This window comes from Pseudonaja textilis, chromosome 2 (assembly GCF_049901715.1).
Source record: "Pseudonaja textilis isolate UNSWEBS1 chromosome 2, rPseTex1.2, whole genome shotgun sequence".
NCBI lineage: Eukaryota > Metazoa > Chordata > Lepidosauria > Squamata > Elapidae > Pseudonaja > Pseudonaja textilis.
Window position 1 is genome coordinate 54,568,139 of NC_141991.1, and position 144,179 is coordinate 54,712,317.

General features: G+C 38.6%; 2 protein-coding genes and 1 long non-coding RNA gene across 5 annotated transcripts in view; 2 read left to right on the top strand and 1 right to left on the bottom strand.

Annotated features, from left to right (window-relative positions):
* The first annotated feature begins 5,213 nt into the window (after positions 1 to 5,213).
* EFCC1 (EF-hand and coiled-coil domain containing 1) lies at positions 5,214 to 92,262 on the top strand. 2 transcript variants are annotated; one of them, XM_087923946.1, is made up of 9 exons: positions 5,214 to 6,106; positions 11,069 to 11,478; positions 63,947 to 64,089; positions 73,051 to 73,186; positions 73,970 to 74,135; positions 79,735 to 79,893; positions 84,948 to 85,017; positions 86,179 to 86,266; positions 89,372 to 92,262. In XM_087923946.1, exons 1-9 carry the CDS (start codon positions 5,390 to 5,392, stop codon positions 89,388 to 89,390), a joined length of 1,908 nt encoding a protein of 635 aa, XP_087780072.1. In that variant the 5' UTR covers positions 5,214 to 5,389; the 3' UTR covers positions 89,391 to 92,262. The 2 variants fall into 2 exon arrangements, with proteins under 2 accessions (XP_087780072.1, XP_087780071.1); XM_087923945.1 differs by lacking the exon at positions 86,179 to 86,266.
* On the bottom strand, positions 79,755 to 103,988 carry LOC148126856 (uncharacterized). 2 transcript variants are annotated; one of them, XR_015741649.1, is made up of 4 exons: positions 103,353 to 103,988; positions 100,045 to 100,263; positions 80,241 to 80,292; positions 79,755 to 79,890 (listed from the first exon to the last, which is right to left on the bottom strand). It is a non-coding gene; the product is annotated as an uncharacterized LOC148126856 (long non-coding RNA). The 2 variants fall into 2 exon arrangements; XR_015741650.1 differs by lacking the exon at positions 100,045 to 100,263.
* Positions 103,989 to 137,130: 33,142 nt separating this feature from the next.
* Positions 137,131 to 144,179, top strand: part of GP9 (glycoprotein IX platelet) — a 7,052-nt gene continuing 3 nt past the window's right edge. Inside the window, exons 1-2 of the mRNA XM_087923068.1 lie at positions 137,131 to 137,221; positions 141,544 to 144,179. The exon at positions 141,544 to 144,179 is cut by the window's right edge and continues 3 nt beyond it. Coding sequence (XP_087779194.1) covers positions 141,573 to 142,172 — 600 coding nt within the window. The 5' untranslated portion in view covers positions 137,131 to 137,221; positions 141,544 to 141,572 and the 3' untranslated portion in view covers positions 142,173 to 144,179. The remainder of the gene's footprint in view (positions 137,222 to 141,543) is intronic.

The window sequence follows — 144,179 nt, forward strand, 5'->3', positions numbered from 1 at the left end:
AAGGAACTCACAATTGGGGTGTGTGTATGCTGCTTAATGCCCAGGGGTGAGATTCAATTTTTTTAACAACTGGTTCTGTGGGTGTGGCTTAGTTGGTGGGCGTGGCTTGTGACTGGCTGAGCATAGCCAACTCAACATCACTCACATTGAGGAATGTATCTCCTTGCCTGGCCTCTCATGGCTGTGGGGGTGCTGCAATAGTCATAACTGTGAAAAATGATTATAAGTCACTTCTTCAGTGCCATTGTAACTTTGAATGGTCACTCCACACAAGCAAAGTACCAGCAAAGGAGGGGAAAAAACTCCAGAGAAGTTCCAGAAACAGGAAGTCTAGTCCTGCCAAGAATGTAATAAGGGTTAACAGAGAGGCAGTTTCTCTAAGCAACACCAGAATGTTTCCTTCCTGCAGGATTATGTTTCCTTCCTGCAGGATTTCCTTCCTTACAGGATTAGGCCAGTAATTTCTTCTAACAACTAGTTCTCCGAACTGTTTAGAATGTTAACAACTGGTTCTAGCGAATAGGTACGAATCCCACCTCTGTTAATACCTCAGGCTAAATCTTGTCTCTACAAGCTCTTTTCAAAACTATTCGCTCAAATTATTTTGCCACTGCCCTCTGTAGTAACAGCTTTGGCATTCCTTCGATCTACCATCAAAGCCAGATTCCTGAAAAATCCATTTTCTTTGCTATTCCTGAGTAGCAGCATTCTGGATTGTAACAACATAAATCTGGGGGCATTGCTTAAGGTTCTTAAAAGGATTGCTTTTTTTTTTTACTCTGAATTTAAGATTCTAAGATAGTTGCATATATAAAGTACCTATATAATAGAATAGAATTCTTTATTGTCCAAGGGTGATTGGACACACAAGGAATTTGTCTTGGTGCAAATGCTCTCAGTATACATAAAATATATATTCGCCAAGAGTCAAAAATCATAAGGTACAACACTTAATAATAGTCATAGCGTACAATAAGCAATCAAACCATACTAGGAAACAGTCAATACAGATCGTAAGGATACAAGCGACAAAGTTACAGTCATACAGTCACAAGTGGGAAGGGATGGGTGATAAGGAGTGATGAGGTTAATAGTAATAGTAGTGCAGACTTCGTAAATAGTTGGACAGTGTTGAAGGAATTATTTGTTTAGCAGAGTGATGGCGTTTGGGGAAAAACTGTTCTTGTGTCTAGTTGTTCTGGTGTGCAGTGCTCTATAGCATCGTTCTGAGGGAAGGAGTTGAAACAGTTTATATCCAGGATGTGAGGGGTCTGTAAATATTTTCACAGCCCTCTTTTTGACTCGTGCAGTATACAGGTCCTCGATTGAAGGCAGGTTGGTAGTAATTGTTTTTTCTGCAGTCCTAATTATCCTCTGAAGTCTTGGGTTGCAGAACCAAACCAGACAGTTACAGAGGTGCAGATAACAGACTCAATAATTCCTCTGTAGCTCCTTGGGCAGTTTGAGCTTTGAGGTTTATCAGGTTTATTTGTTTGCATTCATATTCACCTTTTTCTCTAGAAAAGTGTGGTGCAAAACAGTGGTAGGATTCAAATTTTTTTACTACCAGTTCTGTGGGTGTGGCAGGGGGAGGATACTGTAAAATCTCCAGTCAGTCAAAATCTCCAGTATTTGCTGGTTCTCTGAACTACTCAAATTTTCCACTACCAGTACTCCAGAAGTGGTCAGAACCTGCTGAATACCACTTCTGTTCCTCCACAACTACTCATCCTTAGCTTATATTTCATTATAGTAATTTACTGATGATTCTTTTTCTTACTTTCAGCTATTGACTTTGAACAGTTGCCAAGCATAATTATGAAAAGAATTCACAAAAAGTTACTCATAACAGTTAAAAACAAGAGCTGGTAAATATTATAGTTACAGTAAGATTTCTTGCTGCCAAATCATAGGAAACAAATACAAAAAGTCTCAGAGTTTGTTTAAAAGGAATAATGTTTGGTTGCATCCAATGGCACCTTTTTCTTGGGGAAAAGTGCCCCAGTTTATGATAAGCAGAGAAACAAGTGTTTGCTAAAGATTGACCCAGTTAGCTGTCACTTTCCCATTGAAAAATCCAATTTATAAAAACAGAGGTGTTTTCTTTCATCATCATTACCGTAGGAATTCTTGGGACTCAAAAGGAAAACCTGTAAAATATAATTTAGTAATAACTGTTACAGTACAGGTAGTCCCCGACTTATAACCTTTTGTTTAGCAACTGTTTCAAATGACTTGTATTCACACTTACAACTATCACAGCATCCCCATGGTCATGTGATCAAAATTCAGGTGCTTGGCAATTGGTATCTATTTATCATGGTTGCAGCATCCCAAGGACACATCTCCATTCACGACCTTCCCAGGCAGCTTCCAACAAGCAAAGTCAATGACGGAAGCCAGCTTTGCTTAAACAATCACACAATTCACAGAATTAAGTGGTTCACTAACAACCATGGCAAAAAAAGAGGCAAGGCTCACTTAGCAACCATCTTCTTTAACAATGGAAGTTCTGGTCCTGATTGTGGTCATAAGACAAGGACTATCTGTGGAAGAAACTGAATGTTATCCCTCCCTCCAAACCACATATCCTGGCTTCTGTTTTTTTTTCTCCTTCATATTTTTAGAAGGAATTTATGTTTCTCTATTAATTTCACTTGGTATGGTTTTATTTTATGTTGTAGTAGTGCCAGAATTACAATCTTCATTGGATTTCCTTAGTCATCAAATACACTGATATATTCTTCCAGTGCCTTTATTTTTTTTATAAGTACTGTTTTCTGCTGAGTTTTTTCCCCCTATTGTTAGATTAGACATTTTAAAATTAGTGCCAATCTACATGGTTTTTTCTTTTAAGTTAATTATTGCTTGTTCTGTTCATTTGTCTGTGTAAATTGATGAATCTCTATGCAAACCAATCAATTTGTATTGAACCATAAAAGGGAGAATCTAAATATAAATGTATTTTTTCAGGACCAAGAAAAATGTCACAAAACAGTGTATTACCTTTTAATCAGAGGAGATATTACAAAGGAAAGGAATGATGTCACCCTTGTCAGAAGTAACTTTCATAATTTATGTCCTAACATAAGTGCCTGTTATTTTTCAATAATTTGTGAAATTTGTAACTTCTGAGAGAAAGTTTAACTATTATTACTGTTGTTCTTTAAAAAAAAGATTTCCTTAATAGCACAGACATTTACTGTGGATGTTAATGGGCCATTAAGGCCTGGGCCAGTCTATTCTACATAACAAAGATCTACCTCCTTCAGGCAGAGCCATTTAATTGCCCTTCATTGCATCACCCACCAAGTTTCAACCAAACTTAGCACACAGACAACCTACAAAGCTAGCTATGACCTCTCACAGCAACCAGTCAGGATACTCTTCTTTTGCCCCAGTAAGTTCAAAGCCAGAGAGGGTATAAAACCCAGGGACTCTCAGCATCTCTTCCCTTTTCTTCGCCCAAGAGCTCCAAGGCTCTTTAAACCATCATTATCATTACCATCATGTCCACCATTAAACCATCTTTCCAAGCAGTTTCTTTGGAGCCTCCATGTTTCCAGTGTCTTTCTCCCCACATGGAACTGAACCCAGAAGGAAAATTCTTCCAACAGTCCATATAGTCAAAACTATAGTTTTCCCAGTAGTAATGTATGGCTGTGAGAGTTGGACCACAAGGAAGGCTGAGTGCTGAAGAACTGAAGCTTCTGAATTCCAGTATTGGAGAAGACACTTGAGAATCCATTGGATTGCAAGGAGATCAAATCAGCCAATCCTAAAGGAAATCCTGACTGTTCTTTGGGAGGACAGATACTGAAGCTGAAGCTTAACTACTTTGGCCACCTAATGTGCAGGGAGGATGTTGGGAAAGATTGAAAGCAAAAAGAGAAGGGGACGGCAGAGGATCGGATGGTTAGATAGCATCATCAACATAAAGAACATGAATTTGGCAAATTCAAGGAGACAATGGAGGAGAGGGAGGGGATTGGCTGGCATGCTATGGTCCTTGGGGTCACGGAGAGACCGCATGACTTAGCGACTGAGCAACTTTGACAAAGAAAGCATGCATAGGGAGTAAAATTGCAGGAACTGTGCCAGATGTATTGAAAAATAAAAACTATTCTAAGCATCCTTTGTTTCTCCACCTAAATGTGAAGCACCTTCCTTGCTTGAAAATTGTGTGTCTGATGTGAAAATGGACTTATTTTTGAATAATTTTTGTTTAGTTTTGGAAAAAGAAAATAAAAAAGAAAACTTCTGTTAAAATATTGAGGAAAGCAGCTTTTGTCTCTTTATGAGCTATTGTGACTACAAACTTTTGGGCGAGTATCTAGGGAGATTCTCAATCATCCAGGTCATGGTTGTCCCAAAGGTGCCGTTTGAACTTTTTGGTTTTTCCTTGAGGATGTTTTGCTTCTCATCCAAGAAGCTTCTTCAGCTATGCAGGTAGATGCAGAAAAATATACCTGCCGAGGAATACACACATATAAGTTACAGCAAAAGCAGAATTGTTGGCTACGCACAAAAGCTCTTGTACTCAAAGGTGATGGTTCTGATGTCTGGCCAGCACTTCTTTGCAATATTGTCATTTGTATTGACATTCTTAATTTGATTTATGCTGGTGGCTGCTACTGTTATGATCGGGGCTGCTTTTTGAAATGCTTATACAAATGGAGGCAAAAAAATTTATTATGTTTATTTTTATTTATTTGTCAAGCAAGTATTAGGTAACAGGTATAAGTATAAACATGATTATGAGTATTGTGAAATGGATATGAATTTTAAAAAAACCATTAGGAAAAGGGTGGTAGGTATGTTGGTGCGCTTATGTATGCCCCCTACAGACCTCTTAGGAAAGGGGTGAGGTCAACAGTAGACAGTCTAAGGTGAAAAGTTTTGGGGGAAGAAACCAGAGTCAGGTAGTGTATTCCAGACATTGACCACTCTGTTGCTGAAGTTGACATACAGCAGAAATAAAGACTTATCACAGTTCACCTGAACTCCTGGAGATAGCCTCGACCCAATCAATGCCTTTTCATGAAAGATTTTTTTCCAAATTCATAGTCTACCTTGCGTCTCTCTCTCTCTCCTTCCGTTGAGAAACGTGACTCATCTTCCGAGTCGAAGAAAAACCTTTCTTCAAACTCATTTGCACCGAGGAAGCGCCACGCATGCTCACTCGCGCCTCCAGAGCCTTACAGAAGAGGCGCCCACCTAGCCCCTCCGCTCTCGGGGACAGGATGGCGGGGAGGAACACGAGATGGGGGCGTGGCTGGCTCAGGCGGCGCCGCCCCCCCAGACCCGGGGAAACTCGATTCAAGCAGGGGAAGAATGGTTGAAGAGAAGCGCGAGCTGAGCGGCGAGGGGGCGGCGGGAGCGCCCGAGGATGGATCCGCCTGAGGTGTGGGACCCTTACAGCCGGCCGGCTCGCCGAACCCAGTGGCTAGTGAGCGCCTTGGCTTACCACTACGGGCTGGACCGGGGAGTAGAGAACGAGATCATCGTGCTGGCCACGGGCTTGGATCAGTACCTGCAGGAGATCTTCCACCACTTGGACTGCGAAGGCGAAGGCAAGATCCCCGGCGAGGATTTCCAGACCCTCTGCCTGGTGCTGGGGCTGCAAGACGACGACGACGAGGCGGCCGCCGACCCGGAGGAATGCGCCGGCCTCTGCGAGAACCTCTCGCCCGAGCTGACTTTCCGACAGTTCCATGCCAAGCTGTGCGGCTACTTTAGCACTAAGGCCGGCTGCAAGCCGACGGACCAGGGCGTCCCGGGGGTGAACCGGCTACCTCTGGGCAAGGAGAGCGAGCACATCGAGACCCAGATTCGCCTCCGCAGCCCGCTCCGCCGCCGGCGGGAGCAAGCTGCGGCGGGGCGCAGGGCGGCGAGCAGAGGGTGCCCGCGGAGTAGCGGCGCTCGGTCGTGCTCCGTCTCGCCGCCCGGGTCCTGCTCCCGGGAATGCTACGAAGAGATCGTGGCGCTGGAGCAAGCCGAGGATCGCATCGTCAAGCTGGAAGACGAAAACGCCAGCCTGCGCGAACTGGTGGAGGACATGAGGGCGGCTTTGCAGAGCAGCGATGCCCGGTGCTTGGCGCTCCAGGTGAGCGGGCGGGGAAGTCCTGCTGCGCCGCGGAGCCCAAAGGGATCGGAAAAAGTGCGCGCCTTGGAGCTGTGGAGCCTTCCTTGCCCGGGCCCGGTTACCCGGCTGCCTGGGTGGGCGGGAAAGTCCCAAGCTGAGCCCCAACCACCCCCGAGTGTACTTAATTAAACGCTTTTCAGTCGAGATGGCAGTGGGGTGGGACAAATCCTGAGTGACATACAGTAGATGCTCACCCAAAAGGTGCCACCCAGGCTGCTCTGGGGAAGGGCACCTGAAGACAGGAGGAAGGGAAGGTGCCCGGGAGAATGTCCTCAATGCCTTCCTGAGGCCTACCTGTCCTCAGGGGATAGTGGGTTGGATGCCTCAGGGGGCACATTTTGGATGTGGAGAACTTAACAGCGAACTAGGAGTTACCTTATTTGTTCGCAATCTCATCTCCAGGCAGGGATGGGAAAGATGCTGAAGCCAATTGAAATGGCTTCAGAAGGGAGGGAAACCCACCCTGGCATTTCTATTTTTCTTTCAGGACAACTTAAAGGAGAATGGAAATGTTGAGAGGCTCCAGGCTCTCCCAGCTGACACTCCCCTTGCAAACAAGTGGAGAGATGCACTGTGGGATGCTCTATTGTCTATAAAACATGCACTTCGACAGAGGTGGGTTTTCCATGAACTAAAAAGCCAACCCTTATCATTATTACAAACTAGGGAGTGAATTTTATTGCCATGGTGGGCTATTGTAAGTGAAGGGGAAAGAGTAAATTGTGACAAAGAAGCAGCCCTATTTTTTTTTTCCTGACAAGTCATATGGAGAATTCAGTTCCTTTATTGAGCTTTATTAGAAGGTCTTTTCTGGTGCTGGCATCTTTTGAGTAATGCAACTCCTATTTTACTAAGAAATTGGAATAATAAGTTCAAGAGTCCCAAATTCTTTCCATCCTTGAGTCGTAGCAACCATTTTTGTAACAGGAATAATTCTAAAAAGTTTGTGACTTTTTAATTTCCATTCAAACCTGGTTCTGTTTATATTGTGTTGAATTGAAATACTCTTCAACACAGATGGCTTGAAGTTGCTTATTGGCTTTGGGGCTGATGCACAAATATTTCGCTTAGCTTTTGTCTTCTCTGAAATCTTGTTAGTCAGTGAAAGAACAACATGGCACCTAAACACTGTGGTCTCCATATATTGTATAAATGAACATTGTGTTGACAGCACTCTACTAGACATTCAGAGAAGCATGTTTCAGATGAAACAGTTCATTTGGATCTACCTGAAAAAATCTGTCTAGAATAATCTCTTGTTGTGTTTGCAAGTTTTTCAACAAAGTAATGAACCTGTCCAGTCAAAGGTGAGCACTATTGAAGTTTCATTCTGAAGCACTCCTGCATGGCTTTTCTGAATTCTGACTTTTATATATTTATAAATAAATATAGATTTGATTGCATTGGAAAATTCATTGACTTCAGTGGGCAGATCTTACCTATGACTGGATTGAAAGAAAATCCAAATAAAGTATGGAGGGCAAAGATGAAGAAAGAACATGTATTTTCCTATTGAAACAGGATACACTACATAAATTCAATAATATTAATATTTGAAGACATACTCATTTTCATTCCTGCACACCTTCAATAACGAGATGGACATTTTTTAATATAAAAAAAGATTGAGTCCCCATTGCATAGCTCTCTGTGATCAATAATTTCATGATTTTAATATAACATCAATCCCATGCAGAATTAAACACACTGACTTTAGTGGGTTTAATAATTCATGCCATTTACATGCCTATTAAAATTTAATTGCTGGTAAGGTCAGTAGTCTTTGCTCACAGACAAGTGGGTACATAAGCAGAAATCTGAAGCAGCTATCAAGTGCAGATTTATTTCAAAAAAGTTTACTGAATTCAGTAGACTAGTTTGAAGCATTTTTATATGCTTATATTTTGCCTTTTGGAATAACTCTGTGACTCAGTAAATAAATACATCTTTTCCAATAAACAACTTTATCTACTTCTAACTTTTAATTTCTCTTTACATTCATTGGAGATGGATATATTCCTACCAAAAGCCTTACGATAGGGGTCACCAACCTTTTGGACTGCAAAAACCACCAAACTCACAATTTTAAATCCTGTGGATCAGAGACCCTGGGAAAATCCCCAAAAAAGTCTGCAGGAAAATTCCTCAACCCATTTTCCCACCGATCAATCATTCTTTATTTGGGATCACAGGATACCATCTCCAGCTCTGTTCTCGTGGGGGGGGGGAGAGAAAGAGAAAAAGAGAGAGACTTTTGGCTTCATGCAAGGAAAGCAGCTGAAGCAGCAAAAGTTTTTTCTCTCTCTCCCAAACTCCACCAGAATGGTGCAGCCTCTTGGAGCTGGATGCCTTGCAGGGTCCCAAAAACTCATTTCTGGGGAGGTTTGGGGGAGAGAAATAAAGACTTTTGCTGCTTTCCTTGTGTGCAGCCAAAAGCAGAAGAAGAAAGAAGCAGAAAGAAGGAGCCCAGTGGCCAGGTAAAGTGTGTGGGGTGAGTGTGGCAAGTTCCCCTCTCTGCCCTTTCCCCACTCCCCTCACTACCTTGTGTTGTTCGCAATGCGAGTGACACAAATCTTGTGTTCCTGCGGGCCATGTGGGTGGCGCAGTCTTGTGTTCCTGCGTAGCCTGGATTAATTGCTTTGGGGGTGACATTTCTCTGTGGACCACCAACATTTTTTCGCAGACTACCAGGGGTCCCTGGCCCTCTGGTTGGTGACCACTGCTTTAGTGAACCTCTTTTTATCAGGGAAGTTCCATCTTGTCTCTTATCTTCTCCTGTGGCTCTCCTATTCATTTGGTCTCTACTACTGATGCAGCAGCATTACTTCATGCCCCCCCCCCCATCTGTTCTTCTTTAGACTATTCCTAGAATGTCTCATGGGCCATCCAAGAGTACCCAGATAGAACATCCATCATGCTTTTGTTATAGGATCCCCCTGTCAGACAGAACAGGAAATTAGCTTTTCTTACATCCTGTCAACTTTGTAATATTGGCCAGATCTTGTTGCTGTACAGCACACTGGGAACTAACATTAAATGAGCAATTGAATCCAAAAAACCCCATGAGTTTTAACATTTCAAAAACTAAATGTTAGGAGAACAGCTGTATATACATAGCCAACCCATCAACAATCCAAATGTTAGCTTATAAATAATTTTCATTATTGGCTTGTTTTTGTGATACACTACATTACTTTTCTTGGGTAACACTTTATTTTATTTTAGTATGCTGTTGTAGCATGAATCTAGATTTAGCAACAGTTTGGATACATAAATGAATGAGTCCAATTATAGCATAGTGCTTTGGCTGAATGATATACTCAATTTCGAAGTTGCAATTTTATCTCATTTGTTTGCCTTATTGGTAACTGTTGATAGCTGTTAGTAACCAGAACAAATTTCTGCCTCTCTTTTCATCCATCACTCACTGATGACCCACTATCCTAAGAACCATGTTTCTTTCTTCAGCTTCTTTCCTGTCAAGGATAATTTTAACCTTGTACTCTTCCTCTCTGAATATATTGCAGTGAATGCAATGGTGTGAAAGGAAATGGGATTATTGTTGCTTTTGTTGCTTTACTCTACTATTTGTGGGAACACCTGCATGTATATAACCTAAATAGGCATAGGTGATCTCTGCATGATTCCTATGCCTGCACAGGTCATATACATATTTTTATAATGTTATAAGTTGCCCAAAGTTGTTGTATTATTGAGGTGGGCAGAATAAAAATCCAATAAATAAATAATACAGGTGTCTCACATTCACTTACAGTATAGCCGATATTGGTATGCGAAAAAGTGAAACTTTGAACATGCATGCAAAACACAGATAAATGCATTCCCTTTCACAAATTAAACTGTGCACTTGTGGGAACAAGGACTTCTCCTCCTCTGTACCCTAGCCATAATAAAGTAAGGAGCCTTTTGTCCTCCCTCTCCCAAAAGAGCCACTGACCATTCACTCTTGGATACCCATCTGGTATCTTCACTTGCTTGCAATTCTGTGCACATTTAGGCAGCTTTTGGGATGTGTTGAAGTAGCACCATACACCCTTTATGAAATAAAATGCTGAATTTGAGTTACAGTGATGCTGGATTGAGTACTGTGCTTTTCATGGTTAATTGATTCCTTCATGATCCTTTACTGAAAGCACAGAAAGACTCAGGTTTTCCAAATTATTATCTTAATGAAGACAATATTGGTATAATAAGCAAGATTCTCTTTGCATGCTATGCACTGTTAGCTATGTATTCTAGGTGTTGATACTTAAATAACTTCTAGGGCAGTCTTCTCTGGCTTGGTGGTCTTCAGATGCATTAGATTTCAGCTCCCATAATTCACAGCCAGCAAGATAGTACACTTCAAGTACAGTATCAAATTAGGCAGGATTAGAATAAAAAGTATTTCATGTTTCACAATGTCCTATTTTACCAAGCAGTTAAGTTACTTAAGACCACAGTTTCTCTTGATAAGTTTTCATACTTATATTGCCATATATATTATAATGTAATTTTATGCATTATACATCTTGACTCAAAACCAAATTCACCTTTCTGTGATGTAATTGAGTTCATGATTACAGTTTCAATAATGTTGGTGTCTCTCAGTCTTCTCTGTTTAATCTGGAACATGTTCCTAAATTTTCATTGGAAAGGAGAGTTGTGTAATCTAGATAACCAAAATGGCAGTAAACTCTATTTAAGTATATTCACACAAGAATTCCTGTGTGAAATAATGCACACAGGAGTCATTATGAGTGCTTGTGTGTTTGTTTTAAATTTAGCCATTGGATTGTGATCATTCTTCAGCTATTGATACATATGTTGAAGACAAATGTATTGATTGCATTGAGAAGAAATCTGTTTAAAACCTTCACTGCTCCTTATTAACATTTTCCATTTTGCTCCTGATGATTGTAGGTGGGATTGTGGAAGAGCCATGCACAGCATAAGAAAAATGGGACTTGCTTTATAGGCAGCCGGAGACAACAGGTTAACAATAGATTTCAGACTTCCAAGTGCCTTCAGAGTGTTCTAAAAGAAGTTGAATTAATCCGAACTTCTAGAGATGGACAAATTGAAGAAGCAATTAAGTTTAACCAAGAACTGGAAAAAGAACTAAGGAATTCTCACGAAGCCCTCATAGCCCTGGAAGATTGCAACCACAGTTTAAAAAGGGAGCAGGCAGAAATGAGGAAGAAAGTTGAAGAAGCAAGATGTGTTATCCTTAACAGCCTTGGAAAAGTAAAGGAGCTAGAAACTAAAGCCCATAAAGTGTCCCAACTGCAGATCTATATCCAGCAGCTAGAATCTCAGCTGCAATATTATAGGTAAGGCTGGAAGTTTAAAAATAAATAAATGTAACAGACTGAATGCAAATGTGGTTTTGGAACCCTTGCTGAAATGTGGGTAGAGAATTAACTGCTACAGTACTTAGTTATTTTCTTAGTAGGGACTCATTGCAAAGCTTTACTTAATCTTCTTTCTAGTTAATGCAGCAGCAAACATGATTTCCTAGTAACAGTGGAGACCACCAAAGGAAATCCCAAAAACCCATTGACAAAAATCAGCAGATGTCAACAATATAATTTAGCAGGCATTATTAATGTATTGTGGCAATGGATGTTTAGAAAGGGTAACTTGTAATCTAATGGGAGAGGCCTTGGGGAAAAAAACAACACAGCTGGTAAGCATTAAGGGCCTTGGTTATCCACAAGGCAATCTGATTATTCTGAGCTTCAAATTAATATTTGTTCAGCACTGCACTTCGAAATTTCTCTTGCTTTGGTAGAGCACAACTTTTCTTTAAACCATTCAAAAAGTACTTCAAGTAATATGTCAAGTACTTTGTCCAAGAGACAGTGCTTGTTATGCTCTTTAAGGTTTGCAAGCAAATATATTGTAAAATAATGTTCAAAAGTGAACAATATTCATAGCCTTGTCCACTTTGCTATCTGTTACTTGCACAGTAATAATTATTGGGGCTTCAAAAATGTTCAACTTTATGACATAAATTAATCATCTGACGTAGATTTCAATAATGATTTCTTCATCCACAGTTGAGACAAAAAAAAACCCTCAAAAGTGAAACTGAGAAATAGGATCACAATACTACACTGATAGGTATATTATACTAGCCCAGCATCGCTTTCAGCTATGCCTACTTACCCTGGTAAAGAATGATAATGCAAAAGGCTGCAACGGGCTAAAAGAGGTCATACTGAAGAACACAATGATGTGAAGTTGTAATGCAAGGTTTGCCTTTTCTCTAAGTGCAGCACAACATGTCATGCCCACCACATGTCATGCCCACCACTTCCAGTGCAACACCACAATGCTGCTTTTATCCTTTTCATGAAAGCAGCAAGATCCTGTGAACAGTGCTAACCAAAGGCTGCTTCCACACCCATAATTGAAAAGTAAAAGCATTCTATAGCAGCATTTCTCAATCTTGGCAGACTTAACATACCTGCTGGAGAATTCTGGGGGTTGAGGTTGACACATCTTAAAAGTTGCCAAGTTTGAGAAAAGCTGCTCTATAGTATATAATGCATGCTTGGTTAAAACTGGTTACTAAGATTGGGCTGTAAAATAGAACAATCAGTAGTCGGTATCCTTTCATTTATAGCAATAGCAGTTAGACTGATATACCGCTTCACACTGCTTTACAGCCCTCTCTAAGTGGCTTTACAGAGTCAGCCTATTGCCCCCAACAATCTGGGTCCTCATTTTACTGACCTTGGAAGGATGGAAGGCTGAGTCAATTTTGAGCCTGGTGAGATTCAAACTGCCACATTTCAGGCAGACAGCAGGCATAGCCTTTAGTACTGCATCTAACCACTGCGCCACTGCAGCTCTTATGATCTGCAGCTCTTTATGATCTTACCTTTTCAATGAATAGATCTATTAATGCATTTCCATTGTTTCCTTTGAGTGAAATCCACTACAATAGCCCTCATTGATTTCATGGACATCACTGTGTGAATATACAACCAATGTGCTATGTTTGAAAGAGGTGTTTCATTATTTATTCATTTTCTATCCATTTATCTGTTCTAGTTATGACTAGGTGCTGGATGTTAAAACTAAAGTTGATGATGCATGTGTTTCTTTCATTGTTTCTTTCATTGTTTCATTTAATTCTAGCCTTTCAGTTTACCTTAAAGCAATAGTGATGACTAATTATAAAAAGTCCATGCCACATCATAACTCAATAAAGTTTTGCTCAAGGTGTAGAATATTAGAACCAAAGCAGGTAGTATGACTAAGCAGTAAAATTGTTGGCTTTTTAAAAAATGCTGAATCTAACAAGGAATTCACTTTCAGGTTTTTTCTAACCATAAGAACAATACTTATATTAAGTTGTAAAGAATATATTAGATCAGCATGTGTCAATATTCTAAGCAAGCACCAATATTGAAATTTTATTCAGTCCTATTCTACTGAAGCCTAAAGGATTATTTCTGCAATAAACTATAATAGGCTATAATCTATGGTAGGGGTCCCCAACCTCTGGTTCGTGAACCGGCACTGGGCTGCAGCAAGCCAGAAACTGGGCCGCACAAACAAGCAAAGACCCATCTGCGAGATGTAAGAAGCACACGAAACCACGCCCACTCCAGTCCATGGAAAAACCTCTCTCCACAGAATCAGTCCCTGGGTTGGAGGTAGCTGATCTATGGGAACTGGTCAAAATACCATTGACATGTTATATGAATATTTGGTTTTATTTTTCCATCTTACTGTGATGCTCAAAAGTAACTATAAATACTTTTGGTTGCTTAAAATAGCCATTTCCGTTGTTAATCTGTTAGTTCCTTTCCATTCATTTTATAGGGTTACAGAATGAGTTATTTGCATTGTCAAGGTATTGTGTCTGAAGTTGGAGAATAGTCTAAAAATAGAAGTCATGGTCGTTTTATTGCTATTGTGTGTGTGTTTTAAGAAAATATTTGGTGAAATACAGTTTTTTTTAAAAAAACCAACTAAATATTACTTTTTTCTTGCCATACATCAATGCTTTTGTGATTGACATGTTAGTTCTCCTAACTTACATTATTGCTGTTTTCATTGTTGTTCCTAGAACTTGAGTCATATTATAATTTCAAATGGGAATTAAGAACTGCCTTTACTTCATGAGGAAGGGAGCATTTATAAGCAAATATACAGCACTCTTGGTATTTAGGAATCAGATTTAGTCTTGGATTCTTGCCTACTAGTGTGCTTTTCCAAATTTTAATTATGCATGAAGTTCATCCTTTTGGGAAGGGAGGTGGCTAATTTAATAAATAAATGTGGACCCAGGCTTGCCCAGGAAGAATATTTCAGAATAACACCAAGATGACAATCCACAGCTAGGGAGTAACTTGTATAAAGCTTATGATTAAAAGCAATTCCTTGCAAACAGACATCACTGTGTGTCCAGGCAGTAGAAGGTATTTGAATTGACTGAAGTGTAAAATGCAGAATATGGATCCAGTAATTTATTTCTGTTTTTAACTATCCTGTAAACTACTATAATTGCTTTTTAAGTAGAAAAGGGAGATAAATTTGTTGGTGTAAATCAGATGCAAAGTCTTTAATTTAATAAAAGTAAGAAGAAGATGGGGGGGGGGAACCTTTTCTTCATAAAATGTAGGACTGTGGAAGAAAGTTACAGGAAATAGAAAACTTTTCTCTCTCTGTATCATATGTCTTTGTTTATTTTGTTTCTAATCTGTCCAGAAGCCAAAATTAGTCTAGGGAAAGTGGGGCCCACGTATTTACATTTTTCTCATTGTGGAAATATTCTTCCCGCTCTGCTCTGAAGTAATTTCAACTTTCAATATTGGAGGATGAGGAGAGAAAAAACAGGATATACGAATAACTTCACTTCCTATCTTTTGTGTGATGCAATTTTGTTCAAGAGAAACATTCAAGTTACCCTTACATTCTTTGTTTATGCATTTATTTCTGATGCAAAGATTATAGTTTCAGATATCACAAATGAAGCAGAGCAGGACATTGAAATGGTTTAAACCAGGGGTGTCCAACCTTTCACCTTCCCTGGGCCACATTAGAGATGAAAATTTGGTTTGGGCCGCACATAAAATAAAATAACAGTAACGATACCTGATCATCCCCAAAAACCATAGAAAACATAGTTAACATATTAAATTTATTTGGAAATGAAGTTAGTGAGATGTTTTTATTATTTATTATTAATTATTTATTAAAAATTATTTATTTTTTATCACGGTTTTTTTATCACAGTTTATTTTCCGGCCAAATTTTGCGGGGACGGGGAAGTGGGGGGGAGAAAGCTCACCCGCCTCACGCCTACCTCTCCTCCTGCAAATGGCCCGGCTGGATGAGGCAGGACTGGAAGGCAGAAGCAGCAGCAGCAGCGGTGGGGGCAGAAGCCTTCCCCGCCACCGCTGCTGCTTCTGCCCCCGCCGCCGCTGCCCCCGCCGCTTCTTCCCCGCCGCTGCTTCTGCCCCTGCTGCTTCTTCCCACCGCCGCCGCTTCTGCCCCGCCACCGCTGCTGCTTCTGCCCCCACCGCCACTTCTGCCCCCGCCGCGACCCCGCTGCCACCGCTTCTGCCCCGCGCCGCTTCTGCCCCCGCCCGACCCCCGCCGCCGCCGCTTCTTCCCCACCACCTGCCGCTTCTGCCCCCACCACGGGGGCAGTGGCGGCGGGGCAGAAGCAGCAGCGGTGGCGGGGCAGCAGCGGCGGGGCAGAAGCTGCAGTGGCAGTGGGGGAAGAAGCGGCGCGGTGCCGGGCAGCGGCAACAGCAGGAGGTGGCACTCTGATGGCGCCCACCTTTTCTCTTGCTGCTTGGCCTGGCCCTCGCCTCACCCTGCCTCGCGCCTGCCTCTCCTCCTCCTCCTCGCTGGCTCTTGCACGAAGGTTGGGGTGGGCACTGGGCCGCATTACGAGGCGACCTGGGCATGCGCATGCGGCCGTGGGCGCGGGTTGGACAAGCCTGGTTTAAACTCATTTCCTAAAGTTCTAACTCTTAACAATAGCCCAAGCTAAGGGCTTGTTTTTTTGCTGTACATCCATGTGTGTGAGGTTCATTTGTATGCAGCTGAAGATTTGTGTACCTTTTTTGTTTAAATTATTGTGAGGTACTGTTTGCAGTTAATCTTTTGTTCTTTAATTTGTCGATAGAGCTTAAATCTACCTAAGCATCACAGGGATAAGATGAAAGGAAATCCAGTAATTGTTTCATCCATCTGCTAGGTCTATATTGGATGGAAGGTTAGAGAATACAGTTAAGAGAAAATATTCAGGTGATTTCAATACCATCCTTGGGTACAATTAATTTTTGAGCAGTTATTAATTTCTCTAAGGAATTACATTCCATGTTAGTATTCTGATTTTGTAATGAGGGATTCAGAGCAAGTTGTTACATTTCTATTCCTGCTGTGGAGATTTTTCATTCTATTCTCCTTGCTCTCAAGATTTTTCCTATCCCTTCAGAAGCGGTGTCTTATAAGCAGCTCTTATAGAATGAAATAATATCTGTATATGTAACCTATCAGGAAATGTCTTGATTAGCTTAATATCAGTCACAGGATTAAATATTGTTTCATGACATACTCATTCAGGGTGCAAAACAAATGATTTAAAAAATGGGATTGTCCCTGAGGAACTCAGCTTGGCCAGGTGTACCTTTAAAAGCTTTGTTCCATATAGCCTGGTAAAGACCTTCAAGGAAATGGCTGAGAATTCAGAACTATCAACATTAAAAACTGGTTATCTCCAGTGGCTTGCAGGCTTCTTTCCTGACAGTCAAATCATCCCAGGTACACCTGATTACCCACCTAGGACTCATGTACCAGTAGGTACATTAGCATTCATTGACATCAGTATGGATCTAAGAAATGTATATAACTGGTTTTTGTACCTGAATCTTTGTCAGCTGCCCTGTCTACCTCACATGTTCCTGGATTTTAAAGTATAAAAGAAGGTCATCCCCACAAGAAAGTAATATTATCACTTCCGTAACACTGCAAAGAAAATTACATTCATCCAGATAAATGAATGCTCTCTCATCTTCAGAAAGACCTTCTGAATATTCTAACATGCAGTAATAATGGCAAAAGTACTTCTTTAGAAGCAGACTTCATGCCAGTCACAGCAATAAATATCAACTCTTCAGTTTCATATTCAATAATATCAGAAACTTCAGAGATTCATTATGACTAGATAAGTTGCTTTATTGCAGACAAGAAATAGTATATATTTACCACATTTGCATGCTGTTTACTGCTTATTGTAGAAGAGATGCACATTGAAGAATTAAGAATCAAATGTTTGTCAGCACAGGTTCATTCTCTTGTGCTTTTAGTTAAGAGATTTGGGGCTGGGTTTTTTCCCCCACACTGTTGAAAATCAGAAACATCTCTTCCAAGTTTACAAAATGCTTCTATGTGGTCTGAGAATCAGTGCCTTCTGTCTTGGCAGCTTCAACCTTAACACTTTAATAATGAGGCCCTAAGACTCTAGGATTTTCAGGTTAATATCAGTAGTTTAAATTATGGCTGATGAACAGCTGGTAAACTGTACTTCAGAGCAGATGGCAACTTAGCTGCAGTATTCTGCACAAATTGCAATTTATAGGCAATTTTCAAGTGTATGCTGTGAATGTAACAGGGTGTGGATAACTACAGCCAAATCCCACTGAATCAAAAGTGGCATGCTAGTCATAATGTACCTATGCACTTCCAAATTATATATTCAGTCTATTATCACATTTCAGCTGTCTTCAAGGGTACCAAGTGGATTGATTGTAAGTAGTGATAGAGCCAGAAGCTGGACAGAGGCATTATCACTATCAGCATTGTATTGGCTCCCTCCTTTTGCTCAATATCTACAAGGAATTGCTAAGAGAGATCACAATGATGTCAACTCTATCCAGCTTCTGGCATAAGTCATTCATCAAAATGACCAAAAGAGTTTAAGTGATATAACCAGTTATTTAAGTGAATGGACATTCTTAAAAAGAGCATAATATATTAGACTGACTAATATGTTTTCAGCTTGCAGGGATTATTCACTCTTATATGTTTAATGTAAGGACTGCTTGAAGTAAACAAAGTAAAAGCTTTGTTATTATTAGTGGCATGGTATCTTTTTGGAAGAAAGACTGCCAAACTTCTTGCTATACTCATTTTTTCTCTTTTGTTTCTTTTTTCACAACGTATTGTGGGATAACATATTGTTTAACATTCAGGGAATTGGGGCAATTCCAAGGAAACACAATATAGTATCACCCACAATTCTCAATGTTCATTGAAGCAGACCTACATTTACACAGTCTGAGAGATTCCAGAAGCCTGTGTGGGAGCTGTTTGTCGTGCATATTGTAATTGTAACTTAGCAACCAACATTGTGATGCACAATTTATGTAGGGTGAGATACCAAGATCTGTAAGCTGTGGAGTGGAAAGGGGGAGGGTTAAATCCCCACAACCCCCAAACCAAAAGTAGTTTATCACAGTATGGGTGGTAGAATTTTTACGCTAACAAAGAATCTATAAGAACTTTGTTAATCTTACTTTTCAATAATAATAATAATAATAACAACAACAGCAATAACAAGAACAACATATGTTATTGGTTGCATACCAGATGTATAATCTTTTGGAAATGAAAGCCATTTTTCTTATAAATATATGGAGGGGTGTTTTTTTTTGTTTAATTTAGTATTTAGGCAATTTAAAGCTGATTTTGAAATTCCATCCTACATTCTGACATGTCGTAAAGACCTACATTTTTCAATTTCATTGTGTGTCTTGCTGGGTTTTTTGGCAAAAGGTCTTTTTTTTCTTTGCATTTGAAGTATTCTTTCTCAACATAAAAACCGGAACTAAAATTATTGTGTATTTTGGATTTTAATATTCTTTACTAAACAGCATTTAGTAGCTCTATCTCATGTTGACCAGGTGGTAATAATGCAATTCTAAGTGCTAAAATGTTTAGTCCTAGAATACATTTCTAGTATTTTCAGTGTGAGGAATAGAAGTTAAACAGTAACACAAACACAAACTTTTCAACCTTGGGATATTTCGTGTGTCTGGCTTTGTGCTCAATTCAAGGAGCAAAATTACACTTCGCATGTCAATATCCTGCAAATGAGGGGGCAAATGCAGCACTGTAATCCATGTGATTAATTTGGCATTCCTGTCAAGAATGGATGGGTTATCTCCTTGGCAATTAAATATACCAAGCATGAAATCTATTCAGTTCTCCAAAGTGATTGATCGTCAGCATTTGCTGCAGAGTGCTGCAAATACAAAGTACTTAATAGAATATAATAAAGCTTGTGTATCTCTTCTGATATTTATAGAATTCATTGGAGATTTTTAGTAATCATACATGAATATTGACATTCACTAAAATTTGATGAATGCATATTTAATGATCCAGTGCATCAGATGCTGATAAAAACTGATTAGCTCCTGTTTCAATATGCCACATATGTGAATTTTCTGGATGTCTCCTTTGGGGATAAAGGGCTGGTCTTTTTGCTGAATGCTGCAGAATGATTCCTAGGATCGCGTTTTATGATTGTGCTCTACAAAATTCAATGCAGTTTTGCATACAATAAAAATATTTCCACTAAGAGTTGTCTTTTCAAAACTGTCTTGGAAATGAAGTGTCGCTAAACACTACTTTGTAATTCCTTGAAAAGCAATGAACCACATCTGCCATTCAGCCACAAACTGGCATGACTATTAATATTGAATGATGGAGATCGATACCGTTAGTGATGGATGCCATTGGAAAAGCTCCCAAAGATACAGCTTCACGAGTCATGCATGCACATAGACAGAGATTAAAAATCAATGCCAAGTGTTTTATCTTGACAAAATAATGCAATGTTTTGGGGAAATTCTTGAAATATATGTAATGCTGAGAATCTGGCATATAGGGATGGATATCTGCTTGGTTTTTATTTTCTGTACTCAACTTTATGCTGATGCCAAATGTCATTTTAATTGTTAGTAGTTCACACAACAACAATACAAGAAAGACTAAATGAAAAATAGGCACAGCAAGACAACATACTGCATAGCCAGTACATAAAAAAAAAACAGCAGGCAAAGCAGATAACAACCAGATACAACAATGGCTAAGAGCAGGAAATTTGAAGAAGAAGCAGGCAAGGTCATGAAAGTAAAAATAAGAGACTTTTGCTAGATTGGCCAAAGTTAAAGAATCCTTCTTTAGGCTGCACAAGACCACAACTTAAGAACAAACACATAGAAAATCAGAATTGAGAAGATACCAGCAGACAGCAAGTGCCACCTCTGCAAAGGAGCTGAAGAAACAGTGGACAACCTAGTTAACTACTACAAGAAGATTGCACAGACTGACTGAAAACAATGGCATGAAAAACTAGCAACAATGGCACATTGGCATATCTGCAAGAAATACCTTTTGATCGCTAATAAGAACTGGTGAGATCACAAAATAGAAAAAGTAATAGAAAATGAAGAAATTAAAGTGCTCTGGGATTTTAGAATTCAAACAGATAAGCATCCACCATATAACATCCCAGATTTAACAACTTTTGGTAAGGAAAAAACCCCAATCTCTGGATAGTGGACATGACATTACCTGGAGACAGCAGAAGAGAAAAGAAAGAATTGAAGAAAAACGCAAAATATACAGCCATGCATACAGAAATAGAACAACTGTGGTAAAAGAAAGCAAAAATAGTACCAATAGTAATAGGTGCCTTGGGAAGCATCTGGAGCACCAAAACATCTGGTGCACCACTTGAACACCATTGTCATTGCCAAAATCACCATCAGTCAATTGTAAAAGGAAGCTTAATTCGGAACCGCTTACATTATGTGACGATTCCTTTAACACCACCATACAACATCTATATACTACAACATCTGGCAAAGGTCTCTTATTTTTACTTTCATGGCCTTGCCTGCTTAATCTTCTCTAATTCTTCTTGGCTAATTCTAGATGGCCGTTGCTCATCCAGCTATCTCAAATGCTAGCCCTGATTGGATAAACCAGTCTTGTATACCTTCTCTGAGTTTTTATGAATTTTATTTTTAACCCCTTCAAATAGAGTCCCAGAGCTAGGGTTTTGTTTTGTTTTTAAGCTAAACAACTTTCAAAACATTAACAGTGTTAGTGTTTGGGGATAAACCCCCAAGCAGAGTATGCAGCAGCAGTCAAGCCAGGCAGGCAAATGAGAGAGAGTGGGCCCAAGAGTATACACACACTGGAGACAAAAACACTGTTTGTGGTTTTAAAATAGTTATTTATTGCACACAGAGATTAAGAAGTGTCATTCAGTCCATATGTCATTATCCAGTATATCCATCCAGTTATCAAGTCCATTAACAGTAAATACAATGTCTTTATCTGCTTGTAAATCTTCTCCTCCCGATACCTTTCTCTCAAAGACAACGCTGAATCCACAGCTCACCAAGCAAACAGTCCTTGTGTTCAGTTGAAATGGTATCTGGCACAGTAGCCTCCAAAAGCAAGCAGACGTTCCAAAACAGCAGGCAGCAGACCAGGAACAGAACCAGGTGCATCCAGAAGCAGGGTCATTACGTTTCCCTTCCTACCTATATTGCTGCCTGCAACCGCACCCACAATGACATTGCAGTTTCTTGCTTAAAGCTACATAGACACTTAATCCTAGGTTTACATATTTATTCAACCCAAACCTGGTTGGTGTATCCATATACCCAACATTCTCCCCTTTGGGTGATATAAATATGTAATGCCTTTACATTCTAAACCCATATTTTTCACAACTCTCTAGATGCTTAATAGCACCTTGGGCTTTAGTAAAATGATCAGCTACGTTGTCCTCCAACATGCAGTACTCCAGCTGTATCAATTTACTCTGTACAGATTGTCTTACATTAAGATACCTCAAATCTGTATGTTTACTTCTCGCTTTAACTGCAATATTAGTGGCCATTTGAATTGCTGCCTGATTATCTTCATGTACAACTATAGGGTAATTTACAGTTATACCCATATCCTTCAACATTTGTTTGTACATAATTAACTCAGTACACAATAAAGATAAACAGGAGAATTCTGCCTCCATAGTAGACAAACTTATATGCTGTTGCCTTATTGACTTCCAGCCTATTAATGTCTTATCCAGCATTATGGCTGTTCCTGAAGTCGACTTTCTAGTATCTCTTTCTGCTGCAAAACTAGCATCTGCATAAGCACTCAATATGAGATCACCTTTTGGTTCTAAATACAGTGCATGGTGTAATGTTCCTTTAAGATATCTTAGGATTCTTTTCAATGCTATCCAGTGACATTGAAGCGGGTCATTATTGTGTCGTGCCATCTGATTAATACTAAAAGCAATATCTGGCCTTGACCAATTGCTAATATATGATAAGCTACCAACCAAGGATTGATACAGTTCCTTATCACATTTGGGACTTTGAGTATCCATTTTGCAAATATCCTGACTCATTGGAGTCTTTGCAGGCTTACAAAGTTCCATCTTATAATCTATTAGCAATTTAGATATCTTATCTTCCTGAGATATCTTAAAACCTTTCTGTGTTCTCAGTATATTCAATCCTAGATATCTCTTTATCTCCCCTAATTGCTTGATTTTTATTTTCTTGGCTAATGATGCAATTATTTCATTTGCTTCATCATTAGTTTTAGTCATCAGAGCAATATCATCAGTAAACAACAATAATAATGATATTTTTCCATTCTTTTCTCTCTTAAATAGACATGGGTCGGCTAAACCAGCTTTAAACCCTATATTGGTCAGTTCCTTCACAATATACTGGTTCCATTCATAGCCCGATTGTTTAAGACCATAAAGGCTCTTCTTTAATAACCAACAATCATTATTATTGTCTCCTTTAAATCCATTAGGCCTTTTCATATAAACAGTATGTCTTAGTGGAGCATGCAAGTAAGCAGTTTCCACATCTAAATGGTTAACTATATATTGCTTGCTTGCTGCCCACACTAATGCTGCCCTTAAAGTTGCTGCTTTCAGACTAGGTGCAAATACTTCATCATAGTCTTTTGCACTTTGTCTAAAGCCTTGGGCTACTAACCTTGCCTTATGGATTGTGTTTCCATCCTTATCTATTTTTATTTTAAAAATCCATCTGCAGCCAATGTTTTTTTCATTACTAGGTAATCTCACGTTTTCATAAACTTGCATATCCTTCAAGGATTTCAATTCCTTATTAATTGCTGCATACCAATTTTCTTTCTCTTTAGAAGGATATATTTTTATCTCATCCACAGTATTTGGGATTCTATTTTCCTGGCACACTGTGTTAGCCTGGTATCTTTCAGGCGGTCTAGAAATACGTGTAGTCCTTCTGGGTATTACTGGGCTTGGTTGAGTTACTACCTGTTCCTCATCCTCAGCTATTTCTTCCTCTAGGGGCTGTACTTCTTCCTGTACTTCTTCCTTTACATTATTTTTAAAGTTACAGGGATACTTAATGGGATTTCTATAGGATTCAATAATCACCTCGTTATTGTTATCCTGCTCTAACTTATCCCATCCTACGTGCTCTAGAAATTGGGCATTAGCACTACATAACACCTTAGATGTGCCTTTCTCCCAAAATCTATATGCCCTATGGTTAGCTTGGTAACCAACGAAGAATAATTGTTTAGCTCTATGTTGCCCTTTACGCCTGAGTTGTGTAGGGATATGCACCCATGCTGGTGCACCAAATGTGTGCAGGTAACTCAGATCAGGCTTCCTGTCATGCCACATGGTGAATGGTATTTCACCAGTGGTTGAGTTAACCACGTTATTTAATAAATGATTAGCACACATTGTGGCCTCCCCACAAAGAATCAGGTAACCCAGAATCAGTTAACATAGTACGGGTCATTGCCTGCAATGTTTGGCCTCGCCTTTCAATATATGCATTGTGCTGTGGTCTGTATGGTGCAGATGTCTTATGAGCTATTCCAGCTGCCTTTAATCTATTCTGGAATTTGCTGTTAACAAATTCCGTACCGCTATCTGTCACCAAGGTTATAATTTGCCGTTTGGTTTTTCTTTCAGCAAACCTTAACCAGTTGAAGAAATGTTGATATGTTTTAGTTTTGCTTTTCATTAGGTAGCAAAACCCATATCTAGAGTAATGGTCCATAATGCTCAGTATATATCGAGCACCCCCCATACTGGGTTTCTTTGGACCTATAATGTCTGCAAATACTACTTCTAAAGGTTCTTTAGTTTTGAAACCATTTAGCCTATTTGCAGGCATTATTTTACTCTTATCTTCACAGCAGACATTACAACGCAAATACTTATCACAGGGTTTTAACCTTATTCCTTCAGATAACTCTACTGTACGTTTTAGCATTTTAAAATTTACATGCCCCAAACGCCTATGCAATAAATGGATACATTCATCATGAGGCTTGATATTATTAAATACAGTTTGTGCCTCCCCTTTCTTACTATCATGTAAGACATACAATGCTCCATTTAAAGCTGCAGTTACCTTTTTGTTATCTCTCTCCAGTATGCACTTATTATTATTAAATGTAACTACATAACCTAGTTTATCTAATACTCTTACAGAAAGTAAGTTCATCTTTAACTGTGGTACATACAACATTTTTATATTCTGGTTTAAACATGGACAATAAGCAATACCTTCACCCTTGGCCTTGAGGTGCCAGCCATTGGCGAGTGATATACGTTGAGAGCTTGTAGACATTTTTATAAACTTTGTCTTATCTCTCGTGATGCAGTGGGATGCACCACTGTCCACCACCCATAAATCATTCTTCATATCACAATTGCCAAACATGGCCAGTTCAAAGGATTTCTTTGGCTTCTTTACATTCTGGCTTTTTCCTTTTCTGCAGAATCTTGCCAAATGTCCTCTGCCTCCACAATTAAAACACTTTTTAATTGTGTATGCCGTCGAAGATAACTTCTCTTCTTCTGGGTGCTTTACTTTACACAGCTGGTTTCTTTCCAGCTTTGAAGATAATTTCTCTTCTTTATTAGGCTTATCTTCTCTCAGCTGGTCACGTTCAAACCTTCTTCTGGCTTCTTCTAATAGCCTGCCAGTAATCTCAGTTACTGATAAACTGTCTTTTGGTAATACCTCTAATGCAGTCACAAAATCATCATAGCTTCGATCCAGAGAAGACAATATGATGTATACTTGTTGCAACTCATTAAAAATAAGCTCTTTTTCTTGTAATTCTTGAAAAATGCTTTTCATACAGTTTAAATGAGTTAACATGTCTCCATTTATCTCAAGATGTGTTCTAAACAGCTTCCGTGTAAGATTGATATGAGCTCCTACACTGTCTCGAACATAAATCTTCTTGAGATTATCCCAGCAGTCTGCAGCATTTTCCACTCCACGGATATGAATGAGTTGCTGGTCAGACAGAGTGAGACCTATGATGCACAAAGCCTGTTCATTCTTTCGTTCATAATCCTGTATCAGTTTATAATCCTCTTCATCATTAGGATTTAAGTTTGATACATCTGGTGGGTTTGTTATTATGTCCCACAAACCTTCTCTTCGTAGAAGTAAACTACATTTCATTGACCATGAAACATAGTTTGTTCCATCTAGTCTGGATATCATGGACAGATGTGGCAAATTTACTTGTGCCATTGCTCTTGTGATAAACAACTATTTAACAAACAGTTTGTATTTACAGTAATGTGCAACTCCCACCAGCTCTCACTGCTATATCCTGGTTAGTTAGACTGTGCACACTGCTGGGCCCATAACCAATGTTAGTGTTTGGGGATAAACCCCCAAGCAGAGTATGCAGCAGCAGTCAAGCCAGGCAGGCAAATGAGAGAGAGAGTGGGCCCAAGAGTATACACACACTGGAGACAAAAACACTGTTTGTGGTTTTAAAATAGTTATTTATTGCACACAGAGATTAAGAAGTGTCATTCAGTCCATATGTCGTTATCCAGTATATCCATCCAGTTATCAAGTCCATTAACAGTAAATACAATGTCTTTATCTGCTTGTAAATCTTCTCCTCCCGATACCTTTCTCTCAAAGACAACGCTGAATCCACAGCTCACCAAGCAAACAGTCCTTGTGTTCAGTTGAAATGGTATCTGGCACAGTAGCCTCCAAAAGCAAGCAGACGTTCCAAAACAGCAGGCAGCAGACCAGGAACAGAACCAGGTGCATCCAGAAGCAGGGTCTATTACGTTTCCCTTCCTACCTATATTGCTGCCTGCAACCGCACCCACAATGACATTGCAGTTTCTTGCTTAAAGCTACATAGACACTTAATCCTAGGTTTACATATTTATTCAACCCAAACCTGGTTGGTGTATCCATATACCCAACAAACAGATTTCTTTTGTATATGCAATAAGTAAAGGTTTTTTTGTATGCCACTTCTACTATAGTCCTTCAAGATCTTAAATTAGTTCTTTTGTATATTCAGTATCTAAATCAGTTTCCTGGTTCAATAGTTGTACATCTCCTTTAGTGAATAAATCATCAGTTCCATTTGTGTGTCCATGTCTTTCCTTATAACCATTGCTTATCACATTTAAATTAGTTTCAAAATTATCCATTGCAACTTGTTCTGTAACTTATTATGACAAGCTCTTAAATTCTTTGAGATCTTAAGATTTTGATTATTTTTTATTTTTTATTTTAGTTGAAGTTAAACTCACTTATCCCAAAAGTGCTTTTTCCAAAGGCAACTGGACTTTCTATTTTTTTCTTTGAAGACATTTCTCTTCTCATCCAAGAAGCTTCTTCTGACTGGGTGGCAGAGAATGGAGCTGAGGAAGCTTCTTGGATGAGAAGAGAAACATCTTCAAATAAAAAACAGAAAGTCCAGTTGCCTCTTGAAAAAGCACCTTTGGGACAACCATGACCTGGTAGACTGAGAATCTATAGACATTAAACTCACTTGATAAAGACTTTCAAAGTTGTCATTCTAAAGGCCTCCAACACTTTTAGTTCTAAGGTGATTAATAAGCAATTTGCAAAAGTGATTAGAAAGTGAGCCTTGCAAACTTACAGTAAGTGTCCCTTAAAGGGCTGCACTTTAATTGCAAGAAAGATGGCTAATTCCTTCATTTCCTGGCACTCAAACCTACTGAAGACCTCTGTCCTGTAATCTCCTGACAAGGAGCAGCCATCTGAAGCATGTGTGTGATCTCCATCCTCTTCTTGGCTGAACAACCAGACTACTCACTGGTTCTCTTTGCCACAATCATCTGCTTCACTTTCACAGAGGTGTCTTCAGTTCACCATGCCTCCCTCAGAAGCTGGTCTTTCTCTCTTTCCAACTTTTCCCTGAGTCAGAGAATAAAGATTAAAATCAAAGAAAATGAAGATTGAAACTGTATAAGAAAAAAAATGACCATGGGGCTGGATGTGGGGCAGCATCTGGCGGATGTGCAGAACCGTCCTATTTGTTTCTTTTAGTCCATTTGAGGAAAAAATCTGGTTCATGAAAGGGTTTTTCATGTGTCACTGAAAAAAAAACAAGAGGTCTTGTAAACTTCCTCCATCTTTGAAGTATAATTCCTGGTTTTACAATAAGGTAAAAGCTGTAGAAATACTATATAAGAGAGAGAGAGAGAAAGAGAGAGAGAGAGAATAATATGGATTTATGCATCAATAACTTTATAAAGTTTCTTGAAACATACATAGCAATTAATTGGATGTGTTATCTATCTATTACAAGCATGTGTGTTGTTTGATAATCGTTATGAAGATGTAAATTCATTCATTCCAAATACATTAACGTGCTCCAAACTGTTTGCATAACGTTTAAAGTTTAGGAGGGAGGTATTACTAATCCCATAATATCTGCTTTATTGTTATTTTTCTCAAAATATAACTAAATGTAACTAAGAATCAGATTTATAAAGTGGAAACTTGTAAGTCCTGCCCTACATAACTCTACCATTTAGCCTCCCTTACAGTTTAATATTAACAAGTACAGATATGACCTGTTCATCTCTGAGTGTAATTTTAATGGTTTTATGTTGAACTTCCCAGTGTGTTTGTACAGTTAGCTAAGGGCATCCAAGCTGAGATTTTGCAAAATGATGAAAGATTAATACTTATAACAGGAAAAAAGAGCTAACCAAATGAAAAAGCAAACAAGTGATGAAACAAGTAATTTTCTCTTACACAAGAAAATTAAAGCTTATATGAAATCTTGCTTGAACATTTCCATACTTTTTCCCCCCTGAATGCAGAATGGGAATATCTTTTCTAAAATATAATGGCTTTTTCAGAATGTCAATTTTAATAGTGATCATTTTTCTTGCTTGAGATGCATTGTAATACTGAGACAATAATTGGGAGGAAGAAGAAATATATCATGTAATGGTATGTAACTCTTCCCTGAAGGTTAATCTATATGTTAAATGGATTGTGCATATCAAAATATTGTTATTTTTAGGTCACCAAAGACCTGTAAAAGCTCAGTCTTGACTAAGAGTTTGTCTGTCTTCAGGAAAAACTTAATTTTTTTTCTTCTAGTCATCTGATTTGCAAGTACTCCTCCCCCTCACAAGTTGACTGACACCAAGTTTTTCTTCTTTAAAAGTTCCTCAGGGGGAAAAGAGGAAATGGCAAACCAAATCTGTATAGACTAGCAATAGCACTTAGACTTAAATACTGCTTTACAGTGCTTTATAGCCCTCTAAGCTGTTTACAGAGTCAGCATATTGCCCCCAACAATTTGGGTCCTCAGTTTACCCCTCTCAGAAGGATGGAAGGCTGAGTCAACCTTGAGCCTGGTGGGATTTAAATGCCAAATTGCAGGCAGCCGGCAGGCAGCAGAAGTAGCCTGCAGTTCTGCACCCTAACTACTGCACCACTGTGGCTCATATGGCTGCTACTATGCTTTGAGTAAAATTCCGATGGACAAGAATTAGATTTTTTTTGTATTTCTATCCCATCATTTAGTATCTGCTTGGACTTATGCAGCCCAGCTGTGATAGTGCTACTAAAGAGTTTAAATCACTTCCTTCCATGCTTAGAGATCATGATGAAGAACAGGCCTCTGAAACTGCTTTTAATTCATGCTTTGCTGGAGAATTCTGAGAGTTGAAGTCTAAATTCAAAATTCTTAAATTTACTAGGGTTGACAAACATTTAGCTACAATGAAGTCCTATTTAATGGTGCTTATTTTTGACATATATATAGTCTCTTTGTCATATAAATGATGAAGGCATATAGATGAATAAACAAGAAAGGGAAGAGCTTTTTCAGTGTTTTTAATATAAACAGGGGTGTGCTGGAGCCAATTCATACAAACTTGTGAGAATTGAGAACCACTATTCCAGATTACTTCTAAAATACATAACTTTTCCTTCTATCAAAACTACTATAAATCCAAAGCCTCATACATTTGTACGATCAGGTCATTGGTCTACCATATATCAAGCTACTTTAACCATACATGAACCTTCTTTCTTAAATTATATCAGTCTATATTTGGGACTAACAGCAGACATCCTTTGCATTGTACACTGACACACCACAACATTTACATCAGATAGATCAAGCTAAATAGTAAAGGTCAAATATTACCATTTTTTGTGTATATCTTTTTTTTTAGTGATATTGCAGTCTTTCGAAGTTCAGCACAAGCTTATGGTAAAAATAAATAAAATGGGGTAAGTCCTTCCATCCCTTAATTAAATTTCTGGCCACCTAGGATGCCTCAAGAACAAAAGGTTGCAAAGACTGTTCATATCATTAAAAGTTAATTCAATTTCACCCTAAGGGAGTGGATAGATTATATGACTTTTAAAACTGGAGCATCAAAAGAGACTGCAGTCCCAGGGCTGTTGTAAAAATTTCAGCAGGGTGCACAGATTCTTTTCATGGGGTCAAGTTGTGACTGTTTGCTTTGCTCCTTATTTTTGGTTCCCAATGCTGTGGGATGATCTTCAATTGACCGCAACCCAGATGTATTGATTTAGATTTATTGCATAATGCAGACTTACGCATTCTCCTCTTCTTGGGAATGCAGTTTGCCACAATCTTTATCTGGAAAAAAAGATGGTAGACTTGGAGCAAACTGCCTAACATGCATAGGAAACCAGTAGAGCTAAACAATTTAAAGTGATACCTCCATAAGATGCGTTTATGTTATAAGGTACAGAGTAGAAACTGAGTACATACTGTAAGTAGGGGTGAACAGCCACCCCCTTTCAAGTCACAAGATTTCATGTGGCTGCAAAGATCATCACTGTAGACAACCATCTGCACACTCAGAAACTAGTTCTTCTGTACTATCTCAATGGAAGTTGAGAAGGGCTGATTATCACTGTTTGCATTTTCAGTTCCACACACATCGTAACGAGTCCATGGACAGCTGGAGAAAGTGGATGGGGAAATTTTACAACAACATCATCATCATCAACAACAACAATAATAATAATTATTTGTTAAATGTATTTGCTATAAATTTGTTAATGTAGATGGATTTAAATAAGAATCGAACAAATTCATGGAAATCATGTTTATTAGTGTTAGCTCCAGGTTAGGGATGACATCTCTTTAATTACTGTGGACCAATGGTGGAGAAAAACACCTAGCTCAGTCTTTATCTTCTGCTTAACAACCTCCAAGAAACTTTTAGTTGGGCACTATGAAAACAAAATCTTGGTCTAAGATGAATCTTGCCTGTTCTGACTAGGCTAGTTTTCCATTCTTAACTTTTTGTAAATGGAGGCTTTATGCTGTATGTAAAAAAGATCTTTGATTACATGGAACAATATATGGTTATAATTATAAATTCCATTTCTTCATTTTGGTAATCACACAAAGGCTTGTGGATAGTAACTTGAAAATTTTTACATTTGGGGACTTTCAGTGACGAGATATGGGCGAACGGAGGTGCTGAAGCTCATTCTCTGTTTCATGCTATCTCCTCTTGCTGTTGGAGTGCACTCCTTAGGGGTGCACGCATCTTGTAGAGAAGCGTGCCAGTATGGGGAGAGTCAAGTCGCGGTGTGGAAAAGGCGATTCTCATCACGACATAGAGAAACCCTGTGGAGACAGACATCAAGAGACTGTCAGTAATGGCGATCCTAAAGTCTTGATTGTTGCATACAAGAGGAAGCAAGTGAGTGACAGACTGTGATGTACGAAGAGTGCGAGTGAAAGAATTTGCAATCCTGATTGAGCATTGAACATTGGAGAACCTTAGTCGGAGTGAAGCCTGAAAACAGCGGCCAAAGCAGACATGAGCAGCGGTGAAAGCGAAAGGGCTCATGAGACAGAAGAGGGTAAGGACGCGAGCGATCAGACAGAGAAGATAAGAGAATCATAGGGATCTGAGAGACTGACAATAATTGGGGGAGGAAAAAAAAAAGAAAGAAAGAACAAATTTAATTTAAGGGAACATTGAAAGATTTCAATTCTGGATTTTGGGGAAAATTGAAAGGATGAACTTGAGATAGAGGGAGACTTGAAGTAAGGAATTAAATAGTCTTATTACAACTTTAAATATTCCACGGATGAAACTGAATAACTTACTGGTCTCTTTTTGGACTATTGGACTGGAGTTGTAGTAAGTGGAGAAGATTTATTAAAGAAAGAGACTATTTGAATCTAAAAATTGACTTGTAAGACTTAAATGAAAGGAGAAACAGCTACAGCGGAAAGTGCAGTGAGACAGTGAAATCAGAGACATTACTCAGCAAGTCTGTGCTTCCGGTGCATTCGGTGAAGGAGTCTTGAAGAACTCGAAGAATTAGTAAATATTAAAGTTTGTATTTGATTATAACACACAAAAAAGGGAGGTGATAATTATTTAGGTATAGATATTTGATTATAGGCATTGATTAGATTGAATTAAATAATTAATTGTGATTACTATAGATTAACTAATTAATTATTGTATAGCAAGGTTGATATATCTCCATTTAGATTTGTATTTGAAATATTATTTCATAACACTATTTTGAGATTAGGGATTCTATAGCACTTATAGACATACAGGTTAATAGTATTTAAATAGAGGAATTTGATATATTATTAAGATCTACAAATCCAGGTATCTGATTTAGAAATTAACTTTAAAATTGTTCTGGAGAATATATATATTGACAAGAGAGGTTAATCCTGTAACATATCATATTAATTAGCATAGTGGCCATTTATAGCTGATACTTCTCAATAGTGAATGTTAATTTGGGACAACATATTTAATATAATACAAAAACAAAAACAAATTTTACAAGAAATGACCTCTGTCACTAACACAATGCTTAAAACTGGAAAGACGACTTCTTCAATACAAACAACTCCAATGCCATCACCCTCAGTGATTGCACAAAAGACAATTGAAGAAACTCTACCGGGAGAAAAACAACCTGCTATCATGAATGCCAATATCCAATCGACCCTCCTTACTTTACAAGAGTCTATGCTAAAGCTTCACGAAATAATGGTGAAAAATCATACCGAAACAAGAGCTGATACAAATGAACTAAAAGAAGAGATGGGAAACTTAAAGGCAGAAATGAAATTAGACATCTTAAAGTTGGATCAAAAAATTGAAACAATACAGCAAGCACTAGAAAGGAATGAATTAACAATAAAGGAGGTTGAGAAAAGGACAGAACAAATGGAAAAGAAGCTGGAAATGGTTGGTGAGCAATTAAGAAATATGAGTAAAGAAATGGACGACTCCTTGGTATATCTGGAAATGGACAAGGCTGCAGCATAACTGAGATTCCAAAATATAATGGAATCTAAAGAAGAGGACTTAGAACAAGTGATGGCAGCAGACCTATTGGAAAAAAATAAGGACGATATTCTGAAAGAGTTAGACGAAGTATATAGAGTGAGCACAAATTACGCAAGACGACATAAACATCCAAAAGAGGCCCATGTGAGATTTGCCAGAAGGAAAGTTCAAGATATTATATACAAAATTTCTAGAGAAGAAACAATTACATATAAAGGAAAAGAAATATATGTGCTTAAACAAATCCCAAGAAGAGTGAGAGAGCAGAGGCAAGATTATAAATTCTTGGCAAACCAATTAAACCAAAAAGGTATCATATTCAGATGGCTAATCCCAGAGGGAATGCTAATCACTTGGGAAGAAAGAAAAATTAAAGTAGACTCCATGGAAAAAGCCCAAGAATTCTGTGAACGATTGATAGGCCATGAAGAATTGAGTAGTAGAGACGAATTAGAAACGAATTCGAAAGACGACCAAGACTATCAAAAAGTAGAGATGGGAATTATAAAAATTCGAAAAACAGACAACATCAAGAGAAAGATGAACTGAAGACGCACAATCAGCCAAAGAGAGACAGGAGTAACTACAAGACAAAGAGCAAGAGTCAATTAGGTGATGGACGAAGAAAAGAAAATACTATCAATCAACATAAATAGCCTAAACTCTAGGATAAAAAGGAAAAGAATATTAACTAAATTAATTAAACAAAATGCAGATATAATATGTTTACAGGAAACTCATATAAGGAAGGAAGAAGAAAAATATCTAGAATGCCCCAAGCTAGGGAATTTGTATATGTTGCCAGCAGATTTTAGGAAAAAGAAAGGGATAGCAGTATATATGAAAGACGATATGAAAGCAGAGCCAATTTGGATAGACCCCAATGGAAGAATTCTGGTGTTACAAATTTGAATTAAATCAATCCCAATTCTACTAGTGGTAATTTATGCCCCTAACGATAACCAAAAGGAATTTTTTTAAACAATTACATGGGAAAATAGTGGAATTAGATAAAAGGAATATTTGTATCTTGGGGGGTTTCAATGCTATTGTGGACCACCGGAAAGATCACAGTAGTGGGGGGAAAGAAGAAAAAAAGAGAACTACCGAAAACATGTGAAGAAATGATGATTGAACTAAATTTGATAGACATGTGGAGGAAATTGAACCCTGAGAAAAAGCAATTTACATTTTACTCCAATCCTCACCAATCATGGACACAATTCGATATGGTGTGGATGAATGGTGAATTAGTAAATGAATTAAAAGAGATTGAAATTTTACCAAACGAATGGGCAGATCATAATCCTACCTTCCTACAAAGGTAGGAAGAAACCAAGGAAAAGGTGAACCCTAAATACACAGCTGATTAAAGAGAAAGAATTTATAAATAGACTTGACGAGGAATTAGATTATTTTTTAAAAGAAAATAATAATGAGGCAACTACAAAACAGAATATTTGGGATACAATGAAGGCAATAATAAGAGGCACAACGATATCATACACTGCTAAAAGAAATAAAGAAAAATATGCCCAACAAAATAAATTAGGACAAAGAATCAAAGAATTAGAAATTCAGCTGCAAAACACCCCAAAAGATTGTAAATTGAAAAAACAGATGCTAATAACTAAACATAAATTAAATTTAATTGAACAAGAAGGAATGGTTTCAAAATTGAATATAGCCAGACAGATATTTTTTGAACAGGCCAATAAACCAGGAACGTGGTTGGCCTACAAACTTAAAAAAGAAAAACAAAAAAGATTGATCTACCAATTAATACATGAGAACAGGGATGCCCAACAAGGGAAAGAAGAGAAAAAAGAAATTGCATGTAATTTTTTTGAAGATTTTATAAAAAGAAGGAGGTAAATGAGGACATGATAAGAAACTATTTGGGTATTACTAAAGATAAAATAATTAAGGAGGAGATGAAGGAAATGTTAACTAGAGACATTACATGCCCCAAGTTAAAAGTAGCAATAGAAAACCAAAAGAACAATAAAACCCCAGGACCCGATGGGATACCAGGGGAACTTTATAAGAAAATAGGAGAACAAATAGGACCTCTCATGGTAGAAGTATATAATGAAGTCCTACTAGGGGCAAGAATGCCGGATTCATGGAAGGAGACACTGATATCGTTGATTGCGAAAGAAGATTCAGATTTACGACTTATACAAAATTATAGACCAATTTCCCTGTTAAATACCAATTATAAAATATTTACCACATTTATAGCAAATAGATTGAAAAAAATACTGAATGAATATATACATAAAGATCAAAATGGATTTGTTCCCAATAGACAAATTAGGAATAATTTAAGAATAGTATTAAATGTTTTGGAATACTACGAAGCTCACCCGGAAAAACAAATAGCCCTTGTATTCTTGGAGGCGCAGAAGGCCTTTGACAATCTAAATTGGCAATTCCTAATCCAACAAATTTACAACATGAATTTAGGCACTAAACTTGAAAACATCGTGACTACAATTTATGATTCACAAAAGGCGAATATTATAATTAATGGAGAGTACACGCGCTCAATAAAAATAGAGAAAGGAGTCAGGCAGGGATGTCCATTATCTCCCCTGCTCTTCATATTATCTTTGGAAACATTGCTTACATGAATTAGACAGGAATAAAAGGACTAAAAATTAAAAAAGAAGAATATAAAGTCATTTGCGGATGATATGGTATTTTTCATAGAGGAACCAATTGAAACAGGTCAAGAACTTTTGAAAGAGTTAGATCAATTTGGGGAAGTTGCAGGACTTAAAATTAATAGGGAAAAAAATGAAATTAATAACTAAAAATTTAACAGAAAAACAAAAACTAAAATGCGACTACAAATAGTAAAAAATGTTAAATACTTAGGAATTTGGTTGACGGCTCAATGCAAAACTAATGAAAAATAATTATAATAAATTATTACAGCAAGTCAAAAAAGATTTAGAGATATGGGTTAAATTGCAAATCTCCTTATTAGGGAAGATTACCACTATAAAAATGAACATTCTGCCCAAATTTATTTACTTATTCCAAACAACACCAATAAAAATACTTAAAAATTACTTTGTGGAACTTAACAAGAAAATTACCAAATTTATTTGGCAAGGGAAAAAACGAGGATAAACCTAAAGGCAATGCAAGATACAAAGAGCAGGGGAGGTATGGCACTCCCAAATTGGGAATTATACTATAGTGCAGCCTCATTACTTTGGTTGAAAGAGTGGGTAAATCTGTCAAATAAAAGAATCTTAGTTCTAGAAGGCCACAATTTACAGAGGGATGGCACGCATTTTTATGGGACACTGGAAAAATTAAGCAGAAGTATTTCCACAGACATATAACTAGAGATTCCTTATTGGCTAATTGGAACAAAATAAAAAAATATTATTTAAAAATTCCAATCTGGATCTCAATGATGGAGGCGATGATACATCCAAATAATTTAGATCTTAATAAAATGATAAAATACAAAGACCTTCTTGATGCGCAAGGAACCTTAAAATCATTGCAAGATTTCCAAGAACAAGGGCTACAAGTAGACCAGTGGGCTTATTTGTAAATTCAAAATAGATATAGCCAGGACAAGAAAATTTTTGGAATTTATGCTAAGGCACAACAATTAGATAAAATCCTATTAGGTCCGGATAAAAAAATATATAGCTAAATTTTATAATTATTTATTAGAGATGGAATTAGAAGAGGAAGTAGTCAAAGGCAACACGATAGCTTGGAGTAGAAACATAGGACGTAACATTACATTATTAGAATGGGAAAAGGTCTGGACAAGGAACAATAAAATTACAAAATCAGCAACATATAAAGAAAATGCCTATAAAATGTTTTATAGATGGCATTTCTCACCCTCAAGAATAGCGAAAATGTCTCCTAACATGAATCCGAATTGCTGGAAATGTAAAAAGAAAAACAGAACATTCTTTCACATGTGGTGGTCCTGCACTGAAGCCCAAAGATACTGGCATAGAATAAAAAAATGGTTAGAGGAAATAACGGCAGAGCAAATTGAATTAAAACCAGAATTCTTCTTATTAGGGATATTTAATAGACAAATTTCTAAAAAATTCAAATATATAATATTGCACATTATTACTGCAGCTAGAATAACCTTTGCACAGGGTTGGAAAGAAGCAGATATTCCAACAGAGGAAAAAGTCATTCAGAAGATAACAGCCTGTGCAGAGATGGATAAGTTAACCTTAGCACTTAAGGAAAAAGAAACATCAGAATGTTATAGAAGCTGGGAATGCTGGTATGACTGGATAGAACAAAAATAGAAAATATATTAGTAAACAACGTAAAATGTCAAAGAGGTAGTAATTATATATTCACAATAAGATGTATTTGTAAGTATATCACCAATATTGATAACAAACAAGGAACCATAGACTGTCGATAATAGAACTGCTAGTTTTTAATAATTTTCTTTTTTCCTTTTTCCTTTTTTTCTGTGTGTTGTGTATGTGTTTGTTTGATATTTTAGTTGTATAATCAATAAAGTTTGTTTTAAAAAAAGAAAGAAAATTTTTACATTCAATTATAGCCAGATGGAGTTATCTGAAAAACAATTTAATCCATTATGCATATTCTGAATAAAATGGTAAATGGCACTGATTGTTAATAGTTGGTAAGAGAAGGAATAAATAGTTGTTCCAAGTAAAATGAGCACAGCATAATTTGTAAGTCGTTACTATTCAGCAACACAAAGAGCCAACCTATCCTCAGGCAGAGAAAAAGAGATTTGGATCTCCCTAGCCCAAGATATAAGATAATAATAGTCTGGGTTATTGTTATGATAGTGTAAACAGAGGAAGAGGCCTGTCTCCTTAGTTAATAACTATAGATAACTGGCTGTCTCCTGCGTCAGTGTTCCTTGACTCAATTAAAGCTGTAAGTCAGGCTCAATGTTGGGCACCATGCTGCCAGCAGTCATTGTTTTTCAAGTTCTCGCCCACCACTGTTAAACTTTTTAAAGAATATAAATGTCTTTGCAGGGTTATATTATATTATATTATATTATATTATATTATATTATATTATATTATATTATATTATATTATATTATATTATATTATATTATATTATATTATATTATATTATATTGAACTGTATTGGTGGCAAATCTTCATGAAGTTGTGAAATTATAATTTCAATACAGCAATACAAGAGCACACAGAGATACAAACTGAATGTAAACCACTCCAAACTTGATTGCAGAAAGTACGACTTCAGCAACAGAGTGGTCAATGCCTGGAATGCACTACCTGACTCTGTTGTTACATCCTCAAACCCCATCCTCAAACCCCATCAATATTTACTATTGATCTCACCCCATTCCTAAGAGGTCTGTAAGGGGTGTGCATAAGCGCACAATTGTGCCTACCATCCCTGTCCTATTGTTGCCATTTATTTGTACCTATTTCCTGCATTCATACTCATGTTTATTCTTATACCTATTAACTTGTAAGCAATTGACAAATCAAATATAAAAAAAAATTGCTAATATAGATGAACTTGTAAAATTCTGCACAGATAAATTTGATAATGACCAAATGGTTGAATGATATGTTGTTCCCCACTCCCAGAGATTTATTTTAGTATTATCAAATGTTTATTTCATACTATCTCTTCAAATACTAGATAATTATACAACATTATTCTGTACTGTTTCTTCATTAGACTTGATTTATTCTAGTGTTTAATGGGGGATTTTACTTCATCAAAATATTCTACTGTCTAACATTGCATCTTTCCTACTCATTGAAAGAAAAATGCTTCATTTTTACAAGATGCCTTTCCAAACCATTAATATACAATGGACACAAATTTCATTTCAGATGGGATAGATTCAGTGGTGGGATTCAATTTTTTTTACTACCAGTTCTATGGGCGTGGCTTGGTGGGCGTGGCAGGGGAGATACTGTAAAATCTCCAGTCAGAGGTGGTATTTTCCAGTTCTCTGAACTACTCAAAATTTCCACTACTGGTTGTCCAGAACTGGTCAGAACCTGCTGAATATCACCTCTGGATAGATTGTTTAATTATTATAAACTCATTATAAATTCAAAAATGTAATTTTGGAGGGGAAATGAAATCTCAAGGTACTGATAGCACCTGATTTCAGAAGAAAGTAAATTGTTAGAAAGAAAATCTTTCTCTCTCACAGACATAGCTGCACATGAAAATGTGTTATTTTTTCCTTTGCTTCCTGATGCATGTTAGCGCTCTTCGTTTAGCCTTCTTTTGATTGTGGAGATCAGTCCGAACATCATGTTGCTCTTTTTAATGAAGATGAAAAGAATAACTTTTATTTAGAAGCATGTGTATTATTATACTTAAAAGTTAACATTTGTAATGAGAAATGTATTGGTCATATTTACAGTATATAGTAGCACTTTTGTCTGGAAATACTTAAGTGTTTTCAGTATTCTTAACATCGTATGTATAAGATCTAATCTGGGCAGGTCACCGGGACCAAAAATCTAGTTTTCTGAGCTTTTGTACTCATGCTGGAACCCAGGGAATTTCTCTTTACCAGAGTGTGTGCTTTGGGCTATTCTGTGCGTAGTATTTATGTGGTGTCTGGTTGGGCATGGTTCTTATTGGTTGATTGGAGTGTTGATGGCTGGCTATTAAGTCGTTGACTGTTGTTTCCTTGTGCTGCCAAGTCCTCCTTCCTAGTTCCTGAGTATTTGATAAGCTGGTGGTAAATCAGCACTCATGTTGACTGCACAAGGGGCCTGTTTCTCAGGCTCTAATCATTTCCCTGGCTATCTTTGTATTTGCCTGGCCAAAAATCTTAGTAGCTGCGAAATTTTGAACAATTTGACTCCCTCAGCCTCATCTACTGTCCTGGTTGTTGAAAAGAGAAAACGGGAGGAAGAGAAGCCTAGATTCATAAAGGTTGACCTCGACTTACAACCATTCATTTAATGACCATTCAACAGCACTGAAAACCGATATTCACCCTTATGATTATCGCAGTATCCCCATGGTCAAGCGATACAAATTTGGGCACTTGGGAACCAGCATGTATTTAACAAGGGTTTCGGTTTCTTGGGGTCATGTGATCACCATCTGCAACTTTCCCAGCTTTCTCCTGACAAGCAAAGTCAAAAGGAGAAATCGGATTCACTAAATCGCGTGCTTCACTTAACAACCGTGGCAAAAAAGTTTGTAAAATTAGGCATTGATTTGTTTAGCAGTGGAAATTCTGGCCCCAATTGCGGTCATAAGTTGAGGACTACCTGGGACATGTCTTCCCAAGCATTGTGGAGGGAGGCTAGGAAACAAAGGTAATAAAGATGGTACGGGATGTTTTATTTTGTCTTCCTTTTTGCACAACGTGGAACGATACATAGCTGTTGGATTGTGCTCTGGTCTAAAATAAATGGAATGTGAAGATGAATGGGTAAATTTCCCAGTGGTTTCCCCCGCCCCCCATTATAACAATCATGTTTGGTCAGGAGAATTTGCTATGAGTCTTTTTACATTTTCTTCACCTTTATTTAGTGGTATAATTTGGACCTGGAAGAATAAAGTCCTCCTTCTTTAGCACCTCTAAAGTGCAAAAAATTTGGGAGATTTGCCTTGTGTGTTTCAGCCCTAAAACCCTCATCATTTATGAAATTCTCTTTAAATTCAGATCTGTCACCACATGTTCCCTGACAACTTAGCGAAAAGGCAAAAATGATCCCTGCATGGGGTGCTATAACTTTCTTCTCTGCCCCCCACCCGCACTTCTCTCTGAATATAAGAAATTGTTGTGTTTCATTATTTTTTTAATAGTAAAGGGAATTAGTTCAAACAAACATTACAGTTTTGTGCATAATGTGCCCCCTTGAAAATGTACACTGATAAATGATTTAAGCATAATAGGTGGGATATCTGGGAAATGCATTTGAAAAGAGAAATATGACAACGAACCACACATTGAGCAGCTTGGTTGCAGACTTTCAATGAAAAAGAGCATATTTCCCATTTTTTACCCCATTTTGTATTTACATCCTTGACTAGCTTTGACATCTCTGCTTCTTTCATTATAACGTATTTTTATTTCAGAGTAATCTCCCTCTCCCCCTCTTTCTTTATGGCTGTCTAAGCCGGAATAGGCAAGTTAAATGTTACAATCTTTACAGAGATTTTATCCAGACATTTAAGAAGTTAACACAACTTGGGGTACATATCAATGTACTGTCCAGTGTGGCTAATTATGAATACAGAGATTATGGGGCTTTACAAAAAACGAATAGAGTTTGAATAGAAAAATCTGAATACATTGGTCTGCTTGGTCTGCTACTGGTACACACTGCTAATTGTAGGAGATTTTGAAAGGATTTCATCTGATCAGAAAACATGACTTTGTTCATTGAAAATGTGGAGCGGTGGAATAATCTGAGGCGAACACGGAGCAAACTTCAGCTTTTACTTTATTGTAACAATAAAGGGTTGCCTCAGCTGCCGCGCTAACAAGACAGCCAGCTGGTGGACAACAGCTAATGCTGTTTGACAGCTCCCTTTTATAGCCTGCTGTCAAACGGCATTAGCCAATAGGAACGGTCTGTGTTCCTGCTGGAAACACGGACCGGAGTGAAGACTTCAGCTCAGTCTTTTCTGAATGCCACACTCCTTTCCCCCAGAACAGAGCATGTGTAGTCCTTCAGATAACTTGGGCGCTTGCGCAGGTGGCCAGATCTTCTAGGTTCTGACGAAGCTGCTGCTGGAAGGAACTTTTCTGCTTGTTGGGCAACTTCTGGTGCCGACGAAGCTGGTGTCTTGGCTTCAGGCATCTCTGGGCGAGGGACAGATGGCTGCTCAGGTAGGCTTGCATTCCTGTCAGATTCGCTGGAAGTTTCTTCGGGCGCCGGCGGTTTCTCTGTTGCAGGAACCTCTTGAGGACCATCTGCGGACGAACTCCAATTCCTTCTAAGTTGATCGATATGGTGGCGCCAGATGCGCCCATCTTGCAGTTGGACCCTGTAAGACTTAGGACCGGTTACCGCCACAATCTGCCCAGGCATCCACAAAGGGTGTCCCGCATAATTCCGGGCATAGACCTGGTCATTTTCAGCGAACTCCCTTGCCTGGCTATTTGATCCTAGGGGTGTGACTGGGGCATAATATGGATGGAGTCTGTCTAAAGTAGTCCTCAGACGTCTACCCATGAGAAGTTCAGCCAGGGACCTATTAGTGGTGGCACAGGGAGTCGTGTGCTGGGTTAGAAGATACTTAGCAAGCCTAGAGTGCCAATCTATGGGCCCAAGCCTTTCCAGGACCCCTTAGCAGATCTGATTGCTCTTTCAGCCAGGCCATTACTGGCAGGATGGAAAGGAGCTGTAAGTGCGTGCCTGATTCCCAGGTTAGCTAGGAAGACCTCAAACTCACAGGAAGTAAACTGGGGGCCATTATCAGACACGATAGTGTCAGGGAGGCCACGGGTAGCGGATATCCTTGATAGAGCCTTAGTGACGGCTTCTGAAGTTGTGGTGGTCATCAAGGTCAGCTCTACCCATTTAGAAAAAGAATCAACCATCACCAGGAATGTACGCCCATGGAAGGGGCCAGTCAGATCAATATGCACCCGGGACCAAGGGGTCCCAGAATCTTCCCACCTGCCTGGAGTGGATGTGGGTGGAGCAGGTCTGGTAACTTGGCATGGCTGACAAGCATTCACCCAACTTGTAATCTGAGCATCCATGCCCGGCCACCATACATAACTGCGAGCTAGGGCTTTCATTCTGACAATGCCGGGATGCCCTTCATGCAAGACCTTTAAAACTGAGGCTTGCAACTTGGAAGGGATAACTACGCTAGTTCCCCAAAGTAAACAGCCTTGCAAAGAAGACAGTTCTTGCTGGCAAGTTTTGAAAGGCACGAATTTGGGGGCATAAGGAATTGTAGGCACCCCCTTCCCACCCAGTCAAGGACTTGGGCGATTACCTTGTCCCTAGCAGAGTGGGCAGCGATATCAAGGGCGGTGATGGGAAGTTTGAGATCCTTGATCAGGAACACAGAATTAGTTGGTGCAGGATCCTCCACAGGAACAGGCAAGGGGCAGCGACTAAGAGCATCAGCGTGGCAGAGACTCTTGCCAGCTCGATGAACCAGTGTATAGGAATAGGCATCCAGAAATAAAGTCCACCTGGTCATCCTTGGAGACAAAATCTGAGGAGTTTGTGTCTCACCAGACAGAAGGCCTAACAGCGGCTTGTGATCCGTGATCAACTCGAAATAGTGTCCATATAGAAACTAATGGAATTTTTTTACAGAAGCAACTGCAGCCAAAGCCTCCTTGTCAATTTGGCTGTAATTGTGCTCAGCTGGGGAAAAAGTTCTGGAGAAAAAGGCAATGGGTGCCTCAGAACCATTAGGCAGTCTATGACTTAAAATGGCACCTATGCCAAAAGGAGAAGCAACTGCTACTAAAACTAAAGGTAAATGCTCATTAAATTGGATCAGAACAGCATCAGATGTGAGCAATGATTTGACTGCACGGAAAGCATGGGCTTCCTTAGGTCCCCAGTGCCAGGGGGATTGCTTATCCAAGAGTCTGTGCAGAGGCTCTGCAACGGAAGCTTTATGTGGCAAAAATGAAGCGTAAAAGTTAAGAAGTACTAAAAAGGCCTGGAGCTCAGTTTTGTTAGTTGGTGTGGGTGCCTCGTGAATAGCCCTTACTTTGGATTCGATTGGGTGAATACCAGAGGCATCAATTCTGTATCCCAAAAATTCTACCTGTGGGGTGGCAATTGTGCACTTCTCTCTTTTTAGCTTAAGACCATGCTTCCTGGAATGATCGAGGACTCCTCTGACTCTTTGCAGTAATTGAGACTTGTCGGGGGCAGATATTAAAATGTCGTCAAAATACGGAATTACACCTGGTAATCCTTGGAGAAGTCTTTCCATTAAAGATTGGAAAATCCCTGGGGCCACACTTACGCCAAATTGGAGGCGCCTACATTTAAAAGCGCCCCTGTGCGTTACAATAGTTTGTAGTTCAGCAGCTGTGTCATCAACAAGAAACTGTTGATAGGCCTGTGACATGTCTAATTTCACGAAAATGGTTCCTGGCTCAAAAGAATGTAGTAGGTGCTGGATAGCAGGGACTGGATAAGCGCTGATTTGTAAATATTTATTCAATGACGTCTTGTAATCTGCGCAGATTCTTATGCTACCATCTTTCTTCAGGGGTGTCACTATTGGTGTTTCCCATTTTGCAAAGTCCACAGGCTCTAATACACCTTGTTTAATTAATTTGTCAAGCTCCATGTCTAATTTGGGGTGGATTGCAAAAGGTACCCTTCGAGTCTTTAAACGGATTGGTACTGCCTGAGGGTCCAAGTTGAAAGATATTGGGGTTCCTGAATAACAGCCCAGCCCCTCGTTGAACACATCAGCATAGACATTAAACAAGGTGTCCACTTCAGCATTTATACTAGAGTGGATTTCGCTTATATGGAGGCCAAGGGCAGAGAACCAGTCTAACCCCAACAGGCTAGGGAGGGCACCATCCACTACCACAAAAGGCAAGTGACCTTTAAAATTTTGAAATTGAACAAAAAACTTGCCTTTTCCAATGACTGGGATGGTTCTGCCTTGGTAGTCATGTAGGGTTAACTGGCAGCCGTGAAGCTTCTTCTTAGCCATTCTGGGAAGTAGTTGTTTCAAGGTGCTCCATGAGATGATGGACAGCGCTGAGCCTGTGTCAACCTCCATCCTGCAAGGTTTCCCTTCTGTAAAAACAAAAACACTGATTTTGTTAGAGCCTTTGTTAGTCAGCTTGGCTTGATAGCAGGTAAAACAGTCTTCAACTTGTTTTTGGAAATGTTGGGTTGTCTGAGGCTTTGGGGCAAAAGTCTTTCCTGCTTGATAGATCCTGGCTAAATGACCCTTCCTCTGGCATTTTAGACAAATGGCATTCCTGAACTTGCAGGATGTCCTGAGGTGGTTTCCCCCACAGCTTAGACAAATGGGCTGAGGCCGTGGAGGTAGATTGGGGTTTGGCCTGTTCTCCCTTTGACTGTTTTTTTGCTGCCTGAGGCAATTTACCTCATTAGCCTCTTCATAGCCTTCTTCTGTGGAGGCTTCATCATAATGGATGGCCGAGCTGCTCTGGCTAATTGGATTTCCCTGAATTTCTGCTACGGAAAGTGCTGGTAGTTCAGCAGCTTGAGACTCTTAATTGCTAATTTAAGGGTTAAATCCCCTTTAGCCAATAGACGCCTTTATAGCCTTAAATCCCTGACTCCACAAACTAGTTGGTCTAATAACATGTCTTCCAGATAGTCTCTAAACCCACAATGCAAGGCAGCTGTTCATAGGGCAGCCATGTACCCACTAATAGTCTCTCCCTCAGCCTGAATCCGTCTCCTAAAAGCATGACGCCTGGCAATTCGGGATGGCTTAGGGGAATAGTGATTGAAAAGAATTTCCTGCAATTCTTCCCATGGAACAGTCTTAATTGAACATGGAGCCAATAATGCCATAGCAGTGTCAAACACTGTGGCTCTGCAAAAACTTAAAAAGTAGAACTTTTTCCTATGGTCGGAAATGTCAGCAAGGTCTATGGCAGGCTTGTCCAACTCGCGGCCCACGGGCCGCATGCGGCCCAGGTCACCTCGTAATGCGGCCCAGTGCCCACCCTAACCTTTGTGCCAAAGCCAGCGAGGTGGAGGAGGAGAGGCAGGCGCAAGGCGGGGCGAGGCGAGCTCCAGGCCGAGCAGCAAGAGAAAAGGTGGGTGCCGTCAGAGCGCCACCTCCTGTTGCCCCCACCCCCACCGCCGCTGCTGCCCCCGCTGCCGCTTCTCCCGCCGCCACCGCCGCCGCCGCTTCTTCCCCACCACCGCTGCTGCTTCTGCCCTCGCCACCGCTGCCCCCACCGCCACCCCCGCCGCCTCTTCCCCCGCCGCCGCTGCTGCTTCTGCCCCCACCGCCGCCGCCACTTCTGCCCCTGCCACCGCTGCTGCTTCTGCCCCCACCGCCGCTGCTGGTGGCGGGGGCAGAAGCGGCGGCAGTGGCAGGGGCAGCAGCAGTGGCGGGGGAAGAAGCGGCGGCAGTGGCGGGGGAAGAAGCGGCGGCGGGGGCAGAAGTGGCAGCGGGGGCAGAAGCGGTGGCGGTGGCGGGGGAAGAAGCGGCGGTGGCAGCGGTGGCAGAAGTGGTGGTGGGGGCAGAAGCGGTGGCGGGGAAGAAGCGGTGGGGGTGGCGGCGGGGGAGAAGTGCTTCTGCCCCTGCCGCTGCTGCTGCTTCTGCCTTCCAGTCCTGCCTCATCCAGCCGGGCCATTTACAGGAGAGGTAGGCGCGAGGCAGGCGAGCTTTCTCTCCCCCCCCCCGCAAAATTTGGCCGGAAAATAAACTGTGATAAAAAAAGTGTGATAAAAAATAATAATTTTTAATAAATAAATAATAATAAATAATAAAAACATCTCACTAACTTCATTTCCAAATAAATTTAATATGTTAACTATGTTTTCTATGGTTTTTTTGGATAATCAGGTATCATTACTGTTATTTTATTTTATGTGCGGCCCAAACCAAATTTTCATCTTCTAATGTGGCCCAGGGAAGGTGAAAGGTTGGACACCCCTGGTCTATGGCATCTAGGAAACAGTCAAATCGGTTTCTGTAGGATTCCCATGTTTCCACTGTCGGTCTGAAAGGCAGGAATGCAGGGTTCAAAGTCATCTTGACTCAGCGGTGCTGGATCTTCCGAGGAAAGTTGAAATTCGCACTCGCAAATAGTGACAGTAAGCTCAGTAGTGACTTCAGCAGCTTGGTAGTGACTTCGGCTCGTTTTTGTAATGACTTCACTCAGCGATTCTTTGCCCGGTTGCCTCTTATATGTATCCCGCCCTCGTCGCCAGTGTTGTGGAGCGGCAGAATAACCTGAGGTGAACACGGAGCGAACTTCAGCTTTTACTTTATTGTAACAATAAAGGGTTGCCGCAGCTGCCGCGCTAACAAGGCAGCCAGCTGGCAGACAACAGCTGATGCTGTTTGACAGCTCCCTTTTATAGCTGGCTGTCAAACGGCATCAGCCAATAGGAACGGTCCGTGTTCCCGCTGGAAACACGGACCGGAGTGAAGACTTCAGCTCAGTCTTTTCCAAACGCCACAGAAAAAGATCACTTTCTCTTATCCCTTCCACAACAGAAGAGGCCATGTCATCAAATAGCCTGGAGTTTTTATTGTTTGACCCACCTGCCCTTATACCTGGGGAAGACAGTACATGACCCAATTATTCAAGTGTCCGGAAAAATTCTAAGTAATGGAAACTTAAACAAGGTTATGAAGTGATTTTCATTTTTAAATAAGGAATCAGTTCCAAATTCCCCCAGTCCAAAACTTTACTGCATTTTAAAGTATTTTTTATAGATATTGAACTCCATAATTTTAAAGATAATGAGCTTTGTTCCATGTGGCATGTTGACTAAGAATTCAGGAAATTAAAGTCCAACTCATCTCCACTTCAAGCAGTCTCTATTCTCTAATGGCTTAGGTAAGCCATATTGCTAGACTTGTAAATGAGTAGGAATAAGTGAGTGGCTGTTCCAAGCCTCCTGAGAGTTATCCCAGATGCAATAACCTATGATAATCATTTACAGAAGTGATTAATTCATGCCAGAATTTCAGCTATTCCTGTTCATAACTCAGTGCTTGCTTAATTCGGGGAAATGTGTTGTAAGGTTAGAAATCAGCAAGTGAAGACTAGAAATTCAGTTACATTTTGGATCACATCAATCACAATAGAATAGCGGTATCAGATCTGGGATGAAAAAATATGGACAGGTAGAAATTGAAAATATACCATGAAGTTTCTTTAAAATGCTAATTAGAATTTCAAACTTACACATCCAAAGAATTACATATACATGCACTTTCTCTGCTAGAAATTATTTCATTTAATTAAATCTAACTTATTCGAAAATAAGTACATATAGAATTTGATGACTCTGATTTCTTGCAAGTCACAGCTATTTTTCTCTAGAAGGCAGATTTGTTTATATTGTCATTTTCAAAAATATTAATTAATGAGAGAGTGGCCGTACAATTTTTCATATCCTGGCCACTGCTCCTCAGTAAGATCCTTTGGGATTGTAGTATTCATCAAATACTAATCATGGATTGATTTAACGAACAAGGAAGAAATATGAATTATACTAAGTAGATGTATTCTCTTCCTTTATTAAGTAAAGAAAAAAAGAAATTAGATACAATACCTTAAAAAGGAAACCAAAGTGAACATGACAGAACAGATAGCTGGAAAACACACATATTTTATCCAAATAAAAATTGCACACCAAATGGACACACTTGCATCTATCCCAGATCTGGGGGAAATTTTTTTTCAGATATGATTAAAGGCTTTTAGGATCAGAGCAAGCTAAACTTCCATGATGATATTTCAGAGGGCAGGTGCTGTAAGAGAAGATTGCCTTCTAGATGACTTATTCAAAGTAACCTAAAGCATGCCTGCTCTACCAGATTTTGTGAGACAAGCATAAATTATGGGAAAGAAGCGCACCATCAGATAGCTAGATCCTAAGCATATTTCTACCCTCCATGGGGGTAGAAATGATTTCCAAACTCCTTTGTTTCTGCTCAGACCCACTCCTCTTTCCAGTAAAAAAAGGAAGATAGTGAAGTTCCTCACCCCCCTTCTTTTCCTTGTTTCTGTTTCTAGATCCTACATAAGCATTTTTAGACAAAGAAAGATAGGTGATGGGGCACCTTGAGACTTGTATATTCTTTGGAATGGTGATTGAAATCAATGTGAAAATGGTAACTTTAACAGGGCTATCTTGACCTAAGAAACCCCAATAAATTGGGGAGGATCTGAAAGATTCCCGCCTCCCCAGAATTGTTAGGTCAGAGTGAATCATTGGCCTCTTGTACACAGATGAGCCAATTGCAAGAGTCATTTAGAGACCTAATATTGAAAGTTGAACAATAACTGTTTGAACATCTATATTCGGCCCCAGCTGAAAGATTTGCTTTTTCCTTGGGAGGAAAATAAAATAACAGAAAGACAAACATGGATATCCTTCATGGTGTGCAGACATTACAGACACAATCTTTGGCAGGCAGCATAAAGTCAGTCAGTGAGACAGACACAGACAGACAGACAGACAGACAGGACGTGAAATCTGTAGCTGAAGCGGGTGGAGGAGTTGAGAACTGGCCAGAATTATTGAAGGGGAGGAAGCAGAGAGAAGCAGATCCTTTGAATGCTTATCTAGATATTCTGTACTGAGTACAGTTAACCTAGTCAGATTCTTGTAAATAGGTAAGAAGCAATAAACATACTACTCTGATCAGCTCCCAGTGTTTTGGTTCTATCACCTGATATAGACAGACATCAGGTTCTGTTATTCTAATACATTATCTCTGCACTTTACAGTAGAAGAAGAGAGATAAATGAACCAGCAGTATGTATCCTTAAATCATCTGCTTTCTTTTCACGCACAAACTTTATAACCAATTAGTTACTACCAGGCACAAATTGGCATTGTAATAGATATAATTTTCTATTACATCGATTTATGGTTCACTTAACAATCACAGTGACTTGTTTTATGACCATTTTAAAAGCAGTCATGAAATCCTTATCGGTCACGTGGTAATCCATTTATTAACTACAACAACTTACTGCCAAAACTTACTTTCCAAAAGAATGTATTTATAATCAAAAATGGAAAGATATATCTGCTAGAATTTAACTTGATGACCATTTGGCAGGTATTTCATCTTACAGAGAGTATTATTGTTATTTCCTACGGTCACATTCCTATACTAAAATGTTTTAGACTGGATTTTTTAATTTATGTGCCACCCAGGGTCAGTTTTGAATTGGATATTATTAGAAATCTAAATGATAAATAAACGTTATTCCATTGTGTTTTCCATGATTACAGGTGAATTTAAATACAGGTGTTTTTAAAGACAGTCCTATTTTGATCTGGCAAAATTGGAATGCATCTATCAAAAACAGTAACAGAGAACACTTGTACATGTTAGAAAATGGCATAATTTTAATATTTTATGGGGAAAGGGAACTGAGGACCCAGATTGTTGGGGGCAGTATGTTGACTGTACACTTAGAGAGGGCTGTAAAGCACTGTGAAGCAGTATATAGGTCTTAAGTGCTATTGCTATTAAGCAAATCCAGCTTTTTCAGACTAGATAACAATATTTTTAATAGAAATAGATTAGGAAAATAGAAATTCATCTCTGCCTTAAAAAAAAAGTAACATGCAATTTTATTGTTTGCTTTTATTTCAAAAGTCATCTGAAATCCATCACTTCGAGGATATTTATTTCATATTTTCCAATCTCTATGGTTTCCTTTTCCGACTGTTGTTTTTCTTTCCTTATCTATGTTTCCTATCTTTCCTGTATGTGTTCAATAAGGAAACTACCTCAAAGCAGGAAAGAGATGTGCCTGAAAACCTGTGAGCTATCAAATTTTTCTTTCATAATTTCCTTGATAGAAAGCCTACAGTTTTATTTAATTCTTCCAATGTTAGTTTATGAATTAAGAGGCATGAAGAGGATCATATCAAGGTTTTAAATATATAAAGTATGTTCAGTATATAAAATAATTGATTTAACATTAGGTGCAACATCAAGTTATCTCTAATGTAACTTCACATCTTTAGTAGATGCATTTTCTTCAAGAAAATTGAATCTCAATGCTCACTTTGTGTCTGAGCTCTGAAGAAGTCTTAGCTGCTTTATCATTGGGTGAAACCACTTTTCACATTATTTATCTATGCATTTACCTATCACATTATTTATCTATGCATTTATCATGCACATCTAACACAATTGTTCATTTCATTATTTGTATTAATAGTTATAGGCAAGACCCACATATTTTTCTCTGGTTGATTATTTTATTGATTATATATGAATAATATATTATAGAAAGCAGATAATAACGGAATACAGTACTATTTATATAAATTAATTTCTAAGATGTTGGTGAACATAAAGTTGCTTCAGTTGTACCAATACTAAGTATGCTATTGATAAAAAGTTGCAAAATGCATTGAGTAATTTTATATGTAAAAGGTTTAGATCTTTAAACTTAATACTTAATATTGTATTCTCTGCTGCATTTATTGTTATTTTTGGTTGTTAAAGGAGAGAAAAAAGGAAAAGGGGAAAGAAACAAAGATGCTGCTTGGAAAAAGCACATCTTACTCTTTTTGGATTAAGTGTCTGGCTCATTCCTAACTATTGTGGTCTGTGAACCGTGTTATGTTTGTTAGGGGTGAAGTATGAGTCTTGCCAAGCATTCAATGATAATCTGCAATAGTTCTTACTTTTGGTGCTTTTTACTTTGGAAAGAAGCAATCTAGGAAGAAGGAAGGAGGGAGGAAGGCAGGTAGGCGGGAAGGAAGGAAGGAAGGAAGGAAGGCAGGCAGGAAGGAAGGAAGGAAGGAAGGAAGGAGGAATCCAGGATTGAGCTCTTCCTTCTGAGGTTGTGGATTTTACTCTAAACTTGGAGAAAGAAAGCCAAAATCCTCTGGGTCCAGGAAAATCTTCTAAAACCCCATATGACTGCAGCTAAGAGTTCTCTTGGATATCAGGTTCTTTCAGTAATTTTCATTCATTTTTGAATGATAGAAATACTGATTCAATATATCTAGAAATTGTCAGCTAAGTTTATTACCCATGTTAATCATCAGGATCTCACAAATCAGCCACAATTGAACCAATTACCTGTACTAATATAATTTATATATTTATTCATTCTTCCTTTCTTCCAATTTCTAGGCCATCTAGTTCCAAAAATATTTCCACTATATATGAAAGTTTTAATGTGGGATAGTATGTGAAAGAAAAGTTGAATACTTTCTAGTCAGAATAGATTTTTATTGTGCATTCATGTCATACTCTGCAAAAATCAAGGTTACAATATTTAATAGATATATGTTATCCATTAATAGCATGTAATTAGACATCAGACGTCAAATTTTAAACAATATGTCCAGCAGATCACAATATCTGATCAGCTTTTTCTGAGTTTGGAAACTAAACATTGATTAGAGGCTGGAAAAGAGCATCAGATAATCCCAGATTAGCCTAGGAATTAAACAATATCCCTCTCTGACATCCTGACAAAAGACAGTGGACATGTAGACATGTCCATAAAATCACTAGGAGACAAACCTTAGTCCAAAGAAACTTCATATTTACATATGGATTCCACTGACGACTGGCAAAGGGGAACTGTTTTTTTCCAGGGATCTTTTGTGTTGAAACAGGCATCCAATAAAAAGCAAGCATATTTTTAAGTCTGTTGTAAAAAGTCATATGATTAGTAAATTAAGATTTTTTAAATCAGGTGATAGCCTTAGCAACCACTACTTTAATTTGCATTTGAATGTCCTTGCCTAGTTCATATTCTGTGCTAGGTCAATTCATTGAGTATAATATGTGACTGAAATAAAACACAGCTGTAACTAAGCACTGGGATAAAAAAACCCACCCTTGACAGAAAAAGATAAACCCTATAGAAGTTTATAGTTGTTCTTTTTTGCTACATAACATAATTAAGACTAGGTGTGTTTGTTCATAGATATGTCTTAGAAGCAGGGGTGGGATACGACAGGGTTAACTACCGGTTTGGAATTTACCAGCTTCCCTGCAGGCTGCGAGCTGCGCGCCTGTAAATCGTCATTAGCAGCTGCCTGCAGAGAAGCAGCTTTTGAAACAGCCCTCTTTTCTTGCTTTTCTAACTGCAGCTGTGCCTCGTTTGGCAGCTGAAGTTGAAAAATCAGGAAATAAAGATCAGATAAGAGCCCGGGTGTGTGGGTGGGCAAAAATAGCAGCAGACATAGAACCGTTTCTATGTCTCCTGCTCTTCAGAGCTACTGGTTCTACAGAGGTGGACAGAACCGATAGAAACCCACCCCTGCTTAGAAGTATTATTAAATCTCTTCTGTGGTAGATTTTAGTTATATGGCAAATATACATTGATATATTGTCTACCAAATGGATTTCACACAAAGTCAAACCTCTTATTGTGTCCCAGTGATTGTCCAAAACATATGTTCCTTTCTCTCTTACTCACAGCTCAACAAGTACATTTTATTTGTATTTACAGCTTAAAGTATATTTCCTGATTTGTCTACTGTCTTAACAGCAGTCAGCCAAATCATTCAGCACAGGTATCTCAGGAATATTACATTTGTTCTTTCTCTCTGTTTTTTTCTTGAGACACCACTTCCTCTTTCAGCTCAATGCACCCTACCTGTTGAGTGAGCAAGAAAAGGTACTTTATAAACTCTCACAGGGTTTGTTTACTGAAAAGTATTGCTGTTTACAGATATAGGTTTTAATCCTTGTATTTCATGTTTTCCCCCATTTTAAAGTATCCTCCTATCTTCTTTTCTACCACCAGATATTTTTTTAAAAAAATTAAAAATTAAACTAGAGCTTGAGGGAAAAATGAAGAAAATAGAGAGCAAGAGATAAGCTTTCCATCTTTTTAGAGAAGAAAAGTATTAGACTATCAGATATAATTATGTACAGCTGTAAACTGATTCGTTATCAGTTTGCTATGGAGGAATAGACTTAATAAACTATCATGATTATATCCCAGTTTTCTTCACACTTATTTCTAGACATAAATAATCTCTTCCTTCTCTACCAGCCAGTTGCACTGTAGAAAGAAACTGAGCAGTTCAAATGTAGAAGGAACAAATATATAATCCTCTCATGGTGAAGACAGTGGTGGATATTTGAACCTTTTTTTCCTGGGTCTGATTTCACTGATGAAGGATACATATACAATCAGATTCAATATCTGTATCTGAACTTTTCAGTCCAGTTAGATTTATTCTTCAATACTTTATGTTTAAGTGCCAATAACATTGGAATGTAGATCAACCTCTTCCAATGTCACGGCCAATGTGTTGCTCTCAGATTTGCTGGCATAGTTTGGTTACAATCCTTATTTATTCTTCTTCTGTTGTTCGTCCTATTCCAGTGGGTATTGCATCCATTTCTATATCCTTTTGGCTTCTGAAAGCAGGAGATCCTGAGTTCAAATGTGACCTTGGGCATTAAGCTATTTGGGGGATTTTGGTCCAGTCGCTTTCTCTCAACCTGAGGAAGGAAGCAGTACCAAAAACCTTCCGAAAAACCTTGCAAAAGAAAAACTGCAGTTACTTTTCCTGGCAGTCTTTGAGAACTATACACAATTGAACTAAAGGAAAAAAATATAATAGATAACAAATGATGCTATGTTTGTAAGCCATATTCATTCTTAAGCAAATGAACTTGTAGACAGCTGCTGTTCTTAATGAAACTAAGCTAAGAATTAAGGACAGGAGGAAAATGCAAAAAGAATGCTGTGTATACAAATCCATATATTAACTGCTTGGAATATCTTAAAATGTATATTGGAAAAGCAATTCAAGTAGGATTGCAATATCCACACAATATAAACTGATAATATAAAATTAATGAACTATAGTCGAAAATATTTGCACAAAGACCAGATTGTGGCCTGGAATTCATGTTAGTGGTTTTCAAATTGTTCTCTGGAAGCCTCTTGGGTACCTCAGAATCTTATCTAAGTTTCTGCATTAAGTAGATTAGAAACAGCAGATGGGACTGTCTGAAAAACAGCTTGATTATCTCTGCTCATCTCATCCTACCTCAGGGGAACATTTTTAGATAGTCCATTGCTGAAACCAAGCAGAATTACTGGTGCACTGCATAAACCGAGATCACGTCAATGTCCAATGCACTTTAAAGTATGCAGAGTTTCCTTGGTGAAAAAAGAAACGCTGTTGCACAAAGCGACTCTGGAAAGCAAAGATGTAACGGTGCTGTCTTAGTAGAAGGATGAACAGATGCTTGGGAAAACAAAATTCCAAATCCTCTAGAAGTCTATGGAAAGCATACATTTTGGATGCCTTATTTTAAAGAATGACGAGAAGAGATTCAGCTTCCCAGAATTATATAATAGAGAACTATTAGATACCTCAAGCAAATGTGAGTCCTTAAAATGTACTATAAGAAAAAAAATCTATAAGAAATACATTTTGCATTTTCAAAACAAATGGATTTAAGACGGTCTTCTTTTTCTAAATTAATTTTCCGTCTAAATTATGGGAAATGCATGATAATTTCCTATAAGAATTAATTTTTAAAAGAATTTCTGGGTATTGTTAAGTAGTGTCAGAAAAGAGCCAGCAATATTCTCAACACTGGATTGCTGACCCAACTTCTCTAGAATGTATTTATTTACATTTATATGCCTCTCATTTCTCTGTTGAAGTCACTCAGGGGAATTGAGAATACACCATTGTGTAATTAGGCTTTGCAGTTTGAGATATGAATCATTTCATATCATTTCATTTCAGTTTTCTTTCTCTGGTGGTTTATACCTATCCTATTAGATCTGGCAAGAAGAACATGTTTCAGATCCTGTCTATTTAGAAATGTCATCTTGTGGGATCCAGGAAATGTGTCTCTTCTGTCATAGCATCTGCCCTCTGAGGAACATCACATGGGAACAAAGTGACCCCTATCCTGGTGGCTTTCTGGAGAACATTGAAAACCTAGTTGTATTTCTACACATGGGGTCTAGAAAGTTAATAAAGTCCAGGGGAGTTAATATTATATCATTTTAGTGTTGGCTATGGTTTCTTTTTCTTTCTTTCTTTCTTTCTTTCTTTCTTTCTTTCTTTCTTTCTTTCTTTCTTTCTTTCTTTCTTTCTTTCCTTCCTTCCTTCCTTCCTTCCTTCCTTCCTTCCTTCCTTCCTTCCTTCCTTCCTTCCTTCCTTCCTTCCTTCTTTCTTTCTTTCTTTCTTTCTTTCTTTCTTTCTTTCTTTCTTTCTTTCTTTCTTTCTTTCTTCTTTCTGTTTCACTGGTTTTATATTGTAATTTCTCTTTAATCTTTAAAGTTGCCATGTGCATCCCTATGCATTTAAATAAAAAAAATGAACATGCCCTAGTGAGATACTTTAACACAAAATGAGGAAGAAAATGATAAGAAAGTCAACACTACAGAATAATTAGTTCAAGAGGATATTACTTCCAGACCTAAAATACTTACGAACAAATGTTTTCTACAAATATTCCATTACAGATTTTATTTAAATACTTCTGTTCATGAAAGAAAATGCAGAGCAGTTTATATGTAAAGATCAATACCAAGACCGTGCTTTTATGAACCCATAGCTTCAGATCAACATCAAATCTAAATGTTCCATAGCAAATGCACTGTAATTAAGATGTCCTTACCCAAATCTTAGACATTATGCATAGAAACAATAAAGAAATTACTTAAAACCTTTATGAAATTTTCAGTATGTGGTCATTTTTTGAAATGATGTGACTTACATTGGATATCTTGGATGCCAGTTTTTATTTACATTTAATGGGAAATTTTGGTACAGCATAAACTTTGGAGATAGATCAACATTTATGAACCAAATTAATGTCATGTAATCTCACATTTGAAGAACAGAGTGGATGCTAAACTTAATTGTCATTTGGTGCATTGGTACATTGGGCCTAAAATGTTCCTTTGAGCTAAATACTGATATAGAGAACTATAAGCAAAATTCATGGTCATCAACACAGTTCAGAATAAATGTAGGCTATTGGCAGTAAACATGTTGTCTTGTGAGGAAAATATGTCTTGTGAGGAAAACGTTTCTCACAAGAGAGGAGAGTTCTGGTTGAATTCATGGGAGAACATTACCAAGACAAAAAAAAGTTCTGGAAACCAAACCCTATGAAGAACTTTGAAAGAGATGACTGAATGGAAATATGATAATAGTCTTTAAATAGCTGAAGGATTCTCACATTAAAGAAAAAGTGGACTTATTTTTTATTGAATCCAGTGGTGGGAGCAATCATTGGATTAAAATTACAAGGAATCAGATTCAGTCAGTTGAACAGATGTCACCCAGTTGAACCCACTGCTTCATGAGGTGGTGATCCCATTGGAGGTCTTGAAACAGAAACTGGATGATCATTTGTAAGAAATGCTGCAATACATCCTCCACTGAGCAATATTGGACTAGATTACCTCTAAGGTACTTTTCAACTCTGTGAGTCTATGGCTCTAATTCTGTATTATAACTTCATATTTATGATGCTCTATAAGAAGCAGAATGAGAGACAATGTTAATGGTTTAATATTTCTTGATGCAAGGTTATAGTACTATTAGTTGTGAAACCAACTTCATTCTAATTTAAACAACACTATTGAGACATTTTGTAGTATATGCACTTTGATGTGAATCCCAGTAGGATTTCCTTCCAAGCAGATAGCATCAAATGGCAGCCTTAGTCTCTACCTCAAATGGCCCTCTAGAGAAATCCAGCTGATTTTCAATCTGAGGTAAAAGTAATTATTTATCTATCGGGTTCCAAAAGATTTGCACAGATTTTTTATTTCTATATTGATTTATGAATCAGTGCATTAGAAGTAACATAACCATTTCAAAAGTAATGTATCATGATCTATATAAAGAGTTCACTTAATATACAGACAAGAAATGAAAATATTTAGAAAGCCAAGAAGAAGAAAAATGACTTTTCCTTTTCATGTTTATTATCTGAATCATATGCTTCATACTAGACATCTTGGCTCCAATCAGAGAAGCTATGTTTGGGGTTTGAATGAAAAATTTTGAAATATTAGTTATGTATCTAAGAAGGCTATTTCTAAGAAGAATATACTTATGAATGACTAATGAGATTACAGAAAGCTAATACGTACATGATTACATTATCTCGCTAATTATATTGTCTGGCCTTCAGAGTAATAAAATATTTGTTTAGATTCTAATTTTGATTCTAGTATGTTTGAAATTAATGAAAACTAATCAAGAAAGGGAAAGTTTATCCATAAGTCATTAGGAATCGAACTTAACTTCATAGCATCCAAGAAATTAATTAAATCCCTCTACAAAATTCATTTAAACTAATATCAGTAGAACATGAAAGAAGATGGAAAGAAAATGCCCTTGTAATAAAACAGGCATACATGTCTAAAATGCTGCACAATGCAGTTTCATAATTTACATATACCACATGCCAACTCATCAATTTAAACCTTAATATAAAATAATATTTGTTCCAGTAACCTACAGAAGTATAGGCAATCCTCACTAAGCGACTACCTTTGGGACTGGCAACTTTGTTGTTAAGCGCTGTTGTTGCTAAGTGGAAAAATCACATGACCACAATGGGTTACCTTACTTCCCCTTCAGACATCAAACGAAGCCCTGAGGTCTAAGCAAAACATCATGTGACTACGAATTATTATTTTACTTCCATCTTCTCTATTAACTCTGCTTCTCACAAGCCAGTTGCAAAGTACCTGAAAGGCAATGCAGGACACTGTAACACTTGCAAATGCAAGGATTTGTCACAAAGCTTTTTTTTTTTTAACATTATTGTAATATCAAACATAGAGCCAATTTGGTATAGTGGTTAAGGCATTTGGTTACAAATTAGGAGACTGGGAGTTCTAGTTCCGCCTGGATGACCTTGGGCCAGTCACTTTCTCTCAGTCCTAAGAAGGAGGCAGTAGCAAAGCATTTCTGAGAAACTGCAGGAACTTTTTCAAGCAGCCTCTAAGAATTGGACATGAATGAACGGAAGAAAAAACAAATCCTTCAAACAGCCACTAACATGGACAATGGTTAAGTATAGTCTATCTGTAATCCTATATACACACTTATTTGGGATTACGTCCCATTGAAAACAGTAGTGCACACAGTTTAGGTAAATTGAAGGGAATCCTGAACAGGCTGCATATGTTAGGTATAGTGAGGTAATAGCACACAGCATACTGGGCATGCTGGTTCATTGATACATATATATGTGCATAAGCATGTAAAATATAATTTCACAGCCACATCCACCCACGAAATGGTATTGCAAAGGACAAAAGTAAAGCAAAAGGAGCTGGCTTTTTTAAAGGCCTGAAATGTATCCCAAAGGCACTAAAATATGCCAGATAATTGGCAGAACATGTTAAGCTGAATCATTAGTACATTTTTTTCCCTTTATATTGTGGAGTTTGGAATTGTGTGCGAGAGAGGTGGAAAGGACAGTAATTCTTTCCATCTTTTCATTGGCAATTACCTCCTTCTTGAAAACATGATGGACAACTCATGGTTGAAATGGAGGCCACATGTCACTTCCAGAGGGCCCCCCCCCACTTTTTTTTTTTTTGCAGTCCCAAGTTTCCTAGAATAGAGCCTCCCCAACTGAAGAGTAGAGATTGTGAACACTTTTGGCCCAATTTTTAGCAAGAAATAAAAGGAATTTTAAAAAAATGTTTGGAAAGGATGGGTGGACCCAGGATAGCCTATTCAAAACAGAAAACCTCAAAGAAAAGGAAACTAGAGAGGCTCATTCTCAGGCGCGTTCATGGGGAGGGATGTCAAAAAGTCAATATTGCGGTCATGACTACTAATAGGTGCTTGGACTCCCCCCCCCTACAGGTCTTCATTATCAAAAATCAATTTACAATAAATGTATGCAATTCCTCTAGCAAAGAATGCTGGCCCCTGCATTAGGCTGATGTGCATGTCATTCCTGGCACAAACGACTTTGCGGTATGATTTTTTTTCAGTACTGCAAAGAAAAGGGGGAGGCTATCTCTCTCTCTGTCCCTGGGTTGCCTTGATTGTGTTCATGCCACTTTGTCCCATGAATACTAATTGTTTGATGCATTAACATCAAAAGTCCTTATGCTTCCAGTCTTGAATAATTGCTACCACCATTTACTCTGGCTAAGGTGAATGATTATGCAGTATAACAATCTGGTTACATTTACTTCATATTCTCTCACACTTGTATCTCAATTTCTCATTTAGTATAAAAATGAGCAATTGCCTTCTTTTTTTAAAAGAATTTGATCTTTTCTGAACAGGAAAGCTTAGAAATAATGGAATATTTTAGCCTTGTATTGTATATAATGATGCTTGAAAGCAACTTTTTTGGTAAAATATGCAACCTTGCTCTAAGACTAAGAAACATCCAATCAAAGCAGTACCAAAAATTGGACACCTGATCTGTTAATCTGTTATTGCCTCGTCCTCTCTTCATTCTCTAACAGTCTGAAGAACTCTTAGCAAAATGGAGAAAGAGGTTTCCCAAAATAGTTCCCACCAGTGAGAAAATGTGTAAATAAAGTGTTCAAGCTCCATTGGGCCTGTAACTGGTTAAGGGAGAGATTGGAAGTAGAATAAACATGCAAACAGGATATGGACAGAGAAATTCTACTACAACTTTCCTTCACAATTCTAAAATTTCTGCAGTCTTCAAAAGTTGTTCTTTTTTGCTATTTCAGTTCCAAAGTTCTATAAAGGGCCAGGGTCTAGGAGAACTCGGCACAGCCAACTCATCACCGCCAAGTTATCTCTGCCAACTCACCGCTGCCAAGTCATTGCAGGACAACTGAACACGGCCAATTTGCTGCGGGGACAACTTGCCACAACTGGAGGGACAGCCGAGCAAGCACAGTATAGAGTGGCAGCAGTGGCCAGAGGTTTCCCATTTTCACACACACTACCATTGCTGCTGCTGCTGCACTGAGCTCTGGGTCATTTGTAGTTTCGGCCATTTGGGGCAGTGGGAGTGGGCGGGCGGGCAGTGGGGAGGCAGTGGAGACCAGGCACATCCCATTTTCACACATCCCTCTCGCCCAGCTCTCCCTCCAGTTGTAAGTCCCTGACCACCATCACCACTTTGCACTGTGCCCACCCACTCACTCCCCTGCCTGCCCGGCTCTCCAGCTGCCCACAGCAAGTTGTCTCCATGGCAAATTGGCCATGTTCAGTTGTTCTGACTTGACAGTGGTGAGTTTGCAGAGGCAGTTCGGTGGTGACGAGCTGGCTGTGCCAAACTAGCTATACCGTGCTATCCCATTCTGGAAATGCCAGGCTTTGAATTATTTAAATTAATTTTTATCCCAGTTTTTCTATTTACAAAGCAGAGTAACTTACAAAAAAATTAAACAGAGAAATAAATTAATGGAGACTATACTCTGAGTACCCAAATTTCAGAACATGTAAAGAAAGCTTTATAAACACATTCCCTGGGACTATAGACTTTCTTGTCCTAAAATGTCAGCATTTAAATTAGATTCTCAAACTTTTTGCATTACAATAAGTATGACCCTGAAAATTTGCACATTTGATATACAATCAAATAAGGTTCTAACTAAATTATTGAAATCCCAAAGTAGATTCATTCCCATTAATTTCGTATCATGTCAGAACAGATGTCCATTGACATTGACACTATAAAAAGCAAGCACCCATTGTAACCAAGGTTACAATGCATTTCCATGTCATAAAGAGTCCCTTCCATTCATTTTCTAATTATTGTACTTGAGGTTTGCTATTTAACATATAACAAATAATTAACCCTTTTCAAATCATCGATTCCAGCAACCCTGGAAAGAAACAAATTGGCAAGAATAGAAAGGAAAAGACAAACTTCTAGAAAAGGCTGGACTTTTTGTGTTGACATCTGAAATATTACATAAACATGAGCAATGAGTGCTTTGCCATTGCCTGTTTCCTAGGACTGAGAGAAAGGGACAGGTCCAAGGTCAGCCAGTTGGCTTCATGCCAAAGGTGGAAGTAGAACTCACAGTCTCCCCATTTCTAGCCTGGTGCTACCAAACTGGTTCTCTCACATACAATGGATCGTTTCGTTATCAAGGAAAACTGAAAGCAGTGGTGTTATTTTTATAGGAAAAGAATTTTTCTAAAGAGCAGGGAAAAAAGTCAGAAGAATTGTGGCTATAGAAGTCAGTATATACCCCTGTTGGTCTAGTCAATTTAAATATACTAAGTTCAGCAAGCTGTATTTAATTTCCTGCTGCAACTGCTGAAATTTGTCTATTTCAGATACTGTAAAGATTGAAAAGCCAGGTTGAAAGTTTAGGATATTATTTATTACTGTGTAAAAAAAAAAAGACAGAACGTATACATGTGTTCCCTATTTCTGTGTGTGTTTCTAGAGTCAGAAAGGAGAAAAGATATAAAGAATCACCAAAGTGCAACCATATGCGGTGTAGGGGATAAACCCACTTACTGAGCAATACTTACACTAGTGTGTATTATTTTCAACAATTAAAAGGGTGGGTTTTTAGGGAAGATGTGTATTGTGGGAGGAGACTTGATAGGCCACACACAGAAGCCACTCCAGTTTTATTACAAAAGCAAAAGTATTAGCATTTTGAAAGTGGCTTGAATAAGCAGAGATGAAAGAGTAGATAAACTTTTACTAAAGGAGATTTGCATTAAAAAGATAGTGACAGATCTGCTTATGTTTTGTGTTTAGGAGAAGCTGCCATTCTAGCTATGGTATTATTTAAATTCAATTCAATTACTTGCCACTTAATATATGGTCTGTCTGTTCTTTGGATAATCAAACCAAAGAGCCTTTAGCTTCAGAATCACAGAGTTGGAAGGGACCTTTGGAGGTCTTCTAGTCCAACCCCCTGTACAAGCAGGAGACCCTGTACCATTCTGGACAAATGGCTATCCAATCTCCTCTTTAAAACCTCCAGTGATGGACACCTACAACTTCTGAAGGCAACCCATTCCACTTATTAATTGTTCTCCCTGCCAGGAAGTTTCTCTGTAGTTCTAGGTTGGACCTCTCCTTGATTAGTTTCTATCCATTGCTTCTAGTCCTTCCTTCAGGTTTTTCGAAAATAGGGTGACTGCCCTATTTGTTCTTTCTTCTCCATGCTTTCTCCAGTTGGAGATTTTGGAAGGACTACAAACAACACATGATGCAGACATCTGAAATAACCATCCCTTGGCAGATATCTTTGCTAATCACCCCAGATAGTCTGAGTCCTGTAAACACATGCACTTATGCAGAAGTATAGGTTTTTTTTTTTAATCCAGTTCTGTTAACTCTGCTAACTCTTTTAACTTTAAGGGATAGAAGCTGTTGCTTCAAATTAATGGTAGTTAAAAATGTTTTGGTGCAGTTGAAAAGAGCCTTAATTAAAAAGCAATTAGTCACAGACATTACATTGTGGTTGGGTCACCTCTGCTTCTAGATTTTTCTCACAAGCATCCTATTATCTTCCTGAGAAAAGCTTTGAAATGAATAAAGTCTGTTGTCTGACATTCTCATAGAGTCCTTCTGTGAGGGAGATGGGCAGCATTTAAAAAAAAAAAAGAAGATAAATAAATAAATAATTTCTCCATGGAAACCTTGTGACCAAGCATTGTAAGACATATGCCCTTCCCAGGCTCCTAGGAGTGACCCTTTCCCTCCTTTGCTGTCCTTGTCTTTGCTACACACAGACATGCTGCTCATCCAGGCTTCTTCACTGTTTGCCATCGGTTTTATGAATGCTAATGAAGAAGGGCCAAAGTAGAGGCTTCTGTGAGAGTGGCAGCGCTTGTACATTTAAAGTAGAAAGTTAAAGCACTTCAGTAAAACAAAACCACTCTCCAGAGTTTGAAGACAGGAAAGCATCTCCTCTCTCTGAAATACATTGCCCAGGGACATCTTCTTATCTGGGGGTAATCTAGAGCTGATTTACATTGGCTGGTTTGACAGGGTTAATGACGGTTTTGAGAGCCAAAATTAGACCTCAGAAGAATATATACAGTTTATAGAAAACTATGTACTGTACATTTGCTTTTATTTATCTATGTGATTTACATCTTTCTTATGTTTTACAAATTATTTAAACATAAATAACTGAAAATGTTGTTGATAAGTAAATCATTTAAGGGTGAGGAACTTACCCGTTAACTTACCCATTGAACAGAACCTTATTTGATAGGGCATTTTAGAAGGATAGAAATAGTTTGTTTTTTGAGATCTATGAAAACTATAAAATCAAAGGGCTGCAACAGACTTCTAGTCCAAGCCTTTAAAAAATATTATTATTAATGAAAGTGAAGTCCCTTGATGGTAAGAAAAAAATAGGCCATACTTAAATCTGATTTGGATTTTTGCTATTTGGTTTATTTTGTCCGCTTATCTCTTTTTTTTTTTTCCAGATCAGAGGTCTTAAAGTGCCCAGTTCCTTCACAAAGCAACTCAGAACAGAAGACAAACGTACCTCTGGAAGGACAAGATAGCTTATCACTTACCCAGCAAGATAGACGTTCACCAACTGGTGGTGCAGGAGTATTGGAAAATGGTAGGAAGGGGATAAAAATCTTCAGCTCTTATTATAGATCATTTTAATGGAAAAGAAACCTCTAAACATCAAGGGTGAGGATTCAAAGAAAATCTCAGGAGGATAATTGGTGGTACACGTAAATGTCCACCAATCCCTCAAGAGTCTCCTCAGAATATGTTGGCTATGTTTTTAATGGTCTCATGCTATTATAGAAAACTTCATTGTGTTTCTTTCTTTGAAATTATTTTGTAGTATTGAACATATCAATACTATAAACACAACAATGTGGCAAGACTTTCTAATAGGATGGCACAAACTGCAAGGCTAATTTTAATTCATATATTCAGATTCATTTAATCTTCCCTTTGTAGCAGAACTAGAAAGATAAAAATAGCTTTTGGATGAATTCTTTTTTTTATATCACAAATCAAAAAGGCACAGCAGTTTTGCTTGGTTTTGCCTTCATAGAATCTTCTGTAAAGGTGGATCAGCCATTGTAGGATATATTTATACAATGGCTGATCCACCTTTATAATATATAAAGAATAGTTGAACACAGGCCATCAACTGAATTTAAATGGAAAAGTTTTACTTGGGTCTCTTAAAGGGGGCAGAGTGTCTTCCATTGTGTTCCTGTTTGTTCCTGCTTTAAAAATGGTCAGATTTAAGAGAGTGAGGATAATTGGTTAAACATTTCTGTACATTTGATCTTACAGTAAACACCGCAGACCATTTCCTGTTCCAGAAGATTTACTTCTGGAAAACTACTAGCTCATCCCCTGGAACTAGCAAATTCTGGAAGAAAAATGGAATAAATATCCCAAACCCAGAACAAGATATTTTTCACACTACTAGAATAAAGCTGTTAGCGAAGTCTCCTGCTTAGAAATGTTTGGAATGTTTGTTAGAAGGAAATCCAGTTTATCCTTCAAGATATGTACAGTAGAACCTCTGGTCACAACCATAATTAATTCCATAATTTTGGTTGCAACCCAATTTGGTCGTGACCTGAACCGAAAATTTTAGAAATTTGGCACTTAACAAAAAAAATGGTGCAGAAAGGGAAATCGGCCTTGGGGAAAAAAAATGTGAATTTTTTGGTCGGAACCTGATTTGGTTATGGTCAGTAGTGTTCATGACCAGAGGTTCTACTATACTCAGATATGTAGTCATAAAGCTGGAGTTTTTTCAAACTTATTTTAATTTGATTTGTCCTTCATCTATTATTTCTTTATTTATGTTTTATTTTACATAATTTCTATGGTGCTTCATTGTAAGACTTTGGGTAGACTAAAAAAGAAAAGTAAAATGGAAAAATAAGCAACATAGTCATAAAGATTTTGAAAATGTAATAAATATTAACCAATAAAACCATGTAGTGATAGATAGCAATCCCCATTGTACATTGTAGCCTAAAGCCTAGTGAAAGAGCATAGTTTCTTTTCAGAAGATTAATAGGGATAGGGGGCTTCCTTACATTGAAGGGCAAGCTATAGTTGTCTAGCTTCTTGGTTCTCTTCCCACTGAGTTTCACATGGATGGGAAGCCTACAGCATGCTTCCTAGCTCAAATGCATAGTTCAGAAAGATTCAGCATGAAGAAAAAGCTCTCCCATAATAACTGAGACAACTGTTCAGAAAATTGTGGCGAAACACTCAAGCCCTCTTCCCCCATTATCATACCATGTAACCATCTACTTGGGAAGAATTGGAACCACTGGAAAATAGAGCCTTTAGCTTCCAGTCCTCACAACATTGTCAAATATTACTTATAAGTATACCTGAACCAGATGAGAAGTACTCCCCTACTCAAGGTCTAGGTATAGATCATATACATGAATGATCAGTGTAACTTCTGTCATATGCTTGGTCTGAAATGTATGACTGGCAGAGATCTAGATGACCAGTTTCTTTCTAGGCCCAGTTATCTATTCAAAAAAAAAATCTCTAAAAAAGAATGTTGAAGATGGAGCAGAAATTATCCAGCATTGCTGGACTAAGCCCAAACTCACCCAACTGGGACAGACCATCCTAACTGCTCCTACCACCCTGCACAGTTGAGACACTGAAAGTAATTTCACAATGGCAAATTATGGATGGAAATGTGTTCCCCTTCAAACCGCAAACCAACTTCTCTCAGTTGGAGCAAGCACGACTTGGAATAAGTATGGCTGCACCATGGCCATGAGATCCTGGACCATTTCTTATCCTTCTCCAAGGCATAGAACCCTCAGGTAATTTTATATCCTACCATCTATGAAGATTCTCAGTCATCCAGCTCATGTTTGCCACTAAGATGCTTTTTCACAAGGCAACTGGACTTTGCTTTTCTTAAATATGTTTTGCTTCTCTTGAAAACTAGTCAAAATGGAAGAAGCTTCTTGGATGAGAAATGAAACATCTTCAAGAAAAAACAAAGGCCAGACTTCCGGTTTGAGCTTCTTCGGCGACAGACCGAAACCTCGTCTCTGCGAGGCTTAGATCCGTGCTCGCCACTGGAGTGCCTCGAGCTGGCTGGTTTCAGGGCTAAGCCACCCCGAGAGATGGTGAAGAAGGGGGAGACTGCCTTCAGGGTTGAGGAGAGCCACATCTCTCCTCCCTAGCTGGCCATTACTCCCCTTCCCAAAGGCGGTTGTAACGGTGGTCAGAAATGGCCACCACAAAGAAGAACTTGACCGGAAAAGAATGTGCAGGAGGAAGATAAGAAGAGAAAGTTTTGGTTGACCAGGTCAAACAGCAAAAGCAACAAATAAGGTACCCTGGAATTTAAATTTAATAACATTGTTCCCAAAGAAGATTTTGAAGCTGCGAAGGAGAGAGGGAAGGGAAAGGATTAGGTTTCTTTTCTTCCCTTCCTTATACTTACAGCTAACAGGCTTAAGCAAGAAATTGAAAAAAATCCACTTTGACAATAATAGGCATCTAAGCTGAAAATAAAAGTCAAAGGGATAATAAAGATTTCTGGATATTTAAAAGTTTTTAAAAGCAGGAAAGGAGTAAAAAAAGAATAAAAGGGCAGGATCTGGAAAAGTGGAGGAGACTGCTTGGAACTAAGGAATGGAACTGTAACTAAAAGGAACTTACAGTGAAATTTCAACAAGATTCCTCAAAGATACATCTTAATTGAAACTTGGTAACAAAATAATAGAATCCCAGGAAGAGAAAGTGGAAAAAAGAAACAGAAAGAAACAGCCTTGGATTATTTGGATTACTTGGTGATTTTTGGTTTTTGCATCTGGATGACTAAAATTAACTGGGTGGTTGTTTAAAAGTCTTTAAAATGGTATCACTCTTACAAGAACTGAAAATGGAACTTAAAAATGGAAAGAAGATGCATAAGAAGGGAGAGGTTGTTTTGGCTTCGTATTTCAATTCTTAGAAATGGAGATCTGGAACTATGAGAAAGAACAAGAAACTCTTGCAGAACAAGAAGATTGGGACAAAGAAGAAGCCATCTTTAATGATCAAATAATTTTAAGTGTGGGGGGAGAAAAGTGGGGAAAGAGAATGAAAGGTTTAAGACTAGAAAAAACAACCAAAAAATAGAAGAAGAATGTGAAAGATAAGTATAATATTAGAAAGCAATAGAAGAGGGGATTACAGATGAGAGAGTTAGATGAGGGGGTAAAAAGGGGAGGGAGAAGAAGAGGGAGAAGAAGGCAAGGAAAAGAAGTTGTAAAAGAGAAACAAGAAATGGAGAAACAGGGAAAAGATATAAGGATTGTAACCATAAGCTTGTTTAGAGATAATGGGTGAAAATTTAATTGCAAAAGGGATTCTGCAAAGGTACATAAGATAGCATTGTTATATTATAAACAGAAATAATTTTAGAAAATATGATTAAAATGATGGATAAAATATTTACTGTAATGTAGTTGAATGTTTGCTAATAAATAAATGAATTAAAATGATTGAGAGAATTAAATGGGAACATTTTTAATTATTAGTAATGATTTACAAAAATATAAGTGAGAAATATGGGGAAAAAAGAATTAACTATGGAAAGTTTATAAGTGTTCCCAAGGAAGTATGTTATTTAATTGAAAAGAAATGTTAAAGATGTTAAGATTTTAATGAATATTAATGATAGAATTGAATTGGAATGGAATGTGTGCTTTATTTACATATATATATATATAATTTTTTCTTTTTAAGAATATAGTAAGAATGTACCAAGCAGAATTCTATTGGAAGTTTTATATTATATTGAATGCTATAATCTTAAAGGCATACATTGAAGCTTAAATAAGAGTTTGAATGGATATAATTAAAAGATATAAAGGTGTCATACTCCAATTGGTAACTACAGGGAAAAATTTGTTTAATAAGAAAAGATAATATGAAATTGAAACAGGACAGACAAAAGTATAAATATAATGATTTGATTGAGGTGAGATAATTAAAATAAAGTTGAGAAAATTAAAAGAGGGAAAAAACTATGTCGAAAATATAAAACACTAATAAGATATGGAATAGAATATAAAAATGAGCATGAAATTGAGTTTGGTGTCTGTATGAAGAAGTGATAACCTGGGACCATGCTATTTCAAAAAACATGTTTTATTTGTATTTTGTTTTTGTGAAAACCCAAAGAAAACTTTCAAAAAAAAGAAAAAACAAAGCCCACTTGCCTTTTGCAAAAGCACTTTCATATCCTACCCCAATTCAATCTGAGATATGTATTCTATAAAGTGACTGAGGTAGAACCTTTTCCCAAAATAATTTTAGAGCAACTGGAACATAAGGGAAGAATCTTGTGATAGTAACCACATGCAAAAGAATATTGAGCACAAATATCTCCTGCTATCATGAGTTTTAATAAAACTGCCAAGTATTCCACTTGGATCACCTGCTTAATGTGGCATTTATAAGGTTTTTTTTTAACCATTACTTTAGGGATTTTATAATTCACTAACAGCTGTTGAGAATTCCTATCAGAGATAGCGAGAAAACAAGAATATCCATATTTATAAAAGTTTGTTTGCAAGGATAATATGATTCATAAAATAGTTTTGTATATGCTTTATTGTCAGTGCTTTATAACTTTGGTGGTTAAATGAACTGACATAATTATGAAGTTAATTGCAAAACAATAGAGTAATGACTAAGTGCATCTGTGTATTTGGGCCCAGCTTTCATTTAATGTAAAAGATACACATTTTTCCCCATGGGTTTGCGTGTGTGTGTGTGTGTGTGTGTGTGTGTGTGTGTGTGTATACACTAACATTTAAAAAAAACAGAATTGCAAAAGACCGCATTTTAGCTTTAGACGTCAGAGATTAAAATATTAGAGGATTAAGAATACATGCTTCTAACAAACATCCAAGACGAGCATATGACAGCCGTTTCCTTTATAAGATCACGAACAAAGATGAAAAAAAACCCACAGTAAATATCCTTACTTCCTTATGCCTACCTGTAGGCACTCTCTACAACTTTATAAGGAGCTTTGATCTTAGAATAGACCATTCACTTCTTTAAAGGCTTGTCTTTAGTTTCAGACATGAGTTCATCTGTGTACGCCAAGCACCAGCACCTATCAGTGTAACTGAAAGAAGCCAGAAGTGCTATCTCTGCTGTTGCATCAAACAACCACCACATTTAAGCTTAAGGTTTGATGTGGTTTAAACTAAATCCAAAGCTTATGCAAAAGCAACATTTAAAAGAGACAATACTAACCCCCCCTCCGCTCCATCCCCTATTGTTTGCTGCTTAATATACTGCACAAACCCCACAGTGACTGCGATTCTTACAGCTGGGTAGATAGAGCATCTGCGTATTAATTAATCATTTGGGACAAATGATTATGTTCAAAGGAAAGCCTTGAAGTTGAAAGCTTATACAAAGAACATGGATATATGAGGCACCCATGCGTTTGAACTAATGTTGGGAAATAAGCATTTTACTAACAGTGGATTGTCTCCTTCACTTAATTAGAGCTAACATTCCACACACATAACCTCTCTCTCTCTCTCTCTCTCACTCACACACACACACACCAGTTTTGTTATTGTAGAAGAGGACAACTTTGTTCACAAGACATTCCTTGCTAAGCTTGTCATCTGATAGGCATTTTCTTTATTTTGAGTTTTACCACAGTGCCCTCTGCTGGACCAAATGGAAAGCATTCAGCCATTGTTGCAGCATTAGAAGCAACAATATTTGTAGAGCAATATTAAAACTCCCGCTTGCAAATTTTATTCCTTGGTAGCATTGTTCACTCTCTTCTCAAATACCTAAAAGGGAGCTGACACAAAATAATATGTCTTCTGATTCAAGAGACAATCCCTTATGTTATCTCAGAAGGAAGAACCAACTTTTTTAAAAAACAAAATACAATCTTCCGGTTAAAGAGAGATCCTTGATTTTACAAAGACATTGGAAGAAAATAATCAACCAGCTTGAGCAGTATTTTAAAAAGACTGTGTCTTATACTCTTAGCACCACGTAACAGTGATTAACAGAAAAAACTGACACCTCCACTTGCAAAATAGCTTCTTGCAACAAATGTGTGAATAATAGCTAGCAGCAGTCTTTACAAATGCAGTTTGTGAAGAAATTTGTGTCAATAAAGGCAGACAATTGTCTAAATTATTCAACCAATATTGCTCTCTCCCTTGCAAATGTACTCTGGAAATCTGATTGAAAAGACTTCCTTAGCCTAAAGCACTTCATTTTCTCTGGCTGGGTGTTTCAGGTACATGATATTAGTGCCAAAATAAATCATCTTGCCTCTGTCTACATGCCATAAATAGCTGGTAGAAAAACAACTTTTCCTTCCAAGATCTTGCCCTCATCTTCTTTGCATCCTTATACCTTTCCTATCTTTGCCTTTGGTTTGCCACCTCTACCATCTTCACTCCCCTGAAATAGCTCAACCTGTGTGTGTGTGTGTGTGTCTGTGTGTGTGTGTGTGTGTGTGTACACCTTTGAATCTCTACAGTTTTCTTTGGTAAGATTTCATCAGTGGTTCAGCATTGGCTTCTTCCTAGGGCTGAGAGAAAGTGACCAGCTTAAGGTCATTGAACTGGCTTTGTGCCTAAGACAGAACTAGAACTCACAGTCTCCTGGTTCCCACCATAGTCCAGAGATTCCCAATCTTGGCAATTTTAAGACACATGGACTTCAACTCCCAGAATTTCTAGAAAAGTGATGGTGAACCTTTTAGGCACCGAGTACCCAAAGTGCATGTGTATGCCCAAACTGAAAGGCGTGCAGGTGCGCAGGTGCTGCAGATACCCAAAGACCAGCTGGCTGACAGGAGATGAGGCATCCCAACATTGGCAGCTCTGCAAGAGGTGAGATCTTTTTCTTTTGTGAGCTTCTGTTTTGTCGTTTGCAGGGAAACTTCTGTTTCCCTGCAAATGGCGGAGAGAAGCGTGGTGGAGATGAGCTGGGGCGACAGCGCGCATGCCCATAGGGCTCTACCTGCCATAGGTTCGCCACCACTGTTCTAGAAGTTCACATGTCCTAAAATTACCAAGATTGGGAACTCCTGGTCTAACCTGATGCCTTAACCACAAATCCAACTGCCTCTAACTTTTCTGCTTTGCTCCACCTTATGTCAAAACCCATAAAGGCTGTCTTCATTCCTTCCTCCAGCCCACTTTTTCCATTTAGCCTTTGCTAATCCCCAGGCTTTTCTGTAACGATGGGATTATTTCTGGTCAAGATGTTGCTCATGCAACTGTGCAAATTCAGGAACACAATTTAATAAAAGTTCCAGGTACAATTGATTTTCACTTTAATATGCTACTTTCCCCCTTTTTCTTTTTATATACGAGTACACACAAATTTGCTTAAGAGGAAAGCACAAGATAACCCGCTGTGTGCAATGGTAGGTTACATTGTTGGGGATTAGCAATCCCCAACGTAAGAAAGATACTATATATAACTCTTAACAGTTGTTCTCCTTCTATCGATAAAGGTTATGCTCCTTAAGAAAGGAAGCTTGCCTCTTTATAGAGAACCAAACATAGATGTGCTGCAGAAACATGTCTTCAAAGATAACGGCACAGATTTGGGGCTCATATTACCCAAGTCTAAATTCTATAGCCATAGAACTCAGGCAGAAATGTAGATTATAAATTACATAATTAGACATAGAGTAATATATTCCTAATTTGCCTGATTACGAGGAGGATTAGCTCAAAAGTTGAGTTACTAATGATCAAAGAAGGCAAATATATTTCCAAAAGAAGGAGATAGAAGGTACAGGGCATTGGATAGGATCTTCAATAAGTAAGGCTGCCATTTATCATATGGAAATGTGCCTACTGAAAAAAAAAGTTACATTCACAATTAATTAATTTCAATTTGTGATAGAAATTGACACGTGACATATATCTCCTATATGTCTAAGTACCATGAAAAACATGCCATTGTTGATCCACATTTTCATCATATTTTGGTTCAAATTCAAGAGTCGGCTTATTCACCGTTCGACCTATATGCAAATACTGTATATACAAGATATATGAATTCTTTTTAAAAAGTGTTAATAGATATACTCACAGATAACTCGATCCACAGGTAAGCTGACCTAATTTGGGTAGGGGTGTGTGTTTGTTATAGCATCTAGAAATCTCAGCTTTTGTGCAAATATATATGGTTCTTTCCGGCTTGCTGGATCAGTGGAGGTGGCTGCGGCAGGAAGGTGAAGAGGGAATGATTTTGTGCATGCACATCTTTCACAAATACAGCTTCATGCACCCCCTCCTATCGCTTCCATGGCCCAGCACTGGGCCACAGACCAGGAGGTTGGGATACCTGATATATATGGTATATAAAGCAGCAGATATGTATTTAAGGTAGCAGATGACGAAGGAAGTCCTTTTTTGTTTGGCAATGAATTACTGTAATAGTTGAACTAATTATTCCCAAAATTGTTTTTTTTCTTAAACTGGATTTAAAAATGCTACTTGAATATGATGGTGATAGTGATTTTCTTATTTGGGGGGTTATTGTTCTTTCTTTCCAGTGGAAGATCAGATGTTTCGTTCTGTGGAAGGCCAGGCTGCATCTGATGAAGAGGAAGAGAAATGGATAGGTGACCAGCAATCCCAAATGGCTGAAGTAAAGAAACTCCTAGCTAGATTTCCTTGTTGCAATAGCGGGTATGTCTCAGTGTCTATGTGAAGTCATAGTTGCAACTTTTGTCCTTGCTATTTATTTATTTTTTGAAAATGCTGTTGTGTGACATAGCAAAAATATTACAGGTAGACCAGCTTTGGAATATGTTATATGGTTGTGTAGATAGTCCTTGATCAGCCACCACTTGTTCAGCAACTGCTGAAAATTACAACAGTGATGAATGTGGGAATTACTGCCATTCCTTCTAGTTGTGGCCAGCTTACCTGTGATCACATGATTGTGATTTGGGTGCTTGGCAACCAGCTTGCAATCACAACAGTTCAGTCATGTAATCACCATTTATGACCTTCACTGCTGACTTCAGACAACAAAGTCAATGGGAAAGCTGGCTGGAGGTTACAATTGGCAATCTTAGAACCACAAAATGCTGCAAATGCATAGGATACACCTAACAACGGTAACTGGGACCACCAGAACTGCTGTTGTAAGTCAACATGATGTCACACTTTATAACTATGTCACTTCGCAACAGACTTTCTGGTCCCAGTTATTGTTGTTAAGAGAAAACGTACCTGTATAGAGCAGGCATAGGTAAGATTTATTAGTAATTGTCCCTTTTTTATGTTTGTGTCTTCAAATCATTAGTGACTGTCCCTATAGTTTCTTTGGAAAAAATTTGGAAGTGATTTATTTATTAAACTAATTTATATAGGCGCCCATATTAGGAGGTTCTAATATCTTAATATTCCATATCATTAGACTACTAGGATGGAGAAAAGCAGAGACCAGAATTTTTCTCTCTCTAGATGTGATGACACAACGCTGAAGCAACTGAGGTCATCCTTTGGAAACCCCAGTAGCTGTGGCCATGAAAATTCTCTGGTGGAATTAGCCCAACAACTCTCCAAATTAAAAGAAGACTTTCAAATGAAAGGTCAGGAAGAGAAAGCTCTGGAGATAAATGTGGAAGAGGTAAATTCATTTTATATTCTGTCCTTTCAGGAGGTACATTACTTCTGACTTGTGGGCTACTTATTACAAGGGCTACATGTTTCAGAGTTTTTTTTTTTCTTATCAGACCTGCTTAAATTTGGTCAAAAGACACTTTCACTGATATCACCTATATATTTCAGAACAAGAAGACTCGGCTGTAATAGTCTTCAGCTTTCATTCCCTAAAAGCTCAGTTCAAATGCAATTCCTTAATTCAAAACTACTTGTAGTGCATAATTCCATGGACTCTTATACAGTTCATCTATTTACTATTTCTTGATCAACAAGACTCTAAAAATTGTGTTCTTTTAAAGCAAGGGTGTCCAAACTTGGCAACTTTAAGACATATGGACTTCAACTCCCAGAATTCCCTAGCCAACCATACTGGCCTGGGAATTCTGGAAATTGACATCCACATGTCTTAAAGTTGCCAAGTTTGGACACCCCTGTGTTAACGTATGGAGAGCAGGGTACATCTTTATGTCATCAGATCACAACAACTAATCATTTCCAGTTAATATAGTGAGGGATAATAGGATTTTCTAACTGACAGCATCTAGATGGGCATAGTTACCCAGCTTGGACTTATACCACACTTTATAGCCTTGTGGTTCATACTGTGTATTTATTGCAAAAGTATATTTGTACATAAATGGAAATAAATATATATTTCATTGTAAGAGTAGCTATGTTCCTTTCTTCCATTGCAAATTCCACATCTTCCAATTTATGCTGTTAACATTTCTAAAAATGGAAAACCAGTGTATGAGTGGAATTAGCAACTTCCCAATTTCTACTTTAGACCTCCCCTTCCTTTTTTTACTATTTTATCTCTTCTATGCTATTATGAGGCATAGTTCATATCCTGAAGAAATTGGAAATAATTATTTGATTTGCCAAGCGGTAGACCTTTTTACATTTCTAGAAATATTTTCTAGACATCTCTAGATCTCTGAACTTCTGAGATCTAAATAGACTCCTTATACATGAGTATTTCAAGTTAATTCTGTACCTAAGTGGCATGCCAGGCTTCGTTGTACATAAAACTCCAAGTCTTAGAAAGTATATAAAAAGAAGCAAACTAGAAGTCTTTTCAACTCTAGGCAAATCAAGAATAATGGACACCTGAAAGAATCAATAATTGATCCAATCTTTTTCATCTCCTATGTTTTTACAAAAGCTAGAAGATGAAAAGAGCCATTTGCTTTGTTTCCTTTTTAAGTGTATTTCAATAAAGAGCTACAGTTAGAGAACTATTTTTCAAAGACATTTTAATGAAGGTGTCAGATAACAGATGATATATTGAAGTAATCATTAGTAAACTCTAAATTTAAGCTTAGAATTATAAAATGTTGCTTGTGGAATAGATATCTGACTTTTGCTGGAATATACTTATTCATTGACCAAGTCATGTGCCTTATCTGTAAGGAATTAACTGTAAGCAGTCATTTTCTGTGTATAAATATATGAACATTGGAACAGCTTTTACAGGGATTTAGATAATCTTAATGTAGACAAGAGATTGGTTTAGACTTAATGATACATAGCACATTGAAAACCAGCCTGTAGTGTTACTGTATATTCCAAAAGAGTTTTAAAGTTGGAAAATAGCAGCCTATACATTAATTGCAGCACGTTTACTCTATTGATCAAGAATATAATTGAGGTTGCATTCAAACCCAATGTAATAAACTCATGGGAACCTTTTGCAGATTTTTTTCACTGGTTTTATTATTGGGGCAAAATGCAGATACACAATGAGCTCACAATCATGAGATACATGCTGAAAACCTTCTTGGTACATTTGTTTATCTAATAAAGAAAAAATGGACAGAAAAAATGGAATATTCTGGAATAATATTGCAAGCAACTGACAATTTTCAGTCTTACTTTGGATACAGGAGTATGCGTTGTAAAGAAGCCAGTGCTGAAGATTACAAGAATGTTGTTAGTGGGGAAGACAGGAACAAGATGTTGAATTGTAGTGAAAATAATCTACCCCAGTTCATCATTATCTCAGGAAAGAAAAATAATGTCTAAACCAGGCTGCTGATCAGATGGTGGTAATGTTATGACTGACAAGAGCAAGCACTTATTTGTGTGCTTTTTTTGGTTACAAAAACACTATGGATATAGGAATTTAAAAAACACATTTAATCGTTAGGGAGACTATGTCATCTTACCATATGGCAGATTTATCTGGAAGTTAGAAGATGACTTTATTTTAGAATAAGAGAACTAAGTTAACTTTCAGCCGATGCTGTCATTTAGCCAATTCAAATATATTATACCTCGCTCTGGAAGAAATTCAGTGGCTATTTAAAGAAATTCTGGATGGATCCTAAACTATTGCATACTTTATTCAGATAACACTTGCTGTTCAGTTACAAAATATTGATTCTGGTAATATTTCCTATGCATTTTAAAGCTGACTTTAGAAATTAACAGCGGTCTTTCTTTTCAATTCTCTCTTAAAGGAATCCGGATATGGTTGGAATTTGCAATAATACTGTATAAAATTTACAAAAAAGGATGAACAAGGGCTGGAAGATGTAAAATGTATGCCTTAGGGAGTTTGGTTTTAAAACTGCAATGTAAAAAAAAATACAATGGATTAAACCGCTGTTTTGCTTCAAGCAATTGCAGAGATGACAATATTTAAGGGATGCAGTAAGGATTCTTATTGCTTGTTACAGCAAAGCAGAATGAGGTTTAGTCTGAATTGTTAAAATGTAAGTAGGGAGTCAGCAAATAAATGTTTAAGCTGGGCAATCTTCCTGCATGGCAGACTTTCGGCCAATGCCTCAATAGAATCTTAATCTATAGGATGTTCTTTCTTACATTAATCCCAGTAATACAATCATACCGTGTATGAATTATAAAGGATTTGTATAGGTCATCTAATCCAAACACCCCATTCAGTGCAGGCATGGCAAAGTCATTTTGTGATTTTTGTCCTTGAAGGACAAATCTCCCATCTTGGTGTCATTTAGAAATCTTTACAGCATGCTTTCCATTCCATCTTTTAGGTCATTCATAAAGATGGCTTTGGAACAAAAGAAGCCCAAGTGTTGCAATAATTGTACAATGTCAAGAGATGAGAACTAAAATAAGTGTATACAGTAAATTCAGTATGCCTTCATAATCATACAACTGATGTTAGTTGTAGTCAATTTAGTGGGACTCATTCACATGATATACTACAAGCCTTGTGAGAGTATCTTTACCATTTTAGATATGTTTAAAATTTCTCCTTAATAAGTGAATCTGTTTAATATTACAATAATCAGAATTCATTAGTTATAATTCAGACTACAGTCACTTACAGAAAAAATCTGATATATTATTTAGTCAATTTATTAGTTATCTCAATTGCTCAATATTAGATTATAATTAGCTTCTGTGCAATGTGCAGTGCCTAGAAATTTTGCATCACTTCTGCCATTACAGAAAGAGGATTAGCCATGAATAACATCCTTATTATTCCTTAAATGACATCTCTTAATTGCCTTGAAGCTTTGTGTTCCAAATTGGAGGTATTGGGGCTTTAATCACTGGGTTCCCCTAATTATTTTTCTTCTCTTTCTTCAAATAGTAGAGTAGCATACACCACTATTTAAAAAAAATATGTCAGAAAACTATGTATTTGGGATCCTCCTCCCCCAGGCATAGAATCTCTCATGGTCTGTTAAAAGAGGTTATTTAAGAAGCCACTAGTAGGCAGTGCACCTTTCCTCTTCCTCTTGCACCCTCCTTTAGAACCATCAAAAAGTAATAAGATGGGCTGAACACAAAAGGGGGAAATTTGCAATTACATTTGCCGAGATGTTTGCTGAAGATGACCTATTTACAAGCAACCATTTATAACCCAAGGAAACCTATTATGAAGGCTGGGGGATGAAGCTGAATACCTGGAAGGTCACAGTTTTCTTACAATAACCAGTACAATCTTAACTGTGTGAAGGGATATCAGTAAATAGCACATTGTTTTATTAGATAATTGAGTTGAATCTCAATTTTAATTTCATTTTCAGTATTCTAATATAGTATCATCCCACTACATTATTCTGTGTTGTTCACTTTCCTATGATTACAAAGTGTAGTAAAAATGCTAACTTATAACTAGGGCATTAATACTTATTATTATTAATTGGATAGCATTGGCAAGGCAACTGCTTTGTATCTGTTACCAATTATGTTTGAATTCTGATATTCTCTAAATCAATAGAAATATACAGAAAAGGAAAGGTAAGCATTGCAAACCCTTTGATTGAAATGCTTACCTGTTTAATATGACAGTATGTCAGACACATGTAATCAGAACGACTCCATGAATAGGTGTCCAAATAGATACTTTATTGCTGATCGCCTATGTTACAAGAATGTTGCCAGACTATCTGCCTTTCCTTGGAAACAACAGATATAGACCTAAGAATTTGATTCCAGATGTTTTCTCCTCCAAACTAACTTCATGTTGGAATGTCTTTTTACTCTCTCCAGAGGGGCCCCCCTCTCCTTCAGTCAGTGATTCCACCACACAACATTACTCCAACTTTCCATTCTGAAGACCATCAATTTATATATCATTTTGCCAAATGAAACTTAAGAATTGCATCTCTCTTGTGACATTAAACCATAATATTGAATGTGTTTTATATGTTGGTGACAAAGAAAAAATATTGGAATCACCGGGTAAGAATTTTCAAACAAAGAAATATTTGTCTGTATGCTTAAGGTTAACTTGCATCAACCATATGCACTATATCTTTCAGTCATAATTACTTGGGCATGCAAACAAACTGAAGCAAATATTTCCTCTTCTGCTTAATAGTATTATAGAGTTGAAAGGGATCATTTATATATTGACTGATCCAAATCAAAGGATTCCTGACAAATGGCTTGCCAGCCACACCTTGATCAAAATGAAAGGAAAGACCACTTCCTCTCCGAATGGTTGATTTTATATTCAAGCTGTTTTAGTTGCAGGATTTTTTTTCCTAGCGTCCAGTTGGAATGTTCTTTTCTATAACCTACCTCTGTTACTCTGTGTATTGCACTTTGTTCTGGTAGAGAATAGGCCTTGGATTGGGACACATCAAATGATACATTTAAAGTAATCAAGAGGTTTTCACAGAAGTGCAGCTTGGTCTGCATTTAATAAGGTTATTCTGAAACAGTCATGGTTGAAGGAGAAATATTTTATTATGGCTTCAATGAGAACTACGGATTTATAGGGGCAATAAAGCTGTGAAATAGAATTGATGGTAGCAGGAAATTTTGGGTATATTGCTTTCCTTGGAAATTATATGTGCATGTAGAAAATATATTTGGAATCGCAGCATTTAAAATCCCTAGCTGATCCTAACTATATCAAGTAGTCAGCAAGGTATCAATAAAATAGAAAAAAAAAACCCATATTTGTGCACACATCCTACTGACTGTATTGTTCACTGACACATTCCATTTAGTAAAATTAATTTGAAGACAGACTTCTGAGACATCTACCGCAGATTCAGGCAGAGAAGGCAGACTTTTTATTTTTGTGCTACACAATACTTTTTATGTTATCTGTTGTCTAGACGAAAGGCCCATTGCTAGGGGAAATACAACAGAAGGCAGAGGAATCTGAGCTGATGAAGATGGAATTCCAGATGCTGGAGACAGAGAGAGTAAGGCTGTCACTGGTGGAAGAAAAGCTCTTGGATGTTTTACAGTTGCTTCAGCAACTCCGGGATCTGGTAAGAAAAAAAACACACACCAAAAAGAATGGAAGAAAGAACAAGATGCTGCTCCTCAGTATGGATGAATAACGTCTGTAGTTTTCTGCAGGGTCAGAAAACTACAGACAGACGTTTTCACACTGAAATGCTGAAAAAAAGCTCAACTGTAGATAGCTGACTTAGAAAAAGAAAACCTGAGCTTCCAGATGAACAATTTTCCATTAAAGATATGCAGGCTGTCTCTGCAATTTAGAGCTAGGAGAGCTTTACACTTATCTAAGGTAGCTGTTAATATTTTTTTTTTCTTTTTGAGAGCCCTTGACTTTGTGTAGAATTACAGCTTGAGCTTCAGATCCAAATCTTACCTCTGCCGTGAATTCTCTTGGTGACCTTCAGCAACTCATTCTCTTTCATATTCTGCAATGTGGAGCACAATAAAAGCATCTTTTTAATGTGGGTTATTTTACAGCTACAATTACATTATATAAGGGATGAAAATGCTCTTTAGTGGTTTAAATAAGATAAATGGGCAAAACTAAAACAGTGCAGAAGAAAAATAATCACAGAATTATTTCACACACACACACACACACACACACATTTCATACCTAGTGTGAAAATTAGCTGTAAGAGACTTGGCTTTTTTTCCTTTTTCTTTAAAAACAAAAAACAAAAATAACTTTGCTATTAACACTCCTAAGGGATAAGCTTGTCCAGATTCACAAATTTAATAGAAAATGATGGTGGCATTCTACTTTCTAGTTCCAGATTTAGTTAATTTAATTCTGAGAGAGAAGTTTCCTAAACGTAGGAAAGGAACTAAATCTAGCCACGAGCAAATTTCATTCTTATCAATCTATTTATAAATAAATACAAGTCTTGGAATTACGACAGTTTGTCACGTGAATGCCACCTTGCAATCTTTGTCGACTTCCCTCAAGCAAAATCAATAGGAAAGCCATCATGAAAGCCATCATGCTTCGGTAAATCACACACACACACACACACACACACACACACACAAACACTTTATGTCCCAAGGACTCCACTACAGACTACAAGATTCCAGGGAACTGGTTCTCTGTAGTACCCTTCCAGTCAACCATCTGCATTTCATGCCACCTGCTTGTGGCATGTAAACACACACACATTAGCATCCCCACACCCCTTGCCTGGGATCCCTGCCTCTTAATGTTCTGTGTCTAGGATTAACTGTGACTGCCAGGGTTGGCACTGCGAATGGGTGCAGTTACACGATGTCATGCTTTACATAGGCATCACTTAGCGATGGCAATCCTGTTCCAATTGCTGCTGTAACTCAAGGAGTACTGGTACATAATTCTTATATGTACTAATAAATATGACCATTCAAGAGATGTTGTTTTAAAAAGTGCATGATCTTCAATTGATAGGGTATTGCTTTAATTGGGGGGAAGGGTTTGCTTTCTTTTTTTAAAAAGAAAACATAAGTACAGTATGCAGGTAGATAAACTGATACATGAAAGAAGCATACTCATTATCCTACCAAATATGGCAGTATAAGCACACAGCTTACAATTTGGCATGATATAAACCTAGTTATGACTGTGACCTAAGTACCTATCAGTACGCTTCATATAATGACTTACAAGGCAGTCTCTAGATTAGAAATCTCAGTGTAATCATGATTGAGACTTTCCAGTTGTATATGCTGATCAAACATGCTGATCAAAATGTGTCCAAATTACTAATATTGTTTTTATCATTAGCAAGGAATGGCTGATGTGTTACAGATACAGTTGAAGCTGGTACCCTCCTTTACATCTTCTCTATCTGATTAAATATCACTCTGTGAAAACCTCAATTGGTGGCAGAGGTCAGTATCTCTGGGCCAATGTGGTGATCATCTCGCATTGTGGAAATTGTGACTTGAAAATGAGTAAATGATAAAGAACATGAATTATCAAATGAAAGAAAAAGAGATACACTGTATGTCTGTGAAACTAAGAGAAAAATGAAGGATGTAATAGAGAAGAATAAAAATAGTTTCAGTTTACGGGATGGAAAGTAAAGGGGTAAATTTTATTATGAATCCAAATGCTAAAATGTATGTCAAAAATTGAACTGGCATAATTTAGCTGTCAAGGCTCCAACAAATCCACCCTCATTCAAATCAAGTCTCTAACCGCATCTCAGAGAAAAGTAAATTGATTTATTAGGAGTGGCCATGTTGGTGTAAGCTGGATGCAGCCGATACTAAAGTACATCATACATTTCTCCCTTGACCCTGGTCTTCCCCCTTCCCCCTGGATGTGATTTCTCCAATGGGACACATCTATGTCCAAGAATCATCCATCGTGCTCTCCAATAACCTTCTTATGCTCTGACAACTTTGGGCTGCTGAGGTGATTATCTAGGCATTTCAAGAATGCCTTGTTTTCCCCCACTCCCTTTTTCTGGTAGTGAAGAAGACCAAAGCAGTATCTTTTTAGTTGACATTAGATTGTGTAGAATATATATGAAAATGGTAGCTCGTATCTTGGTGATTGTTGTGTGTCACTCTCCCAATAGTGCAGGCCATTCTGAGGATGTTTCAGAAAGCCCCCCAAAGCTTTCAAAGGCTTTCTGAAGCAATGCGAGAACACACACACTATTTGGAGGGCTGCATGTGCTATTTGGAGAATGGCGCAAGCGATCTTGAGAAGAAGGCTTGGGATGGCCCGAAGCTGCTTTGCAGTTGGGCTATGCTGGGCATTCCTCATCACCAACGGTTGGGCCTGCATAGCACAGGGCAGCCAGGGTACCATTGATTTGGGGAACTACAGCGGTGCAGGGCTTCAAGTGACACTCCTAATTGCTGGAAGTCCAGTAGAGGCCTGGGGATGGTGGTGGGCAGCTGAGATTGTGAAAGGTCCCAAGCCTGTACTTCATACCCAAGAGGAATTCCCAATTACCATCCTAATTTGAGAGCTACCTCTACACAGAGAAAGCCATTAGATGGACATAATGAAAGGTGAACATTGTATAAAGCAAACCCACAGTTAGTATGAAGAAATGATGGACATGATGGAAGTCAAGAAAGAAATGTAAGAAAATGTATAATGAAGGGTGCTTTTAAATTTAACTTTAGAATAGAATAGGATAACAGAGTTGGAAGGGACCTTGGAGGTCTTCTAGTCCAACCCCCTGACTAGGCAGGAAACCCTACACCACTTCAGTCAAATGGTTATCCAACATCTTTTTAAAAACTTCCAATGTTGCAACATTCACAACTTCTGGAGGCAAATTGTTCCACTGATTAATTGTTCTGTCAGGAAATTTCTCCTTAGTTCTAAGTTGCTTCTCTCCTTGATTATTTTCCATCCATTTGTTCTTGTCCTGCCCTCATGGCCTGCCCTCATGTGCTCTGGAGAATAGCTTAACTCCCTCTTCTTTGTGGCAGCCCCTGAAATATTGGAACATAGCTTTTTTCTTATCTTGTGACTCTAATAACTTTGACTTACTCAGTTACTTTTCTATACTCTGCATAATATTGCTTTCCCTGAAAAGGAATAGCATGATATATAGATACACATAAATATGATAACTTTAGTATTTAAAGAATTTTTCTTGCTTGCTGTGGGGAAAAGAAAACAGATGTGTTAGAAACAAGGTATCATAAAAATAAAAAACCAGTTTACTAAATTTACCTGCACTGTATCTGTTTCTTCTCTTTTGTTTCTAAATTAAATTTAAGGCACCTTTTTATTATGGATGTAGTTACATCTAATGAGAGCTGATCTGATAGCTAAAATTAGGCTGATTTGATGTTCCAATTCTGTTAATAACTCTTATGAATATATGTAGTAGCATTCTCCTATTACATTAACTTTCTTCTATACTCGCCAGTGGCAATGCTTGCTCCTTGAGTCAGTCAGAATCTAATAAAGCATAAGCTAATAAAGTGCCATGAGTGATTGTGATTGGCAAAAAAATATCATTACATTTTCATTGTCCATCACCTTGTTAGAAATCATTCTTTAAGCAATCCATCAACCGATATATAACACCACAGTGAAAATATTACTCTGAGTCTTGTACTTTATTGTATATCATGGCTCTAAGTGGTAATAATACGATGACTTACCACTCCTTGGCCTGGATGTTAAGAATATCTCCTGCAGAGTTTATAACAAGATCTATATAATAATACACTCATAAAGAACATGGTAGGTTTTTTTTCAAACATGGAAGAGTGAAATAGACTAGAGCCTATGAGTTGAGCTCAATCTCACAGAGACATCTTTACTTAAATTTGAAGGTGACCAACTACTAGAGGAAAGATGAGGCTTAAATATATGTAATTAAAATAACAGTAAAATATAAATTTAGCTTTCACGAATGGATACAATGCCTTCAATATCTAAGGGCTAGAAAATCAGACACACAGAAATCAAAACTATTTTTCAAGCATTTCTGTATCATGCACATCTCTCTGGTCTCAAAATATCTACTATATAATTTATTGAGATTTACTACAACATCTTTACTGCATCTCATCCTTTCTTCCTTTCACCTCTACATGACCAATTTTTTATACTTTGCTCACATGAATGAAGACCTAGTTGTTACATATACATTGTATTGAGCCTACACATTCTTTTTGACAGTACATAGAGCTACAAAACTGACCATCTATACAGGTTGAATAATACTATCCACCATGAAAAAGGGAAAGATGGAATACACAGAGGACATGAAAATAAAACCCAAACTGTCTTCTGTTGGGTAAACAAAGTCTATCTGTCTTGTTTTGCAGCTACATACATTTTGTGTTATGACTTTATCTAGCTCTCTTGTGGAATATGTTTTGCACATTCACCTTCTGTTTATATTCTATTATTCTCTTTGTCTCATATCTTATCTGATATATATTTGCACCCTTAATGTATAGAATTTCTCTTAATTGCCAACTTGTTTGTAAATGATAAAGGGCATCAAAAGTAAACCCAATGGATGCATTGGGTGTGAATTTTAGATTTTGGAAGACGATCATTAATATATTTCAGTATTGACATGTGCAGATATCCCTAATATTGTTTTATGTTTTGAAGAACATTTCTAAGCGCACCTTGGGGAAAATCTTACTGAACACTTTGGAATCCTGCTGTGACTCCCAACATGGTAAGAAAGTAACCTTTGGTACTCAACCTCATGGTTTGGCTGGCAAGATCACGGGTTATCAGGAAACTTATCCAGATGGAAGAGAATCAGCTCCAATATGTTAGATATTTTGTTGCTCAGAAATGGTTGATCAAAGGTAGTTAGGTAGTAGATAGTTAATGATCTTAAAAATTTAGAGATAGAGACAGAAAGAGAGGGAGGGAGGGTGGGAGGGAAAGAGAACTTCTTGACATCTGTTCCACCCTAAACTAAGAAAGGATTTCAGTGAGTCCAGGCATAGATCCAAAAAGAACACTCACTCCTTTGAACCCAGATTATAATTCTCTGATGTGGCAAGAAAATGGCTGAGAAAAAACAGCTCTACAAGAGGAATGAATAGCTGGTGATATGGTGATGGTTTGGGGATAGTGTATCAAAACCTTTAATGCTACCTTCATCCAGATCAGGGATGTCAAACTCACGTCTTTACAGCAGCATCACGTGACATATTGGGACTTTTTTCCCCTTTGCTAAACCGGGCATGGGAGTGGCCAACGCAGGATACGTCTGGCTCATGGGCCTGGAATTTGACATCCCTGGTCTAGATGGAGGGGTGGGCAAACATTTTGTAATTTATTTAGTTGGTAAAAGAGAAATGAAAGATAATTTAATTTTAAAAATATTATTGCTTAAGTTTGAAAGAAGTAAAAATGTTATTGAAATTTTGAACTTGAAATTTTGGAATAATGTTCCAACTTTGGAATTCCTTGAACATATATGGAGATTAACATATCATTCTGTAGGTAAATGGAGACATCTAGTGTCAAATTGTACCTGATTAGTAACATAAATCTATTCCTAACTGTCCTAGTAGCCTGATCCAGCACAGAGCCTTATGCTGGCAATTTACATTGGTAGAATAAGTTTCTTTATCCCAACTTCTTTTTCCTGGTGACTTTGTATAGGATTACAGGAAGGCAGAATGTATGCCCTCCGGCCCAGCTTTTCTTCAAATATTTATTCAGCAACCTTAGATTTCCCATTTTTTTGCCTCAATGAAAAGAAAGAAGAAAACAGAAGACAGTGTTGTCCTTTAACAAAGAAAGTAGGTCAGATCTTCAATATAATAACCATTCATCTTTATACAATACACACATTTCTTGAATTCTCTCTTCTCCCCAGGCAGTAGTCCACTGTGCAGATCCCATTGTTATGAGATTTTCAGGCTCCAAAGGTTGTTTGATGGTTTTGTTCTTTGGAGTGAAGTTTGGTATGTGCTTTCTTTTGTTAACCTAGGAGCACAGTGCTCCAGATTCTTCTTGCAGCTCCTAACAAAATTACATTTATTTCAGTATGAAGCAATTATATAGTTCGATGATAGAGATAGATAGATAGATAGATAGATAGATAGATAGATAGATAGATAGACAGACAGATAGACAGATAGATAGATCTAGATCGATTGATTGATCGATCTATATAGAGAAAGGGGGGAGAGAAATAGGAATCTTTGATTCTACTTTGATCCTATGTACACTGCAATTCCACTGAATTTAAGGGGAGCCACCAAAAATAGGATGGGAAATAAAGATCATGGCAATTTTTAGCCTAAGTGATTAAATTATTTGTAATAATGAGATAATTATTTCTATTTCTTACATGTGTAGCATTCAACGACAATAGTAACATTTTTCTAAAATGTAAATCTGCTTTGAGAATATAAAAGAAAATGTTAAACCATAAATTACGGATTTCCATTATTGAATGAAAATACAGTTAGTTGCTTGAATCCATTAGTGAGAAATACTGGCAGTTCTCAAGTTGCAACCATTTGTTTAGTGACTGAAGTTGCAACAGCACTAAAACCCCATGATTACGTGATCAAAATTTGGGTGCTTCAAATCAAATCCAACGTTTATCAACAATGCACAACATGTGTACAATGAAATTGAAATGAGCCACCCTTGGCCCCACAAGTCTATCATATTGAACCTAATGTGGTGTTATGTTGCGTTCAGAAGTCTGACAGCCCATGGATAAAAACTATTTTTCAGCCTATTTGTTTGTCTGATGGTAGGAGAGTAAAGAAGTGCTGACCAGGATGTGAAACATCCTTGATAACTGACATGTATTTATGATGGTTGTAGCATCCCAGGGTCATGTGACCATCATTTGCAAAGTTCCCAGCTGGCTTCCGACAGGCAATGGGGGAAGCCAGATTTGCTTAACAACTGCGTGTTTCACTTAACAACTATGGTGATTTGCATAATGACCGCAGCAAAAAAGACTGTAAGCTTGGATGCGACGCATTTAACCTCTGTATCGCTTAGCAACAGAATTTCTGCAGCCAATTGTAGTCGCACATTGAGGACTACCTGTAACACTTCCTTAGGTACAGATAGTCCTCAACTTACGACTACAATTGAGCCCAAAATTTATGTTGCTAAGTGAGATTTTGTTAAGTGAGTTTTGCCACATTTTATGACTTTTCTTGCCACAGTTGTTAAGCAAATCACTGCAGTTGTTAAATTAGTAACCCAGTCGTTAAGTGAATCTGGCTTCCCCATTCACTTTGCTTGCCAGAAGGTTGCAAAAGGTGATCACATGACCCTGGGACATTGCAACCATCATAAATGTGAGTCAGTTGTCAAGCATCTGAATGTAAATCACGTGACCATGGGGGTGCTGCAACAGTCATAAGTGTGAAAAATGATCATAGGTCACTTTTTTCAGCCTTTGAACGGTCACTAAATGAACTTTTGTAAGTCGAGGACTACCTGCATTTGAAAAATTAAATGACTATGCTCTAATGTTCCTCCTAACACCTGCTTACGTTACATGTTTATATGAGATTTAAAAATATTTGTTCCTTCGGGACTTCTTGATCAAGTATAAAAATATAGTATGTTTTAAAGGAATTGATTTTGTATGCTTATTTGCATATTAATCTCATCTTTTTATGTAATATGTTGCATATTGACCTCATTTTTTTATCATTTGGAATTTTATTTTCTAAAGTGGCGGTTAAATTTTACAGTCTGGGAACAATTATATTCATTTATATGTAATTTTCCTGTCTGCCTTTTCATAAAAAATCATGCTAGTGGGGAGGAAAAATGTACATTCTTAGTAGCATCCTTTGTAACTGTGCTTTGAGCTAGAAATTAATGAAGGGATATATATATTGCTCCCAGGCCTGTCCTTTTTCACTACTGTCTCATCCCAAGCTTAAAGTGCTGTTCCATTGATATTTGTGTGGTACGCTTCTTCATTTGATTTTTCAATCAGAATTACTTACGTCTCAAAATGTGTAGAAGCTGAGCTCAGAAGCAGGGCTGCCTGCTAACCATTTGTATACTGCACAAGGGTGCTGCATAAAGGGGAAAGTGCCAATTGCAAGCTAAAAAAATGTTTTTAATCAGCTGCTGGAATTTTTTAAAAATGTTTTTAACATTGGATGACGGTGCAAACTTTGTGCACATGGACTCCCTATATTCCAGTTATTTCCCTGCTCACAAGCTTTTTCCTTAAGCCTGCTTTTCTTTTCATGCATTTTTACTCACTACTGCATGAAGGCCTTCCTTAAATGTTCATAAAATGTTGCCTGTTTGGCAGAACAAAACTGTGGCTACCATAGATTATCAGTGCGGTAGAATCCAAATATGATTTGAGGTATGAGGTTATTTTTATATCTGCATTCCAACACATTCTGTTCTGCTTTACAAGGACAAATACTTCAAAACGTTTTCCATTCTCTTTTCAAAGATAAGTGAATCTTAATCACCCCAATGTTTCTAAGGCAGAGCAACATGTAAGATAAAGGGGTTGTTACTTCACTTTGGGATTACTTTGATCTGAAAAAATATATAGAACAGTGGTTCTTAAACTGTTTGATTCAATTACCTCTTCTTTGGGTCTCAAATACTGTCATTACCCCCACAAAAACCACATGAGTCTTAATCGCTTCAGTGTTAAACTGGATCCTTGATCATACGCAAGCAATTGCAAATCACAATGTTACCTCCAGGATATACCCAAATTACTGCTTTGAGTAACAATATGGGCAGCATATAAATTTAATAAACAAATATATAAATACATACATACATACATACATACATACATACATAAATAATAAAGTTATCCCCAGTTTAAAAACTACACTGTCTTCCTTACAAGTAGATTATCACCTCCCATAAGTAGGATATGAACAGTCTTATGTTCCTGTTGCCATACTCCAAAGGCATGTTGCTTCTGATACATGTGGTTCATCTTCTTCTCCTTCTTTAAGCTTTGGCACACACTCATAGAGTTGAAGTTGCATAATTTTGATTTTGTTAGTTTAAACGGGTTTTTTTTTCTCTTTATCTTAAAGGAAAACCACCTATTGTTGAAGTCTTGGATGCTCTCTACCATGAACTGGCTGCCTGCAAACTCACCGGAAGCAGGTCTCTTGAGAAAACACCAGGACATCAGTCTTTGTCAAGCTCTTTGGTTATCTCCTGTTGAGCAATAATGCCTCTATGTTTTTTTAATATTTTTTTTGGTGAATATCACCATGGGGTTAAAATTTGCAATGCAAAATCATGGAGGGTTATGCCACCTATGTAATGGTCTCTAATGCAAGAGATGGAATGATAAAATAAATGACATAAAGAGATAAGCAAATGGAACAGAAAGTCCAGGATTATCTATAAGGACTGGCAATGGGTCTTGAATAGCTTTTGAAGGGTAGATCTTTCCTCCTTTCTTATGGGCCTTTATACAATTGGATATATGATTTGAGATTTGAGAACAAGTACAACATATATCCGAAACCTGAAATTATGTTCAATATTTCCAAAGTACCCCAAACTCTCATTTAAAGTACAAATAAATTTTATCAAATAGTTATTCCTCATAGCATTGTGTCATCTAAAATCTCTATTTTACCGGTATCATTAATACACTACAAATTAAACTGTACTTTAATGACCTTAATTGGGACCTATTGCCTCTATCACTAAGCAAAAAAACACATAAACAATTTGCTTATGGTTATTAAGCAAATGGTCATTGAGTAAGATATTATGAGAATGTGACTTTTGACTTCCTGCCAGCTTCCCCATTGGCTTTGCTTGTTAAAGCCAGCTGGGAAGGTAGCAAATGGTAATCACATGATTACATGTATGCTGAAATAATTATACATTCAAGAACCAGTCACAAATCAATTTTTCAGCACTGTCATAACTTCCAACAGTTGCTAAACAGATACTTGTTAAGCAAGGACTGGCTATAATTTATCATGCACAAAATAACGTAGTACTCTTATTGTCCTCTAGAACTTTACTTTTCTGAATATAGCAAAGAATATTAATTTACATTTTTAGATACTATTCCAGTACAGTTCTTTGCCTTTTCTTGAGGATTTCCTTGGTGACCCAATGCTAGGCATGAAGAAAATAAAATTAAAAAGTACCTAGAAGGATTATACATTAAAGGAGGAATAAAGGTGACCTGAAGTCTGGCAGAATTATCATAAACTATCAGTTCTGGACTGCAACTTTTAGACAACGGCACCAAAAAGATTACATATATACAGCAATTGTAGCACTTTGGAATCCTAACAACTTTCCACTGGACTTAGCTGCAAAATGGAATCAGGAAAACAAGGAACAGGGTGCTTTGGACAAGGGTGTCAAAGAAGCAGACTGTAATTCTTTCACACACAAGAATCTACTCTTTGTTTTGTTTTCCATTTGGACTGAGAGCTACCTTAGTTATGGTATGAAGAGAGAAACGCTGTTCATCTACCACAAACCATTTGCATCCATCTCTACCAGTACCTCCTATTCTTCCATCTGTCCATTCTTGCCTTACAGCAACCTGTAAAATAGTTATAGGCTGTTATCACTGCATGTACTTGGAGGAACTGTGTATTAAAATAATATGGCTGAATGAAGTATGTATGGCTACTTGTAAACATAGTTTGTTTGATTCTAGAATTATGCCTGCATTTTTTTACTGGAAATTTACAAATGTAGTATATCTTGGTAAGACCTTTTAACGATTATCTTCAACCCTAGTTAAAATGTAGGCATTTAGTTATACTAAAAGTCACTTTGATTCTTTTAAAATAATGCCAGTTCAGGGGGAAAGTGTGTGTGTGGGGGGTGCTAATAGGAGCCAGATGGAATCACAGGAAGTATCTGATTATATATTTAAGGGTATATAAAGTACTTGGATTATTTAAGTTGCATTCCTTCCCATTATGAATCTAAAGAGCTGTGGTGGCGCAATGGTTAGAATGCAGTACTGCAGGCTACTTCTGCTGACTGCCGGATGACTGCAATTTGGCAGTTCGAATCTCACCCGGCTCAAGGTTGACTCAGCCTTCCGTCCTTCCAATGTCAGTAAAACGAGAACCCAGATTGTTGGGGGGCAATAGGCTGACTCTGTCAATTGCTTAGAGAGGGCTGTAAAGCACTGTGAAGCAGTATATAAGTCTAACTGCTATTGCTATTGCTATTATCTACTTTTGTAAAGTAGCCTGGTCTATGTCCCGGCCTCAGTTTTCAGGCAGCTCAGAGCAGACACTAGCTCTAAGTCAAATCATTCTTCCCTGTGCAGTTTCATTGATTTTTCAAGGATTCTAGATCCTTGATATTAATCAAGGTGCTATCAGCTGCCTCCTGATTTTTTAGTTCATGAGAAATCTACTTTAAAACATAATTTCTGCTGCAGAAGTTCAGGTGATTGGTGGCAATCAGTTGTAGGAGAGAGGCCAGTGAACCTGGTGCATGCTTCCCTTGGCCTGTTATATAGTCAGAATTTATGAAAATGGCTTATCTCCAAAACACATGACAGATGACTCAATTCACTAGTCATAACTGAATGCTTGATTATTTCAATACGAAACTATTGATCTGATTTGAAGATCATGCTGCCCCATGGCTTAACCATGATGCTAACTTGGCTGAGTTTGATCGGTGTACTATCCTTAGACAACTTTCAGTGGCTGAATCACAAACGCACAACTCAAACCAACATTACAGCTTAGCACTCCTTGACTTTTTCCCCTCTTCCAGGTAACCCTGCCAATCATTGGATAGCGATGTGGCTTATAAGACATGTGCCAGATATATATTTTCCATCTCCCTGTTCTCTTCCTTATTTTTATTCTGTATATTTTAACCATCTTCCTTCATGACTTGTTTCTGAGAATTCCATTGTGTGCTACAATATATAAATTTTCAGACAGACTAATAAAGATATTCTCTCAATATGGGTTTGGATTTTTTTTTTTTCATGGCTAATGTAACTATTATTTAGCTTTTCACCATCCTTTAATTTATATCTTAAGGCAAGATATTTCAAAGCACCGTTTGGTTAAAACAGTATTGCAGCCTTAAGCATGCTTACTTAGAGATTGAGTTTCTTTAAAACGTTGGGATAAATGATTACATTTTCAAGATAGCTGGTTCTTCGTGTGTGTCTTCATGTGGTTTTTTTTGTGACATTATTCTCTATTTGATAGGCTCAGAGGGAAAGTACTAGAGCTGTTCTGATAAATGCTACTGATGCTAATAATCAAAAGACATTGTGCATCTGTTCCACCTTCTCAATTGATTTTTTTTTAGTATGAAAAAAGAGGAATGCATTCGAAAAACATGGGAGATGTCAACATCTGGACCACCCGTAGAATTTTATGAGAAAAACATGATTCGCACAGTGAAAGCCTTCTCTGGAAACATTTTGGATATGTCTATTACTTTGTTTTGCTCTCAGCTCATGGTTTAAAATGCAAATGCTGATTTGCAGTGGGAGAATGCCATATCCATTAGCTTGGTAACATGTTTCTCGTTTGCTTGCTGCACTGTGTGGAAAATTGGGCTACAGTCCTTGCAGAAATTGTCGATCAGCTGGGACTCAGGAGGCAGAAATAGATGGGGGCGGGGCCAGTCAGAGGTGGGATTTGCCGGTTCTCTGAACTACTCAAAATTTGCGCTACCAGTTCTCCAGAAATGGTCAGAATCTGCTGAATACCACCTCTGGGAGGGAGGGAGGAAGAGAGAGAATTCATTTTGTCTATCCTGCTGCATGTAATCTCTGTACCTAAACTATCTAGGATTTTTACAGATATAGAGCTGGAATTTCTCATAATAGTAATTCTCAGGAGTTCCAATCTCTGTGGAGTGTCCATGTGAAAGGAAAACATTGATGCCCCTTCTAGGGCTACCGAAATGATTACTGCTCATATTTTTGTAGCAGGAAACATTTGTCTTTTGCTCAGGACCAGAAAATGAGGGTGATAATCAGAGTATTAAGAATGTTGTCTCTTTTTTTATTGACAGATCACTAATCATTTTTATACTCACTAGAATTTCTCTGCAGTGGTAGCAGGGCCTAGCTGAATGAATCTCTCTCTCTCTCTCTCTCTCTCTCTCTCTCTCTGTGTGTGTGTGTGTGTGTGTGACTTCAAAACAGTCTGAGGCAGGGAAATGATCCAGACAGTGGATAGAATGGTTTCTGAAGATCTAAAGGAAACAGCTGAGACCACTGTTCAGGAAGCTCAGGACAACGGAACAGCAGGGTTGGCAGCTAGCACGATGATGGAGGAAGTCTTGGAATAAAGACTAGCACAGGCTAGAATCTACAGAATAACAAGAGTTGGAAGGGACCTTGAAGGTCTTCTAGTCCAACCCCCTACTCAGACAGGAAATCCTATACCATTTCAGACAAATAGTTGTCCAATCTCTTCTTAAAAACTTCCAGTGTTGGAGCATTCACAACTCTAGAGGCAAGTTGTTCCTCTGATTAAAGTCTACCGTATGTGAAGGTCTCTTGCACAACTTTGAGGAGAGCAAAGAAAATGCATTTGCATCTGAAAATAAGTTGACCCCACTCTTCTTCGTGGAAGCCCCTCAAATACTGAAATACTGCTATCATGTCCCCCCAGTCCTTCCTTTCTCTAGACTAGCCAAACCCAATTCCTGCAACTATCCTTAATGTGAACCTGCAGAGTTCTCTTTGGTTAGGCTATATGATTTATGTCTTGATATGCTCCTTAAAAGTATTTTGCTAAAGTCATTCCTTAAGAGTAATTTTAGTTATGACACTGCTTGCTCAAATGAGAAAAAAACAAGGACTAGCTCCTATTCTAACATACTTTTCATAATGACATGCTGTGAGGAAAATGGGCCACTTAGGGAGTTTCTGATTGCCTTCCCCTCCCCAACCTAATAGACATGTGCTCCCTCATATGGCAGGTGATCCTGTTGGTCTCCAGGAGGAAGACAGAAAAGCTCTTAGAAAACAGCAACAGAGCACAAAAATAACAATGTCATACCACCTGCTTGTTCCTTTCTTCCTTTTTAGGCTCTCTGGGGTGGTTCCCATGGCCTCTCTGAGGAGAAAAGGATTCCAAAACATTGATAGAAAGAACAGCATGTGAGATAGTCACACTTCATGGTGCTGCTTCACTTCCCTGCTTGACAGCTGGTTTTAGCACTTAGCATTTAGACATATAAAACTTCATACTGCTTTAGAGATCTCTCTAAGCAGTTTACAGAGTCAGCATATTGCCCCCAACAATCTGGTCTTCATTTTACCCACCTCAGAACAATGGAAGTCTGAGTCAACCTTGAGCCTGATGAGATTCGAACTTCCAATCTGCTGGTAGCCAGCAGTCAGCAGAAGTAGCCTGCAGTACTGAATTCTTACCACTGCGCCACCACGGTTTCATTGATTAGTATTGACTGATTTTTTTTTAATCAAGTCCACTGAAAAGCATTGTCTTCTCTTTTACTTTCAAAATAAGAAAAATAGGACCCAAAGTTGACGCACATATCACAACCCAGCTGATGAAGTCCCCATATTTCCCAAGGTGATTCTAGAGATCAAATGTCAAGATGGTTACATAAGACCCCAGACACTCAATGCATATTCTTGATAGTTTGTTTAGTTCTTGTCACCATAAAGAAAGTTGAAGTAGAGTGAATAATGGGTTTTCAAAAAGGAAATGCTTTTTCACACAGGAAAGTCACACCACATTAATTAAATAGATTGGATATATATCTTGATCTGTGCCTTTTAGCAATGAAGCTTCAAAAAGGAATTGACTTAAACAAGATTGATAAGGTGATGCAAAATTCAAATTGGTTTCCTACAAAAGAAGAGATGTTTGCACTTAGTATGTTATTAAGAAAGTGTCCAACTCAATTGAGCTGAAGCAGCATGACTTACTTTGTATACCTCTTCAAAAATTCTAAGCTGAATTCCTTCTCCAAACTTTTAGAAGAGCAGATAGTAGCTGATTTGGCAATGTATGGTATGTGGAGGTAAAATGTAAGGCCTAATACATTATTCAAGTGAAGCCAAAACAATTCCGGGTAAGCAGTGATGATAAAGCAGCACCAAAGCTACACATTTGATAACCAAATAGTAGTAATAAGAAACTAGAACTACAGAAAAACATCTAGTTTGACCAACATTAAATGTTCAAGCCCTATATGAAAAAAGAGATGCCAGATGTTTGTGCTGGCTTTAAGAAGGGCTGAAAAACACAAGACATTATTGCTGATGCACACTGAGCACCAAGAAAGCCAAAGAATACTAAAAAGAAGTCAGTATGTGTTTCATTGATTATAGAAGTGCATTTAATCTTGTCAATCATGTCAAGCTATGGAATGTTCTCAAAAAAATAGGAATTTCCTTCTTTCTAGGTAATTTAAATCTCCCAGCATAGCTAATAGTCAGAACAGCTGATGGTCAAGGGGAAAAAAGGAAAAATAGCAATTTAGCAGGCAAGTTGGATGGCACGCATGCCAGGTAAGGAGTGAGTGGGCAGGGAGGGGAGGGGCGGGACCAGCTCGTGGTGCGATTTGCCGGTTCTCCGAACTGCTCAGAATCATAACAACAGGTTCTATAGAACCGGTGTGACAAGGTAGAATCCCACCCCTGATTATGTTCTGATCCAGGCTTAGCAGAACCAAGAAACAGACTCCTTGTCCCGAAAAAACCCTCTTTATTTAGTTATTGTGAATTCATGGCATTCACAGACAGAAAATTCCCAGCAACAATCCTCCCAAAAGTTAATTGCAAGAACAGATGTTATCAGTCCTTGGATAGTTGTCAATCCGAGAGCTTCCAGACTCAAAGTTGTAAATTAAATATCTGGCAAGGAGTCTCTGTGATGCATAAACTCTGATAATCAAATCTTCCAAAAGAAATATGAAAGCACCACTACCCCTTTGCTTCTATTTATTCCCTAGAGAGGGGTTATTCAGTGTCCACGTGTGCCTTTCTTTCTGAGTTGGCCCGTTGTTCTGCTCTCCTGACAGCTTTGTGCATACATGCACCTGGAAAAGGCTCCAGCTGTTCTTCCCCACTTATCTCCGACTCTGTAGGCAACCTGGAAATGTCAGGTGGCCCTGGCCCTATCTCTGCTTCCGACGCAGAGCATTCATAAGAGCCTTCCCCATGTCAGGCTACGGGCACGCTGCAACATGTTCCAGAGCCTGACACTGATGTCAGGTGGCAGGAGGACCTACTATCCACCTTGTTGGAAGCCTCCCCATCAGCCGCTGCTGATGTGAGCTGCCAGGAGCCTGGCGCCATTTCACCAGACTCCGCAGCTGCTCCGAGATACCACAGCGAGGGTTCTGACCACCAGCTGAGTCCTGACAGCCAGCTGAAAGTTGCGCTGGGGTGTTGAGAGGCCATGCTGACATCATCAGAAGACAACATGGGGACTGTAGAGGCCTGGAGATGGGTGGCAGCTAACAAAAGTGGGGATGCAATGGAGATGAGTGGTGGATGGAGACCAGAGTGGGATAGGCATGGTGATGGGCAAACACAGGGCTGAGCACACTCACGGGGCAGTAAGGGAAGAGGTAGGTAGGCATCTATAAGGAATGAGGAGGGCCGGATGTTAGTGTAAGGATGGAGTGGATGTTAGGCGGCTCAGATGAGTGGGAGGGGCGGAGTGCTCAGAGGCAGTAGCTCTCAGCACTGGCTTTATTTGGAAGTATCCATACTCACTGTTGCATATATCTTGGTTACTGGAATAAAGTGAAGATTACTCCAAACTGTCCGAGTCTGCTGCCAGCTCTTCTGGCTGCTGGTAGGCCACAAAAGGTTATTCTTCTATGATAATAACTGATATTATAGTTTACAGTAATTATAGTTTAACAGGGCAAACACAAAACTAAATTTAGGACACATCTGAGTCACTTTTGCATTTTCTACCTGTGCATTGTACTACCATCTGGGAAATAATACATTGCAGTCCTGTAGAAAATTCCCATCTAGTTCATCCCTTGGTATAATGACTGATATTATACCCATACAAGGCTTCAGAGACAATTATTCCCCAGTCTACCTGATGATTCAGTTGAAGGTGGCAAAATTTATCTTCTGCTCTTGATCTCTAAATCTTCCAGGAAGAGTTTTCATCTGGTTGACTTTAAGTCACCATTATGCTAAACAAGTATTTTGGTTTACTGAAACAATCATAATAGGTTGTTTCACAGAACATTCAGAAATCATAAATTATGATGAGCAAACCATAACTAATTCCCATCATAACCTATATTGAGTCATTTTGTGGTGATAAGGACAGTGAAATGAAATTACTTCTCTGTCCTCGTTACATTAGCAAACAGCTATTCAGTTGCCCTGTTTCAGGTGACCCAGTCCCTCCTAGATAAAAAGAAGAATAAAGGTGTTTCTGTAGGAACATGTGAGGAATGTTCTTGATAGATAACATTGCTCAACTTGGCTTGGAGTTGGATTAGGTATGAACAGATCCTTTAGAGATGACCAAGACGAGAATGAGTCCTGTTATTTCGGTGGAGTTTGAACTTGAGGAAGTGGACAAAGGTGCTCATGGTTGTAAGCTTGATCATCTGTGTTTTGGACTCATGCTCCCAAATTTGTAAAACACACCAACAACAATTCTCTGATACCAGAGAATTGTTCAAATCTACCATAATCTTCATCTCCATACACCAACTTTTCCAAACATATATATCACCAAAATTCTCAGCCTGTCCCAAATCTCCATCTGTCCATGATGCCTCAAAATGAGAATGATTAGCCAAGAAAACAAATTGGTTGATTTTAAGAAAGAGCACCACCAATCATAGTGGAACTTACAGGGAAATGTTATTTACAATGATAATGAAATCTATACATAAATCACTCTCTACCACTAAATTTCTGGACATCCAGTTAAAGATACATTTGAGACATCATATTGAAATAATTGTTCTGATTTGAGAATAGAGCTGATGATCTCTAAACTTTCCTTCCTCTCTCCACCAAGTTACTCTTCTTGAACAATCGACAAAACGTGCCCCTTCTTTTTCTATTCTATAACAGCAAGTCCCGGTTTAATTTTTAAGCTGCATATTGGAAGTAGAGCTTCTTATACCATTTTGAAATTTATATTAAACAAATTATACATCTATGCCCTGTTGTGTTTCATGATATGAAGGAGCACAGCCTTACTCTAATACATGTTAATGAGTCATTTTAGCAGAAGCTTCCATAGGCTTGCTGTAGGCTTATGCCCATTAATTGCTTTCCACTAGGTTTCAATCATTCTTAAATATTCTATTACCTCTTGCTTCATAATTTTCTCCAACATTGCCTGTCTGATTTTCTCTTGCTTTAAAAAAAACATGATGATACCCTGTAAAGATTGTGGGGATGAGGTATTGAGAGCACCAAAAATTTGCAAGTTGTCAAAAGAAGAAAGAAAGAAAGAAAGAAAGAAAGAAAGAAAGAAAGAAAGAAAGAAAGAAAGAAAGAAAGAAAGAAAGAAAGAAAGAAAGAAAGAAAGAATCTGCTCTACTTCGCCTTTCTTATTTGGGCAGTTACTTCAGTGGCCATTGCTAAAAGGTGTGGGAATAGATTGGCATAGCTACAAAGTTGGCTCTCTCCTCTCCTGCAAATGCATATATATTACCATGCTGGAGCATTTAAGCATTCAAAGTCAACTTGCTACCTCTCTTGCCAGCTTGTGTTGCTGCAAAATGTTTGTGAATAAGAGGAGTTCTCATCATGAATATCATTTCATGCATAATCTGCATTTCTATCATTGACTTAAAAGATAATGCGATGATTGTCACAGTGAAGGTCATCTCAGTTGTATTTTACTAGCCACTCCTTCTGTTAAGACATACATCAAAAAAATAAAATTTCCTGCACTAATAGAACAACATGCTACTGCAGGCATAATGATTTGAATTCAGACTTACGTGTCTTTGGAATCAACTTACTGAAATGAACAGGACAAGTTAGAGGCTTAAATTATTTAAACGTCTTTTCTTCATCATTTAAATAACACCAATTCATTTTCTATAAGACTCCATTGCACAAAGTCTTTGGCCATATACATTCTGATTTCGGCACTGGAGGATGGGTGGAGACAATGATTTTACAATAATAGTACATTACACAGAATTTCTCAGCAGATCCTTATGACATTAAAACTCCTAGCATGTGTATGCATGACAAATCATATTACTACCCACATGGTTTTCACTGAGAAGAGTAATTTCATGGACATTTCATGCCTATCCTTTCACATTTTGCAGCAGCATAGTTGCTGGAAAAGCCATCAATAATTTCATTCAATGCAAAAGCATAACAATTGGAATTTTAACATTTAATTGAACATTGTATTTCTTTCTACGGTATTTGACTTTACGAAGATGATTTTTCTACTTTTTTCCCCTCCTTATTATTGTTATTATTTTTGCTCTTTGTCAAACTGCAACTTATAGTTTCTCTCTGTGTTTTGAAATGTAATTTCTTCTGAAAGAAAAGTCAATAAAGATGGATAGAAGGCAGAAGAGCAGGTAGATAGGCAGGAAAGAAGGAAAGGAGCTGGGCTCTGGTAGAAGAACTATGAAAGAAGAGGAGTTGAAGTTCAATTGCAATGCCTTTCAGATAGACTTGGATGATTTTAATTATCTTGATCTATTGTCAATCTATGTTTTAATGTGCATTTGGTCTATCCTAAAAGGATTGCCAACACTAGAAGGCAAAGGGAGGTCCAACCTGTGAGGCTTCTCAGCAGTTCCAGTACCACTAATTAGGATATTAGTCTGAAAAGGCTCTTAAGCATAGGTGTAAATTTCTTCAGTGGCTTCACTGCTGTGGATGTCCATTTAAAAATGGTATTGGTGGGGTTTTATTCCTTGGTTTTGTGCTAATCAACCAAAGGCGAACAGTCTATGCAAAACTGCTGGATGAGGTGGTTGAGGAAGCCATGCTAATCTGAAAAAAAAAAAAAACACCTCTGTGATATTTTTCAGTGGCATTTTCATGTTTTGAAAATTAAGGTTACAAACATTAACATGAATCCCTCACCGCAGTAGAAAACTTGCAGTGTAAAAGCAATTTAACCTGAACAGCAGTTTTCTATTAGAAAAGGTGAACGAGAGAAAGAGCCCCAGAGCAAATTCCTGCTATCATAGCAGACATTTAAACATAACTAGCCAAGTTAGAAATCAAATTCACAGCGTGTTCCATTTATGTCCTGCTAGCATGAAGAAAAGCTGTCTTTTTGTCTTAAGAAGATTGCAGGGGAATAAGCAAGCTGTCAGGCGCTGGAGACAAATTACAATTTAAATGGCCAGCAAAACAGGAAATACATTTGTGATAGCTATTTAATTTTCAAAAAATATTTCCTAGCAGCCCAAGGGATCAACAAACCTCACACATTTTAAATTAGCAGGATTTTAATTTCATATTGTACGAGCTGTTTTATGAAATCATACTTTTAAATTCAGAAGGGAAATAATCTCATTTGAAAAAATGACATTTTACATTAAGATTAAAGAGAGCCACTGATTAAATGAAACAGTTTGGGGAGGGTGAGGAGGAACTGTCATCCTAGATGCACTGATCAAAGCGAGATCAAAGTTCAACCATATACAACAAGTTGCGGTATAACACAGCAGTGTTCCTGTAAGATGGACTTGATCTAACAGGCATGCTTTAAAGAACAAGTCTTGCATTTTTACTGGACAACTGTTATCCCAGATCAGTATGTCAATTCATCCACCATAGAGGCATTCATTGTGTAAAGAGGGTCAAAGGCAAAACCAATCATATCATCTTTGACTGATATGCGGCCACAAAATGTGGCGGCCACAAGAAGTGACAATAATATGTTCTCTTTTTGAAAAAGTCCTTAGAAATGGCAACTTGTTTTGGATCATGACTGTTTGGATATTCCATGTAAAGTGCCACTTTTAATCGTAAGCACTAAATATTTTGATGCTGGGTATTTTAAAGAATATTCACTCCAAATCAGTCTTTCTTTTCTTTTTTTAATTCAAAGTATTTTTCATGTGAGCACGAAAAATCTCTCCATGTGAGCAATGTGATTTCAAATTACAATATTTATACATAGTCATAGTTACACTTTCAACTTTCTTAATTAATATCACTTCAAATTATTATCCATTTGACTAATCTTTAGATAAATTTCCCTTTCATATTTCAGTTCATTAATTCAATATCAAAATCATTTCATCCTCACATATATTTTCAATTCTTTATCCCCTATTATTTCCATTTTCAGCTTACCACCTATTTTATGTTACCTTATGTATTGTTATCATCTATAACTTTCTCAAGACCAATATATAATTAGACAGTCAATGAAAGAAAAAACAAGTAAAAGTAAAGTAAGATTAATACATTTAGGATCCACATGGTATATCCCCCCCATCTGCAATATATCTTATATCTATTCCAGAGATATTCATATAATGATTTCATATTTTTTCTTTGTTTCCAAAATTAACCTATATAATTTTAATAAATTTTCATTCCCCTGCTTTAGATTATAATATAATTCAATTCATTATAAATATTTTACCCTTCTAGTTCGTTATATTTTCTATTTTCTCATATCCTTTGTATAATCAGTTGTATTTTCTATTTCATGTATACCACAAAGAAAAAAAAATAACAGAGTTAATTTCCCCTTTTACTTCCCTTTGACCAATTTCAACCTATAGCATTTATATAACCCTAATTCACACTTTTTAAACATAATAATTAACACCAGATTTTCACCCAAGTTATCATATTCTGTTTTCCTAATATCATTTAAATAGTCATTAGCATATTTTAGAATGCATGTATGTATGTATTCAGCTTTGTTTGGGTATTTTCCCACTTCATTATAGTTGTGCTTTTAAAGTTGTAGCAATGCTTCGGCAGAATGCCATCTTCCATCATCAGGCTTCTGTATTGTGTTCATCATATATATATATATATATATATATATATATATATATATATATATATATATATATATATATATATATATATATATATATATATATATATACCCTTATCTCTTAATCTCTCGGCCTTGTCATTTCTCTTAATTTTAACCAGCTTTCCCTTTCCCTGGCCTTTCCTCTTTATCCCTCTTTTCTCCTCTAATATTACATTTATTTCCATCTGCCAGTCCCCCATCTTTCCTCCCCCTTTCCTTTTCTCTTTTTTGAAATTTCTTCTTGTACAGCTTATTCTTCTTTTGCTTACTCTTGGGAGCTTTTTCTCTTTTATTTATTATCTCTGTCATCAATGTGTTAGTTTTAGTTCCTTTTGTGTCTTTTGGCAATGTCTCTGAATCTTCATGTACATCTTGGCTGTTTTCTTCTTCCTTTGATTCCTCCTCTCTAGAATTCCTTTGTTCTTCTATAAATTGCATTACTTTTTCTGCCAGTGTGTCCAATAGTCCCCTTTTTTCTTTTATCATTTCTTTCGCAGTTTGCAGTTCCAACTTAAATTCTTTGCTTGCTACTTCCATTTTTTAATCAATTGTGTTATTCTTTATTTTATTAAAGTTAATTGTAATCCTTGCCAAGAGACTCGTTTATATCTCTTTTCCTTATTGGTCCTCCTATTTCTTTTGCACAGTCCCAACAGTCCCAAGATATTGCCTTCTTTTGTCCTCTTGCTGCAATCTCCCCCTTTTTCTTTTAAGCTTCTGGGGTTCTTCTTATGTTAAAGTCTTTTATTTCATGTCTTTTCTCACACATTTAACAGACCAGCAATTTTCCATTAAGTCATCCAGGAAAAAAAGCCATGTACCATTAGGTGGCGCTCTATATTTCTTCCACTTTTCAAAGTTCTTTTTTTTCTTTTTTCCCCCCTTTTTTCCCCAATTATATTAATATTAATTTTCAAGCATTTTAACCATTGGCTTTTTTAAAGTATAATCAATTCCAAGCAAGTTCAGCATTTTATCCAATGTCTAATTAATGTCAGATTCTATATATTATTCCCAATTCCATCCTTAATTTCATTATAGCTCTTTTGTAGTCCAGATTTTTATTTACCTTATATTGTCCTCTTGTTTTCTATTTGCCGCTGTTGTACTCTCAAAAAAGGAATCTTTCTTTTTGCTTTTCGGGGTTATTAAAACAAAGGTTCAGCTTCTCTTGTCTGGATACACACCGCTCACCACTTCACCTCTCCAGCACACACTTAGGTCCCAGTAGCTTCCCGTCTTCAGGGCAGCCATTAAAACTGCCGCTTCTCCCTGTCTTCCAGGGAAGTATAGCAAGCCAGAGAGGTGAGATGCGGCTCCCCTCGCCCCAGCTGGTGGTCTCCCCTTCTTCCCTCACCCCTCTGAGGTGGGTCTGATGGTTCAGTCCCATAGGGACCCCTCCAACAGGGTAAGCACAGATCAAAGCCACGCACAATCGCGGTCTCCATCCATTCTCAACGGATGTGCCACTGGAAGTCCCAAATCAGTCTTTCTGTGCCTTCAAATGAATTTTGGAATCAAAGATTTGGGTTTCACATCATCTTGTGTAGCCTCTGGATTATCCTTTCCTGGAAAGAGATTTGTTTTGTCTGTTAATGATTCTTCCAGGATTTGCTGTTTTAGCTCTCATTCTCTTCTTTTTGTTACTGCCTCTCCTGCAAAAACATGGAGTTAAATGTGGAATAAAATACTTAAACAGACAATGATAAAGAGATAAATGGTATATGTCAGGGATGCAAAGCCAATATTGATACATTGCATTGCTTGTAAAGCATCAACATTACATTACCTTTCCATTAGATTAAAGCATAACTCTATCCACAGGACAAATAAATCAATATGGTTAATCATTTCTAAAAACTCTGATGTCCACTGAGGTTTTCTTGCTTAAAAGGGACGACTGTTGACAATTGAAAAACAGGCATCCAATTCATTTTCTACTTATTGTGGACATCAATTCTCTTCCTTAGGAGAAATTGCAGCTGGTGTTTCAATGTCTTTTCCAGCCCTGTGACATCTCTGCAGTTATCATCTGCTGACCCTTTTGCTCTGAAGACCTACAAGAATTCAGCCTTTCTGAAAGCTGATTGCATTTATGCAAGTGCCAATCTACACAAGGTTTCTTGCAAAAATCAATAATTCTTTCTTTGGGGCAATTTCAGAATTTATGCCCCTACATCACTTTTGTGCACACAGAACTGTCCCTGACATTATGAAAAAGGAAGGTGACAGCACTTGTCAAGCATATCAGAACTGGCCTTTGTACAGAGATGTAGGCTAGAGTTACTGTGAATATTCTTCATCTCACTGGTGAAAGGATCTTTCTGTTATATGTCCTGAAAACATCCTCAGGCAGGAATCACTACATCCAGTAAGAAAGTAATTAAATAAATAGCTGGCCAATGTTCAACAAGACTTTATTTAAAATCTATTTATAAATTTTGGGAAAATAGGGTCCTTTTTACTATATGCTGAAATAGATCCTTGAAACAACTTCTCTACCCTTAGGTGGGATTTCAAGTTGGAAGCTTGAAATTCTTTGTGGTCACAACCTCTCTTAATTGTGATTGTAGAGGCACCAAAGTAGACAATTTCAACGGAGTATTTATTTCTAAAAATGTATGAAAAATGTGCAGGAAATGGTTCAAACCTGTTGATGGTCACAGAGAAGAAACTGGACAAAAACCAAGTAAATACTGAGCAACTAGTGACTATTAGTAGTCACTCCAAATTTCCTGTTTGTTATAAAGTAATATTTATATTCTAAACACAATGACTATAGTGTGGTTCTGTTTGTCATGAGATTAATGAGCAAGTTAATTTTGGAGAAAGGCATCTATATACCTCCGGCATAGATCCTGATCTGATATTTCTGATCAGAAACCAGGGCAATCTATAGAACTTTAATTCAGAGAGCCTTTGTTTTATCAAGACTGAGCTTTTATCTTTACCAGTCTCATCAATACCCCCAGGCATTGGCTCAGCCCTGTCATTGAAATGTACAACAGTCATATGCAAAGGAGTCCACTGAAATAATTAAACTTGATAGCGCTAGATTTGAACATTTGAGCATAATTTTTAAAAAATATTTCAGATTCAACTGATTATCCTAAGAGATTGCCTAATGGTATTCCGGTAACTTCTTAACTTTGTGAATATGAATCTTTTTTTCCCCTACAGTGTGTGACTCAACAATATATTTGGGACAGAAGAGTTTACTAAGTACAGTGAAATGTTGAAAAGAGGCTCTATACCAGCGGTGTCAAACTCGATTTCTTTGAGGACCATATCAGGGTTGTGTTTGACCTTGGGGGATGGGGGGAATGACTGGAGTGTGTGTGGCCAAGGTGGGCATGGCCAGCTCAACATCACTCATGTTAGGGCACCTGTAGTGGCCTGAGAGCTCTGCCAACAAAAATGGGCTCCTGAGCTTTGTTTTTGGCTGTGGCGACCTCCTGCAGAGGCACTGTGGGCTGGTCCTTCACTGTTTCCAGGGTGGCTGGCTCCGGCCTGCAGGCCTTGACTTTGATACTCCTGCTCTATATAAGCAAACCCACCCCAAAATATTGAAATTGTTGTTGAGACTGTTGTTTTGTTTTGTTCTCTTTTCTTTCTTTTCCTGTTCTTTTCTTTTCCTTTTCTTTCTTTCTTTCTTTCTTTCTTTTTTTTGTAGCCAACTTAAATTATGCTCCATTGCGGTCATCTTCAAAAAAAGATGGGAACGCCTTTTGTCTGGAATGGAAGATCTCCTGCCTTGGGCTGGGAATTGGACCAGGTCCCTTTTTAGCTGGCTGAGTCATGTTTGCGTCATAAAATCAGAGTGAAAGAGATGACCAGTCAGCTGAATCTTCAATAGACAACAAGAGGAACCACAACTGCAACCATAAGAGTTTATCACCTGGTTTCTTTTTCTTTCTTCCTTTTTTTTCTTTCCTCTGTCTGCTTTAGAATAATTAATTTTTTTCTTTCCTCTGTCTGCTTTAGAATAATTAATGATCTGGGGCACTTGACATCATTGTTTAATTGAAATCTAAACCGAAACAGCTGCAGTTCCATAAGATAGAAATCCATCTTGTCAAAAATGTCACAATTTACAACTGCAGAACAAATAGCAGCCTTGACCATTGCATGTTTGTAATTTATAAAATGCCATAAGACTTACTGTATACACTCTCAGGTAAATTTTAGGTGCCAAATATATCTCCAAATTTCTTTAAAATATCCATATATACTCCTGGATAACCTCATCTGCAAATAAGCCAACCCTCCATTTTTTTAATCAAAATACCATGAAAAGTGTGATATGAATGGACAAGACAATTGTGAATTTGTTTGTTTATTCATTTATTTATCATATAGTAGCTAAATTTGTAAATGAAAGCATACAAAACTGTTGAGGGACAGCTTATTTGCAGTGGTTTTGTGATATTTTGATTAAAAAGTCAGAGGTCAGCTTATCCATGGATGGGCTTATATGCAAGTATATATACAGTAGTTTAACAATCATTGCTTTTAGTTCTAATAACTAGAATGCATGAACTTTCTTAAATATTTTGGATTAAGTCCAATTTGCACTGAGGAAGGACCATGCGGGGAAAAAAAATAAGAAGTACTTGTATTTGATATTGTATGGAGGGAATAAGGTTTCAGCATAGTTGTTATAAAATATTTGCTATTTTAATAGAGTAATAAATGAGATGTTACAGACAATTAGTATTTTTGCATCATGAAAATTAAATCTATTAAAGAGCAATAATAATATTGATTTAACTAAAATATGAGCGTATTTTTTTCTTCTGTTGAATTTGATTCTCAGACATAGTTCAGACAAGTACCTGCAGTTTTCTTGGCAACATTTTTCAAATGAGGTTTGCCCTTCTTTCCTTCCTAGAACTGAAAGTGACTAGTCCAAAGTCACCCCATCTGGCTTCATGCCCAAAGCAAGACTGGAACTCATGGTCTCCCAGTTTCCAGACTAATGCCTTAACCTCTACCCCAAGCTAGCTCTCATGAGAATATAGTTTTAGAAAAATGTTAAACTCCCTTCATGATCCACCTTCGTTTGTAACCAAACTCCTGTAATTGCGCAGATTCTGGTTTTCAGTTCTGATTTGTCCCTGTTCACCATTCTGGGTGAGGTTGAAAGTAACTACAGTCCAGTAACAATCCAAGTTTTATTTAATTTTATTTATTATGCAATTTACTATATACCAGTTTGCTTCTTGCACATTCTTTATTTTCTGTCATGATTTATGAGATGACAACTTTCTATTCCAGCTTTTTAACTTGAGTTACATATGCCAGAAAGAAAATTCAACATTTTCTTCTTCACCAAGAGAGTCCTGCACTCTTTTGACTAATTACCTCACTGCACAAGTGATTTAGTCATAAGGGTAAGGGGGGAGGGGAAGCTGAATTATTGATTCTTCCACACAAAAGGAATCCCCTAGAATCCTATGCTGCTTTTCTGTATTATGTTTTGAGAATGTGTAGAAAAGATTGCTGTTGCATACAATACAGTGCATTTAGTTTAAATGTATTCAATCCATTCAATTGCTCTGACAATTATGTTTGCCAAAAATCACTGGTTAGATATTCTGCCCATCAGTTTTCTTATTATTATGTTTTCATTCAAAGTTTTTTGGACAATACTTGGCAATAAATGACTTTGAAAGAGAAAGCGAGACTCTTTATAACCAAACTAACTCCAAGTGATTTCCTGGATATGTTGATGAAGTTTTCTGGAAGATTCATATGGAAGTGGTTTGCTATTGCCTTCTTGCAGATTTGCTAGATTTTCAGAATTTTCTGGTAGTTTCCCACTTAATATAAATTAGACCTTGCTTAGCCTTTGAGATCTTTCTAAGTCTATTGAATGATATCACTTAGCTAGGCTCCATATTTGAAGGATGAATAATTAGCCAAAGGCTTTCCACTTTTCTCAAGGTTTTTACCAGGGTTGGACTAATAGGCAGTGGCTGTCTTCATTCCCACTGAGGACGTTTTCATAAGTCCACCTGCAGCAACTCAAAATTAATTGTGCTTTTTAAAGAAATACATCTCTGCATCAAATAAATGCTTACGTAGACCTTTGGGCCTCTAGATTGTCCTTTTGCTGTAAATTGAATGTAGTCGGTTAATAATTGTTATCTAAACATATATCTGTCACCTTAATTGAATTTTTCAAAATTAATGGGAATGTTAATGTGAATCACGTTATTTTTCACTCAGAAATCTGAAATGGGTTCATCGAAGTTGCCCTTGAAAAGCACCTCTTTTCCCTTCAGTTGATCAGCAGGTATTATAATCACTCGTGAAGGGCTCAATAGAAGAGGCAAGCTTTACTCTCAGCTAGGAAGCGTCTCTGGCTGAAACAGAGTTGTATTACTGTTTCTCAATGGTGCTAAGATCCCAGATCATTGCTTCTACCACTTAATTCAAGGTGGCCTGAAGTACGTAACTTATGTGATTCATGGATCCCTCTCTTCCACTAACATATTTCCCAGTTCCCCACATCACTGAAGCTCATTCATTTCAAGGAATGGAGCTCAAATGTTATATTTCCCAGATGCCCGTAGGAGTTTTTTTTTTTCCTGCTCAGCATGTTTTTCACTATGCAATCATCCTTCCAAAAGGATTTTCCATGCTTCAATTAAGTCTCACAGGGAGATATTATGAGAAAACTCTTTCCCCTGGGCTTTTCAGAGTAGGAAGTATGGTCAAGCAGGGTCCTCCTCAGCGTGGAAAGGCATATCTTAAAGCAGGAAACAACAATAAGTAGCAACACCTTTCACTGGCAAGAACAGAGCATTTAAAAAATATTACCAAGGGAAATTCAAAAATAAATATCCAGCGTCCAGTAAATAAGGCAGAAAAAAGGTATCCCTTTTTCAATATCAACTCAGCCTTCATTTAAAATAATAACCCTCCCTCCCTTCCTCCCCCCTCTCCCCCCCCTCTCTCTCACACACACACCTCCATTAAATATGCTAAAAATTCTTCTCTGTAATTTAATACTATCAGGAGATGGTTTTAGGCAGAGTGCTGATGTTACTCTAAGAAAGTATCGTTACTATCTATATTTATAGGAAAATGAAGACTTATCTACTTAGCGCTAGGTTTATCTTTCTATAAAAGGAGCACAATTTATATTAATAAATACTATCTGCAAAAATATTAAACTTGAACATTCATTTCTTAATTTAGTTAAAATACCTGGATCCTTAGAAGTAAAACAGTTACTATTTCACTGGAATTGCTGAAATTAACCTTCTACTTTATTACCCAGTACAACTAAAACATGCTAAATCTGAGCCTTGCTGATTCCATTTTGTCTTGCCAAAGGACATTGGAAGAAATGTTTATTTCTAGCGTTCTACCTGCAGATGTGACCAGCAATGAATATTTTAATTTAAATCAATCTTTACACTGAAACTATTTTATATCATAAAGGCAACATAAAGGAAAAAAACAGCTGGACTAGATTTGAGTGTTTGTGTTATCAACATTTAACATTTATTGCCAAGTTGTCAAGGTGGTCCTGCAACCTTTCTATCAGCCCATCAAATATTTGGACTTATCCCACCCTCAAATATTTGGACTTTGGTTATCACAGATATTTGCTAAAACTAGGGTCTGCAGGAATGATTTCATTTTGTCATATTTTTTTGCCAAGGTGATTATATTATATATCCTATTTCTGACCCTATGTAGTTAAGTCAGAGATACATCAAGGCAAGGCAGAAGGATTTTTTTCCAGAACTTTGCACAGAGATGTGACCCAAATGGAAGTTGTAGAGGGTAAACAGCTTATTAAAAGTACAAGGAGGGAATAGTTGTGAAGGTAGCTTACTATGCAATGATGTTTGAATTTTGCACTTAAACATGACTTGGGAGAACATGGAACAGTCCAACTTTTTAAAGGAACAGAATCTTCTACTATCATAATAGTGATAATAATAAAACAATACATAATAGGAATAAGAACAAACTATGCATGTGCATCAACAAAAATTCACGATTATAAGCATGTACCTTTAAAACCTCATTTTTTCATTTAATTTTATATTTGTATTCCCCAGGCACTGCAGTAAATCTCAAAAAATGAGCAAAGTCAGTGCAAAGTAGTCGGCATTTGCTCCAATAAGCAGGAACTTGAGACCTAGGAATCTGGTTGCCCAAGGCTAAATTTGGCTATATAAAGGAAAAAGACTTCAGATCTAAAAACAAATAGGGGGAAAGAGATGTTAATTGATCACAAGATAAGACCTTCATCAGATAAAGTGGATCCTGCAAAGAATTGGGGACCCTCTGAAGCAAAGGGAAAAGTCACCTTGAACAGGTGAGAGATGAAACAAAATTTAAGGATTCTGAAAATATATAAGACGTGTGAACTTTCAAGGGTGTAAGAACACAGAATAATGGCTTTTGTTTTACACTGTGGTAAGGAAGGATTTCCACGTTACCACTGACTTCCAATAAATTAGAATAGAATAAATGAGCTTTTATGCCCATATCATCATTTGGGCTGCACCGACTAAATGTTCCACTAGGACAGGGATAGGGAAACTTGGCTCTTTTAACACGTATGGACTTCAACTCCCAGAATTCCTGAGTGAGCCATAAAAGGTTCCCTATCCCTGGCCTACTGGTCTTTCAGTTGTGGGGGAAATCAATTTTTGACTTGAATTGGGACTGTTTAATATACAATTGTAGGACATAGCACAACTGAAAAACCAGTAGGCCAGGGATGGGGAACCTTTTATGGCTCACTCAGGAATTCTGGGAGTTGAAGTCCATAAGTGATAAAAGCCAAGTTTCCCTACCCCTGTACTAGGAAACTGAAAACTATCAGCAACTCAACAGACCATGTGGAAATCGTTTACACACACAATACCAGGACCCATCACCCAAGGTCAACCTCTAGATCACCCAAAGAAGTTGAGATTGGCCAAAGGTGGCATAGCCCATTTAGATAAACATTTCTTTCAGGATACTAGAAACACAACTGTTAATAAACAAAGGATTCTTTCCTTGGTATGACTACCACTTTAATCTGCAATGTTGATTAAGCAGCAAGCCAGCTGATATAGTAAATAAGTGGAAAAACTCTTCCAAGTTCAGCAGAGTGCCTAACTAGTGAGCATTCCCTTTTGGCCAACTAGCTTATTGCAGTTCACAATAAGTCCTAAAGAAATCCTAAATGGGACTCTGAATCTGTGTATATGCTACTAAAACTCTTCTTCCCTTTTGGTGCATCAGAGGACAAAAAGTTTAGAATGAGGTACCTCAAAAAAATGTATCCAAGTTCTGAGATCCAGATTGAAATTTGGCAAATTTTATGAAACATTTTGTGACATTAAATTATCATAAAACTACAACATATTATGAAACCCTTCCTGTTCTGATGTTTGACTGTGCTATACAGTTCAATTTGGTCTGTTTTCAAGACAGATACGTGTCTTAATGTATCCCAACTTTTCAAGTGAAGGCAGTGTTTTAGAAGCTCTGTCATTGTTGAAGGCACTGATGAATCTGGTAAGAAAATGTCTCTGAAAGGATGACCCAGTAGGTCACAGGATTCCTAGTTTAAAGTAAATTCATGGAGCCTCCTGTTTCCCAATCCCTGCTAAACTGTGCTGATCCAGCATATAGAGAGCTGGTGACAGGGTCTCCAGAGCTATTGCTTATTGTCCCTTTAGTTCTAGGGGTGGTCAGCTTTACAAGAAAATACCTCATTTTCGGCCGCTGCTGACAGAATACCACTGATAGTAATTTTCACCCGCAGCACTATCCATAATCATAATTGAGGTCTCCGAATAGGACATGTTTGTCACCTCATTCTAACCCCAATCAACTAATGGATTTATGGGTCAGGACCTCTGTATATAATACTCAAATTTATGATTTAATAAAAGTAGAGCTTTCCAGAAGCTAACCTAACTATTTTAATGAGTGATAATAGGCAGCTAAGTGAAGTGTCCATCATGTCCTTTAAAAAGAAAGGGAAGGAAAGCTTAACTTTCTTAACTTTTATTTCATATTGCTGTAAGTCAAAAGCTTACACTGAATGCATAAATGTCTGTACACAGAGAGAAAATATATCTCAGAAAACTGCGGAGAAGCCATCTGAGATGTGACAATGGATGCTGTTACAATTAGACTTGCAGCAAACACAATGCTCTCCCGAGTGTTAGACTAATTCTGATTTATTTCATTTCCATCCAAAAGAGGTAGTGTTGACAGAAAGGGATAAGGTGGTCTCCTTCCATTCCAAGCATTATTTTTGAAAACTTATTGCTCTCAAAATCTCAGAGTTATCAACACCAGTATGACTACTATTATAAATAACTTCCAAATCAGAAAGTCAGTTTCCTTGAGTTTTCAGCCAGCCCACGAAAACAGAAGCAGACTTTCACAGCATTCTCAGTGAACCAGAAAATCTATTTGAGAAAAATCTACTTCATTGTTAGGACATACCGTTAGCAATGCTGTAGAAAAATATAAGCAGACCTTGCGTTACATTGGCAATTGTTTTGGGGGATAGTCATCACTAAACAATGTTGTTGTAAAGCATGACATCATGTGACTGCATAGCTTAGTGATGGTTATCCAGGCAGCCCTGGTTGTTGTTGCAGGGATCTGCAACAAGTGATACAAATCTTTAAATGAGAAGCAGGAGTCCCAGATCAGGGGCCTGCATGGGGGGTGGGAGAAGCCCTGGGAGGTCCAGTGCAGGCTGTGTACAACTTGCATTGCAGCGAAATGCAAGTTTAGGCAGTCAGGGAAAAGAGAATGGAGGGTACATACATGCATGTGTATGAGCACATGGAGGCTGGGGAAATGTGGGAATAAAATTTGGGAAGGCCATGGTGTGTGCAATCAAAGAAAGGCTGGGGGAGGAAGGACCTACCCAAGCAACTTGTGACCTTCCCTGCCAGCCTCCCCATTGACTTTGCTTGTGAGAGGCCAGCAGAGAAGGAGAACAACAGTGATATATGTCCATGGGATATTGCAACTGCTCATAAGTGCAAGCTGGTTGCCAAATACCCAAATTTTGCTCACACAACCGTTGGGCACTGCAATGGCTGGAACTTCAAGGATTAAGTGCAGTGCCATCATAATTTGAACAGTCACAGAATGAATGACCATAACTTAAATACTATTGGCAATCACCATTTTAGAGTTCCCAAGGATATGGTGTAGCAGGCAAACTGCAACGGTAACACCAGACTGCCTAGTGAGCATAGGGAACAATTGTTCCTTCCCTTCTGAAAGGAAATCTCATTGGATGTAGTGAGTTTGACATCGAAGAAATTATGTATAGGTTTTCACTGATAGACTTCTGAAGCACTTTTGGTCAATTAATTAATATTGTAGGATCATCCCATTTTATTGACTTGCCGTGAGCTCAGAAACATTAGTCTGAATCAAAGGTCTTAATTAACTAATGTCAATTTCTCTTAATGAGGTAATGAGACTTCATTTTTTGATTTATTACCATCATCACCATTATCATCTATTTTATTTTCAACTTTGTAACATAATCCCACTAAAATATGAAAAAATTAAGCAATTAATTGATTGAGTTTCCCATCCTCCTGCAAGAAATTATATTGGCACAATTAAGATATATTTCTTGAGAGACAATTACTAATCATATGAACCAAAGCTAATGGTTTATATAATTGGTACTTCTTGCGTTTTGAATATAATATTTATTAAGAATTTTAATTGCAATAGTAAAAAGTAAATTAAACTAAACTTAGAGAAAGAGAAGAGAATGGGGGGAAAAGAATAAAAAGGGCAGGAGAAAAGAAAATGAGGAAAAAGAAAATAATAATAATAGCAATAATAGTAGTAATAGTAATAGAAATAGAAATATATAAATAAGTTGCATCCAACCTTAGCCACAAGTATAAGCATGTTTAATAACTCTTCACCCTATGTAAGGTTAAAAACAGATAACTCTTCATTCTATGTCCCATCCTTTACCAATATAAAACTCATTAAACATAAACTTTTCAATTCTGGTGGCAACAAAAATCCATAAAGGGTTACTAGAACTTTGCAAAAGGATGTCCTTTGACCAAATAAATCCACTTGATATTTCTTCCTTTACTTTATTTATTTTATTTTATTTGTCAATTGTTTACAAGATAATAAGTATAAGTGTATACATAGTTATGAATACATGAAATGGGTACATATAAGAAAAATAAAAGAAAAATAAAAGAAACAATAGGACAGGGACGGTAGGCACGTTGGTGCGCTTATGCACGCCCCCTACAGACCTCTTAGGAAAGGGGTGAGGTCAATAGTAGACAGTCTAAGGTTAAAGTTTTTGGGGTTTGGGGAAGAAACTACAGAGTCGGGTAGAGTATTCCAGACATTGACCACTCTGTTGCTGAAGTCGTATTTCCTGCAATCAAGCTTGGTGCGGTTAACCTTGAGTTTGTATCTGTTGTGTGCTCTTGTGTTGTTATGGTTGAAGCTGAAGTATTCATTGACAGGTAGGACATTGCAATGTATGATTTTATATACCATGCTTAAATCAGACCAAAGACGGCGTAATTCAAGGTTTTCTAGTTCTAGAATTTCAAGTCTGGTGGCATAAGGTATTCTACAACGAGTAGAGGAGTGGAGAACTCTTCTTGTGAAATATTTCTGGACTTTCTCAATTGTGCTAATATCAGATACGTAATGTGGGTTCCAGACTGATGAGCTGTATTCGAGTATTGGTCTAGCAAATGTTTTGTATGCTCTAGTTAGTAGTGTGATATTACCAGAGAAAAAGCTACGTAAGATTAGGTTAACAACTCTTAATGCCTTTTTGGCTATGTAGTTGCAGTGGGCTCTAGCACTTAGATCATTAGAGGTGAGTATTCCAAGGTCCTTTACAGAGCTTGGATCATCAACAAGATCTTGACTATTCAGCTTGTATTTTATTTTCGGATTTTTTTGCCAATATGTAAGACAGAGCATTTATTTGTTGAGATTTGAAGTTGCCATTTGTTTGACCATTCTGATACACAGTCAAGATCTTTTTGAAGGGTAGCAGTATTGTCTGTGGTATTGAACAGCTTTACATCATCAGCGAAAAGAACGCAGTTGCTCTTAATATGATCACAGAGGTCATTTATGTAGAGTATGAAGAGAGTTGGTCCTAGAACACTGCCTTGGGGGACACCACTATTGACAGGTACAGAATTTGATAGGATGCTCCCAATTTTGACCATTTGTTGTCTGTTTGACAGGAATGCTTCTATCCAGTTATGCAGTTGTCCAGAGATACCATAGGATTTTATTTTTAGTAGTAGTTTGTCATGTACCACTGAATCAAAGGCTTTACAGAAGTCTATGTAGATTGCATCTATTGTTTTGCCCTGATCAAGTTGTGTAGTCCATATGTTTTTGCAGTGTAAGAGTTGCAGATTACAGGATAGTTTTTTTCTGAAACCAAATTGTTTATTGGAGAGTAGGTTGTTTGTCTCTAAGTGGAGGATGATGGATTGGTTAATAATTGATTCCATGACTTTACAGGTGACACAGCATAAGGAGATTGGTCTGTAATTTTCAACTAGGCAAGGGTCTCCCTTTTTGAAGATGGGGATGACTGTGGCTTGTGACCATAGGTTAGGCAAGGAACTGGTCCTGAAAGATTTTTCAAAGATTATGCTTAGAGGTTTGGCTATGGCAGTGGATAGCTTTTTTAAGAAATAGGCACATATTCCATCCGGTCCAATAGATAGAGATGGTTTTAGATTGCGTAGTGCTTTTCAACATTGTCTTCTGTAAAATCGATATGTATTAGATCATTGTAGTTATCTGTGGTTCTGCTAGGAAATACTGGGCATGATCCATTGCTGTTTACAAATACTGAGCCAAAAATGTGTTAAAGATGTTGGCTTTAATGGTGTCGTCATTGCAGTCTTTACCATTAGGTCCTATCAGGGTGGGATGGACCTTGAATCTTTTAGTTTGTTGTTTACAAAATTGTAAAAAGCACTGGTGGAATTGGTGCTTAGAAGGTTTTCCTCTTGTTTAATGTGATAATTGGTGCATTCGGTCTTTATTTGGTGGCATAAATTTTTGTATCGGCTTTTGAAATTGGTAACGTGACCAGATTTGTTTTTCCGCCAGAGTGATCTCTTTTTGGATTGAAGTTTCCTTATTGTTATGGGCAATCTGTTTTTTTGTTTTGTTTTGGGAGTTGTTGTTGGTACATATAGTTTGATGACTCTTTTGACTTCAAGTAAAAATATGTTGTAATGGTCTTCAACAGTATTGCATCCAGTGAATAGAGATTGCCAATCAAGGGATGAGAGATCGTTGTTTATAAGATCATAGTTGCCTTTTTGAAATTATAATTGGGGATCACATCATTGTGGTGGTTTTTTGTGTGGAGGTATGTTGAGACAAAAGTCAATCATATTGTGGTCACTGCTGGAAAAGGGTTCTTTAGTTTGTATTCCGTAAATTAAATTCAAACTATTGCAGAAGATGAGATCGAGGCAGTTGTTTAGTCTAGTGTTGTTGGTTACTAGTTGTTCCAGTCCCAGATTTGTAACAGCATTGTAAAAGGTTGCATGTATGGTTTCAGTTGTACATTCATTTAGGGTCCAGTCAATATGAGGCAGATTGAAATCACCAAGAAAGATAAAGGGTATGGGCAGGATGCTGCCCATGTTAGTAGTGTATTTAGCTTGTTTACATGTTCGATGTCATAATCAGGTGCTCTGTAACATAGTAAGAATCGAATTGTGATATTTAAGGATAGTTCACAGATAATGGTCTCAGGAAGAGCAAGCTCCTGGGTAACTTGGATATTTTTTAGATGTAAGGACTTTTTATAGAAGATAGCAACACCACCTCCTCTACGTATTTCACGATCTGATCGGTAAACATGATAGTCTCTTACTGTGGTAATGGAGTCAGGGAGAAATGCGTTGAGCCATGTTTCACAGACAAATATAATGTCGAATTTAGCCATATTTAGTAGGAGAAAAAATTCAGGTATTTTATTTACAAGGCTTCTTGCATTGAGTAGCTTGCATTTAAGACCAGCAGTAGTTGGAATTGAGGTAGTTAGGGGCGTGCGTGTCTAGTCTTGGGTGATGGTGGATTGGTTGAGGTAGGGTTGTGGTTGAAGGTTTGAGCTGAGTTGCGGGATGTGTGACTTACTTTTGATACAGTCAGCATGGTAGTCAATGTACAGGTCCTTCTCTCCATTGTCTAGACGTTTTTTGAGTTCAGTGCGGAGTACACGGGAGTGGGCATGTTGCTGTATGGTTAGGTCAGGGCGACAACGGAGGTTCTTAAGGTTGGTGTTAGTTTTGGCGAGTGAATTTATAGTGTAAATGAATTTGCGTTTGCTTGATTCATTTTTGCAAATGACCCTGCAGAAGCGTGGGGTCACAGAGCCGTCTCTGTTTTTGAGCTCTCGGCCAATGCGGGAAATGTCAAGTATTTCATCAGGGGAGATGGTTGATGCTTGATAATCACTGATGATGTTTCGGACAGTTGTGATGTCATCATTATCATTGATGCCCTCTAGACCAAATAAGATGGCGTTTGGACGTTTCCGTTCACGCTCAACAGCTTCTCTGATGAGGATTGGGATATCAATATTTGTCTGGGTTATGTTTTTTTGTGGATTGGGTTGTGGATTGGGTTGTGGTTGTTGAGTAGAGATGTGGTTTGTAGCTATTGGATGTTCAGGTTTTTGCGTTGTGTCTTTTTTTTCAAGGTTGGATAATCTTTCTTTTAAGGCGTCCAGGGATGCTACTATGGTGTCAAGGGATGTTAATCGTGTTTCAATGGTATCGACTCTTTCCAACAGATCCAGTTTGGGTCTGCATGATTTGCAGAGAAATGGAAACTCATTGGATGATTCTAGGTATTGAATCATTTGCTTGGGTAATCCCAAGCAGTCATGATGAGCGTATTTGTTACACAGAGAACATTTGATACTTCTGTTGTAATAGTCTTAATTTTTAATTCAATCAAACATTGTCATAGGATTTTGTCTCATTCTTACTTATATCATCACATACATTTCTTTGAGGCTTTTATAAGTCACTTTTGTGGATCCAATAAGAAAACATTTTGGCTTATCCCAAAGGTGCTTTTTCAAGAGGCAACTGGGCTTTCTGGTTTTTCTTTGAAGACGTTTCGGTTTGCTTTTTAGCTTCTTCAGCTCTGAGTCCATTTCAGAGTTGAAGAAGCTTCTTGGATGAGAAGTGAAACATCTTCAAAGAAAATCCAGAAAATCCAGTTGCCTCTTGAAAAAGCATCTTTGGGACAACCATGACCTGGATAATTAAGAATCTCCATAGACATTTTAGCTTATCATTTCACTCTTGGTATGTCATTTGTATTTCCTTTTTAATTTTAAAAACTTCAGACAGTTTCTTTTGTATATCCAGTAAAGCATCCATCAGTGCCCTAAAAATCTTCCCAAGGACTAATTGGGGCAAGTAATGAAATGCATACTATGACATCAAAATTCAAAAGGATATAGCTTGGATTATGATATCATGATACAGAATCTGATTATTTCATACAAGATGAGTATCACAAATGGAAATGTAAACTCATCCTTTCGTACATGTATGCAACATCACTGAATGCAGCACCAAACTTATTTAATCATTTATCCCATTCTGCAGACATTGCTGGACATGTTTTCTAAATTTTAACTTTTTTAAATTTGGTGTTATCATGGTTAGGAATGAACTCCTGTATATGTATTGATGGAATCACCAGAAGTTGAACTGGAATTGATAGTTTTTTACCTAAATGCTGAAAGAAAAAGTAAAAGTCCATCTATCATTACAATCTGAAATAATGTTCTGGGTGGAAAAATCCTGTTTAAATCAAAATAAAGCAAGGATAGCTAGTCAATTAGTTTTTGTTAAGGGAAAGTGACATTCATAACCCTTTGGATATAAAAACAAAATCAAATGGCTTTTAAAAATGACCTGGCTCATCACCAAAACCTTCCAGAGTTCTCAGGTCACATCACAAACCATAGCTTTTCTGATTCTCACTCTTTTATATCATCCATAAATTCATCCTTAATTGCTGTGGAGGACAAGAAACTGTCAGGACAATGCCACACAATTCTCTAACTTATAGCTAATCAGGCAGAAATGTCAGCAATGTTTGGTGCCAGGGCAAAACTACTATTTGTGCCAGGTTTTTTCCACCAAAATCAACAACAATCTGTCCAAGCGCTGTCCAATCTCACCACATCTCTAATGTTCTATAATCCAATAGTTAGTACCATTCAATGATATAATTAATTGATATAACTTTGCGGCCCCTTATTTTCTCTATTCTCAGAACATAAAATGGACTCATATGAAATTGAAGCAATAACCCAATTCTTAGTGGGTTTCATAATAACTCTTATTTTCAAAATAATTCTATTTGATTAAAAAGGACATTCCTCTCACATAGACATATGATTGCACCAAATTTGCTGGATTTCAAACAAAACAAGTTTTAATATAATTATCTGATGGGGGAAGCAATTTGGAGGAAAAGTTAGAGAATTAAAATAATATCTCTATCACTATATAGCAGGTGATGTTTAAGTATTACAAGGACCTTAGGAGATTTTACAGGCTTTTAGGTCAGGGCCCCCTAATTCCCTGGGCCGTGGCCTATTTGAAATTGGGCTGCATTAGTGGCTGACTAGTCCAGGGTCTCCAACCTTGGCAACTTTAAGACCTGTGGACTTCAACTCCGAGAAATTCTTAAAGTTGCCAAGGTTGGAAACCCCTGGACTAGAGTGTGCATGTGCACACAGCTCAACTTGTGTGAGGGGCGGGTCAGCGGGCACTTTGTCTGTGTGCGCAACCCCACTGCTCATACAAGTTGAGCTGCAAGCATACATGCTGGCCTGCCACTGTGCATGGGCTGTATGCACACCTGTGCTGGCCTGCTGTTCACGTGACCCAGTTTCCCTCTCTCCCCCTACCAGCTGGGCTACCAAGCTGCAAAGGTTGGGGATCATTGATTTAGGTAGATGAGACAAGGAAAGCAATTCCATATGCAGGCTAAAACGACTTTTATTGACACTGGTTATAATAACAGAATCTTCCAAATCTGATTGGACTATCTTGTTGTCCTTCTTATAGTTCCATTCTTATAGAATTAGAGAAGTATCCGGGGGTGGGTTTGCACCTATTTGCTAGAACCAGTTGTTAACATTCTAAGCAGTTCAGAGAACCAGTTGTTAGAAGAAATTACTGGCCTAATCCTGTAAGGAAGGCAGGAAGGAAACCTTCTGGTGTTGCTTACAGAAACTGCCTCTCTGTTAACCCTTATTATATTCTTGGTAGGACTAGACTTCCTGTCTTAGGAACTTCTCTGGAGTTTTTTCCCCCTCCTTTGCTGGTACTTTGCTTGTGTGGAGTGACCATTCAAAGTTACAGTGGCACTGAAAAAAGTGACTATGACCATTTTTCACACTTACGACTGTTGCAGCATCCCCACAGTCATGAGAGGCCAGGCGAGGAGATCGTGCCTCAATGTGACTGATATTGAGTTGGCCACGCCTAACCAATAACATGACTGCCAAGCCATGCCCACCAACTTAGCCACGCCCCTGGAAGTATCTATCTGGACCGCTTCTGAATGTTATCTGGATTTTCTGGGCTTAAAAAAGTTCCCTTTGTTTGAACAACTCCATCTGCATATTTCCATTGAGGTCACGTTTCTTTATAGCTCCAGAGACTAATTCAAGAACTAATGCAACCAGGAAATGGATTGCCACAAGTAGCTAGCTTGGGTGAATGAAGAGGAGGTATCAGCTCAATATCAGTGGTGTGAATCAAGAGCCTTGGATATGATACCTTAAACTAGGTTGTCGCCTTCACCTTATGGGGAATAAAATGCTACCCATAATCCATGAGACACTAAACATAATCACCCAGCGTGGTTTGCTTTTGCATATAGAAAGCAATGGGTGCCTCTACATCCTATTTTGGACTATCCTTACACTTTGCCATTCACCCAAAGTAGCTCCTGTAACAGACTGCCCAAAGCGGAAGTTTTTATCATTATAAACAGAAGAACACTGACACTGACATCCCCTAAAGTCCACTGAAGATGTTACCTAGCCTAACCTAGGTAATGAAATGTTCAGAAACCAGTCCACAATTTCGGAAAGCAAACCTTCACCTCGCTTTCATTATTCTAGAGAGGAAAGAAGCCATTACCTTATTTGATAAAAAGTAAAGGTTGAAATATGGAATCTCACTGGGATAATTGGGGTGTTTTTTCCCCCCTTTAATTGGAAGAGTATACAGTTGATGAAGTGGTTGTGACTGTGCTTATGAACTTACTTTAGCTTTCCTTTAGTTTATAGACCTGTGGAAGTTCTTAAATGTGAGAATTGGTCACAAAGTTACTCTTTCATCATTCCTGTAAGTGCAAATGGTTGCTGAACAAGGACTACTTATATGTTTATTTAGACTCTTCTGATCTATCCCAAATATGTGGAAGCCCTGCAGTGTGGCTGCCAGGTACATATTAGCCCTAGGAAGAGAGAAGGGAATATAAGAATACATGCAATGATTAAAGCTTTCAGCACAAAATGGAGTACATGGTTTGTTTTAAGGTCAGGACAAAACAGCCCACTCAGAACGTTCTTTTGAATCCTTTCAAGTTTATATGGCTTGAGGGTGAAGGTTCATTCCCCAAGCTTGTGGGTTGGTTTCCAAATATTTTGTTTTCAGGCTAGATAACATCTTCCGCGAAATTTAGGGGATGTCAGTGCCAATTTATAAGGGCTTCAGGTGTGGGTGTGTCAAGTGAGGTTCTTGTGATGGATCAGGTATGAGTCATCAGTGAGTCTTGTGAGGGGGTCTTATGATAAGGAGATTACATCAGGTCAGGGTCACTGGGAGGTGAACTGCTGATTGTGTGGGTTGGTTAAGGATGCTGTCTCTGGTTGGCTGTGCGGTTCATTTGAATTCTGAGGGGTTTGTAGGCTGGTTGTAGGTCAAACAGTTGTGTCTGTTGATGGAATTGCTTGTGGAGTGCCAGTCTTCAATGAATTCACAAGCATGGTGGGTGGTAGCTTGGCTGATGATTTTTGTGGTCCAATCAATTTGCTGCTTCCTTGTTTTCAGGGTCTTAAAAGTAAATTGCATGGTGAGTCATACAGAACAGTCTTAGTCCTAAACATTTTGTTGTAGGATGATTTTTAGAACATTTTTGATGGAAACAATGAGAACACACTATTCTCAGCAGCACAAAATAGGAAATAAACAGATAACAGAATTATCTATTTCTGTAAATAACCCAGCTGAGTCAGATCTAGATATAGGGAAAAGAGAATCATTTTAACATGTCTTTCAATTGGTACAACTCCTTTATAAGTTTTCTCACTGTTTTGGATTCTCTTGTTGAATATATCAATCACTGTTCTATCTATCTATATCTATCTATCTATCTATCTATCTATCTATCTATCTATCTATCTATCTATCTATCTATCTATCTATCTATCTATCTATCTATCTATCTATCTGTCTGTCTGTCTGCCTGCCTGCCTATCTATCTATCTATCTATCTATCTATCTATCTATCTATCTATCTATCTATCTATCTATCTATCTATCTATCTATCTATCTATCCAGTGGTGGGATTCAAAAAATTTTTTTACTACCAGTTCTGTGGGCATGGCTTGGTGGGTGTGGTGAGGCTTGGTGGGCATGGCAGGGGAAGGTTACTGCAAAATCCCCATTTCCTCCCCACCCCACCCCACCCCACCCCACTAACCTGATTTCCAGCTCCCTTCTCCTGTGCAGGGCAACAAAAGGAGACCCAGCCGATCAACTAGGACTCTGGAGGCAGAGAATAGATGGGGGCGGGGCCAATCAGAGGTGGTATGTGTCGGTTCTCCGAACTACTCAAAATTTCCGCAACCAGTTCTCTAGAACTGGTCAGAACCTGCTGAATACTACTGAAAGAAAGAAGTGCTGCTTATAATTTTTCAATTGCATGATGGATGTTAATATTACAAGAAAATACATAAGCAGCAATAAAAGGATATAAGAATATGCAGAATGCATACTGTTATGTCCTGAGGACTCAAGGAGTTCTCACTCAGGTCCACTCACTTGTGTGGGCGTTATTCCCCCCATTCCCATTGGTCAGTTCTCCCCAGCAGCCAGCTATAAAAGCAGGCTGCGGGTCCAACTGGCTGCTGATTGCTGCGAGCCAGTTCCAGGCTTGGCAAGCACGGTCAGCCCTTTATTTGTAAATAAAGTACTGTTGCACTCATGCTCTGGTTCAGCCTCTCATTGCTCAAACTTAACACTGGCGACGAAGGTGGGATGGCTACCAGAAGCACCTTGCAACCGCTGAGTCACTAGCCACCGATCTACAGCCCAGAGAGAGCGATCGGCTGGCAACAAGGGAAACGCTGATCCGCAGCCAGAGAGAGCGGTCAGCTAGCGAAACGAGCGATCAAAAGAGCAAACGCAGATCCGCAGCCAGAGAAAGCGGTCTGAGTCAAATAGTTAGAAGCGTCTGTAGCCGCTTGTTAGCCTCGCTACGGGAAAGTGAAGCGCTGCGAGCCGCAGCCGCTCTGCATTTGGCGCGAAATTCAAACGGGTGTCATTTGAATTTCGGGCCAGTAGGAATCACAGCACAGCGCTGTAGAGAGTCACTAACGCCCACTTTTTGGCGCAATCAAGACACTCCAACGGCTAGCAGCCAACGTGGTAACCCAGAGAGAGAGAAAGAGAGGGTAGCAAAAAAACCTCTCCAGAGCTGATATCACTTGTAACTCACGAGCGTTCGTAGTCCCAGAGAGATTTCTCCGCAGGTAGCCCAGCCGTTCCAGCACCATGAGTTCCAATCCAGTATTCCCGGCGTTTAAACCAGACGAAGAGAAGTGGGAATCGATAAGAACCGTTTCAATCATTACATCGATGCGGTCGGCCTGTCGGATGCGGAGAGCATCGGAAAAATCCTATTTCCTAATCTACTGCGGAGCCACCGTTACGATACCGCTGCAGCACTCGTGGCGCCGAGAGAATTAAAAACGCTCCGTGGTCCGAGTTGCTTGAGATCCTCACAAACCACTACGCTCCCAGGCCTTCACAAATCGCCAGGAGGTTCACGTTCCGAATGAGGAAGCAATCAAGTAAGGAGACCATCAACCAATATATGGCGCGCCTCAGAACAGCAGCCCTGCACTGCGGGTTTGGAACATACCTAGAGGACATGCTCCTCGATCAATTGGTTTGTGGGGTCAAGGATCTCAACCTACAGAGGCGACTGCTAGCAAAAAAAGACCTCAACCTCGCAGAAGCGGTAGAGGAGGCCCTAGCAGCCGAGCTAGCTACGAACTCAGCCACCGAAATTCAGGGCCCAAGCGCCAAGCTAGCAGCGTTCCCAGTCCATTCCGAAGAGGTGGAAGCGGAGGAAGGCCACAACGATGAGAACGATGTCTATCGCCTCACCAATGACAGACGGTCGCAGGTAGGGGCCAAACAAGAATACACCGGTCCACCCAAACACATCACCCTGTGCCTAGCCTGTGGGGACCACATCAAAGGGCCACCTGCAAGTTTAAAGGAGCCGTTTGCAACAACTGCCATAAGAGGGGGCACATTGCGAGAGTCTGCCAAGCCCCCAAAGCGCTGCACTAAGACCCCCGTCCTCGCACTCGGGACCACAGAGGCAAGTATTAAACTGTCGCACGCACCGCCTTGCCAGGCGTACTTGCCACTCTGTTAGTAAAATTTCTCTCTCCGTTTCCCTAGAAGGTAAACCGTGCCACATGGAGGTTGACACAGGGTCAGCGCTCTCAATAATCTCGTGGAACACCCTCAAGAGACTCCACCCCAGCCTATCTGCTACCCGGCTTCAGAGATGCCAGTTCGGGTCTGAAGGACTACCAGGGGAAGACCATTCCGTGATCGCAGAGGCAAGTTCTTTGTCAGTTTTAGAGCTTTTAAAGGCCACCTACCTCTAGTGGTAGTTAACGGCAATCTACCCACCTTATTGGGGCTCGATTGGTTTCCCCACTCGGCCTAGGGTTAACAGGAGTCCATGCTGTCTCAACCTCAGACACTGACTCCTTATTCGCTGACTACGCAGATGTGTTCAGCGAGGAGCTGGGGTGTTATAATGGAACCCCATCTCATTCACCGTTGACCCCCAGGCAGTCCCAATCAGATTAAAACCACGTAGAGTTCCATTTGCTATTCGACCAAAACTAGACGCTGAATTGGATAAACTACTAAAACAAGGGGTCATTGAGCCAACAGATTTCGCCAAGTGGGAGACGCCCATTGTCACACCCTCAAAAAGATGGTAGCCTGAGAATTTGCTCGGACTACAAGACAACAATCAATAAATATTTACAAGTTAGCGCCTATCCCGTGCCCGTCATTCAGCACTTATTGCACACATTCGAACCGGGCAGTATTTTTTGCTAAATTGGACATGTCTCAAGCATATCAACAGTTCCTGTTGATAACCAAACAGCGGAACTTCAGACCATCGTCACTCACAGGGGTGCCTTCCATGCAAGCGTCTCCAATTTGGCGTAAGTGTTGCCCGGGTATTTTTCAATCCCTCATGGAGCGGATTTTACAGGGCCTCCCTGGTGTAGTACCCTACTTCGACGACATCTTGGTCTCGGCCAGGGACAGACCCCAACTCTTCCAGAGAGTGCGAGCAGTGTTAGAGAGGTTCAAACAGCATGGCCTCAAGTTAAAAAAAAGAAAAATGCGCCATTGCCACTAGACAGGTGGACTTTCTGGGTTATAAAATTGACGCCTCTGGCATTCACCCCTGGAGTCCAAGGTCAGGGCGATCCACGAAGCTCCCACACTGACCTCCAAAACGGAGCTACAAGCTTTCTTGGGACTCCTAAACTTTTATGCATCCTTTTGCCCCATAAAGCCTCAGTAGCCGAACCCTACACAGATTACTAGACAAAAAGTCACCGTGGCACTGGGGGCACAAAGAAGACCAGGCGTTTAACGCCGTCAAATCACTACTTACGTCAGAGGCAGTGCTCATCCAATTGACCCCAACCTTCCTTTAGTACTGGCAGCAGACGCATCCCCTTTTGGAATTGGGGCGGTCCTTAGTCACCGACTCGCCAATGGCGCCGAGGCCCCCATCGCCTTTTTCTCCAGGACGGTCTCGGCCACGGAGCGAAATTACAGCCAAATAGACAAGGAAGCCCTAGCAGCTGTTGCAGCCGTGAAAAAGTTTCACGAATTCCTTTTGGCCACTTCTTCTCGAACTGGTCACCGACCATAAACCCCTCCTGGGCCTACTGGCCGCGACAAACAGACACCTCAAGTCCTCTCCCCTCGGATGACAAGGTGGACGCTTTTCCTAGCGGCCTACTCATACAAACTTATCCACCGCCCGGGCAAAACTCTATCCCACGCTGACGCACTCAGTCGCTGCCCCTTACCCGCTCCGGCTGAAGACCCAGCTCCTGTCAATGCCATTTTTGAAATCACCCAGTTGGACCTGCCCATCACCGCCCTTGACATCGCCGCCAAAACCAAGGCAAGACCAAACGCCGCCCAGGTGCTCGACTGGGTGAGGAGGGGTGGCCGGGAGGCAATGTTGATAACAAATTCGCACCCTTTAAGACTCGCATGCAGGAGCTGTCCAGTTTGCAGGGTTGTCTACTGTGGGGCACTCGGTGATCATTCCCGACCTCGCTGCGCACCGAGTCCTGGAGGCGTTGCACGAGGGACACCCCGGCATTGTGAGAATGAAGGCGCTGGCACGCAGCTACGTGTGGTGGCCGGGTTCAGACGAGGACATTGTCAATTGGGTAAGTTCCTGCAGCATTTGCCAGGAATCCCGTCCTGCTGCCCCCCATCGCCACCCCTACCAGATGGGAGAGCGCCAGCGCCCTTGGTCTAGAATCCATATCGATCTGGCCGGCCCTGCATGGAAAGATGTTCCTAGTGGTCGGGACGCTTATTCCAAGTGGATAGATGTGGCGCAGCTATCCACGACCACCACACTAGCAATCACCAACGTGTTAACGCGCCTGTTCGCAAGTTCACATGGACTACCCGACTCCTTGGTCTCCAATAATGGCCCACAGTTCGCATCAGTAGAATTCAGCCGTTTTGTAGCCAACCCAGGCATTCGCCACATTTTAACAGCCCCATTTCACCCTGCGAGTAATGGGTTGGCTGAAAGGGCCGTCAGGACCACCAAAGAGGCCCTCGCTAGGTTTGGCAGAGATGACTGGCACCACAAACTCTCACGGTTCCTGATGAGCCAGCACTCAACCCCTGTGCAGTCACCAATAAGTCCCCAGCGGAACTTCTGATGGGCCGCGCCTGAGGACTGTATTAGATAGACTGCACCCACAATACTGCCCTGACTCTCCCCTCGCTCCACTTCGGGGGTTAGACATTTTATGTTACAGGAGCCGATATTCGCAAGGAATTTCGCTGGGGACCCACTTGGATTCCGGCGAGGTCATCGCCGTCACGGGCCGAGATCATATAGAGTCAGGCTGGAGGATGGTCGCGCCTGGAGGAGACACATAGACCAACTCAGAAGGCGCCTCAGCAACCTCGCAAACAAGAATCCAGAGTCTCCAGTCGAAGAGGAACCGTCCCATCCGCCACCCAGCCACATCGCACCCAGTGACCAGTCTGCGCCAGCGGTCGCTCCAGTCAGCCCAAACCCGGACAACAGCGCCCAGAGAGTTGATCAACCGGATCCAACCCACGAGAGTTTGACTCCAGAAACCAACCCGGTGGTTTCCGAGGATGCCCAGTCCAGAGAGAGTGTTGGCGACACTATGCCAGCTCAACCGTCACAGACTGATACCGAACAGTCAGACAATGTTCCCGAAGTTGCGCCGCTCCGGCGCCAACACAAACCCCCATCTACCTCAAGGACTATGCGTGTTCGCATCTGGGGGAAGGGGTGTTATGTCCTGAGGACTCAAGGGAGTTCTCACCAGGTCCACTCACTTGTGTGGGCGTTATTCCCCCCATTCCCATTGGTCAGTTTCTTCCCCAGCAGCCAGCTATAAAAGCAGGCTGCGGGGTCCAACTGGCTGCTGATTGCTGCGAGCCAGTTCCAGGCTTGGCAAGCACGGTCAGCCCTTTATTTGTAAATAAAGTACTGTTGCACTCATGCTCTGGTTCAGCCTCTCATTGCTCAAACTTAACACATACTGTATCCATACCAAAGCTAAACAATCTAAACCACATTTATTTCAGTAGTTTCAGTAGTTTTTACATTTACATCTCAACACCCAATAACAAATTCTAATTTTACATTATCTACCTGCACAAAATGGCAGAACACCACAAATGTGACCTATCATTTTTTTAAATTTTCTTAGGGCTTAGTTACCCCTGCAAATGTGTCTTTATTCCCTCAGAGGCAATTTCCAAAACTATCCATTTGCTCTACACAAACCTGAGACCACCCATTTCCTGTGCTACACACACCATTCCAAGGGCTTATTATTATTATTTTTGCCCCTTTTCATATAATCCTTCTTTACTGTGTGATCTTTGATAGGACAAAAATAGAGGGAGGAGAGGTTTGAGACAATTAAAAAGCTTTAGAAAGTCCAAATATTATCCTAATCAAACAAAGGACGTTAATAACGTCCAAAATGGCTATATCCTTTACTTGATTTGTATGCGAAATAGACCATTTTCTCCAGCTTCATAGGAAAAGTTCAAGAGGCCAAAATAGATAATTTTCTTTCTTTAAAAAACCAGACACATTACAACAAGAATACTTTATTTACCGCAACAGAAGGAGAGTTAATCTACTTCCTGGGTACCATGATCATGATATTGCTTGGGCCCTACTGGAGGTTATGCTTTAAAATGTTTTAATTGTCTATATGCAATAGCCCCTTCTACCCTATTATTTCAAATTCCCAAAAGAGAAAGAGAAGCATTCACAAGTTCATTACACATAAAAAAAGCAAAATCACCACATACTTTCCAAGGTATTTTTCTTTACCTCAGCAAATGAACTGTAAAGACTGCCCCACCACACAATTAAAATAGCAAGTAAAATAACCAGCTTCATAAACCAGTAGAAACTCAGAATTGGTTATATAAAGGGCTGTACAAACAATTATTATTGATAAGAAGGAAAATAGGGTCTTCTGTCCATTCAGCACAAATCTTCGATGCTTCTCAGTAGGAGACTACTACCAAAACTTTTAGCTGCAGAAACACACAACAGGAGCACTAAAATTATTGATTTCTTTCCCCAAGATAATTGACTAAACCCAAGAGCTGCAAAACAGAATCTAATTATTTCCCTAAGAGGCTCCAGGATTTTTTTTTTTTAAAAAAGAAGATAAAATGCCATTATAGGGGAACAGGGGGATAGGGGGCGGGGGTGAGGCAAAATGATGTCCTTGAAGTCAGATTTAGGGAACACGTCCTTGACTATGGACTGTTCAAAGGTAAATTATTATACAGATCTGAACTATCATTCTGTGAACAAGCAGAATTCTTTTTTAAAAAAATCTTTGCCTGAATTTGGATGGTAGCAGTCTATTTTCCAGAGTATACAGAGATAGAAAGATGTTAAGGCACCAAACTAGGAATAGGAAGGTCATAAATTCTAATCTCGCTTTAAGCATGAAAAACTAGTTGGGTACTTTGGGACAGTCACTCTCTCTCTCAGCCCAACCCAACTCTCGGGGTTGTTGTTACAAAGAAAATAGGAGGAGAAAAAGAGTATTAGATAAGTTTGCCACCTTGAGTAATTTATAAAAATAATAAACGCGGGGTATAAACAAATAAAAATAAAATAGATACTAAAATGAATGTTTCAATGGTGCCAGAAACCATTTTTTTTTCTGTAGCCACTCCTGTAATATCACAGAGTTGAGTGCTATTTTGTTTTTTCACAACAAGATGCACAAGAAGGCAATGACTTAAAATATGTTTTTTCACCAAAAGAAAAAATTATGTTACTGATTTCCTCATTTATCCACAATGAAGTGTTGTTCTGGATGGCTCCTTGAGCTTCTCCACCTCAATTGATCTTGGGTCATCTCTATGTTTGCTGACCCACAGATCACCTATTTTAAAATGAACTCTCTTGTTCAGAGAAGATGGATGGGCTCACGGTAGCACGGTTGGGAGAACAGGTTAGAAGAAGATCTATCTATGTGGTCACTAAGAGTCGAAAACAACTTGATGGCACTTAATCAAACCATGAATCTGTCTCAGAGAAGTGCTGAAAGGAAGCAGAAAATAGTGGGACTAATATTGTGAGGAAGCAATTCCATGTATTATTTCTATGGATATAGCATTTCTCCAACCTGTATTTTGTTCTCCATTCCACTTCTATTAAATTTTTAAAACAACAACTGTTGCTACATACCCACAAGATAATATAGTACCTTGTATCATAGTTCAATGCAGCATAGGTCCTTGTGTGAAGGTTTTTATAAGAAAAAAGAAACAAACAAATGGGTGGGTTAAGACAGGGGTGCAAAACATTATGTTCTAAATCTATTTTCATCATTCAGAACTAGTCTGGGGACTTCCAGTCCAGATCAGAAAATCTTAATTTACAAACGTATATAGAGCCTATCTTATGCATGATGATATTTAAGTGGTTCAGAATAATGTTCCATAAAATCAAAATAAATATGACCCACAAAACTACATCAACATCATGAGCTGTGCTATTTTCTGTATTTACTTTTCCATATAACCTCCACTATCCTCTCCCTATTTCCGCCAATGATGGTCAAGTTTTTCCAAGCTGTCACCAAAGAACTCCACACTTTGTCTCTGCAACCACATCCTGACAGCCCTTTTTACTGTTCTTTCAAGTCAACCCGATGTGTCTGAAGGCATTCTTTCAATCTGGGGAAAAACTGAAACTTACATGTCAACAAGTCTGGATTGTATGGGGTATGGGGTAAGATAATGAGATTCAACTTTGCAATTGCCTCTTTGGTAGCCAAATTTTGTTGCGATGCAACAAAATTTCTTTGGGAGGGGGGCTTCCAAATTGTGCCTGTTTGTTTTTCTTTCAAAGTTTTGTGTGCACATTGTATTCAATGTGATCAAGGAAATCCATGCAAATAACACCATCTGTGTTCTAAAGTTATGAATTTTCCTGCTGACGTCTGGTCCTGCCCCCCAAATGATGAAGCTTTGTAATGACATTGCATGGATTGATGCTTCATGTCTTGGTTATAATGATAAGCCCATTTTTCATTAGCTATCACAACACTGTGAATAATTTCCTTACATTCATTCTCATGGAGTGACAACAAATGATGGCAGATGTCAAGATTTTTTCTTTCTTGTCAGACTGATAGGGACCCATTTTGCGGAAATCGTTTAATGTTGGAGAACATCAATAACGTGATCCACATGTTCCTGTGAAATACTAAGCTGGGCTGCAATTTTCTTTTTGAATGATTTGCCAGTGGTCCTTAATCAGTTCACCTGTTTTTCTCATGTAAAACTCATTGATTGCATCAATTGTTTTACAGTACTTCATTTGTCTATAGAAATAATAAAGACAGAATTAAAACAAATTAAATTGGTTCTTCCTGCTTCACCATCTTTACAATTTTTGGCCCAGCAATGCACAGTATTTACTTCAACACAGTCATTGTTGTAAACACCTGCATTTGATAGATCGATTGGAGGAACTACCCAGGCAATTAAAAGATCAATAAATAACAGCATATTATTTAATGTGCACTGATGACTATTCATTGCAGGCTTTCATTTCACAAACAATAGCATCCCAATCTTTTCTCAAGCAATTTCCCATTAACTCAACTGAAAAAAAAACAGATGCAAAATAATATATCAAAGATACCTATCCAAATCGCCTACTACTACAAAGTAAAATCTTGAAGACTGTGATGCAGATATGCAGCTTAAATTGAACAATAAAAGCTTTCTAAATATAGAATTAGAGTCTATATTTTATTTCTTAATGTTATGAAACCAAACTGGTTCTGAAATTCCGCTCCATTTCCATTTATTTAAACCAGCAGTCACCAACTGGCAGGCTGCGGCCCATTGGTGGGCCGGGGAAAAATTTTGGTGGGCAGCAAAAGAAATGGCCCCCAAAAGAAATTAATCTGGGCCATGCCAGTTCTCACACCTACCAGCTCTTTGCAGGACCCCGGAGTCAGGTCCCTGAGATGCACACACTAACCAGCTCCCACACACTACGGCGGCGGCAGCAACAACAGTCCCCTTCCCCAGCACCCACTGTTAGCTCTCCCCAGTTAGTTCTCTAGTTTTGAATTGCTCCCGCCTCACTCTTTACTTCCCCCCTCCCCCCCCACTCTCACGTGCAGGCAGGCAAGGAAAGGGAGACAGAGCCATGCGCAGCTCTCAGCTCTTCCAGCCCTCGCTGCCTCTCCCAACATCGAAGCCTCAGAGATACAGGCAAAGCTGCCACAGCAGTAGCATCCTGAGTTGCCTTAGCATGCTCGGTTAGTTAAGAATCGCCCTACCCAGAGAAGGAGGTGGTGCTGGAGGAAGAGGAGGCAGTAGAGGAGAAGTAAGCAACTCAGGACGCTACCGATGTGGCGGCTTTGCCTGCGTCTCCAAGGCTTCGAGGGCTGGAAGAACTGAGAGTTGTGCATGGCTCTGTCTCCTTTTCCTTGCCTGCCTGCATGTGGGCATGGGGGGGGGGAGGGGGAAGGAAAGAGAGAGAGCCAGGAGCAATTCAAAGCTAGGGAACTAATGGGGAGAGCTAACAGTGGGCGCTGGGGGAGGGGACTGTTGTTGCCACCACCACCGTGTGTGGGAGTGTGCATTTCAGGGAAGAACCAGGAGGCACAGGAACTGTAAGTGGAAGCATTTGGTGGTTTTTAAGAACTCCTGGAATGCGGTAGATTGATGTTTTGTAGGTCTCAGTGAAAGAATGAGTTTTATTTCACCTCCTTTCTTCTCCTGGAAATGCAAGAGATGCTCTCTCTCTCTCATTCTCTCTCTCTCTCTCTCTCCCCTCCCCCACCCCCAAATAATCACTGGCTGTGGCTGGGTTTGGCAGCGAAGTGCTAAAGCGAGTGAAGTGCCCCCAGGGGTTTGGGTGGTTGCCTACCAGGCATCTGGAAACTAGCCCTTATCAACAAACGAGTCCCAGCCACGAAAACCAACACTGGACCCAAAACAACACATGACGCCACCACCAATCTCACTCACCAGACTCAAACCCAAACCCATCCCATAGACGAATGGCAACCACCATCCAGAAACCAGACCATGGCTACATCACCAGCTGCCACACACCCCAACTCCCAAACTAAGCAAACTGACACACGTCATGAACATATAGCCAGACCTCAAACTCGGAGCCAAACTAAAACCCAGAACATTACATCACAGCCATCCACTCAGGATATCACATCACGGAACTCAGGAGGTTACACTACAAAACCTCAGGATGTTGCAACACAGCCAACAATCCAGGAGATTACAGCACAAGACCCAGGATGTCACAACAATAGAACTCAAAAGGTCATCACACAGCCCATTACCCAGGTTGTTACAACACAAGAGGCTGATAGACACACAGCCAGTACCTCAGCCACACAGGTTCTTATGAAAAGCCAAAAAATTTGCAAACATCAACTCCATCAACCAATCAAGAAATAACAACACAACCAACCAGCCCACTTACAACAGAGCCAGCATACCACACCTCCCCACCGGTATTTACAGAGAGACGGCAGCTCCGATCACGCTTTGCTCGCACAAGCACGAAGCTGAAAGCACCAGCCTGAAGATGGCAAGTGCGTCCTCATCAAAACGCCACCAAGTTACTCTCAATCTTACATGGGAAAAGATCTGAACATGCCAAAACCTGCATACCTGTACCCATGAAAATCTACATACATACATACATACATACATACATACATACATATGTTTTCTGAGGTTCTCGCGGGTATTTGTATGTGGATCTTTGGTTGTTCGGAGTTTTTTTTTCTCGCAGTAAGATTCGGAAGTATCTAGGCAGCGTTTGATGAAGTCTCATTCATCATCTTCAGGCTTCTGTCTTCAGCTCTTGCTTCTCAGAGTGAAGCTTCTGAGAAGCAAGAGCTGAAGACAGAAGCCTGAAGATGATGAATGAGACTTCATCGAAACGTTGCCTAGATACTTCGAATCTTACGCGGGAGAAAACCCGAACAACCAAAGATCCACATACATACATACATACATACATACATACATATATATATATATATATGGAATTTGGCTTTGCTCGGGTATTTTCCCACATCATAGTAGCTGTGCTTTTAAAGTTGTAGCGACGTTTCAGCAGAATCTCATCTGCCATCAGATATATATTCGTAGATTTTCACGGGCACAGGTATGTAGGTCTAGGTGTGTTTGGGTCTTTTCCCATGTAAGATTAAGAGTATCTTGGCGACATTTCGGTGAGATCCCACTCACCATCCTCAGGCTGGTGCTTTCAGCTTCATGCCAGTGCAAGTAGTGTGTGATCGGAGCTGCCGTCTCTCTATAAATACTGGTGGTGGGGACTGGTGTGCTGGGCTGGTTGGCTGCACAGCCGCCTCTTGATTGGTTGATGGAGTTGATGTTGGTATAATGGGCTGTGTGATGGCCTTGTGAGTTTTGTTGTGGAGATATCCTGGATCTTGTGCTGTAATCTCCTGGGTCGTTTGTTTTGTAGTGATCTTTTTTCCATTAGCCTCTATGTTTACTCATAGTGGAAGGAAACAGATATTTCTCAGATCAGGGGCATCCCTCCAGAGAAAGTATAAAAAAATCAAATGGCCACATTCACGTAATGAAAACCATAGCCCACCTATAATTCAAGTAACACCAGAGGTGGTATTCAGCAGGTTCTGACCAGTTCTGGAGAACCGATAGCGGAAATTTTGAGTAGTTCACAGAATCAGCAAATACCACCTCTGATTGGCCCCGCCCCCATCTATTCTCTGCCTCCCGAGTCGCAGCTGATCGGCTGGGTCTTTTTTTGTTGCCCTGCACAGGAGAAGAGAACTGAAAAGCAGGTTAGTGGGGTGGGGAGGGAATGCCACGCCCACCAAGCCACACCCACAGAACCAGTAGTAAAAAAAATTGAATCCCACCACTAACACACATAAAAACACAGGTGGGCTTTACCTCCCCACATGGATGTTCTACCTCAGATGATTGTTCTTACAGTTTTGAAGTCTCCAGACAACAGACTATTTTGAAGCTAAGGAGTGCTTTGATGGCAATAATACAGAGAAAAATAAAGTGAAGAGGACAAGTGACACTTCGACTTCATTTAGAAATCCACTATATGAATATTCTCCAAATCAGAACATCTTCCCTTCTCCTCACACAGTCTGATGAAGTGAAGAGGAAATGCAAACAATATGTTTTGGAGGGGGAGAAGAAGAGGGGTGCTGAATTGACTGACTGAATCTTTGCTGGCTGATTCCAGTGCTGCATTTATTAAGACTCTCTTGAGCAACAGATTGTGGCAACAGAACTGACAAGCTGACAGGGTGTTAGTTTTAATGGGAACCATTTCTATTTCCACATGAAGATCATTTTGGAAAAGGTTGAAAAGGTTTATTGTCCTGCTTGTAGCCATTTTTCAAGCCACTCTTAAATGTTAAGAAACAAATGTGTACTATAAATCATCTTATAAGAAAAGATTACCAATTAATCTTTAGAGTTCTAAGGAATAAACCCAGATACCCTTTAGGCCAGTTTTTCAAAATAAATAATAATTAAACAAAATCTCAAAACAGGTGGTGGAGCATGGCATAATTTTAATGCCGAGATTTCATTTGAATCCTCATTTTTCTTTTAAGACAATCGTTTATCATCATTTAAGAGGCAGGGAGCCCAAGTTACAAACGTACAAAAATTGTGATTTATTTAAAGTTGCATTTGATATTTTTAAACTTCTGCATAGGCTTTGTGCAGGGGTGTCAAACTCGTGATGACACGTTCTCATCATGTGACATATTGCAACTTTGGTTCCCTTCACTAAACTGGGGGTGGGCGTGGCCAGCGCATGACACATCTGGCCCATGGGCTGCGAGTTCGACACCCCTGGCTTTGTGAGTTAAAGAATCATGGTTATGTGAGGATGATATATATAAAAATCTGAGGGAGAGGTGAGCTGGGCTGCAAGTTCCAAAATTTTGTATGATAATGGTAAAGCATGAAGACTTGGTGGCTGTTTATTAACCTAGTCAAAAGCAGTGGCATGGGAAAGGAGCCAAAAAAGTCAGCTGCATCAGTATGATTCTATTATGTGGCCCATGCATGTAACACATGTAAAAACAACAAGAGGGGTTTCAACTGCAGGATTGCAGATGCCATCCTGATTTTCTTGACCACCCTTGTGGATGCCCCTGCAAAGATAGGCAAATCTCATCCATTAAAAACCAATCTGTTTCAGACTAGGCCTCTGTTCACTTGTGCAATTCACTTATCTTGTTTTACAGCCAAATCCACTGGGCCCAAATATCACTCCTGTCATTCCTAATTCTCTCTGAAGCAGCATTCTATTGAGTGAGACCAGTGGTCCATGTAAACCAAGTTTGTTTCTATCCCTGCAGCCTCAATGTCTCATTATTAGACCGACGAACATTCATAAACCATCAATATGGGTAGAATACTTTGTTGGTGAGGAGTGCATAGAGCAAGGATGAGAGAGAAAGATGTGCATCCTTAAAGGAAGCTCTCCCTCCTCCCATCACCACAGGAAACATCCATCCTGCATCTGAATGGCCCTTGAGTTCAGGAGATAATGATGGAAACTTGTCTTCTGTGGAGAGCCCTTGCTAAACTCATTTCCTTCCTGACTTCATAAACCACTTGTTGCGTTTGCTCCATTTGTGCCAGTTAAGAAGCCTCAGTGGAAAGAACACAGCATCTATCTTAAAAAAACCAAAATAAAAGGTAAGAAATATGGTTGAATTCTCTTTTTGGCTTGCACCTTTCTTTTCCTTTTTTTTGCACCTTTTCTTTTCTTCTTTTACCTCGCTTATTTTTTATGTTAAACTACTGAAGGTAATCAGCAGCAGATCCATCTTTAAACAGCTGAAACCTGATTTCATGCCAGGGTTTCTTCTTGAATAAACACACCCACAAAAACAAATCACCTTTTTCCTACTGTAAATACTGTTCCTCTGAATGGACCACCATGCCTAAAAAGCAAGATGGCCTAGAGAGCCAGTGGAATGTACTGACCAAAGCAGCCTCTGGGTAGGATTTCCGGCCAGCAGGCCATCTTCATGCATCCACAAGAGTCAAGTTGGGGACAAGGCTAGTTGCAGTGTAAACAAGGATGATGGAGTTCTGAGTTGAAACCCCATTTACCCATGAAGTCATCCAGTCCTTTCCACTTCACAAAGCTACTGCAACTACATTATCTTGTCTGATCTTTTTGGCTGCCCTTTCTTCTTCACCAATTCTGTTTTTCCCTCTTCTGGCATCTTTTTGCTCCTCTGGTATCCTTATGCCAGTGTCCCACTGGGAAGACCAAGGGAAGCTGAGCAATGCATGTACGCAATTATTTAAAAAGTCCTGAAACTCCTTCCAAACTCCCATGAGGAATGGGAACTTGCATGCTATTCATCAAGCTGCCTTCTTGTAGCCCTTGTCTACATTCCCAAAACTTGTTAGTAGTTTTTGATCATCCATAAGTGGCTCAGCCCTGGCTTAGATAAGCAGATGGAAGCCCCTGTCCCCTGAAAATTAATGAAACCATCCTGCTTATTCATTCAACATCTCTGAATTTCAGTTAAATGTCTATGAGGCAACTGGCATCCCAGGTCTAAATATTTTACAAATGAAAATTGGTTTGCCATTACATTAACCATTTAAAATTAGCAGGTTAGTTGGTCTATATTCCAGATAAGAAAGTGACTAACAGTTTAATCCATTAAGGGCAAATGTGACTGACCTCAAGAGACTTAACTTCCAAATAAATGTGCAGAGGACTGCATTGGAAGTGCTGAGTAATCCTGCAATGCAGAGACACGGGTGTCTCAACTTTATATTCGGTGTTAATCATTTTAATAAATAGCACTTCATACTAAGATAAGGATTAAATATTCCCTTTGGGGAATCATTCATTTTACCCTGACTGATAAATGCATTCTGAGTACCATCTCTCTGTGCTTTAAAAAGTTCTGTACACTATACTGAAAGATTCTTAGGGACAATTTATATAATAAAATTGAATGTAGTAATAGGGTGTTATTGTACTTTAAATGACACATATAAGCCCTTGGTGATTTCTCCTAGGCAGTGGTGGGATCCAAAAGGTTTTACCACAGGTTTGGTGGGTGTAGGTTGGTGGGCGCGCTATGCACACGCCAAATGTGCACTTTGTGCAGGCACAGAGGCATTTGCGCAGGCGCAGAGGTGTTCCAACTCACCTCCTGCAAGCCTGCACTCTCCCAGTCGCTTCAGCAGCTGCCATGCAGCACTCTGCTGTGCGGAGCAAAGCAGCTGCGCTTCAAAAGCAGAGGATAAAGGTGAGTATGGGAGCCTGACGGGGTGGGTGAGCCCAACAGCAGAGTGACAGAGAGAACCAATTTCTGCTGCTCATCCCCACTACCACCACTGATCCTAGGCTTCATTAGAAGAAACAGTCTATCAGAATCTTTTTTTCTTCTCTAATTTGCACTTGTGAGATCAGTGGCACATCTAGCACATTTGACACATAGAATGGAACATTTTTAACACACACGCCCTTAATAATTGACAGGTAAAGTTGTTAAGGTGTTAGACTAGAAACCAGTAAACCATAAGTTTTAGACCTCTCTTAGGCACAAGCCTACCTGTGTGATCTTAGGTTAGTCATTTCTCTCAGCCCTAAGACAAAGGAACTGTCTCAAGCCATTTCCATTCTGCCTAATATGGATTCTCTATTTCTAGAAGATTTTAAGAAGAGGCTCTTGAAAACAGCTTAATTGGTTTTCTTGCACACTACAGGAGGTTGGATTATCTGAATCTTGTGATCTCTTCCAACTCCACAGTTCTGTGATTTTATGAATGATAAAGCTAATCAGAGTCACATGTTGAAATGGGTGGCTACAGAAATCAAATATTTTTTTTAAAAAAGTGAATGCACATCCAACATATACAAGAATAACTATCCGATTGGCTTTTATTTGTACTGCCTTAGAAAAGTTGGTCATTTACTTACCATTACAACTATTCAAAGACCCATTTAAAACATCAGATCACTGTCTATTTTATGTAGGGTGTCATTTCTTAAGAAAAAGAACACAAACATAAGAGGCATAGAACTCAAAGCCTCAAATGCCTATGCGTCAGTGGCTTATTTAGTACTTCATCTCAACTGAATGCATGCATTGACTCGATTGAAAAGCAAAGCTTTTATAACATAAGATTATGAATGATTTATCGATGTTTACTGTATAATGCACCCCCAACAATGCAAGCTGTAGTCTTCAGAAAATGAGCAGCTGAATGAGCCATCAAAGACAGAGCAGAAAAATAAGAGTGGGGGGAGAGAAGGAGGGAAGGGTAAAGGAGGGGGGAGAGATGTGATTTTAAAAGAGCTTAATTTTTAGTTGTGTGATCCTGTGTGTGAATATAGAAAACTACTGCCAGGTAGAAAAGTCCTCCTTATCACTTAGCAGTGGTGATTCCTTAGAGAGAGAGAGAGAGAGAGAGCTACCCTAATGTAGTGGGTGATCTGTATCAATTCTGAAAGCTAATGCGGTAAACTACTAAATGACTACTATGACAGGTTATCACTTAAAGCAATGTTTCATAGCCACAGCAACTTGAAGATGTATGAACCTGACTTCTGGGAGTTCAAGTCCACACATCTTAAAATTGCAGAGGTTGAGAAACATTGGCCTGAAGGAAGAAGTTAAAACAATATAGGCAACAAGGGCCTTATGACTCTCCAGAACCTCTTTAAGGCCTCCCCCAGAAATCATAGTCTCTGCAGAACTCCTCAGAATGGGTAGGCATGAAACATATTCAGTTTTTATACATTTCTGGAGTTGACTAAATTTGAATAGACCAGCCTTTCTTGATTATTTTGCCCTGGTGGAACCCTTGAAATAATGTTCAGGTCAGAGGTGGCATTCAGCAGGTTCTGACCAGTTCTGGAGAACCGGTAGTGGAAAGTTTGAGTAGTTCAGAGAACCGGCGAATACTATTTCTGACTGGAGATTTTACAGTATCCTTCCCCTGCCACGCCCACCAAGCCACACCCACAGAACCAGTAGTAAAAAATTTTGAATCCCACCACTAGTTCAGGTCCCAGGCAGGGATGGGATACGACAGTGTTAACTACCGGTTTGGGATTTATGAGCTTCTCTGCATGCTGTGAGCCACACATCTGTAAATCATCATCAGCATGCTGTGTGCAGAGACGCAGCTTTTGAAACAGCCCTCTTTTCCTGCTTTTTTAACTGCAGCTGTGGCTCATTCGGCAGCTGAAGTTGAAAAATCAGGAAATAAAGATCAGGTAAGAGCCCCAGTGGGTGGGTGGGCAAAAACATCAGCAGACGTCTGCTGCTCTTCAGAGCTACCAGTTCTACAGAGGTAGAAGAACCAGTAGAAACCCACCCCTGGTCCCAGGGAACCTTGGCTAAAAACAACAAAATGTACGAAAATTCCACAATACAACTCATTTCTAACCTACACAGTCCACATTTTACAATGTTTACAAAAACAGCAAACATGAATTGCAATGCATAAACATTCCTACCCCTGTGAATGCTAGCATTAGGTGGCATGCAAAGTTTTCTTTCTCAGTCACAATCTCTCATACAACCTCAACTGAGAAAGGCTGGAATTGGAATATGGGGTTAATGTATTCAAAGGCCAAATATTATTGTTGAAATAAAAAAGCATCAGCATCCAAAAATATGAATACTTATGGCTGTTAAGCAGGCTAATTGAGGTGAAAAGAGAAATCTAAACTAAGATGGAAGAAGGGAAAAGGGATCATCTAAGAGATATAACCAATGGAGAATCCATATTTGTTCTCCAGTCACTGTCTGATCATGACATTTTGGTGATCGGACTTCTTTCCATGTAGAAGACTTAGGAAGTCTAACTAAGAATATAAAATGGCTTTAACAAGGATTACCTTCTGGGCCCAAATTTAACCACACAGTTTGGGCAGCACCACTATCACCTCCTGATGTTTTTGGATATAACTCCAATCTTCTAGTTAAACAGGAGAGACATGTATTATGTTGTATATTTTTTTTATTGTTCCACAGCTACAAGCAACACAGCTACAATAATCTCAATGATCAAAGGGCTAATCATGTTGTTGTTCTTAAACACAACCCAAGCTTGGATCTGCACTCTCTGTCCTTGCAAGGCTCTTCATTCCTGGGGTTGGGCAGCAAACTGCAATTTGATGGAACTCAAGGAGATGCCCCACCTGAACTCGAGCATCAAAATTCTTCATCTGCAAAACAACAATTTGACTACTGTTCCTCTTGGTGCTCTGGATAGCTTGACCAACTTGGAGGAAATTAATTTTTCCAACAACCCTTGGCACTGTAACTGCTCTATTTTATATCTTAAGGAGTGGCTGGCAGACTTCAATAAAAGTTCTCTCGCAAAGGCTATCTGTGCAACTCCAGCTTCTCTAAATATGAAAGCCTTGAGCCAGCTGAAAGGGAATGAACTGGAGGGATGTAGGAAACCCCTGCCTATCAGTTGCCGTGATTTTTTTTTGAGGGACTTTGGTCTGATTATTTTGGCAATCATTGTCTTAATTTTAGCAGCATGTGTTTTGCAACGTTCAAAACAGTTAGTTTTCCAAGCCAGCAGAAAGCAGCATTCTTCTGAAGTTCCATTGCTATGGTTCCATGACCAGGAAAATCAGAAGTCCAAATGAAATGCTGCAATTGGCAATAAGATGTTGTAAGAATAAAACCACCCATCTAATATTGTATTTCTGTGAACTGAAAGTATCTATAGTCACAACTAAAGGCTTCTTTTGGTGAAGATATCACACTTTTTCACTCATTTCCATGTGTGAATGTCAATAATCCCTATCATTGATATTAAGCCAATAATTCTTGCAGATATATAAGTTGTTTTGCTATGTAATTGTACTATACTTGTTAATGCTCCAATATGCATAATTGAAATGTGTTTCCATGCATCACAGGTTCTGTTGCTATGGCACTCAGTCACTCAGCCATATAATCATTTACAAAGAGAATAAATAATCCTGATGTTATGCAAATTTTGTTCAGTGTGGTAGTAAAGCTTATTCTTTCATATAAAAATGGAGTTAGTCACATATTCACTGAATACCAGGACAGAGAATCTAGAGCTTTCCTCTCTTTTCATCAAAAAATAATTTGAATTAGAAAGCTATATTCTATAAAGTATGGTTTTGTTAGTAAAATATTTTATGGTCAGAATATTTAGGATTGGAAAATAGTTTATTTTTGTGGCATTGAAATCCCTATCCATTTAGAAATTGGAAGTTACCAATCCATTTACTGAAGGGATTACTACTACTACTACTACTACTACTACTACTACTACTACTACTATTATTATTATTATTATTATTATATGGGCACTCAATTATTCAGCAATTTGATGAGTGAGTTTGGTGCCTGTGTCACAAATACATCCATATTTCCTTCACAGGGTTCAACTTGGGCTTTTTGCCAAGCTCTGCTTTAGATGATTCTTTTAATGTGAAATTGCACTACTATATTCTAGATATCTACAGTATATGGGGGGAACAATGGTTTCCATTTATGATCTTTTTGTATTTTCCCATTATTTATTTCCCAATATCTATTTATTATTTATCATCTTGCTTGCTCTAAGAAGAATTAAGGGAGATAAAATGGACAAATTGCACAGTTTTCATATTGCTAATGAACGTCGAGAGCTATCTAGCATATGGAAGTATCAAGGACTTCAATTTGTTTCAAACAATTTTGGTCTTGATTGTATAGGCTGAGTAGTCCTAGTCCATAACTGGTGTGATGATCATTTCATAATAATGCACTGTCATGGCTTTTATTATTTAATAAGAACTATATCACTGAAAATTGTGTTGGATTTATTCATTTAAAATTTAAATGAAGCAAGTTGGTAGTTCACATTCCACTAATTCTAGTACAGAATTCCAAATTTCCAGTTTTTTTTAATTCCACAAATATACTTCAATAAATTATTGATGAGTTGTCAGTTATGCTCAGAAGACACCTGTCCTCATGATCTATATTCTATATGGATGATATCATGTCTGAATTTAAGGATGTTTCATCAAAAATCCATTTTTATGCTAGAGAAGTCATGCCAGAAATAAATGAATTTGCATGAAATTACAATTATCTAACTAGCATTGGATCAAAATTTCATTATTGTAACATATTGCAAATATGTAATTTAAGTTAAATTTAAATGAAACTGCCCTAAGCATGGCAAACCCCAGATTTATCAAGGATTATCATTATCTCCTTAAGCACTTTTACAAATGATAAAATGTTTTACTTAATTTATTTCATCAACCTGGACTTAATACTGCCATTTTTCTCATGGGTTATATGAGATATAAATCATGCAGTATATCAGTCCTTTCCAGCATGGCTCTCTACTGGTAAGAGGAATTACAATTGCCAGAATTCCCAAGCAAACATATCACTGTGTAAATGTTAGCTGTTTGCTCAGGGACTTATAGTCCCAACATATTTATAGAATCCCCAGTGGGGAAAGTTTATTATCCTCCTATATCACAGAAAGGGTCTGGTTTTGCAAATGTCAGAGATCTGCCCTCTCAGCAGCCATTGCAAGCCTAACTAATGATAAAGAATGGTAATACCACACCTGACTCTGCAACAAACCATGATTTTATTAAACTTGTATGTTAGCT

Bases quoted from the DNA above. Each gene is read 5' to 3' on its own strand.
- EFCC1 (XM_087923945.1), top strand. From the start codon at position 5,390: ATGGATCCGCCTGAGGTGTGGGACCCTTACAGCCGGCCGGCTCGCCGA. The intron at 74,136-79,734 runs GTAAATTCATTT...TCTGTTGTCTAG, and splicing joins TGGAGATAAATGTGGAAGAG to ACGAAAGGCCCATTGCTAGG. The intron at 85,018-89,371 runs GTAAGAAAGTAA...TTTATCTTAAAG, and splicing joins CTGCTGTGACTCCCAACATG to GAAAACCACCTATTGTTGAA.